General features: G+C 42.8%; 2 protein-coding genes and 1 long non-coding RNA gene across 15 annotated transcripts; all 3 read left to right on the top strand.

Moving 5' to 3' along the window:
* The first annotated feature begins 12,447 nt into the window (after positions 1-12,447).
* Positions 12,448-58,241, top strand: Ocln (occludin). 7 transcript variants are annotated; one of them, XM_060385634.1, is made up of 9 exons: positions 12,448-12,470; positions 22,605-22,721; positions 23,902-24,574; positions 27,371-27,532; positions 43,115-43,263; positions 47,164-47,379; positions 50,359-50,530; positions 54,041-54,082; positions 55,802-58,241. In XM_060385634.1, the coding sequence occupies exons 2-9, from the start codon at positions 22,672-22,674 to the stop codon at positions 55,901-55,903; spliced, it is 1,566 nt and encodes a 521-aa protein (XP_060241617.1). In that variant the 5' UTR covers positions 12,448-12,470; positions 22,605-22,671; the 3' UTR covers positions 55,904-58,241. The 7 variants fall into 7 exon arrangements, with proteins under 7 accessions (XP_060241617.1, XP_021520377.1, XP_021520376.1 ...); XM_021664702.2 differs by lacking the exon at positions 12,448-12,470 and adding an exon at positions 12,862-13,031; XM_021664701.2 differs by lacking the exon at positions 12,448-12,470 and adding an exon at positions 13,096-13,200.
* Positions 58,242-62,619: 4,378 nt separating this feature from the next.
* Gtf2h2c (GTF2H2 family member C) lies at positions 62,620-86,746 on the top strand. Of its 7 annotated transcripts, none has more exons than XM_060385636.1 (17): positions 62,687-62,731; positions 64,027-64,393; positions 66,309-66,391; positions 66,908-66,985; positions 67,279-67,315; positions 67,520-67,606; positions 69,739-69,789; positions 70,156-70,210; positions 73,396-73,501; positions 74,464-74,554; positions 74,685-74,772; positions 75,206-75,313; positions 76,799-76,862; positions 78,733-78,836; positions 79,409-79,511; positions 83,306-83,345; positions 86,527-86,746. In XM_060385636.1, exons 3-17 carry the CDS (start codon positions 66,336-66,338, stop codon positions 86,644-86,646), a joined length of 1,188 nt encoding a protein of 395 aa, XP_060241619.1. In that variant the 5' UTR covers positions 62,687-62,731; positions 64,027-64,393; positions 66,309-66,335; the 3' UTR covers positions 86,647-86,746. The 7 variants fall into 7 exon arrangements, with proteins under 7 accessions (XP_021520373.1, XP_060241619.1, XP_060241622.1 ...); XM_060385639.1 differs by lacking the exon at positions 86,527-86,746 and adding an exon at positions 78,433-78,506 and having other exon boundaries at positions 83,306-83,347; XM_021664698.2 differs by lacking the exon at positions 64,027-64,393 and having other exon boundaries at positions 62,620-62,731.
* A 19,392-nt stretch (positions 86,747-106,138) lies between these two features.
* LOC132654714 (uncharacterized) lies at positions 106,139-111,334 on the top strand. The gene is made up of 2 exons (XR_009592401.1): positions 106,139-106,328; positions 109,888-111,334. It is a non-coding gene; the product is annotated as an uncharacterized LOC132654714 (long non-coding RNA).
* Positions 111,335-126,828: the final 15,494 nt, after the last annotated feature.

The following is a 126,828-nucleotide window of genomic DNA, read 5'->3' as shown; positions in this document are numbered from 1 at the left end:
AGATATTTTTTTACAAAGTCCTTGCACAGAACAAATACTATTTAATGGTCATTTATAATACTCACTATATGAAGATTACTTCAGCTTACTGAAATAGCAAGCCCACTTAAGGTAGCTGAACCCACATAACTGAAGTATGAGCAGGTTCTGCACTTTTTTCTTAAGTTCTTTTCGGTTTTCTCTCCTTTCCCTGTGGATTCAATCCTATCATTGGTTCTCCTGTAGTTGGAGACCAGCAACCCTGAGCAGCATGTTTAGTTGCATGCTGATGGGTGTGGATGTGAGTTCCTGATCTAATCACCAACTTGGGGACTAGGGCCTAGTAGCCAATACATACTACTCCCGGAGCTGTCTGGGAAAAAGGAGTATACCCATAAGCTTAGCATCTGGTATCCTAGAAAGGAGGTATCGGAAACAGGAAGAGATTCAATTCTAGTCAACATTCACGTGCCAAGCTCTGGGGGAGGGTGGTGCAGGGACCACCTTGTAGGAGGCAGCTGCCTAGAAGCCCGGTGCTGTCTCACGGGGATTTGTGGGACAAGGAGATACAGGATTTTGAATCTCAGTGTCACCCATTTCTAAGTGCCAAATTTGGGACAAAACTTCAACAAATATAACTCAGTTTCTTTGTCCACAAGACAAAGACATTTAACTTGGGATGTTGCAAACAGTAACTCTAGAAAACATCTGTGTGACGCGAGGGGTACTCAGTAAAGAGTATCTGCAGTTTATTTTCTCGCAGGGTCCAAAGCCTATGGGACAGAGTGAGGAGGTAACTGATTTACCTCTGGGATCAGACCAGGTTCCTGCAGGAGTCCTAAACAGCTTCCTGATGACAGTGGGGCCATTTGGAATAATACCTTTTATTTTGATTAAGACGCTGTGTTTTTAACTCCTCTAGATTTTCATTAAAAAGAGAAAAAAGCCAAGTGGTTCTGAACACTTTTAAAGCTCAAAGCAGCTTTGATTCTTTCAAGTCCTACGGTGATGACCTAATACCCTGCCAAATTGCTCTTGCACAGAAAGGAACAAATACTTGATATTCATCTTCATTGTTTTCTGTGAGTCGGTTTCCTGTTATTTTTTTCCTTCTGTCTGTGGGAAGGGAGTAAAGGAAACTTCCTGGTTAACCCCCTCCTGTGGGGAACCTGCTTGAAAAAATAAACAGAAGGAAAGGGCAGAGTTTCTCGGCAAAGTATTAGCAGCAGAATTCAGCTCTGGTATCCTTAAGGGTAGCATTAGAGCCCAGAGAGCTATTCACTTACGCAGTTAAAATGACAGCAGCGCAAGGGACAAGGAGAGAAGATCTCAGAGAACACATTTTCTAGGAGGAGGGACCTTCGCACGCTTATATAATTCAGTCAGTATGGCGCTATGAGCAGAATTAAGAGAAGCCACTGTTGAGAGAAGACAAATTAAAGAAGGCTTAAAAAAGAATAGGAGTCAGTACCTGAGCTTGCTCTTGAAGCACTCTTTTAGAATACTAACCTCCAAACACAAAGGTGAAAGGAGAACACTCCGGGTAGAGGAATTCATGTGAGCTTAAGGCAAGTCCTACAGAGGGGCCTATACGCAGCAGCTAACCAGGTCCATGGAAAAAGAAAGCTGTCCTTGGGTCCTGACCTTCCCTCTCTCCCAGCAATTGGATGATAGTGACAATAATGGTGACGATGTAGGCCTCATTTTGGAAGCCTACCTAAGAGAAAAGCCTGCCTTGTTCCCCCCCACCACAATGCTGCTTACCCTCCTGAGTACATACGCTGGTTATTTTTCATCAGTTTGACACAAACTAGAGCGCTCTGGGAAGAAGGACCCTCAACTGAGGAATTGCCTCCATCAGATCAGACTGGCCTGTGGTCATCTCTGGGAGTCCTTTTCCTGATTAAAGATTGATGTAGGGGGCGTGGCCTGTTGTGGGGACTACCCACGGTGGGCATGTGGTCCTGGATTATATAAGAAAGCAGGCTGAGAAGGCCAGACAGGGAAGCAAGCAGCAAGCAGCATCCCTCCGAGGTCTCTGCTTGAGGTCCTGCCTTGGCCTCTCTAATGGACCGTAAACTGTAAGCCAAATAAATCTTTTCCTTATCAAGTTGGTTTTGGTTAAGTTAATAACATATCTTATGTAGGGCAAGGGACTGATTAGTTCATTAAAGGCAAATAGAAGATAGGTCATCAGAAGGAACTTAAGTGGTGAAAAGCACACACACTTATTGACCAGGCATGGTAGTGCATTCCTATAATCCCTGGCCAGTAGAGGCAGGGGAATCAGTACTTCAAGGTCATCTATCCTTGAGTTCAAGGTCATACAAGAATACATAGCAAGTTTAAGGTAGCCTGAGTTCCATGTGACCTTGCCTTAAAAAAAATGTCTTTTCATAGTGGGCATGGTGGCACACGCCTGTAATCCCAGCACTCTGGGAGGCAGAGGGAGGCAGATCTCTTCAAGTTTGAGGCCAACCTGGCCTACAAAATTCAGGACAGCCAAGGCTACACAGAAATCATACCCTGAAAAAACCCCAACCAACCAACCAACCAACCAACCAAACAAACAAACAAACAAAAATGTGTCTTTTTCTTGGCAGTATTGGATATTATTGATAATAATATTTTATAGTTCTAGAGAATTACTGTCACAACCAGTGAAATATCAGAATCCAAAACAGATCAAGAATGGAGAATCAATCAGTGTATTGTCCCAAAGAACACAAAGCAGTCAAAGAGGGAAGGAGAGAGCTGGAAGACACCACCTGAACCGAGCACTCAAATTTATTCCTCAACCCGACTGTACTCTAATACGCTGTCCTAGGAGCTCCATGGCATCATCTGCGCACGTGTCTGGCTGTTGCTTTAATCAAAGCTGCGAGAGGACTAGAACATGCTGTCATGTTTCATACCAGGCCAGGAACGTAAACTGCTCAAAACGTAAGACTGAAGAGTCATGACAAAGAAATGCAAGGGATGGTCTCTGATTGGCCCGTGGAGTTTAGAGCAATCAGGGCAATGTAATGAGATAAGATTTTTATCAGAATGTTTCATTTAGGAGGTGTGTCCTGGTACAGCTGGGCATGTCCACAGTCTTAAGAGAACACTGGACATGCTGAAGTCCTACAGTAGAGCATCAGACCACCTAAAATTACTTTTGGAACCTGGGGATACAACTTAGTGACAGAGCACATTTAGAATGTGAAAGCCCTTGGAGTTTTTCCCCAGTGTGTGTGTGTGTGTGTGTGTGTGTGTGTGTGTGTGTGAGAGAGAGAGAGAGAGAGAGAGAGAGAGAGAGAGAGTGAGCACATTAGTACTTAACAATCAAATGTATGTGTTAGATTAAAAAAATTAGGCATACAAAAGTGTTCCATGGTAGGGCTCATGCCTTTGATCCCAACACTCAGGAAGCAGAGGCAGGTGGATATCTGTGAGTTTTAGGCCAGCTTGGTCTACAAAGTGAGTTCCAGGACAGTTAAGGCTACTCAGAGAAACCCTGTCTTGAAAAACAAACAGCAACAAAAAATTGTTCTCTGTATAAATCTCAGATATATGTATGTGTGAGAAAGTGAAAGTGGTCCAGCTACATTTCCCTATGAACAATTGTCGAAGTTTTGGTAAAGACACCATCACACCATTTTCTTAACTCTTTTACAATTTGAACCTCCTGCTTGTTCCCACTGCTGGGGATGGAGTGCAGAGCTTTGCACATGCTAGGTACACACTATGACACTGAATCCCTAGCCTTTCAACATAATAAGTTAGAAAGAAAATTAAGACATTTCTTTTCTTCCTCTAGTTTTCAGAACTGAGTAAGTGAAACGTGATTAGGGCTGAGGCTCTGACATCTCGCTTCTCTGTCTTTCCTGAGTCCTGGCTCTGGGCCTCTCCTTCACAGGGCCAGCTCCCCTAGTTAACATTCATGTTGTAAGACTCAGGAGTTACCTCTCTGGATGCTATTGACTGGTTTCAGCTCATCTTAGCCCTCTTTCTTCTGTTCAATCTTTTCTATGCAGAAGCTACAAAGTTTAGAGATAAAGTGCTTGCGTTATCTAAAATACTATTTTAAAAATGGAAAAACCTCTTCGCTGGACATTCAAAGCTCCATACAATTCAAATCATAAGTTCCCAGGGGCCTGGACTCAGGGAAAACTAGAATTCTTGGCTCTAACTCTGAAAAGAATTTCAGGATTGCCAGCTTGAGAAGCAGAGTTGGTGATTTCATTAAATAAATATTTTATTTATTTTTATTTCATGTGCATTGGTATTTTCCCTCCACATATGTTTGTGCAAGGGTTCCTGGTCCCTGGAACTGGAGTTACTGACAGTTGGGAGCTGCCATGTGGGTTCTGGGAATTGAACCTGGGTTGTCTGGAAGAGTAGTCAGAGCTCTTAATGGCTGAGCCATCGCTCCAGCCCCTATTAAATATATTTTTGTATAGGCTTAAGCATGAGGGCTAAGAGAAGGAGGCACTCAAAGAGAGTAGAGAAAGTGAGGCATATCCACAAGTGGGTACAGGTTTTTCTAAGGAAAAGTAACCAATTGTCTTAGCATTAGTCATATATGCTCTTTTGGTTGCTAAGGAGACTTTTTCCCCCTTTCCCTTCTGATAAAGAGATACTTTGAGGTGGCTCCTAAGATGCCTTGGGTGGAATTATGATCTGATAAGGTAAAAGCAGATTCCGCTGGTATTGCATACATGTTCAGTACATGTCTTTTCCCTGTAAACAACAATCCTCCTGGGAGATTGCTAAAAACTTGGAAGGTTCATGGCCAGGAAGGGAAAAGGTCTTAGGCAGATGTTAGTTCTGCTGCTGCCAGCAAAGGCTGTAACTGTCTTCCTCCACTTCCATCCCCTTCTTATTTCCCATTCTTTGTTTGTTTGTTTGTTTATAAGACGGGGTCTCACTATGTAGCTCTGGCTGTCCTGGAACTCACTCTGTAAACCAGGCTGCACTTGAACTCACAGAGATCCACCTGCCTGTGCCACCTGAGTGCTGGGATTACAGGCATGCACCACCACCACCTGGATAAAGCTAGAATTTTTATAATAAATTATAAGGTTTCATTACTCTTGCATTTTAAAGTTTAGAGACATAGAAGGCCAACAGCCCTATGAGGACAAAATATTTGCAGTATTTGGTTAATGTTTATTTTATTCTCTTTTGAACTAAAAGTCTCAGGAAGGGCTGGAGAGATCGCTCAGCGGTTATGAGCACTCGCTGGTGCTGGTGCTTCAGAAGACCCGAGTTCGAATCCCACTGCCCACATGGGAACTCAACTGTCTCAAGCTCCAGTTTCAGGGAATCTGATACCATCTGACTTCCATGGGCACCAGGCACAAACGTGGTTCACACAAGCAGTCACACGCACAAAAGATTAAAATAAAATGAAGTTAAAAAAAAAAAAGATTCAGCAAGACTAGGTTCTAAAAGAGCCAGAAGGCTGGTTCTCTACTATAATGGATGACTGACACTTAAGAAGAGATGAAGAGAAAAGTCAATTCATTTCTCTTTCTCTGCATTGTTCATGTATATCCCATCCCATCCCAAACCCATCTGCTTTCTCCTTGGAGGACTGCAGCTTACTCCGATCTTATGAAGTCATTCCTAATACATTTGCACACAGTCACCATTCATCTTCTAACAACGTCACTAAGTCCTATTCTGAGAAAGTTTTCTATCAGCCAGGTATGGCAACATATGCCTGAAACCCCAGCACAGGCAGGCAGAGGCAGGAAGACAGTGAGCTGTCTACAGCTCAAGGCTGGCCTGAGCGATACTGGTCTTTTTTAATTTTATTTTTATTAATTACAGTTTATTCACTTTGTATCCCAGCGATAGATAGCCCCCTCCTCCCCTTCCTCCCTTTTCTTCTCCTATGCCCCTCCCCCAGTCCAATGATAGGGGAGGTCCTCTTTCCCTTCCATCTGACCCTAGTCTATCAGGTCTCATCAGAACTGGCTACACTGTCTTCCTCTGCTCCCACCTCAAGTGGAAGTGATCAAAGAGCCAGCCCATGAGCTCATGTCAGCGATGGCCCCTGTTCCTAGTACTGGGGTACCTACCCTCTTGGACCACTGAGCTGTCATGGGCTACTTCTGTGCAGGGGTTCTAGGTTATCTCTATGCATGGTCCTTGTTTGGAGTATCAGTCTCAGAAAAGACCCCTGTGCCCAGATTTTTTGGTTCTGTTGCTCTTCTTGTTGAGCTCCTGTTCCCTCCAGGTCTTTCTATTTTCCCCTTCTTTCATAAGATTTCCTGCACTCTGCCCAAAGTTTGGCTATGAGTCTCAGTATCTGCTCTGATACCCTGCTGGGTAGAGTCTTTGGAAATCAATCTGGTGCTTTCTCAGACAATTAGGAATAGTGCTAACTCAAGATTCAGCTATACCACTCCTAGGCATATATCCAAAAGATGCTCAAGTATACAACAAGGACATTTGCTCAACCATGTTCATAGCAGTTTTATTTGTAATGGCCAGAAGCTGGAAACAACCCAGATGTTCCTCAAAAGAGGAATGGATACAGAAATTGTGATACATTTACACAATGGAATACTACTCAGCAATTAAAAACAAGGAAATCATGAAATCTGCAGGCAAATGGTGGGATCTAGAAAAGATCATCCTGAGTGAGGTATCCCAGAAGCAGAAAGACACATATGGTATATGGTATATAATCACTTATAAGTGTATGTTAGACATATAATATAGGATAATCATACTAACATCTGTACACCTAAAGAAGCTCATCAAGAAGGAGGACCCTGGGTAAGTTGCTCAATCTTCATTCAAAAAGGCAAACGGATGAACATCGGAAGAGGGAGAAAATAGGGAACAGGACAGGAGCCTATCTCAGAGGGCCACTATACTGGTCTTGTTTATTTATTTTTATTATGTATACAATGTTCTGCCTGCATGTACACCTGAATGCCAGAAGAGGCATCAGATCTCATTATAGGTGGTTGTGAACCACCATGTGATTGCTGGGATTTGAACTCGAGACCTCTGGAAGAGCAATCAGTGCTCTTAACCTCTGAGCTATCTCTCCAGTCCTATACTGGTCTTATAGAAGACCGGAGTTCAATTTCCACTGCCCACATGGGAGTTGTGGGGGAAAAAGATCTTGCAAAATATAAAATTCCTACAAAGGAATGTATGAAACATACCGTTTAATAAACTATTATATGGTAAACAGCCATGTGGGGAAAAAAAGAGCCTACACCCAAGGGAAGAAACAAAATAGTTATCAACCATGGAATATAGCCGGGAGATAATAAGTAGTTCTAAAACACAGTAAGAACATTAATTAGCTCAGGAATCCGGTGGCCTTTGAGTGAGTCCTGGCTTAGCAGATAACTGGGATTAGTGATGAAACCATTCTCAGATTTAGCCTTCCAGTACCTAAAGGAGGGAAACAATAGCAGTCCATAAGGTTTGTGCAGGCCAAACTCCAGAACTCGCATTGCAGAAGGCGCAGTGCTCCGGGACGGCAGCTGTCATTAATTCTCACTGAGGCTCAGGTGCTGACACGCATCCACTTATGTCTCTTTGTTTTGCCAGACTCCCTCCCAGGAGGATCCTGCTGGTGGCTTACTCACACAGCACAGGTATCCTCTGAGAAGCTGCCCCACAATTTCTTCCACAAATGTGTCCAAGGAAACGGCCTTATGAAGACAGGGCGGCTCCCTTCTTGTTGGGCACAACAGAGGCCTTTCAGGCCAGGCTGGCAGCCACTCCAAACTGAGGTGCCCTTAAACAAATGCTAGACATTGAATTCGTTCCCTAGGCTGGCACGGTGGGGTGGAAATGTTTTAGTCTTCCCGTCTTTTTCCTTATACACCCTGGTACTAGTGATTTAAGCCTGGAAGAGGAATGTGCCAGTTTCATGATGGCAGGTGGCTAGCCAAGAGGTAGATAGTGCCAGGCAGGCATCTTGGGTTTGGGAATATTGATTAGACGTTATTCCATAACAGCTTACGAATGTGTGCTCCATGAGAATGCTTTTAGGAAGATGGTGTACAACAATGTCCTGTCAAATTTAGTAAGAGTCGGTTTGTGCCTCAGAATATAGTATGTTTTAGGGGACATGCTTGTCCAAATTACGGTAGGGTACTAATTTTACTTATTTATTTTTCATGCAAGGCTGAGGCCAGAGGGCCTTATGAATATACTAGCTAGCATCCTGTCACTGAGCTATATCCCTAGCCCTACTTTTCCTTTCTGCAAATTATATTTATTTTGTCTATCTGTGTATGCCCACACTCGTGTCTTGGCCTGTGTGGAAGTCGGAGGCCTGCTTGTGGGAGTTGGTTCGCTCCTTTCACTACATGGGTGCCCGGGCTCCATCTCAGGTTGTCAGGCTTGGTGACAAGTGCCTTACCTCAGATACACAGAAAGTTTCAGGCTATTGGGAGCGCCCTGAAACCCTGCTGTATCCCTGATTTTACTTTTTAGAGAGAGGCTCACTCAGTGCCTAGGCAGGCTTTGAACTTGTGATCACCTTGCCTCAGCCTCCTGAGTAGCTGAAGACAGTACTATTTATTATGATTCCAAATGTGGCAAACGTTTTTACAGTTTATTTTTCTTTAATCTAATTCAAATACTAAGTGGCAACGCTAAGGTCTGAACACAGGTTTTTGTTTGTTTTGTTTTGCTTTGTTTTCTGACAGGGTTTCCTCTGTGTCATTCTGACTGTCCTGGAACTTGATCTGTAGACCAGGCTGTCCGCAAACTCAGAGATCCACCTGCCTCTGCCTCCTGAGTGCTGGGACCACAGGCGCACGCCACTGCCTTGGGGCTGAACACAGGTTTCAAACACCATAATCCAATCCGAGTCCTTAACTGCCCTATAAAAAGGTAGAAAAGTTAGTTTTTTTTTTAAATTTATTTATTTATTTATTATTCATACAGTGTTCTGTCTGCATGTGTGCCTGCAGGTCAGAAGAGGGCACCAGAAAGATGGTTGTAAGCCACCATGTGGTTGCTGGGAATTGAACTCAGGAACTTTGGTAGAACAGCCAATGCTCTTAACCTCTGAGCCATCTCTCCAGCCCGAAAAGTTAGTTCTTAAATCCTTTTTCTAAAAACTATCATTTTATTCTCATGTGTTATGAGTGTTTTGCTTGCATATGTGCCTGTGCGCCACAGCCATACCTGGTGCCCAGAGAGACCAGAAAAGGGCACTGGATGCCCTGGAGTTACAAAAGCCATTATGTGGCTGCTGGGAATCCAGCCTTCGGAAAAGCCGCTAGTGTTCCTAAGCATTGAGCCGTCACTCCAGACCTTGTTAAATCTTGATTTGAAAAAATGAATCTACTTATAGATCCTCTAATAAAAACGTTTACTTTGCAGATGAACGTAATTGAATAATGTTCAGGAGTGGATAATACTACAATACTATGGTGAGCTGTCAAAACGATTGTTGGGTTAAAAAAGGGGGGCTTTGCTACAAATTATGATTCTGTAAGTGATTGAATTGAGCATGGCATCCTTTTTCATCCAACCTGTTTTGCTTTAGTATTGAGGACTGATGTGTTTAAGGCTGGGTTTCCCCTCGAGACACTTTCAGTCATTACTCAGTAAGCACAATATAGGCAGCGTTGAAAATACACAGGTCTAGATCTTTCCATAGTGTAATATTGCTTGAAAAAACTAATCTGAATCAAATGAAAACAGTACATGGTATTTTAAAAGAAAGCATACTGTATTTTAACAGAAAGCTTATGAAGCTGACAGTTTTCACAATGAAAAATCATCAACTATAGCCAATTTCATATAGCTCAACTTATTTTCTTAAATTTTACATTTATAATAAATAGTAACTAGAAGGCAAGCTTTATTAAAATAGGGGTTTTGTCACTGCTGTGACCAGAGGAAGCACTTAGAAAATTAGCTGTGGGCTGGAGATGCAGTTGATTGGTACAGCAAATATAAGGAAAGCTCTTGGGTCATTCTCCATCCCTGAAAGATCAACAGTTGGGACAACTGGGAGGAGAAGGAAGGGGAGAGGACGAAGGGAGGGGAAAGAAGAGGATGACGAAGAGGAGGAAGAAGTCTTTGTGAATGAGTGATGTGGACAAGCAAATCGTCAGGAGGGTGTGGTGCCGCCGTAACCAGCACTTGGAAGATGGAGGCAGTAGGACTGTAGATACATTAGAAGAACTAACTTTCCTTCAAACACAAGGTACCTTTTTGTTTAAGTTTATGGTAGAAATAAGAAAAATAATAGTATATGCATAGTATCATCTTGAAAATGACAAAAAAATTTACTTGAAAGCTTAATCAAGAGTTTTGAAAGTTTATGTCCACACTAAAACTTATGCGTGAATTTTCACAAATAGTATATTCTTTGTAATAGTCCAAAAAGCCAGGCGGTGGTGCCTCACGCCTTTAATCTCCAGCCCCCGTTCCCTCGCCCCAACGTCATAGGTTGTAATACCCATTCATATAAACTGTTCAGAATAGGCAAGTCAAAAGAGACAGAAAAGACATCAATAAGGGGCTGGAGAAATGGTTCAGCAGTTAAGAGCACTGTCGGCTCTTAAGAGGCCCTGAGTTCAATTCCCAGCAACCACATGGTGGCTCGAAACTGGGATCTGATGCCCTCTTCTGGCATGCAGTGTACATGCAGACAGAGACTCATACACATAAAACAAAGAAATCTTTAAAAAAAATACATTAATAAGTCAGGCAGTGGTGGCGCATGCCTTTATTCCTAGAATTTCGGAGGCAGAAGCAGTTGGATCTTTGTGAGGCCAGCCTGGTCTATAAAGTGAGTTCCAGGACAGCCAAGGCTACACAGAGAAACTCTGTGGAGATTAGGGGAGGGAGGGTTAGAAAGAAAAAAACACACTAATATTGTCAGGGGCTGGAAAAAGAAAATGACTACTAATATGTATTGGGCTTCTTTTTGACATGCTGAGAAAGTGTTCTGGAATTAGAACATGGTGGTTATACAACTTTATGACTGGTAAAAAATATTAAATGAGGGCTGGAGAAATGGCTCAGAGGATAAGAGCATTGGCTGGTCTTCCAAAGGTCCTGAGTTTGGTTCCCACAACCACACGGTGGCTCAGAACTATCTATAATGAGATCTGGTGCCCTCTTATGGCCTGCTGGCACACATGCAGGCAGAATACTGTATAAATAATAAATAAATCTTTAAAAAATATTAAATGCACACTTTTTTTAAAAAATATTTTAATTCTTTAATTCCAGCACTTGGGAGGCAGAGGCACTCGGATCTCTGTGAATTCGAGGCCAGCCTGGTTTACAGATAGAGTTCCAGGGCAGCCAAGGCTACTCAGAGAAACCCTGTCTTGAAAAACCAAAGAAATTTTTTAATTGAAAAATTTATTTTAAGCGTGAAGGTTAAGCTGCCTGCATGCACATATATGCACCACTTGTGTGCCACCGAGGACAGAAGTGAGTGTCATACCCCCCAGAGCTGGAGTTCCCGCTGTTTGTGAGCCCCCTGTGGTGTTGGAAATGGAAGAAGGGTTGCGCAGAAGAGCAGCTGCTGATTTTAACCTCTGAGCCATCTCTCCAGCCCCTGTGAGTACACTGTGCAAGGGCAAATTTTTGGTATGTGAACTAAGGATGGAACACTCGGGCTTCGGGCAGGGCAGGGGGACGAGACGGACCCCCAGTCAAACTTTATTTATTTATTTTTAAACAGGTAAAACAACAGCAACAAGCTCCCAGGAGGTCTTCCTCAGAACAGGGCAGCATATATTAGAAGATAATAGACAGGTGTTTACAAGCCAGAGTGTGAGGAAATGTTCCCTTGTTTAATTGTAGTCTGAGTTGGAATGTTTGGAAATTTTAGCAATCTGACAGCTAACATTAAGAGGATTAGCCTGGCTTTCCTACCGGTTAATATTATTTAATCTGCATCATTCAAAAACAACAGTGACATTGAAATAATTATAGCAATGACTTCACGAAAAATTACTAATTAGATTAACCATCTATTAAGGCTGTCACCATTTAAAATTTTACTTCCTGAAGTACTGAATTGTGCCTTCAAAAGTAATGCAACGGAGAGCCACACCTTAATCAAAGGCAGAAACGAGCACATGACAGGACAGAAATTTATTAGCAATGCAGACATTCAGGATTGGAACACAAAAGGAAGCAGGACTTACGAAATTTAAACCCTCACCTTCTTTAGTTAACGAGAACTAAAAATCTCTATATCAGAGTACAATTAATTAAAAATATAACACACGGGCACCCACACGCGCAAGTCTCCAAAGTCACAGGCAGAGTATGAGTAAAATAAATATAGCCACCAGCAGCCAGAACTGTTTCTGTTTTGAGCCAGAAAAGAATACTGAAACGGTTTAAAATCCCTTTGGAGTAGACTCAGTCACAACGCACGCGTGGGAGAGGACCCTTTGGCCTGGTGATTCTCTGCGACCCGCGCACCTACAATCACTCCAGAGGACGGTCTTTTCCTCAATCCACCGATTCGGAAGGGGCTAGTAAGTAGCACTTCCGAAAAATCTCCAGTCTGTCGCTGGAACAAGCATCTGGATGCTGCTTTCCAACTAATATGTCATCAAACCTAGCAGGGAGAGGGCTCAGGCTTTCCTATCGGTTCTCCAGGCACCCTTGGACCCTCCTTCGGAGTAACAAAACAGCTCCCTCCAGACCTCACTCTCCCTCCCCCGGAACCAACGCGCCGCAGGGGCCTCGAAGCAGGCAGATCTCCGAGAACCCCCAAGGAGATCTGGGTCACCCCCTGGCCTCCAGGGTCCTGAGACCCTCCTCTCCGCAGGCCCCCGCCCCCTCCAGGCAAAGCCGGGCGCTGTTCCTTTAACTTGCTCCGGGTGGTGAGCCCGGCCCGGTCCTCCGCCTCCTCCTTCGCCGCTCCCTCCCCCTCCCATCGGAGTTTCAGGTGAATGGGTCACGGAGGGAGGAGGCCGGCCCGGGCACACCTTGTCGCTAGTGCCCACCTCCCTCCCCCTCCTTCTTGAGACAACGGCGGTGTTGTTGAGGGAGAGCGGTCCAGCCTCGGGAGCCACCGGCTAGGGACGCAGCAGGTGGGTCTCCAGCGCACCTCCCCGGGCGGCTTCGGCCAGGAATCGGTGCGCATGCCCGGGGGCGGGGGGTGGGGGAGGCGGAGGACGGCGCCGCGGCTCCGCGGCTGGAAGCTGTCGGCTGGCAGCAGGTGCACCGGCCAGGTGAGCGCTCGGCGTTCCGGTGGCCCAGGTGGGTGCGAGGCAGGTGCGGCGCCGGGGGGTCCCTGAGGGCGCCCCGCCGCGGCTGGAAGGCGAGGCGCGGGGAGGACGCGCGGAGCTAGTTTCGGTGGCAGTTTCGCCCTGGACTTGGGGCTCGCGGAAACCGGAGAAGCGCGGGTTGCCTGAGCGCAGCGCGGGAGGGGGATTTGGGGGGCTCTCTCCTCTCTCTCTCCCGGAGCAGCGGGTGAAACCTTTCCCGCCAGAACTGCTTGAGCGACTTTCTGCTGTTACCGAGGCGGGAGCCTCGTGGGCGGACCCGGCGCTCAGCGCTCAGCTGGGGCGCTGGAGAGCTGTGGGCTTCCCGGGGTCTTGGGTCAGAGGGCTGGGGCAGGGCGACGCAGCCCTACCTACGCCCTTGGGGCCCTCATGGTTTCCGCCCCTTTGGGTAGTTCATCCCGGGAGAGGGGGATCCTGGGGGTCCTCTGCAGTGTCCCCAGAGTCCCTTGGCTGTTTGGGGGCGGGCGCTACGCGCGCCCTTGTTGATTTCGGCTCTCGGAGTTCCTTTCGAGTGAGGCTGGATTTCGAGGGAAGCTGCTCGCCCTGTGGATTCTCATCCGTGACCGCGGACCGCGGACCTGCCCCGGGGCAGAGCCTGGCTCGGCTGCCCTGTGCTGGCCCGCCTGGCTGCTCCCGAGCGCGGAGCTGCAGCGGGGCGCGCGCTCGCGGGGACCCGCAGCCTGCCTCGGCGGTCCACTTTGAAGACCTCCCGGGCCAAGCCCGCCCCGTGGGTCGGGCGGCGAGGGGCCCGCATCCGAGGAAGGACGCGGAGACGAGTGGGTGAGGACCAAAATGGCCCCTGCATCTGGGCGCTGGGGCAACCCTGAGCCCCTTTCCTCCCAGGCGGAGTGACCCAGCAGGAGCGGCGGCGTCCTCGGGCCTGCCCGCGGCTCACCGGGCAAAACGCCACCAGGGGAATTACCTGGGGCGGGGAGGAGGCAGCTTTCCAGGCAGGTTAGTAGTGTGTGGCTCTCGGCGCACAGCAGGTGTGTTGTTGAGATCCCGGGAAAAAGAGAAATGCTTCCCAGTAGGGCGCTTTCTGGTGCTGCTTTCTGTAGTTCGTGGGTTGTTCAGCTACGTAGCCCCGAGTTTTAACAGTAGTTCCTTTGCTCTCTACGTATGAATCTTACGTTTCCACTGGTGGTTTTCTCTTTTTTTTGGTTTTGGCTTTACCTAGTTGTCCGTGCTTCCTTTGTTAGCAATGGGATGGCGAGGTTAGCTAGATTTAAGGGGGATGGGGGGGACACTCTACCTTCTGGGCAGCTTCCAGGCCACCTAGGAAATTAGGGACAGTGCCTTACAGTATGAGCTTCTTTGTTAAAGGTAAATCCCACTAGAATTGTGTCTTAAAGGTTAGGGGGTGTGTAGCACGAGGTTGGACTCAGCACGCATTGAAAACAAACAAACCAACCCAAAACTGCTTCAAAAATGTCTGTCAGGCAGGGCCCAGAAAACTTAAGCCCAGCCATAAGAACTAGTTAACTGTAGGGAATTTCAGATAATACCTGCTACTACGGCTAGCTGAGGCACTTTTCAAACCAACACATCTGTACCACTTCCACATTTAGAATGGAGATTTCTGTGTATCATTTCTGAATTGAGCAATTTTGGACGTCGAGGAATTTAGGGCTCTGCTACCTTACAGCTGAGGTATGTACTCCCAACACCCAAGCAAACCTGTGTTTTAGTTTTTAATCTTTCTTAGTTATTGTTTGGAGACTCTAGGGGGATTCTTTTTTTTTTTTTTTCCTTCCCTGAAGTACTTGTAGTTTGGGATGGGGCCCTTTATTCTCTCTCTGACAAGGTCACACTGTACTGTTGTCTTCTTCCCCTTCTTTTATGTCAGAATTGTAAGCATGGGCTTTTGGTTGACCTCAATTTGACACATTTACTGTTAATTTGTGTGGTTTAAGACATCCACTGCTGGGCTGAAGTCCCAACTCAGTAATATAGAGAACCAGCTTTATTAACCAAGTATTGACGGACCATCTCTTTGTGCTAAGAACTAGCAGAGTGACCAGGCAAGCTGATGGTCAAGACATACATGACCACCTGGGGTGGAGATGGTGAAGCCTGAAGTCAGGGGTGGAGGAAACTTACTGAGTGGTCTGGAGAGCAGCCCTGAGATTACGCATGAGCTGTGAACTGAGCTTGGGGACAGGATCCTCGTTGTGGGGGACAGGGCGGGGAGCATAATGTTTCAGATGGACCTCTGTGAGTTTGAGGTCGGTCTGGTCTGCACAGTCTAGCTGGTCCAGAACAGCTAGAGCTACATAATGACATCCTGCCTCAAGAAAACCTAAGTTTTGGAGGCGGGAGAGCTGGCTCAGTGGATTAAGAGAGTATGCTGGGTTCAGTTCTCAGCAACCATGTCTGGCAGCTCACAACTTCTTGTAATTTTGGGATACTGGGAGATGGCTTAGTGGGTAAAAGCACTCGCCAGCAAGTCTGATGACTTGATTTTGATCAGTGAGCCCCACATGAAGAAAGTAGAATGCCAAAAGTTGTCCTCTGACCTCACGCTCCCAAGACATGAGTGTGAATTAATTATTATAAATGAATTATTATAAATAAAAAGATCCTGTTTGGGAGCTGGGATGTAGCTCAACAGTAGAGGGCTTTATTGGCATCTGCAGTGTCCTAGGTTTAATCCTCAGCAGGGCAAAAAAAGATCCTATTTGGGTTTCTTCATTCTAGAGATAAAGTTTTAAAAAATCTGTTCATATTACTTTATGTGTATGAATGTTTTACCTGGATGCATATATGCACATGCACATGTGTGCCTCTTGGAAACTGAAAGCAGGGTTACTGACGGTTGTGAACCGTTCTGTGGGCGCTGGGAATTGAACCCTGATCTGCAAGAGCCACAAGTGATTTTAACGGTGGAGCCATCTCTCCAGCCCCTAGAGAGAGAGAGAGAGAGACTCTTAATATATGTACTTTAGAATTTATTGTTGTTGTTCTTGTTTGTTTTTGCGACAATATCTCTGTTAACAAAGCTCTGGCTGTCCTGGAAGTTGCTGTGTGGACCAGGCTGGTCTCCAGCTCACAGAGATCCACCTACCTCTGGCTTCCAAGTGCTGGGATTTGAAGCGACACGTAGCTTTAAGAATACCCACCCGCTTAGCTGGGAATGCCTCTGTGTGAAACATTCTGTAAGGATCTGTTGGCTACTTTTCCTCCTTCAGCTACTAACATGGCTGTGTGTCTCTGGCTCTGCTACTCTTTCTGCTTGGCTGATGAAAGTGACCAGTGGGCCCCTTAGGCCATATCCTAGAGGCCTTTTTACCCCTCATTCCCCCCCTCCTTCACTTAGCATATACTCAGAGTGGTGCCTGGCCTTGTCTCTTTAGCTCCTGGCAGTAAAGCTTTGTCACAGACTCTGGGATCTTGAAGTACCATCTCTAAAAATACTAAGTAACTCCTTGCCCAAATGGTTATTTGTTATTCCTGGAGGGGGTGGAGTCAGGTCCTAGGGGAAACTTCCCAACATTGAGATGAAATCTGTTGCTGTGGTTTTGGGTGTTTTGTTCTGTTTTTGTTCTTAACTCTTTCTAGTTAAGACAGTTCTTAAAATGTTTCAGGGCTTTTAGAGTAGTCTAAAAGGACATTAAAAGAGGTCTAGTTCTCCAGAACAAGCATTTCCTGTTTTCCAGTTATTTTCTTAAGACATATTTGTTTGTTTTGGTTTTTTTAAGACCCTGCACTGTCTCCCCGGCTCCTGGATCTGTACCTAGGCTGGAACCTGATGTACACATTCAGGCTTTATTTCTTTGGAATCCAGGGTGGCTGAGCCCGAGCCCCAGCCCTTTTTGCAGCGTTCCTAGATATGAACACTGTTTCTGAGTGCTGTCTAAGATTTAGATAGGCTTTGGTAAAACTCTTATCAAAGGAAATGTACTTTTTTTGCAGGGATGGGGAATGCATCTCTAAGAATGTACACCTGCCAGCTCGGATCCCCTTTATCCTGTATTCCCTCATGGATTATTATAAATTAAGCTGTTTACTCATTTTCCCTGTTTCCTCTACCAACCTTCATCTGTCAGTTTTCAGGGAAGCAAGTGGTGCCAAAACCTCTGGGCTTCAGCAGCAGGTTTACTGTCTTCATTTGATTGGTTCTGGTATTGATTGAGCTCAGGGCCTATGACTGATGGCCCCTGAGCGCTGGCCTTCCTCACCTCTCAGGTAACCACTTTAGAGCATGGCTACGTTTGCTTATTTTCTTTGCTTTCCTTGCCCCATCATGGTTGTTTCCCCCTTTGACGGAGAGATTCATCAGTCATGCAAACCCAGAGAATGTGAGATTTTGAGCTAAGAAGTGGGGCTGACGCAACAACCTCATTATTTCAGACTCATTTTGCTCTTGCAGAGACCTTGCTTGTTCTAGGTGAATTTCTAGCCCTTGGGTTATTAGTTATTCTTTCCAGTGTTGGGTCAGCTGCAAACCTGGACAACCTTGTCTGCGGTTACCACAAGAGACCTCACACCAGGTGAACATAAATGCTCCATTCTTTGTGCTCATTAGATGCTGTTATTTAGCTCCTTGAAGATCTGCCCAATCCTTCCAGTTTGAGCTCCAGATTCCCTGGATCCTTTCTCTGTGCTCGGAAACCTTCAGAAGAGAAGCCACGGTGTGGCAAGAGCTGTTAAAATCTGCTTTCTAAAATCATTTCATAATTTGGAAATCCCTGCTACTGGAGAAAGCAGGACAGCCAAATTCTACCTCTAGGAAACAACACTCAGAAAAGGGGTTTTGTTTGAATTTCTGACAACTAAAGCCGACTCTGGGTTAATTTAGTTTTTAATAACCTATTCCAAGCCTAGAATTTGTGGATCATCATCATCACCCTCCTCCTCCTCTTCTTTTTTGAGTCAGGGTCTCACTATGTAAACTTAGCTGCCCTAAAGCTTCCTATGTAGACCAGGCTGGCTTTAAACTCATAGAGAATTCTCCTGGCTCTGCCTCTGAGTGCCAAGATTAAAGGTGTGGGCCACCACATCTAGCTTGCCTTTTGTAGTTAAAGAAAAAAGAAAAGGTTATGTATTGATGTGTCGGGGTGTGTGCCAGGGTATGTTTGTGGGTACCACATGCACAGGCACCTGAAGAAGCTAGAGAGAGTGTTGGCTCCCTGCAGCTAGAGTTACTGGCACTTGCTGCCTGATGTGAGTGTGGGAACCAGTCCCAGGTCCTCTGCAAGAGCAGTAAGCACTCTGAATTGCTGAGCCATCTCTCTAGCCCCTTGCATTGGTTTTAGAGACATTGTCACACAGAAGCCCAGGTTCAACCCAAACTCCAGGCAGTCCTTCTGCCTCAGCCTCCAAGTGCCAGGCTAATGTAGAGCTAACTGTGTGGCCCACACAGGCCTTGAATTCACCTTCCAGAGGCGAGCCACAGTGACTGGCTTTGGGAATAGTCTTGAGTTGTAGGTATAGAAGGTCTGAGATTCCTTAAGGTCAGTGTCTGTCACTGTTTGACACTCAGTCTCAGAAATAAGGTCTTATATTCAATGTTTAAACATCTTCCTTAATATTCTTTTTCTAAATATTATTTAGGAAACCGAACTTGACTTTTGCCTTTCAAAGCCCCGTTTTGCTTTAAATAGCTCATATATGTATTTCAACATGAGGTAAAGAAACTGACAGTGTGCTAGTTACAGGGCCTGTACACTTACGATTTATACGTGTTTATTGTATAGTTGTAAAGTGGTTTAAAAAAAAAACAAGTAACTGGCAGAAGGTACTCTAGTTGCTTTCTGGCCCATTGCCATCTTTCAGTGTACCCCCAAAACCATTCTCATTAAAAAATTGTTGGGAGGTGGTGGAGCGTGTCTTTAATCCCAGTACTCAGGAGGCAGAGGCAGGTAGATCTCTGAGATTAAGGCCAGCCTGGTCTATAGAGTTCCAGGACAGCCAAGGCTACACAGAGAAACCCTGTCTCTGTGTAAGCAAAAACAAGACAAAACAAAAACACCCCAACAACAACAATAAACCACAGAGTGGAGAAGTTATCCTTCCTGTGTTTGGTATTACTTGGATTTCCATTTTTGGGTTTTATCTGATATACAGAGTTTTATTCTGAGATTTGGAATCAACTATTTGGTGATATGAGAGAATTGCTATGTAGTTTGCATATCATGTTTTAAATGTTTAAACTGATGTTTTAAACTGATTTATGGCTCCTAGTGGAGTAACGTACACTTGGACAGAGTTTATTTGAAAGTGAAAGCCAATTTTGCTTTAATAGACTCAGATCATAGACGTTTCTCAAGTGTCACTTGGAGGTAATACTTGGCTAAATTGTTCTGATAGCTTTTCATTACCTTCAACCTGAAAGCGCATGAGGTTTTGCAGGCAGAACTAGCCACAGCCCAGTCTGATTCATGTAAATGTTTCGCTATTATTTGCAAATATTTGCGCAACATTTACACAGCTATGGTGTGCCAGGTGCCGTTTTAATCAGTGGACGACATGCACAAGCTCCTGTCCGTATGGAGTGGACCTAGTGGATCTAAAGTTCTCCTTCTTGCTAATCAATTACTAGTGCTGCCTGGAGAGAACCTACTGATTCTGTTGTGTACTCTACCTAAGTGACGGGCAGAAAGTTCCGAAAGCTGCTGCCTGAATTTCCTTCGTTCCTTGGTTCCTTCCTGCTTTCATTTTCCTTCTGTATGTACACATACTCGTGTGCACACCACAAGGTGAGCGCGGAGGTCAGAGGACCATTAGCAAGCAGGGCTTGTTTTTCTCTCCTTCATGTAGGTCCTCATCCTTGGTGGCAAGTCCCTTTAGCTGCTTAGCCAGGTCGTATACCCTTTCTTGGCTTTTTCTAGCACTGGCTTTTGTAGAATAAACTTCAGATTTGTTTGTTTGCTTTTGAGACAGGGTTTCCCTGGGTAGTCTTGGCTATCCTGCACTCGCTTTGTAGACCAGGCTGGCCTCGAACTCAAAGAGGTCTTTGAGCCTCTGCTGGGATTATAGGTGTGTGCCACCTTGCCCCTGCTTAAACTTCATGTTTTAGTTCTCACTGATGAGTATTTTTCTAGAAGATCTCTTGAGTGCCATGGAGTCGCCTCGGACCAAGGCAGATCAAGTCCAAATTCACTGCTTCGTGGACATTAACGCCAGCTGTCCACTTCAGGAAAGCCAGCATATTCCAAATGAAATTCACGTAAAACCTCTGATAGTGGAAAGGACGGGAGGTGTCGGTCAGGTGAAATCTCAGGGACTCAGTGGCTGAGGGTGTTTGTCCCCAGTCTTCCTGGTCCTTTCTAGGTTTGTAAAGTGGGTTAGCAAGGTGGTTCTGAACTGGAATTCTCTGCAAAGTACCTGGCACAGGGGTAGGTGCCCAGTGCTGTTCCTCCCTTCTGCTCCTAGCTTCTCCGCCCTGTGTCTCCTTCCTTCCTGGGCTTTGTGCCTGCTGCTCCTGGATGCTCTCTTTTCTGTGTTCTTGGTCCTAACTTTCATACTTTCACAGAATCATAACTGGTTTCCTGTTTCTTACCTGAGTGAGATGGGAACCTGTCACCAGACTTCCAAAGCATTTTGTACTCTCCTAATAGTCTCATTTTAGTAGATTAACATGTCTATATATGGTTTCCTCTCCGGCCCGTAAATGAGCCCCAGCCCCATACAGATGGGCCTGAATGCCCATCTATTCTTCCAAGACTCCAGCCAACGCTCTTCATCTTCATGGCTTCCCTGCTTTCCCCTTGCCACGCTCGGTCACATAGTGCAGCCTGCAGTAGCTGCTATTCTGTGTGTGTCTCGTACTTCCACGGGCTCCTCTTTGTAGTGGGCCTCCTTAATAAGTATGTGTTGATTGAATGAAATCGCCTTTCAGGTGTGCAGAGAATTCTAGAACAAAAATCACTGTGCTTTTCTCTCAGGAAAGAACTCTTTAACATGTGTTCCATGTTTTTTCTTTTTTTTGTAAAGATGACATGTTTTGAGAATTAGAAAATGAGATAAGAGACGAGATGGCTGGCAACCGTACCATCTGGGCCTACATTTTATAATCACTTTTAATAAGAGCGTGCTTTCAAGTTAGGTTGTGCTTCCGTCAACTCTGTAGGACTAACAGGTGCTGGACCCTCTTGGTTACATTTGCACTCTCATCTGTCTTCTCACCTTACATGAGTATCTAAAGGTAATGGGAAACTATTTATTATACTTTCAGTCCTGGGGATTGAATCCTGGACCTTCGCAGCAAGTGGTTCAATACAGAGCTACAGTCTTCAGCTTTTTGTTGTTCGTTTTTGAGGAGCATCTTACTGCGTTGCTTCGGTTGGTCTCCAGCTTGAGATCCTTTTGCTCCAGCTTCCTGGGTATCTGAGATTTATGGTGCATACCACTGTACCTAGCATTAAAATTATTAATTTTTTATTTTAAAAATGAAGGGCTGAAGAGCTAAGCCAGATGGCTTGTGGCTAGTAGCACTGGCTGCTCTTTCCGAAGACCCAGGTTCATCTCCCAACACCCACACGGCAGATGGCAGCTCACAACTGTCTGTAATTCCTAGAATCAGACCCCCCCCCCACAGATACACATGCAGACAAAACACCAGTGAACATAAAATAAAAGTAATCTTCCCCCTCCAAGGTGGTGGCGCACACCTTTAGTCCCAGCTCTCAGGAGGCAGAGCCAGGTGGATCTTTGTGAGCTGGAGGCCAGCCTGGTCTGTAGAGTGAGTTCCAGGACAGCCAAGGTTACACAGAGAAACTGTGTCTCACAAAACAACAAAACAAACAAACAAAAATAAATAAGTAAAAACTTAAAAGAATTTTTAAACGTGTGTGTGTGTGTGTGTGTGTGTGTGTGTACATGTGTATGTACGTGTATACCGTGGCACGCGTGTAAAGGTGAGGGAACAGCTGGCAGGAGTTGGTTCTCCCTTTCCAATCCCTGTTCCACGGGTTGAACTCAGGTCATCAGACTTGGTGGCAGACACCCTCACCTATTATGCCCTCTCCCATTTAATCATGTGATTAAATCCTTCCCTCTCCCTTTACGTTTTCTGGGACTAGGTCTCATGCTAACCTCAGATTTCTTTCTTTCTTTTTCTTTGTATGCTTTTGTTCTTAGTATTGGCCATTTGAATTTTTTTTCTTCTGTGTTATAAAATGATGTGAGGTTGTTGTTCCTAACTCAGAATTTCACGTTTAAAGATGCCTGCGTGCCGGGGCCATGTGGAGTGCAGTACTGGTGTCAAGAGGAATGCTAGATATCTGTGCTTAAGGAATTGATGGTGTGCCACAGAGAAGTGGCGGTGAAGTAGAGAAGTAGCTGGAGTGAGTGGGCACTTGGAGGCTTTCAATTTCCTTGTGATGTAAAGTCCTGTGGCCTCAGCAGTAATTCCATTGCCCTACTTTTCTTGTTTAGGTTTGCTTATCTTGGGATCCTTGAAGCCTTGCTCATCATCAAGATCAGGTGACCAGTGACAGCAGCCATGTCTGTGAGGCCTTTTGAAAGTCCACCTCCTTACAGACCTGATGAATTGTAAGTAAATAATTATTCATTTTCTCTTGTCTTACATTTTTGGTTGTGAGCCTAACCTTTAATGGCTGAGCCATCTCTCCAGACCTCTCTTTTCTAATGGGGCCTGTTGCATGTGAAAGAAAGTTCCATCCATTATGTATTCATTAGAAATTAAGCGGGGGCGAGGGAAGGGGTTGGGAGGTTGGAGATGGGATGGGATAGGGCTGTGGCTCACCAACAGAGCCCCAGACCCTTCCCTAGTACTGAACCTCGCCCCCCCTCCCCGACCAGTGACACTACCTAGCACTTCTGGGCCAGGGCATGGCTCAGTTAGTAGCATGCACGAAGAGTCCACCCTGGGTTTGATCTGTAGTACTGCATAAGCCGGCACGGTGGCACTTGCCTTAATCCCATGATCTGGGTGGTAGAGGCAGGATAATCAAAAGTTCAGCTACATAATGAGATTTGAAGCCAGCCAGGGCCACTTGAAATCCTGTCTCAAAACAGTACCAAAACAAACAAACAAACAAACAAACAAACAAAACAAGTCCATTATGGTGGTGCATTTTCCCCCTTTTCTAACTTTTGCCTCTCCACTACCAAGCACAGTACTCCTCATCAGTTTGCCCAGCACCCGCAGCGGTCAGCCTTCAAAGAATAAACAAATGAATGTGCTTTCTGATGCAGAAGAGCGAGGCTGTCAGGAGGACCCTGAATAGGCTGCTGTGGGTGCTGTGTTTAAATGCTCTTACCTTGTGCCACACAGGCAAAAAAAAAAAAAAAAAAAAAAAAAGTTTGAGACCATTGTTTTAAAGCTGCCAGGGCCCCATCCACACACGCTGTGATTTCTCCCAGGGCTGGGAGTGGAGCTCAGAAACTTTGCATTTGCTGGATAATACTCTACCACTGAGTTAATATCCCCAGTTCCAGGATCTGGTGTTTTACATGTTTGCAGATGATCCTCACATGGGGCAAATTTTGGAGACCCTTTACTCCTTAGTGTACTAGAGCAGCCGCTGTCACGTATGCTTCCAAGACCAGCTGTGTCTGCCTCCGCCGGAAACTGGATCAGCTGCAGACATGTTCTCCTACAGAATCGGCAGCCCCTTTACTGTTCATCGGGATGTTTAAAATGGTTTCATCTCCAAGGCTAGTTTTATTCCCATCAGCTTCTAACTGGGTCTTTTTATTTTCCTTTTAGCAAACCCAATCATTATGCACCCAGCAATGACATGTATGGTGGAGAAATGCATGTTCGACCCATGCTCTCTCAGCCGGCATACTCTTTCTATCCAGAAGATGAAATCCTTCACTTCTACAAATGGACGTCACCTCCAGGGGTGATTCGGATCCTGTCCATGCTCATTATTGTGATGTGCATCGCCATATTTGCCTGTGTGGCCTCCACACTTGCTTGGGACAGAGGCTATGGAACAGGCCTCTTTGGAGGTAGCCTAGGCTACCCTTACGGAAGTGGCTTTGGTAGCTATGGAGGTGGCTATGGCTATGGTTATGGCTATGGTTATGGCTATGGCGGGTATACAGACCCAAGGGCTGCCAAAGGTTTCCTGTTGGCCATGGCAGCCTTTTGCTTCATTGCTTCCTTGGTGATATTTATCACCAGCGTTATAAGATCCGGGATGTCCAGAACAAGAAGATATTACTTGACCGTGATCATAGTCAGCGCTATCTTGGGCATCTTGGTGTTTATTGCCACAATCGTGTACATAATGGGAGTCAACCCAACTGCCCAGGCTTCTGGCTCCATGTACGGTTCGCAGATATATGCCATGTGCAGCCAGTTTTATACCGGAGGGACTGGCCTCTACGTGGATCAGTATTTGTATCACTACTGTGTGGTGGACCCCCAGGAGGTAGGCATAGTTTTCTGTTCTTACATCGTCCTTCTCTGCGTGAGATTAGAGGTGCTCAACTAGTATGGGAGCATTAAAAAAAAATTGTCAGCACCCTGCTCTTCATTGTGTCAGAATGGCGGGGGAGGGACTGGATGTCATTATTGAGCTGCAATTAGCATTCCGTATATTTCTATCTATTTAAAGAATACCTCAGTGATTTTTTTTTTTAATGTAGCCACAGACTTGTGTAAACATCACTACAGTTGCGGAACATTTTCCCCGTCTCCCAAAGAAGCTTCTGTGTCCATTAGCAGTTGCTTATCGTTTTCCTAACCCCCTCTGGACAGCCCCTAATCTAACGTTTTTAGGTTTGCCTGTTCTTTGGGTTTTTATAGATTTTATAGTATATGGTCTCTTATGATGTACTTCTTTCATTTAGCATGGTTTTGGAGATTGCCTGTTGGTGGAAAGCTTGTTCATCATGTGCAAGGCTCTGTGTTAGAAATGTCTCGGGGTGGAGATGGTGCAGTGGGTAGAGTGCTTGCTGGTGAGGACTTGAGTTTGGATCCCTGGAACCCGTGCAGAATCCTCAAGCATGGTGGGTGTATGCATGTAACCCCAGTGCTGATGAGACAGAAATTGGCAGCTCCTAGGGTTCACGGGCCAACCTGTCCAGCTCTTGGTTCACTGAGAGACTGTCTCTCAAAAAGATGAGAATGAGGAGTGATAGAGGAAGAATCCTGTTGCCGACCTCTGACCTCCTCTAACAGACAGGCACATGTATAGGCAAGTATGCTCGTGTGTGTGGTACACACAAGGAAGTGCACTCTGGCATGCGACACACACACACACACACACACACACACACAAATTGGTCATAAACGTGAACATTCTTTTGAGTCTCATTTGATTTCATCAATCTATGTTTCTGTCCTTATACAGCAGCGTCTCTTATTTTGACGTACTAAGTTTTGAAATTTTGAAGTACGGATTCTCTAAATATAGTTAAAATTATTTTGGTTAGGTTCTGTGTTTCTTGCATTTCCTTATGCTTTTTAGGGTATCCTTTAGGATAGGCCTTGTGCTTGGTAGGATGTGTTTTAGTTTTTGCAAGCCACTTGTTGGGACCTTGTCCCAAATCTGTAGATCAGAGAAATTTTGTCATCATTGCAATTGAAAATCTTCCAATTGATGAACATAGGACATCTTTCCTTTTTTTTTTTTTTCCCCAACGGATTTGGCAGTTTCCCGAGCATCAGTGCGTTTTTGTCCAGGTGATTCTGAGTGCTGCAGGTGGAGGGGCTGGTTAAAAACCGTACCTTAGGAAACTGTGAGTCATGTTAATTACAGAGAACCACAAATGCTGCTGCTGCTGCTGGCACTTTTTTCTGCTCTTGATTCAGGAATTCTCATTCTTTTTCCTGAATGAGTCACTCTTCTGGGTTAGGCTTTCTCCGCTGACTGCCTGTCTTTATTTTGAAGATGGAGTGATTTGCCTGCTGGTGTAGGTTTTCAGGGTGCTTGCCGTTACTGTTCAGACCTGTCTGCGGTGAGGACTAAGAATGGGCGACATTGGTGCTCTGCCTCACCACAGTCCTCTCTCTCTTAATCCTCTGGTTACTTGAAACCTGTATTCTTTGAGGAAGGATGTCACTGTGAGGTAGGCAGTGGGAAGGAGAGCTGCTGCTACCCATGAGTACATAACAGCACTGGCCTCAAGTTCAAGTGCGCCCAGGCCACCGGGGCATGGGATGCATCTGCCAGACACTGGATGAACCGTCAAGAGGAGGCTTCATCGTTACAGGGTCCTTTTTAGTACAGGGTGTTGAAAACAGAGGAACCTGCCGGATCAAAGGAATCATTTGTCCATTTGTGCTGATTTATAGGCTGATTAGATTCATATCTTTATCATTTATGTTAAGACAGGTCCCTGGCGGCCCAAAACTTACATACTGTAAAAAAGAGTTGCCAGGCATGTGTCATGAACATGGTTGTTGATGATTGAGTATCTAAAGCTGCTTCTGAAATTAGTATTTTTTAAAATTTAGAAGATATTGAGCATATTGGGCATATGTCGAATCCTAGCACCTGGGACGTTGGGGAAGGAAGATCAAGAGTTTGAAGTCATTTTCAGCTACATGGGGAGTTTGAGTCTAGCCTGGGCTACATGAGACATTGTTTTGAAAAATAACGGTCAGGAGAGATGGCTTAGTGGTTAAGAGCACTGGCTGCTCTTGCAGAGGACCCGGGTTCAGTTTGCAGCACCTGTATGCCAATTTCCACCTGTATGTAACTCCAGTTCCAGGGCATCTGATCACACACACACACACACACACACACACGCAGGCAAAACAGCAATGAACATAAAAAAACTCTCTCTCTCTCTCTATATATATATACACACACACACACACAAGATTTGATTTTATTAATTTACTGGCTATTTTCACTTATTTATAAAAATATGGCAGCTACTGTGAGCTCCTGGGCACATGTTTCAGAACTTGTTACTTATAGTTCTGAAATGGGGTGATGCTAATTCCTAGCTTTAAGCAGGGGTTGAACACTGAGTCATGGGGTATGTGTCCTTTTCTGTTTCTGTGCACCTAGACACACTCCATGGGTTTTGCTAATTTTAGTCCAGTAGTGTAGGTTAGTTTTAAGATAGAACTAATCTGTAACAATTTACTTTGGTTTTATACTCATTAAACTATAAGTGCTCTCGCTATCTGGTAAGGGTTTTAGCTCCTAGAAGGCAGATTTCAATTAAAGCAATTAAAATTAATTATGTCAATATCTTTCATCCCCTTTTAGGCGATAGCCATTGTCCTGGGGTTCATGATGATTGTGGCTTTTGCTTTAATCATTTTCTTTGCTGTGAAAACCCGAAGAAAGATGGACCGATATGACAAGTCCAATATTTTGTGGGACAAGGAACACATTTATGATGAACAGCCTCCCAATGTGGAGGAGTGGGTAAGTGTCAACAAAATGAAACACTTTTACCTTTTACTAAATTCTCAGCTTCTGTCCCTATTTTTTTGTACTTTGTTAAACTTCATGCTTAGAATTATTTTGTTTCTGTTTGCTTGGTTTTTGTTTGTTTGTTTGTTTTGTTGAGACAGGGTTTCTCTGTGTGTAGCCTTGGCTGTTTTGGAATTCCTTCTGTAGAGCAGGCTGGCCTGGATCTCACAGAGATCCTCCTGCCTCTGAAGTTGTTTTTGCTCAGAATTTTAAAAGGGTGTGTAAATGGAAATTGCTTTATTAAAAATCATTTGTGTTTTCAGGGAGTTGATCCCGGCCCGGAAAGGAATACCCCCAGAGAAAGCTTGGTCTTTGCAGAATGCAAGCAACCCCTCCCGACCCTCTTTTATTTCCTTGCTTAGTGTTTTGGAGGAAACACTGTTGCCCAGGGGGTTGGGGCAGCTGGGGTCAAGATTGGCAGAGGCAGCTTGGGAACGGCCACTGTTGGTAAACTTCTCAACTTTTCACACTGATAGCAGCAAGGTCAGCCACAGTGACTCACTGTATATTTCATTTACCTATCAAATGCTTGAGTGTGACAAAGACAGAGATTACAGAAGTTTCTATTTTAGGAGGGAGGATAACACACTGTAAATCTTATCAGGCTTCCTATATTATTTTCTGAAAGCCTAGGAACGTCTTTAAAAACATCTGAGCAGGGAGTGTTAGACAATTCTTCGGAAGTGTTTGGAAACAAAGTTTGTTTCTGTTGGGATCCTGTGAAAAGCAGCTGTAGACACTTAGTTTCTTTCTTTCTTTTTTTCTTCAGTGCTGGGGACCAAACCCAAGGTCTTATGCACAGGGTCTGCCTGTCACTAGGTTATATCCCGAGGTTCTTGTACTTGCTGCTTTTTATTTTAACCTTTGTGAGTTTGTTTATGGTGAATTATGTGTGGGATGTGTTTGTATGTGTGTGTTCCTGTGAGTGTAGGCATGTGTACTTGCCACCGGCCGTGTGTAACTGTCAGAGGACAACCTTGGTGCTGGTCCTCATCTTCCACCTTGTTTGAGGCAGTCTCTTTGTGAGGCACCTGCCAAGCCAGCTGGCCTCAGGCTTTCTGGGATTCTCCTGTGTTGGCCTCTGTCTTAACCATAGAAGAGCTCTGATTACAGACGTGCTACTGCATCTGGCTTTTGGCCGGGTTCTGGGGATCTACACTTACATTTTCACACTTTCAAGATGAGGACCTTACAGGTTAAGCCATCTCCTCTCGCTCTTGTACTTCCTGTTTTTGGGACAGGCTCTCCTTAAATTGCCCAGGCTGGACCTGAACTCACTCTGTAATCTAAGCAGTCCTCTCTAGTTCCCAGGTCTTTACCACCGGGCCTGGCTCTTGCCACACCTATTTCTTACCATGAAAATTAACCGGAATACTGGAGCCTGACCGACGCTAGGGTAGAGTTGTTTTGACCACTGGGGCCAGGCCGGGGGAGGGGGGGGCGGCGCTTCAGAAGAGCTGCTGATAAACTGAAGTCCTCTTTAGCTCTAGCATTCTAAATGCCTGAGTTTTTAGGAACTCTGCAAGCTTAGATGGAACTATTTCCAGATAGTGAAGGAGGGGAAAAGAAAAAAAGCCTTATAAAGAAAGTCAGAAAGGGCGTGGCTTACCTGCTGAGTGATGGGTGCTGGGCCCCGCCTTCTGCTGGAAGCCACTTCCTCTGAGGTGTGAAGCGTCTAGGGAGTGTTTTCTTTCGACCTTTAGCTCCAGGCCGAGGCCACCTGCAGATAGAGTAGGGCATTCCATTGTGAACCTTGAGGTAAATGTTTTGCTGAGAGTTTCTGGGTGTGTCGGTTTTCACCGGCTGTCGCGATTTGTTTACTTAAGGTTTCGAGAGGCTTTAAAAAAATAAATAAATAAACCAGCTCAAGGGAGACCAGCAGCAGTAATATTAAGAGTCCCAGTGGGGTGGGGGAGGAAAGAGTCCCAGTGGACTTTAGCCTCTCACCTGGTTTACTGTCAGGAAGGTTTAATCAGTTATAAGCGCTTTTGATAACTGGGTAACAGATAGTTATAGTAGCTTGTGGAAGTGGTGAGGAAAGATAGTTCCTTAAAAGGCATTCCTTTTGGCTGGTGGTGTAGTTCAGTGGTAGAGTACTTGCCTAACAAGTAAAAGGCCCTGGGTTCAACCCCTGGCCCAGTATGTACTCACAAAATTATTATTTTCATATGTAGTACCTTATAATAAATGACTTAGGTATTTATAGCCTCAAACAATTTGTTTGTTTGTTTTTTCCTTCTGTTCTTCCTTTGCCTACCCAAGCTCACCCCACTGAACCCAGTCCCACATTTCAACCCTGGATGCAGCATTCTGCTCCAAATTCTCCTCTGTGCCTTTCTCCTCAAGCAGCTTTCACCCTGCCTGCAGGCCGCTGTCCTGGAGAAGTGCAGCAGTGAGAATTCATCCTTTCTGTCTTAACAAAACAGTCTAGAACTATCTAGTAATGCTGATGGATTGATTAGAATCCATTAGGGGGTCTAAGACTTCTCGGGCACTGGTGGACTAAAGTGACGTGTGTTTCTCAGTATGCCCTACGAGTTGGGATAGGTCTAAAAATTATCGCCGTTCTAAATCTCCCCACCTCTTTCATTTAGGATCACTTCGAGCTCCTGAGACCCTTCTGCCCATCTATGAGAACATTTGCAGCTTTCTAAGTTCCCAGTCCTGTGTCTCCTGCATGTTGTTTCTTTGCCCTTTTGAGGAGGGTTTTCTTGGGGGTGGGCTGTCTTTCCTGGCTATGTTGTTTTTTGTAAAGTGAGCCTACATTTGCAAACTGTGTCCTTTATGGTCATTAAGTGGGTACCCAGTGGTGTTCTCTAACCTTCAAAAGGGTTTGTTGTTTTTGTTTTGTTTCCAGAGATTGTAGGGATGGAGCGTGGTCTTTGTGCATGCTGGGAAGGCTCTTTGTGCTGAGCTGCGGCTCCAGCCCTGTAAAGGTGCTTTAGCTACTGCTGCAGAGCTTTAGCTACTGTTCCAGACAGACCTTCATTGAGCCCAAGTTGAGTCCCCAGAACTAACCAGAAGGTGTATCATCTGATTCAAGGACAGAGAAATTTGAAAGTTCTCTTTTTTATACCTGCTTAATGCACTTATTTTGTCATTTTTTCTTAATTGCTTCTAAATCAAAAGTATTATAATATTCTTTATGTAAAATCTTGTCATTTTACATGACTGACTGTTATAGTTTTTTCATTTTTCAAGTGTTTATTTATTTTAAAGATTAATTTGAGTGCTCTATTTGCATATATACTTTGCATGCCAGAAGAAGGTATCAGATGCCAGTATAGATGGTTGTGAGCCACCATGTGGGTGCTGGGAATTGAACTTAGGACCTCTGGAAGTGCAGACAGTGTTCTTAACTGCAGGCCCAGAGGGTGAGAATGGGCTTTTGAAATCTCAAAGCTCCAGTGACCCACTTCCTCAAACTGGGCCGTCCCTATTCCAACAAGATCACCCCCCCATCCTTCTAATCCTTTCAGACAGTTCCATTCCCCTGTAACTTAAGCATTCAAATATATGAGCCTATGGGGGCCATTCTTATAAAAGCCACCACTCTCAGAATAAGTATAAAATTTAGCTGGGCGGTGGTGGTGCACACCTATAATACCAGCATTTGGGAGGCAGAGACAGGTGAATCTCTGTGTTTGAGGCCAGGCTGGTAAACAGAGTAGGTCCCAGGACAGCCAGGTCTACCCAGAGAAACCCTGTCTCGAAAGAGCAAAGCAAAGAAACAAAACCTGTAAGCTTGATGAATTTTTATACATAAATATCTGTCACATGCCATCACAGAGAACTCCCGTCGTTAGTTGGAGGGTTCCACGTGTCCAGGCTCCCTGTGCCTCCTGCTCAGTCTGCAGAGGATGCTAACTCTATGTCTGTCACATCACAGTTTTGCCTATTCTTCAAGAGGCATCATATACCATATACTTTTGTGCTCACTCAGCATACAGTTTGAAAGATCATTTGAATTGTTCTATCTTTTACCATGATGCTTTAAGGAAAAAAAGATTCCTGCATTATGGCTTTTAAGAAGCCATATCTTTTTTTCCTACTTTTTTAATTTTTATTTTGTTTTATTTATTTTTTGTTGTTCATTGACACATGGTTTCTTCTATGTAGTCTTGACCTTCCTGGAACTTACTATGTGAACCAGGCTGGCCTTGAACCCACAAAGATCCATGTGCCTCTGCCTCCAGAGTGCTGGGATTAAAGGCCATCACGCCTGGCCTCTCCCACCTTTTGTCTCCCTAAAGTCCCCTAGTTTTCTTATGGCTTCTTTCATTTAATTATTTTAGGTATTATTTACTTTGTTATTTACTTGCTTGCTTGTTTATTTGTGTGTACATGTGGGCTGGCATGAATGTAGAGGTCAAAAGTCAACTTTTCAGGGATCTGTTCTCTCCTTCTGTCATATAGGTTGCGGGGATCAAATTTGGATTGTCAGGCTTGGTAGCAAGCTCCCTTACCTGCTGAACCATCATCATCTTGCCAGCCCTGTTCTAATTCATAATTTCTTTTTTTTCCAGATAAGGTCTGTAATACAGCCCTGGTTGGCTTTGAACTCTCTATGTGGCCCAGGCTGGCCTTTAACTCTCTTAGTCCACCTGCCTCAACCCCCTAAGCAGCACAAATTGCAGGGGTGTGCGCCATCACATTTTTCTTATTTGTAAAATTAAAGTCCCCTGCCTCCTCACCCCCACCCCAGCTTTCTTTCTCCACCCTGCCTGTTTTACATTATGAGGTATCTTGGTGACTTTTCCTTATTGCTCACAGTTGCCTGATGGTGTGATTATACTGTGGTTTGTTAATGGATAAATTTACCATTCAGTGTTATAAACAGAGATAGAAATAAAAACAACTTAGCCAGGCAGTGGTGGTGCATTCCTTTAATCTTAGCACGTGGGAGGTAGAGACTGGTGGATTTCTGGGTTTGAGACTAGCCAGGTCTATGTAGAGAGTTGTAGGATAGCCAGGGCTACATAGCGAGATTTTGTCTCAAAAAACAAAAACAAAACAAAACAAACAAAATATAATTAAAAACCTCCTTTGTATACCGTGTGCACATGCCTGCAGTTATACAGGGTAGATTCTCAACAGTAGTATTAATAGGCTGAAGGTTATGCACATCAAGCCCTCAGATATGAGGAAAATGTCAATTGATAGCAGTGCCGCTTGTACACTGTATGACTGTTAATGATGTGAGGAATTTTGTTTCCATATACTTTTTTTGTTTTGTAATTTTTAATCAATTATTTAAAAATTAAAATATAAACTGTATCATTTCTCCTTTTCCCTTTCCAGTCTTTCCTGTGTATCCTCCATTCCCACACATTTGCTGATAGCATTCTCTTTGTGGATATCCATTAAGCCAAACTGGATCTATTGTTGGCTATTAAGTTTTGTCAATTTTTGGAATTTAAGTATTGGCTTCTGTTTGTGTCAAAATTTGTGAAAATCTTAGTATAAAAGTAATAAAAAGTTGGGAATGGTGGCTCAAACCTGTAATCCCAGACCTCTGGGAGGCAGAGGCAGGCTGGTCTCTGTGAGTTTGAGGCCAGCCTGGTTTACAAAGAGTCCAGGACAGCCAAGGCTACACAGAGGAAACATGTCTCAAAACAAAACAAAACAAAACAAACAAACACAAAACAAAATAAAAGTAGTAAAAAATTGCCAGGAATGGTGGCACACACCTTTAGTTCCAGCACTGGGGAGGCAGAGGCGGGCAGATCTCATGAATTTGAGGCCAGTCTGGTCTACAGAGTGAGTTACAGGACTGTCAGAACTACATAGTGAGACCCTGTCTCTAACATCCAAAACCAAACAAGCAAATATAGGTGTGCGTGTGTGTTCCTGTGGAGGCTGTAAGAAGGGATTGGATGTGGGTGCTGGAATGAAACTCAGATGCTCTGGAAGGACAGGAAGTGCTCATAACTGCTAAGCCCTCTCTGCAGCCTGGTAGCACATTTTCTTTATTCATTCGCTAGTTGATAGACCCATGAGTTGTTTTATTATGATTTTTTTGTGTGTATGGGTGTTTTGCCTGCATGGATGGCTGTGCATCACATGTGTGCCTGGTGCCTGCAGAGGCCAGAAGAGGGTGTTGGATCCCCCAGTAACTAACTGGATGTGCTGTGTGGGTGCTGGAAATACTGGGTCCTATGGAAGAGTAGCAGTTCTTCACTGCTCAGCCAGATGTGTTCTGAATAGCTAGGACATAGATGTGCAAGTACAGATGTCTGTCTGCAATCTCTGTGTTTCCTGGATCATGCTGCGGCTCTGTTCTTAAGGTCTTAGGAACTTCCATGATGTTGTTTTATGTGACTGTGCTGGTTTATTTTCTACGCAACAGTACAGAGATTCTCCTTATGCCGTATCTGTGCCAGCATTGGTCTCTGAGCAGCTTATTTCCCGGTCACCTTGGTTTTTTGGTTTTAAGAGCTTTGCAATCTGCTAACTGATTACCTGTGAAATTGCTTACTATCTAACACTTTATTCCAAAATGTCATGACAGTTTACCTAGTTCCTGTCATAGGCTTCTGTATTATTAAGAACAGGATTGCTAGACTGGGGCTATATAGCTCAATTTGGAGTGTATGTGCCTAGTGTTCTGGAGGTCCTGGGTGTGATCCACAGCACTGCCACAGAGTAAAACAAAAACGCTGTTGGTATTGATATGAACCTTTCTGACTCGCCTACACTTGTGCAAATTTCTCTTGGATCTGTACCCAAGTGTGGAACTCCTGGAGTGAAGAGTTTATGAGGTTACTTCATTATAAGGTAATGCCAAATTGTTTTCCACAGCTTGCCCGTTTATGATCTCAGCTGCTACTCTTGATGGTGTTAGACTTTACAATATCCGCCTGTCAACAGTAGAAGTGAAGCACTGTCATTGTTGTTTATATATTTTTCTGGTCATTGGCTTGATGTATTTTCTTTCTACTTTGCATTCTAGCCGTTGTCAAGGTAGCAACAACCCAAGCAATGTCTCTGATATCTTGATTCTTGTAGGAGTTTTGATGGGGGCAAAGAGTAACTTTTATGAGGCATGAGATAGTCTAAGTCTCTGCTTGGTGTTTGTGTGTCATGCACAAGTGACTAAGCAATAGAGATATGACAAACCAAAGTGCCTTTTCCCCTCAGTTGTAAGGACATGCCCCTTCTTGACCATTGTCTTGACTTTATAATGAAGTGCTTCTGAGTGTTTATGTTGAGAGTAGAAGCTGCAAACTGGGGGTTGGGTCTCTATCCCAGAATACTTTCCGCCTGCCCGCTGGCCTACCCTTTTCATTGGTTGTTTTTTATTTTGTTTTATTTTTTAATTAACCAGAGTTGCATCTATATAATACACAGGATATTCTCTCCTCAACTTTGGGTGGCAACAAATGAAACCTCATAGAGAGCTGAAACAGCTTTGCCTCAGAGGGCAATGGTGAGGCTGTGCATCAGTGACGACTAGCATCAGGAACTTTCTAAAGGTCCTGAGGACTTGCATGCTTACATTGAGTTCTTCCTTCCTGCGTAGGCTTCACTTCATCTTGGAAGCACAGGCAGAACGCAGACGCTTGGAGTTCTTAAGATTTTTGTAATTTGTTTGTTTGTTTCTTGTTTTCCTTCCTTCCTTCCTTCCTTCCTTCCTTCCTTCCTTCCTTCCTTCCTCTTTCTTTTTTTCTTTTTCAAGGGTGTATATAGCCCAGGTAGCTGAGGATGACCTGGCTGGAGAGGGGCCGGGGCTGTGTTAGGTTGGTTCAGATGGCCTCCTTACAGTAACTTACTTTGGTCACATGGTGTGGCGTTTGTATAGAATGAGGAGGTATAGAATGCTGAGTAGACAATATACACTATAAATACGCGGTTTGAATCAATTGTAATTTTCCCCTTGTTTTTATGTGTGGAGTTATCTGACCAGGCATTAGTTTGGGGTGCAATCTGACTAGCTACTAAGGAGTTTCTGAGTTTGGAATGTGTTTGCTGGCTTCTCTTGAGGCTGCCATGTTACTCTGCTCCCTTTCTGCCTGATAGCACAGGACCTCGTAGAAAAGCAAGCACTATGCTCTAAGGAGATGAGAATGACAGAGGTGGGACTCTTCAGCTGTGGGTGTTAGCGCTGATTTGAGAAGGATTAGCACCCTTTTTCCACAAAGGCAGAGTAATTCATGCTAATTTTTTTCTGTTAGAATCCCTTTACTAACTTGGATACTGAGTCTATGGGCTACATCTGAGCAGGGGTTTTAGGTTCTCTCCAGGTATGGTCCTTGTTTGGGGTATCAGTCTCTGCAGGGGTCCCAAGGCCCAGGTGTTTTTTTTTTTTTTGGCTCTGTTGGTTCCCTTTTAGAGCTCCTGTCTCCTCCAGCTCTGTGGGTTCAAGGGCTGTCTCGTTCATGAACTCAGTGGCAGGCTCTCTGATCACCTCCCCCTAGGGGGTGCAGCCTTGCCAGGCCACAGAGAAGACAATGCAGCCAGTCCTAATGAGACCTGATAGGCTAGGGTCAGATAGAAGGGGAAGAGGACCTCCCCTATCAGTGGACTAGGGAAGGGGTATAGGGGGAGAAGATAAGGGAGGGACTACAGCCGGGATACAAAGTGAATAAATTGTAATAAGCAATAATAGTTAATAAAAAAAAGAGAATCCCTTTATCAAGCCTGCAGTTTTAGAAAGTGGTAACTCTATAGGAAAATGAATATTCATCTTCTAGATAAATGCAACAAGACTGGCTTTGGAAAAGTTTACACCTCTATGGTAAATATTTAAAAGGTGATTGTAAACCTGTGCTTGAGATCATCTTTTTTTTTTTAATAATTTTTTGAGGTGTGTGCCACCACACCTAGCCTTGAGATCAGTTTTTACTGGTATGTTATCTGATGAAGCAGCAATTAAAATTCAGAGTTCCAGTTTCAGGTTCATGTAGTTAGAGCATCTGAGTTGGTTTTTGATTCCTGTGAAGGAAGGTGAAGATCTGAGAAGCAGACATGCTAAGGAGATAAGATGGTGGCTTGTTGTGGTGGCTTGTGGGATTAGACTCTGTTTACTCATGACTCTTACCTACGTAACTTGGGTTTGAACTTTATAACTTAATAATTTTGACAGAAAAGTTAGAAAAAAGAAAAAAAAGCCATGAAAGTGTAGAGTTGGGACAAGCTTGGACCTTGTTACTTGTGACCATTCCAGGACAGTATTTGATGTCCTTGACTTCTGACAAAGGTTAGTGACATGTCTGTGAACAGGGAAAATAAAATTTCCATTCATAGCTAGTGCTGTTGTAACAATTAAAGGCCAACCAACAGAATCATATGCAATGATTTTTTAAAAACAGCTTTATAGAACTATCTTTGGCATCCAATAAACTGTGTTTATGCACTGAAACTCTTTGATTTTGTATGGGGGAGTATATCTTGAGAGAACCATTGTACATCGGCATCATCGTAAGAAACATTGAATTCATCTACACCCAATACGTTTCAGTTAGAACAGTAATTGTGTGTGAGGAATGTTGAGGTCAGCCTTTTGGAGGCCCACAGGGAGTGGCGACTGAAGCATCAGCAGCTCCCTGACTCCCCGAAAGGTCCTGACCCACTGCACACAGTGCTGATCCACTAGGGCCTCCTAGCACACCAGTGAAGTCTCGAAGGCCTCCTGAGGTGACTTTGTCTCCCCTCCCCATCTCCCACATTTCCTTATGGTTGCACCAACCTGAGTGCTTGTTACTGTGCGTGCGACTAGCATGGGATGGGCTGATTGGCCTTCTAGTCATTTCAAGGTCTTTATGCTTGACGATAAAGTTAGATCTGCACTCTGAGTCCAGTCTGGAGCCCGATCCCTGGGATTCTGTGTGGGCTCCGACGCCATTCACACGTACTGTTGATTCCCACAGTGAGCAGTGTGCTTCGAGGTCAGCTTGGGTGAGACCATGGAAGAAATACCATGATACGTAATGCAAATGTGTAAATGTACCGTGCAAGTGTGACTTACTCCTGTCTGCCCTGTGACAACCTTACAGTGAGAACTCGTGTTTTCCTCAAGGCTTCCCATGTCATCTCCCCCAGCATGCACAGGTACACAGTGGGAGACAGATGAGCGTGGCTATGCTGGAGTGACCCGGCAGTATTGCTCATCAGCGTTAGACAACTGAGGAGCCCCGAATAGCCTTTTCAATATCGCCCAGTACCAACATTCTTGCCTACACCATCGGAACGCTGGACTGTGGGAAAGTGGTTGTCTATGGTCTCTGGCGGAACCGAATGTAGCGGAAGTAACAGCCGCTTGGCTGACCTTCTGGACTACCTGGGTAGGGCAGTACAGTAGGCCCTGACTGTTCAGATGCACTGTGAATGGAGAGAGGCTGGAGGACAGACAAAGCTGAGGGCACCCTGAGAGAACCTGTGTTAAAGAGGTCTGATGGGAGGAGAAGTTTGTATTATAGCCGGAGAGTGCAAAACAACCCTGCAATTCCTAGATTTCCAGCACCAAAGGTTAATGTTTCTGAAGTTAGCCGTGTGGATAGGTGTAATGGTCTAAACGAGGCATGACTGTCCGCAGCACAGGGCATTCTGTCCTGCATCAGCGGCTCGCCCTCTTGGCTGCCATCAGAATCCCCCGGAGGCCTCCTTAGAGCAGCTCTCTCTGCCCTGCCCCCTAGTTTCTGATGTTTGGATGGGGTCAAGCAGACTGTGTAGGTGTGCTGTTCTGGGGAGCCGGATTTGAGAGGCCCTGTTCCCTGAGGTCTAGCCACAGCGGTTAACGTAGACGGAAGTCCTTTCTGCACACTTTGTATACCTTAGTAGTAAACTGAAGGTTGTTGGAGGGCGTTAGTAAACTGAAGGGCATTAGGACAGCCGGTGGTGGCTGTCTCAGGGGTGTTTGTCTTTTCAGCTCTCCTGTAGAGGAACCTTAGCCCAAAGTACCAGTGTGTGGAAGTATAGCCTTCCCCAGGATTTCTGTGTCTGCAGCAAGAAGCCATGGATTAGATAACCGATAAGGTTCGCTCAGTGAGAATTGGGTTTCTCCACCTTGCCTGCCCCCAAACTTCTAATAGCTCCTGACTTGCTTCCAAACCTCTGACCCACTGACTTAGAGCTTGTCTTTGTTGATACACTGGACAGTTTCTTTGGGCAACCCGCTGCTTGTCCTGAGCAAAGCTTAGTGCCATTGAGCAACTGAAACCAATCAATTGTTCCAACTTGGTCTGTGACCTCTCCCTTTGTGGGGTTGGTCTACCTGAGAAAATTTCATTCGACCCAAAGTGTTAAAAAAAAAAAAAGCCAGACAATGGTGGTGCATGCCTTTAACCCCATTTACAGGCGTGGGCAGAAGCAGAGGCAGGTGGGTCCTGTGAGTTCGAGGCCAGCCTGGTGTGCATTCTGTGCATTTCTCTGTGAGTTCCAGGAAAGCCAGGGCCACACAGAGAAACCCTGTCTTGAAAAACCAAAACAAACAAACAAAAAATACTTTGAAAAGATATTCTCAGCTTTTGCCAGGGGTGAGCATCTGCAGGTATAAAAACACAAGGAAACGGGAAAAACAAGTTGGAGCACTTACTGTAGAGACGTTGTGCAAGGACAGCAGCTCCTGGAGGTGGGTTGGGCAGAGTGTAAAACTGGAGATGGCACTTTGAGATTAGCCTGCTTCTCCCTGTGCAGGAAAAGGCGCCTCTGGTGGTGGGATTCTACCGTCACCGGTGACGGCAAAGAGTGTAAGCCCATGATAACGGTTTTCTTTGTTTCCAGGCTAGGTGCCGCACTTAGACACAGTGCACAGCTCAAGCTGAGGTTGAATTAGAAGGAACAGCTTGTTGTGAGAGGCGACAAGGCTCAACCGTGTCACCTTCTATTCTACTTCGAATGGGTTAATTAAATTTCCTCAGCAGAAAACACTGATAATCCTATCTACGGGGGTGGTGCTAAATACACATGATTAGACTGCTTGGCACAGGGCAGACACCCAGCAGGTGAAATTCCCTTTCCTTCTCAGATGTTGATGACTTCTGTCACATTGGTAGACTGGCTGGATGAGGGTCCAGCCTGGCTGTCCACATGTGAACGTGTAATGAAGGCAGAGCAGGGTTTCTCTCTGTAGCTCTGGTTGTCCTGGATTCGCTTTGTAGAACAGACTGGCCTCAAAGTCACAGATATTCTCCTGCCTTTGCCTCCCAATTGCTGAGATTAAAGGTGTGTGTGTGGAAAAAAACTGCCCAGCTCATTGCAGTGTTTTACTCACTAAGAATAGCAAGAAATTGATTTTGGTGAGAAAAAGTGTTTTTCCCAACCTTGGAGCTTTTTATTGGCTTTGACTTCAGGTGGTCAGGGTGGAGAAGATGGGGTTCCCATAACCCTGTTGCTCTGCCTTGTTTCTCCCGAGGAAGGCAGAGATTGGGAGCACCTGGCCTGCCCTGTGCTGCTCCTTTCTTTCTATATTCTCAGGGTGCAGAATGTTTCCTTAACTATCTGGGCGTGTGTGTGTGTTGGTGTTAAATGTAGTCACAAGGTTTTCATCCTTTTAATGAGTATAATTAAATATTTAATAAAATTTGTTCTCATCATGATTACTTCTTATATGTTCTTTTGAAATAATATAACACATTTTGACATTTCAGAAAAGGTTTCATTTGTTGGTTTGTCTTTGTTTTTGTAGTTTGTTGTTTTATATTTTATTTTATATATTTTTTTGGCAGGGCTTAGCTATATAGCCCTGGCTCTGTGAGTTCAGGCTGGCCTCGAACTCATAGAGGTCCATCTGTATCCCAAGTACCACTATGCCCAGCTCCAGTTTTTTTTTTTTCTTTTTAATTGGAATATATACGCTGTTTACCCCGCAAAATTAATTATTCTATTCTTTAAACTTGTTTGTGAGATATGTTTTTGAGATAAACTTTTAAATTTAATCTCAAGAGTGAGTCTGTGGCATTCCTTGGTTGGCTGGACTCTGCTGTGTGGATTTCCATTTCCTTTCTCTATCAATTCTTTTCCATGCTTGAAGAACCTGAGTAGGGCTTACCAGAGTTTGGTAAGCAGCAAGCCCAGCATATATGGCCCTGGGAATGATGACTAACTGAGCTTTTCTTCTCCCAAGATCTTATTTTGTGTTTTCGCTCAACTTTGTTTTGCCTCTACTTTCCCAGGAAATCATTTTACAGCAAGCTCTGGGCCTCTTTTTATCAAATTTATTCATTTGTGTTTACGTGTATGAGTGTGTGTGTGTGTGGGGGGGGTTCACCCCTGCGCCACAGCATGTGTGTACTTCAGAGAACAGCCTGTGGGACTTGGTGCCCCCTTCCACCATGTGGGTCCCAGGGACTGAACTCAGGCTGTCAGGTTCCCAACTTATGCAGACACTGGGCCAGGCTTCTGAGCAAGGCTTCCCACGTTAGCATTTTTTATTAGGTCTAGGTCTAGTTATCCAGTCCCCTGAGACACAGCTTCCTCATTTCTGAGAGAGGCGTGTGCCTAGGAAATGATCTGTCACTTGAGCGTGGTTAGCAGCCCAGTGTGGGTTGGAAGCTTGTGAGCTGTCCCCTTGTCCCCAGAAGTTAAGAGATAAGTGAGGGAGCCATTGCTGTGAGCAAGCAATTACATGACCAGGAGTAGGTGCTCTGGCTGGAGGTTTGTAGGGAAGGATGTGGGAGATGAGAGAGGTTTGTACCTCATTCCTGCAGGGACTGGAGTGAAAGGCTCCAGGAGGTGGCTGCGCTTGAACTAAGATTTGGAGCCCAGGGAGGGATTAGCAGGCAAAGAAAGGGGGTAGGGCATTCCAGGCAGCAGGAAGCCAAAAGGACTAGAGCTCTGGTAAAGTTCCTGCTAGAGGGGAAAGGAAGGGGAGTGGTCCTGGAGAAACGTAAAACAGGCTTTTAAGAAAAGGAAGCCTTTCATAGTTCTGATGAGATCTCTAGAATCAGAGCCCGCCTTTGACTTGGCAAAGTGTTTGCCTGAGAGCGTTGTGTTCCCTTGTAAGGAATTCAGCGGGAGCGAGAATGGTTCCCACCCTGGCCCCCTGTGGTGGATTCTAAGTACACTCCCTGGAAACCCACCTGCTGGCTTGGCAGTGGCACTGAATTCCACTTTCAGAGGGAAATGATCCCGTTCCTTCCTAACCGTGAATATAAAACAATCAAGAAAAGCAGAGAACACAAGATAGAAGCTGTACAACTGGATCTAAAGGATTTCCTTGTGTTCAGTATATTATGTTTTACTGTGTTCAGGAGACTTTGCGGTAGGTAGGATTCTCCATGTCCTTTAATCGTTTAACTGTCCTTATGAAGTAATTGTATGCAGATGAGGACACTGAGATCTGCAGGAGTCCAAGCAGCCTGGTGTCATTCCTTTCTTTCTTTCTTTCTTTCTTTCTTTCTTTCTTTCTTTCTTTCTTTCTTTCTTTCTTTCCTCTCTCTTTTTCTCTTTCTCTTTTTCTCTTTCTCTTTTTCTCTTTCTTCTTTCTTTCTTTCTTTCTTTCTTTCTTTCTTTCTCTCTCTCTCTCTTTTTCTCTCTCTCTCTTCTTTATAAAGCAGGCTGGCCTCGAACTCACAGAGATCCGCCTGAGTGCTGGGATTACAGGCGTGCTCCACTACGCTGGCACCATTGTTCATTTTAAAGATTAACTTTTAGGGGCTGGAGCGATGGCTGCTCTTCCAAAGGTCCTGAGTTCAATTCCCAGCAACTACACGGTGGCTCCCAACCTTCTATAATGTTGCCCTCTTCTGGCATGAAAGCACGCAGGCAGAACACTGTATAAATATAATAAATAAGTCTTAAAAAAAAAGATTAACTTTAGTGTGTGTGTGTAAGTATGTAAGTGCACACATTCATGCAGATGCCCACAGAGCATCTGCATGCATGTCTCTGACAGAGGTCAGAAGATAGTGTTCAATCCTTTGGTGGGGAATTAGTAATGGTTGTGAGCTGCCTGGCAAGGGTGTTGGGCACTGAATTCGGTTCCAGAATGAGCTGGTTCTCCTAACATGGATGGGGTGGATGAGTATGAGAAAATTACTGTAGCTAATTATTTCACATTATTTTACATTCTGAGCTAAATAACTATTAGATATTTTACATGTGATAACTTTCCCTGGTATCTTTACTGAATGGAAAAAAAGAATAAAAAAGAAAGGACATGACTGCTCCTAGGTTTGGTGAAAGAGAAGTTTTACTGTCAATATGTGGGGAGACATAGCCAGAGGCCCACACATCTGGGAGAGTCCAGAGTGGTCATGACCCTGAAACCATATAGCGAGAGGGTGTGGAAGAGGGGGAGAGCCAAATACAGCAGCCAGGCGGCCAAAGGTACAAAAGGAGGGGCAGATAACCAAAATGACTGGATAATTTAGGGAAGAGCCCCTGGGGGAACGGCAGCCCAGCCTCTGGGCTGGAGAGTTCAGGGTAGAGGGTGGGGTATACCAGCCGTGCCCTGTAACAGATAGGGACTGAGGGATGCTGGGAGAACCTCAAGGCCAGGTGCACTTTGTTAGTATGTTAAATAGGCATCTCAGCTGCTTGTCCTGGGTTTGAAATTTAACATTTACTCCTTTCCATTATGATTTTTTTTTAAAGGTTAAAAACGTGTCTGCAGGCACACAAGACTTGCCTCCCCCACCATCTGACTATGCGGAAAGAGTTGACAGTCCCGTGGCCTATTCCTCCAATGGCAAAGTGAATGACAAGCGGTTCTACCCAGAGTCTGTCTATAAGTCAACGCCTCTGTAAGTAGCACCTCAGTGAAAAGACTGAGCAGTGCCATTGTTCTTTAGAAAGTTATCTACCAGCACCCGTAAAAGCCGGACACAAATCCTCCTTTCCCGCCACAATGATCCTGGCTTTGCTGGTTGAGGCTACGTGCTGGTTGGAAAAGCAGGATGGGGAGGATGCGATTCCCTTGCATTTGCTAGTTATATTGAAAGGCAAGGTGTTTTCACTAGGAGTGGGGTTCAGTGTGCTGCTCTCATCTCCGTTTGGAAATGAGTGTGGAAGTTAACTGAGCAGAGGTATGTGAGGCTGCCTGTTGTTATTGGGTCTCATGAACAGACAGGAAAGGTTGCCTGTCCATTCAACTAGAAAACACTATTTGAATTCCAGAATTCGGGTTTTCATCTGCTTTTCACCGTTTAACCAACTACCCAAGGCATGTTACCTTTCTAAACCTCACAGGTGTGGAGTTAGGGACAGCACCTGCTTGGCTCTGGTGAGGGCCTCATGTGATGAGACCGTAAGGGCAGACTCACGTGTGAGGACCGGCAGCTGGAGAGGGAGCCACAGCTGTGGAAGCACCTTAATCCTCTCGAAGGGAAATGCTTCTCCTGACCTTAACAACCTCCCAGCAGGCTCCACTGCTTCAAGGCCCGTAGTGCTACCCAGCATCACCATGTTAAGGAGGGGACACTGGAACCACACCCAGACCAAAGCATCTCATCGTGCTTTCCACGTTTGCTGGAACACGAGGAACCTCACAGTTGATGTGTGCTGTTTCCCCACCATACTCACCTGACTCTGTCCTGAGGTAGCTGTAATGTCGTGTATAGCACCCATCTATTAGTTTAATCTTTAAGAAAATAAGATTTATTTTAGGAGTTATGAGAGGAATAGGGAGTGAATATGATCAAAATGTATTGTATGAAACTCTTAAAGAATTGCTACTTCTTTGATAATGTTTTAAAAAGATTTATTTTATTTTAAATTACCTAGGTGTCTGTGTGTGGGTTTGTACACATGAGTGCAGGTGCGGTGGAGGCCAGAAAGGGTCAAACTGCCCGTAGTTGGAGTTGCAAATGGTTGTGAGCTTCCTGATGTGGGTGCTGGGGACTTGACGTTAGTCTTCTGGAAGAGTTCTTGCAGAGCTTAACCGCTGAGCCATCTCTCCAGACCTGGGTGTCATTCCTTCTCCTTCACTGATAGGGTGTCATCAGAAAAGGAGGGTTCCAGTGAATCTGTTTCCAGTCCTATGTTGTCCTGAACACCAGTCTTTTGTACAGTGCTGAGCTGAGTGCTGCTGGGATTACAACTCCATGTTCTCACAGAGGTTGCCAAACAAAGATGGGCAAAATGCACTAGAGTTCCTCTAAGAGCACAGCAGGAGCAGCGAAGGCAGGTGAGGGGAGTGTTGTCAGGAGGAAGTCTGAACTTAGAGAAGGTGACTTTCTACAGGAGACAGAGGGAGGCTGAGAGCACCTGTCTGTGGTGAAGAGGGCCTCTTCCGGGTTGCACATGCTTTGACTTCATAGCACTTGTCTCCCAAAGCAGATGTGGAAGGTGTCAAAAATAGAGTTATGGAACTGTATTTTATAACTCCTGACTTGTAAGCACTTTTTATGCTAAGCACTGAGTTTTAAGCTTTATCTAGATCAAATATGTAGTATTTTAATGGGTGTAGGAAAAGGAGAGGTGTCCATTTCATTCAGAAACCTTCCAAGATAAAGATTTGTTTGTTTGTTTATTTTTCAAGACAGGGTTTCTCTGTGTAGGCTTGGCTGTCCTGGACTCACTTTGTGGACCAGGCTGACCTTGAACTCACAGAGATCCACCTGCCTCTGCCTCCCTGAGTGCTGGGATCACAGGTGTGCTCCACCTCACCTGGCTCAAGATAAAAGATTTATAATGACAGTATTTCCTTCCATCTGTTCTTCAGCCTCCTCCATTTTCTGCTGCAGGTCTTAGGGTTCCCATTGCTGTGATGAGATGCCATGACTAAAGCGTCTTGGGCAGGAAGGGTTTATTCTCTTCACAGTTCTTCTCTACAGTGGTTCATTGTCAACAGCAGTGGGGCAGGGACTCAAGCAGGGCAGGAACCTGGAGGCAGGAGCCGATGCGGAGCCGTGGGGGGGATGCTGCTTACTGTTCTGCTTCTGATGACTTGCTCAGCCTGCTCTCTTATAGAACCCACAATGGACTGGGTTCTCCCCTATCAATCACTAATTTAAAAAATGTTTCATCAGGAAACACCATGACCAAAGCAAATTGGGGAGGAAAGGGTTTGTTTCGCTCACATTCCATATCAGAGTTCATCATCAAAAGCAGAGAGGGCAGGAACCTGGAAGCAGGAGCTGATGCAGAGCTCTTTAAATAGGCCAAACCACATTCAAAAGGCTTTATTTTAAGCCTGACATGGTGGCACATACCTATCATACTAGCCCTTGGGGAAATGGAGGCAAGAGGATCAAGAGTTCAAGGTTATCCTCAGCTACATTGTGAATTTGAGGCCTGGGCTACGTGACACCCTGTCTCAAAAACAAACAAATCCCTTCAAAACAAAGAATAATGACAAAGTTTTATTTTACTGCCCCAAAGCAAAGAGCACATATAGGAGCTGGCATTGTGGGTAGAATGTCTAAGAACTTGTTAAGCTTTGATGCTCATGGAAGCATAACACATACAGATAGCTTGGCTGAATTTAGAAGAAATAAATACTGTCCCCTTTAAGCCTCCCTCCCCCTCATTTCCCTAACTACACATCATCCCCTAAAGCTTTAGTAAGAGCTCAAGTGTGGTTAGAGTGCTAAGGTTCTGACAGTAGTGAGAACCAGTGGCCCCAGAAAGCAGTAAACCTGGGAGATAAAACTTAGCTTCTGGATTCTGTAAGTTGGAAGCAATAGAAAGTGGGAGAAAGCTTTGGACACTTAATAGCTGGTTTAAACAGAAAGGCGGTAGCGTAGAAAGCCTCTACCTTTTTCTTTGTTCACATCTGTTCTTACCGTTTACAGAGTGATATAAAACTTTCTGTCACTCAGAAGCAGTGTATGCTTGTCCCAACCTTTACTTTTTTTTTTTGCTGTGTTGGGCTTTGTTTCTGTGCTTATGGCGGGAATATTATATGCAATTTAACGTCTGATGTTAACACGGAATAATTAGAAACAATGTGTTATGGTAAACCTCTTTTTAATTCTACATGGCTTTAAGTTCAACACAGAAAGAGTTAAAAAACACTTAATAAACTCCTTCCTTTGAAAGGTTGAGGGTTTAGGCAGGTCTCTCTGTGCAGCCCACCCGCGATGACACAGAGATTTCTCCTGTGTCAACCTCTTGAATGTTGGAATGACAGGCATTTGTTCCTACACTCAAAACCGTGAAGCAGTTTAGTTTAAATTTTATAGTTTTTCAAACTTCCACCCCTGCCCAAAATGATAATCTGTGTATGGTAACATACAGTTAATGTTGCAAAGAGCCTATCTCTGTTGGATAAGCTGCATTTTTCGTCCCCACGCAGCATTCCCAGGGAATTGAAGGACTTGTAGAAAAGAACTGCTCATTATTTCCCTGACAAGGCTTTTGTAGAGTAAGTCTCAGGCACAGGGCAGATGAACACGTGTTTCTTAGGGCTTTAGTCTGAACTTCCTAAAGGAAGTGTGAGATTCATTCTACTTAGAGCTTCAACATGGCCTCCCCTTCCCAGTAAGAGATTCAGAGCTGCTTGTGTTCGCAGGTTCTGAATTGGTGTCAGACTGAATGCAGGAAGCCAGGCTTGTGCTCAGTGCGCGGGTGGACTCCTCGGATGAGTTCCCTTGGGTGTGGGTGTCTGTCAGTGCTGGTCTTGATGTCCTTTTGGCTGGAGGGTGCTGGCAGAGTCGAAGTGTACTAGCTGGTCTCTGATTAGCGACCTGTGCCTCCACTAGGGTGCCTGAGGTGGCTCAGGAGCTTCCTCTGACTTCACCTGTGGATGACTTCAGGCAGCCTCGGTACAGCAGCAGTGGTAACCTAGAGACACCTTCAAAAAGGGCTCCCACGAAGGGAAGGTCGGGAAAGTCGAGGAGAGCAGACCCGGACCACTACGAAACAGACTACACGACAGGTGGCGAATCCTGCGACGAGCTGGAGGAGGACTGGGTCAGGTAGGATCTTTCTCCTCTGGAGCTCCTGAAGCATTCTGGTTGTCATGGTTGACAGGCCAGGTTTGGGGTGTTGCCTTGGAAACTGGGGTCATGTTGCCATCTTATTTTTTGCTATCCAGGCCTGGAGACAGTTTCAGGGATTGTGTTTCCCTCCCTCCCTCCCTCCCTCCCTCCCTCCCTCCCTCCCTCCCTCCCTCCCTCCCTCCCTCCTTTCCTTCCCTTCCTTCCCTTCCTTCCTTCCTTCCTTCCTGATTTATTTATTATTTATACAGTATGATGCCTGCATGTGTGCGAGCAGACCAGAAGAGGCCACCATATCTCATTACAGATGGTTATTGAGCTACCATGTGAGTGCTGGGAATTGAACTCAGTACTTCTGGAAGAGCAGACGATACTCTGAGCCATCTCTCCAGCTCAGTTATGTTTTTCTTTGGTGCCCTTTTATAAAACAGAAATACAGGCTGTAACCATGTCTCTCTCACACATATTTTTCCCTGAAATGGCTCTTCACCAATAGACACTCAAAGAACGCTTTCAAAGAAATAAAACATGAGGGGCTGGAGAGATGGCTAGGTGGTTAAGAGCACCCGGTTCAATTCCCAGCACTCACATGGTAGCTCACAACTGCCTATAACTCCTGGTCCAGGGGACTCGACCCCCTTACACATGCAGACAAAACACCAATGTACATAAAAAATAAAAAAAAAAATTAAAACAGTATAAAAAAATAAAACATGAGTTTAGGGGAATTGTGGGACCCTGCTGTTGTGTTGGATGATTATAAAGTTTCCAAGTCACACAGACTTTCCTTTGGCCATTACGTTCAAGTTATGCTTTCATGCTAGGCCCAGACTTTCTTTTAAAGTTTAATCCAAAAAACTCTGGCAACAGTTTTGTAAGCAGTTGTGGTAACAGTGTAGTGTTGCAGCCAAGGTTATGGTTAAGGTCTTTGTGTCAGTGACTGGCTTTGGTTGCTGCTGCTGCTCCTCCTCCCTTTTCTCTTCTCTTCCTCCCCCTCTTCTTCTTTTCTTCTTCTTCTTGACAAGGTTCCCTATGTAGCCCTGGCTGTTTGGAACTAGCTCTGTAGACGAGGCTGGCCTCTAACTCAGAGCTTTACCTGCCCCCGCCTCCCAAGTGCTGGGACTAAAGGTGTGCCCCCACCGCCCAGCTCCTCAAAGATTTTTGCTGCACGAATGGTGGTTTATAACCTTTGCTTCTCAAGTTGTTAGGAGATGTGGGTGGGGCATGGATGGCTTGCCATTCCTTACTTACGAACTGCTTTTTTGTTTTCTCCTTTTTCGGGGGTTTTCAAGTCAGGGTTTCTCTGTGAAGTCTTAGCTATCCCGGAACTCACTCTGTAGACCAGGCTGGCTTTGAACCAGAGATCCACCTGCTTCTTCCTCCCCAGGGCTGGGATCAAAGGCGTGTGTCACCTCTGCTGACATCCCTTGCTTATGATTCTTCGACCTTGTGTTCCTTACCCACCAGAGTCTTCCTGTCCTGGCAAACTCATCTATCTGTATCTAACTTGTATAATGGAACATTTAACTGAAAACTCTGAGAAATCCCAAGTTTTTGTTTTCTCTTTTAATCAAAAGAAATTTTTCCCCCTGTAAAATGAAGGCACTTCATTGATTCTCAGAAATAAAATTTAAGCCCCACGTTCCACGGAGCTTCATTGTCCTGTGAAATAATGTCAAGAAATTTCTTAGTGGATGCTTGCATGTGTCAGCCTCATATGCAAGGCACATTCAGAAATGTCTTTTATTTGAGGTGGGGTACTACATGAGTGTGTGTGCCTGTGTGAGAGGGTGTGTGTGTGTGCTCATGTGTGTGTGTGCTCGCGTGCGTGTGCGCGCGCACACGTGCACGCACAGATCAGAGGACAGTCTGAGGGAGTCAGGGTTGCTTTTCTCTTTTTACCATGTGGGTCCTGAAGATCAAACTAATGTTTCTAGATTTGGAGGCTGCACTTCTATTCACTGAGCCATCTCGATGGCCTCGGAATTCCAGCATCAGCTAGTCATACTTTCATGAATTGCCAAATTATTTGCGCAATGAACATGTTTTTATAGGTGTGCTTTTTTTTTTCCAGTGCTGGAGAGTGAACCTAGGGTGTTACACACGCTAAACATGCACATTAGTCCTCAGCGACGCCTCCAGCCTCTGTGTGTACATTTTTAATGCATACTTCTGTAGTGAAGAACAAGATAAGCTCTTCTCACTTGGGAATAATAAGACAAAAATAAATAAATAAGCTAGTCTGAAGATGGTAGGTGGTAGCAGGAAACAGCCACTCCCAGCCAGCTGTTCTGAGGTAATGAAAACAGGCTTTGTGTTCCAGAATTCGTTTTAAGATTTTAAACATAAGTGTTCTAGTACTGTGTAGTATTACTAGTGAGAATCAATGCATTCTTACTCATCTAAACCTTAAATTTAACAACTTTAGCCTTTACTTGTAAAAATGTGAGGGGTATTTATATAAAATGAATGGTAATATAAAAAGTATAAGCATTTGTATGTGAGTGGCATTAGGATTTGAACCCAGAACCTCTTACGTGGTGTAGGAACTGAGCTGTGTCTTCAGGTCTAAAGTTATTCCAGAGACCTTGTCCAGCAGTTTTAGCAAGGGAACACAGCGGTATGACCAAATGGTGCTCCCCTTTGCACAGGGCACCCTTTTTGACAAGCACGTGGCTGTGGGAAGGCTGTGTTTGGAATGGTGAAGGAAGGAGGGAATGTCCACATAGTGAGCCACTTCAGGCGAAGCACCCTGACAGCCAGGGCGACAGGTGCTGATCACCCTTATGTTTTCTCTAATAGTTCTTAGGAGAAATTAACTGCACCCCACCTCTGTCTCAACAGAAAACAAGAGAATATGGCTTTACACTCCCTATCAGTGTGCTGTCTTTGAGGGAAACTGCTGGCTTTTTATATGTGCACAGAGTGCTTGTGTGATCACTTTCTCTTCTGATTCAGGGAATATCCACCCATCACTTCAGATCAACAAAGACAGCTCTACAAGAGAAGTTTTGACACAGGCCTGCAGGAGTACAAGAGTTTACAAGCAGAGCTGGACGAGGTCAATAAAGAGATCTCTCGGCTAGACAGAGAACTGGATGACTACAGAGAAGAAAGTGAAGAGTACATGGCAAGTTCAGACCCAATTTACTTTGTCTGCTTTTCAGTCTTGTGTTTTGTTTTTTAAGACAGGCTCTCACACTCACTATCTGCCTCCCAAGTACCGGGATTTTAGGCATGGACTTGTTTGGCTTCATACCTCCTAAATGTTGAGATTACAAGTTATGTGCCACTGTGCCTGGCTTCAAAACACACACACACACACACACACACACACACACACACACACATACATTTAGAAGTTATAAAGCAATAATCTGGATACATAAATGTATTCTTTCTTATTTAAAAGAAAATGGCCATATTAATTTTTCTGCTCATAAATATAATTCATTTTTATTGTAAAAACCTCAATTCAGGATTGCTCATGTAAAGGTATATCCCTTGGGTGGGGCTTTTGTCACGTGATTTTAATCCCAGCACTTGGGAGACAGGGGCAGCATCTTTGTGAGGTTGAAGGCATTCTAGTCTACATATTGAGTTCTAGGCTAGCCAGGGCTACATGGGGAGTGGGGTGGGAAAATTTTTTCCCCCTTAAATTTCTACCAGAACAACTTTGTTACCAAGCGAGTACCAGGAGTTCAGCTAGGCAGACACAATCTTCAATAAGGATTTGTTTTGAACAGTTAGGAGTACTGGCTTGTCTTCCAGAAGACCGGGGTTAAATTCCTAGAACCCACTTGGCAGCTCACAGTCATCCGTAATCCCAGTTCTGGGTTTCTGATACCCTCTTCTGGCTGACATAAAGACCACACACAAGTGACGCTCAGACTTACCTGCAGGCAGAGCACTGATACACATGGTAGTCCATGGGTTGTCCAAGCCAATCCCATCACTTGGGAGGCAGAGGCACAGTCAGGGGGATGGCTGTGAGTTCGAGGCCAGCCTGGTTTACAAAGAGAGTTCAGCACAGCCAAAGTAGAGGCTGTTACACAGAGAATCCCTGTGTTGAAAAGAAGAGAAGGAGGAGATAAAGAAGAAAAATAAAAAAAAAAAAACATCATTAAACAGGCACTCAAAGCGTTTACCATAAATTGATTGGGGAAGTTGCTTTAGAGGCAGCCAGCTGGAGTTTTGACAGAGTCCCCTTGAGTTAGGCTTTCAAATATGAGAACAAATAACAGCAAGAAGGTAACATCAAATTGGGGGTTTGCAAGCATCCATTGGGAACTGACTGGGAAAGCCTCTTTAAGGCTGTTGTTCCCAACTGAGCATTCTCTTCACCCGTGGACTTCCGTGGCTGGACCTCAGCACAGTGGTTCCCACTGTGGACGTTTTTCTATCTTGAGGTAAACAATAGTAGCCTCTGTTGGAACTGCTCTAGCAGTTATCAAGGTCACAGCGTTGTTATCCTGGCTGTTTCGCTATTCTCTTCCTTCCCTGTCAGAGAGTAGAAGGCGGCTGAGTCCATTCCCACATAAGGGGTTTTGGAGGACCCTTGACATAAGCATGCTTGGGTCTGAAGAGGCAACCCTGCTTCCAAGCCATCTTCTCAGTGAGCTCAAACAGCACGTGACAATTAACCAGTATAACGCACATTATGGTAGCTCACATTGGTCTCGTCTGACCACAGGGATGGCTTTGGTTGCTTCCGATGCACCTTTACCCTCATCTGGTGGGTTCATGTCTCTTTTTGAAAATCATGAGACAAGGTCTCATAGGTTGCTGTGTAGCACAGGTGGACTTGAAGTCGTCTTGCTCAGTGCTAGTATGGGCATGTGTCATCACCCCTGGCTTTCCTACTTTGTTTTTTTTTTTTTTTTCTTTTGCAGACAGACAACATGCTAGGCAAACTCTATACCACTGCTGCTTAAACACCATGATCTAGCACTGCTTATTTCCTACTCCTTTACATAGAAGTGGTTTGTGGCTACATGATGGGCTCTTTTTTTTTTTTTTAATGTTTAAGCATAAAAGTAGCTACAGAATTTTCAATTTTATGGTTGTGCCATAATTTATTGAAGGATATATAATGCTCTGGAACTATGGTAGTACAGCAAGATACTGGCAGGCCTTTCAGCTGTGTATCCTTGTGTGTTTAATGCAGTTAAAACAAATGCCAACATATGAAACTGCTGACCCGGAGGGCATGCCTTTACAACATACATATGAAACTGCTGACCCAGAGGGCATGCCTTTACAACATACATATGAAACTGCTGACCCAGAGGGCATGCCTTTACAACATACATATGAAACTGCTGACCCAGAGGGCATGCCTTTACAACATACATATGAAACTGCTGACCCAGAGGGCATGCCTTTAAAACATACATATGAAACTGCTGACCCAGAGGGCATGCCTTTACAACATACATATGAAACTGCTGACCCAGAGGGCATGCCTTTGCAACATACATATGAAACTGCTGACCCAGAGGGCATGCCTTTACAACACACATATGAAACTGCTGACCCAGAGGGCATGCCTTTACAACACACATATGAAACTGCTGACCCAGAGGGCATGCCTTTACAACACACATATGAAACTGCTGACCCAGAGGGCATGCCTTTACAACACACATATGAAACTGCTGACCCAGAGGGCATGCCTTTACAACATACATATGAAACTGCTGACCCAGAGGGCATGCCTTTAAAACATACATATGAAACTGCTGACCCAGAGGGCATGCCTTTACAACATACATATGAAACTGCTGACCCAGAGGGCATGCCTTTAAAACATTTCAGTTGCGCATCAGGGTTATACCAACTGCATTTTCCCAGTGATGTCCTAGGCGGCTCATTTGATTGCCTTGGGTGCTAGTAAAGAAACATTCCCCATCATTTCGTATGTTTATCGGAGCTTCGCACTGATTGACTGCTTCTTAACAGTTTCCAGTTGAGATGATCTGCTTCTCACTTTTGAAAAATGCAACGCTTCTGTACTTTGGTTTATTTATTGTTTTACAGCTTCTGATATTTTGGTAAACCTTTCCCAGTTCAGTCAACATTTATTAATCAGTTTTCATGTATTTGATTATTTAGAAATGTTAAGGTTAGAAAGATAAAATCATCTCTCTGAGTTTGAGGCCAGCCTCGTCTACAAAGCTAGTCCAGGACAGCCAAGGGTACACAGAGAAAAACTGTCTCAAAGAAAAAACAAAGAAAGAAAGAGAGAGAGAGAAAGAAAAGAAAGAAAGAAAGAAAGAGAAAGAAAATAAGATAAAATCCTGTGTCCCTCTGTGCAGAGAACTCGGATTCTAATCAGGAAACTCGCATCTGAACAGTTTAGACAGCATGACTGACAGCATCCACCGATGTGTAGAAAGGACTGTCTGAGTGAAACACTCAGGAAATTAAGGCAGTCAGAGGCCTGGATGGTTTAGGGAGGCTTCATTGAGCTGTGATGGTATAGAGTGAGAGTGTGGCTTACGCTTGCTCTTTTAGGTACTGGAAGGCCACAATCTCAATGATCGAGCCATCATCTCTCCAGCCCCGAAGAATACCATTCCTGATAGAAAATGCTTCAATAAACATTTTCTTTGTTTTTTTTTTCTTTTCTCATCTATAGGCTGCCGCTGATGAATATAACAGGCTAAAGCAAGTTAAGGGAGTAAGTATCTTTTATTTAATGTTTATAATGACTATGTCTTTCATGGGTGTATATGCTGGTTATAGACAAAGGCCCTGTCATTTACATATGAGCATTATAACTGATAAGCTTAATTTTATTTTTTTATACTGATTTTCTAAGACCTTTTCTGAGCCAGGGTTTTACTGGCTATCCCTGTCTTCTCTGCAGTTCAGTTGTCGACCAAGCTTGCCTTGAACTTCAAGAGAGCCTCCGGCCTTTGCCTATCAAATGCTGGGGTCAAGTGCATGGCTTATCACACCCAGGTCTAAAATCTTCCTTTAAAGTTGAAATGTATCCACAAACAACCACCCCCAGAAAAAGAAACACATTGTTTCATAAGCCTGATAGCTTCCCATTTTTACTCCTTTCCTGTCCTTACACCACCACCAATGTCATGAATTAGTTTTGCCTCTCTTACAGTAAACTGTATAAAAAGAAATCATGGGCCTGGGGAGATGACTCACCCTTTAAGAGCACTTAGTACTCTTGTGGAACACTTGAGTTCAGTTCACAGCACTCACACGGTGGCTCACAACTATCTGTAACTATCTGTTCTAGGGGATCCGATGCTTTTTCTAACTACCTTATTCCTAAATACACGTGGTTCACATATATACAATCAGACACACACACACACACACACACACACACACACACACACACCCCAAAAATGTTTTCTAAAAAAGAAAATCACAATATATATTATATATAATATATTATATATATATATATATATATATATATATATATATATATATACCAGTTCCAGGCTTTTTATGTGTGTGCTGGATATCTTCTCCTACTTTGCATAATGGGCATTTTTCTATCAAGCCACCTCCCCAGCTCAATGAATAATAAAATCTTTAAAATAATATCTAATAAATAGTCTCTTATTCTGTTCAGTTTCCCTTTCTCTAGCTGACTCATACCACCAAATTTCTTGACTGATTCCTTTGAAAACTATTTATTGTGTATATGTATGAGGGTATGTATTATGTATGTATATATGTATGTGCATGAGTGCAGTGGTGCATGTGTGGAGTTCAAAGGGTACTTGTAGGAGTTGATTCTCTTTTCATCATGTGGATTCTGGGAATCAAACCCAGATCATAAGGCTCTGCTGCAGCAAGTACCTTTACCTCCTGAGCCATTTTAATGGCCCTTGATTTTTTTTTTTTTAAGATAATATATAATCCCAGTGGTCAGTAAGTTCTCATGGTGGCCTAACACAGTTTTAGAAATGAACATCTCCTTTGTAAAAATCAATTTAGAAAGTATTATTGAGGAAATGGAACCATCTGCCTGTGTGGTTCATGACAGTGCTCAGCACCTTACACACACTCATTTATGCTCAGCAATTCTTTATCACTGCTTTCACGGGAGAGATTTTTAATTAAAAAATTGTCATACAATTTAGATGTTTTTCCCTTCCGACTCCTCCCAGATTCTCTCTTCCTCTGTATCCACCCACCCAACTCCTTGTGCTCTCTCTCTCTAAAGCAAACATTAAAAACAAAACAAAACAACAAAGGAAAATCAGAACCAAACAGGAAAAAAAAATGCCAAAACAAAACAAGAAGCCGTGGAGTTCTTTGTTGGGAGTTCTTTGCCCTGAGTGTAGCTGACACACCCAGTACTGTTCAGGAGTCTTGTTCTTTACTTTGTTTGCCTTTATGTGATCCGTTTTCTCCCTCTTAGTCTGCAGATTATAAGAGTAAGAGGAATTACTGTAAGCAGTTGAAGAGCAAGTTGTCCCATATCAAGAAGATGGTTGGGGACTATGACAGACGGAAGACTTAGGCAGACTTAGGCGTTCGCTGGAGAAGTGAGGCACGCCTGCCTGCCTGCCTGATGTCTCTGCAGTTCTCTTCAGAGGCCAACTCTCTTTGGACTCCAATCTGGGAAGTCAAAACTTTGTGATCATTACAAAGTTTCCATAGCTTTAATAGCATCAGTTTCACACCATCAGTGTTGAAGCATTTTATAAATGGCTTTTGATAACCGACTGGACTGAATTAAGCATTTTCCATTTTCAACATTGATTCTTGTATTAAGAATGAAATGTTGTTTGCGGTTTTAAACATAAAGAAAAGTCTGGTGTGACCTGTGTCGTGAACAATCCCATGCAGACAATGATGTCGTAATACCCAAGTGTGTTCGTCCAGGTAGACCATCTCATTAATCTTCACAGCAGCCCTTCAAGTGACCATTATTTATAATCTTGTTGCTTTTGGTTTTCTGAGACAGGGTTTCTCTGTGTAGTCTTCTACTGTCCTAGACCTCACTCTGTAGATCAGGCTGGCCTCAAACTCGGAGACATCTGCCTGCCTCTGCTTCCTGAGTGCTGGGATTAAAGACTCCCACCAAACTGTTCCTGCAGTGACATCTCAATTGAAACTTCTTGCTTTCCAAAAGCAGTTTTGACCAAGTCTGTTTTATGACTCTCAAATTACAGCGTTTCTGCCTCTGGTGTCTCCGCTATTGTGTACAATTCATTCAGCCACCTTTCCTACTGGTGTTTTTCTTACAGGGACTTTAACATAAATGATTAGGAATATTTTTGTGTTTGCTTTTTTCCTAATACTTAAGATCATGTAAAATTAGCAAATGTGTGAAATTTAATACTTGTAAATATATATTTACTTTTGAAAGATCATTTTAAATCTGGGGTTAGAGTTTTGTGCATTTTTTTAAAGTGCCCTTTATCTTTTATAGTTTACATGCTTTTATTTTATTTTTTTGATAACCCACTAGACTTTTTCACTGTATCAGAGTATCCAATTGCATTCGTAATTATGACTTGAATTGTATCTCACAGGAATGCTCAAGTTCTGTACATATTTTGTAAGGTATTGAACTGGATATGCTCTTTCTATAATGTTTGACGTCATGAGAGCTGTTATATTCAGTTGTATAAGACTCAAGAGTTGCAGTTGTGTGACTATCTTGGGTGCTGTGCGAGTTGGTAATTCCCCAGTCCTTGGGCAGTGAACAAACGAATACGTCTGGAAATGGGATAAAGTTCATAGATCAGCACAGTGCTTCAGTGTCTGTAAATCTCATGATGTTCTCTAAAAATTAAATTTTTTTTTAGTGGAATTAGTTAGTAAAATTAGTTGATAATACTGTATAAACCAAATTGACTGTGTACATTTAGCCCAATTTGGTCTGTTTTAGCTGAAAATGTTTTATATACCTTTCAGACATATAAGTATATGTTTTTGTTTCTACAATTTTGAAATATTTTCCAACGATGAAATTTTAAATAATGTTTTTTGTAACACAGGTTCAATTTTTTTCAAATTGGGGAAATTTTTTATTTTCTATATGCTGAACACAGAGCAAAAAGTCTTTTCATAGCTTTTGGATTGATGCCAAGTAGAAGGGATTGTCTGCAGCCCTCCACTGGCATTCATGTTAATTCGCCCTCTGTTCTTGGACATCGTTGTGCTTTTGTGTTGTTTTGTTTTGTTTTTGACAGAGTTTCACGAGGTAGCTCGAGCCTTGACGTGATGGTTGGTTCAGACTGACCGCCACTTTGCAGGTGGTAGGGTTATAGGTTCTATTCCATGCCTGGCTCATACTTAGGTTATGAGGCCAGCTTGCTGCTGTCCTCACAAAGCAATTGAGTGAAGAAAAGGAAGTGGTAGGAATCATAAAACTGTGCCATAAAGTTAGATGTTGGGAGAAATAATTCCTTTTCATGCGGTGCTACCACTGCAGGCCTGCGCTTAGTACCAGGGTATGCGTCTGTTGGTGCTGGAATTAACTAGCTGACCTAACCCAGAGAAGCTGTTTAGGCAGTTCCTTAATGTAAGCTAAGGGGTTAGATTCAACTTCAGAGGCTTCTTACATTCTGACCTTACCTGCTTTCTGCTAGTAAACTATCCTGAGGGCCCGTTTGTGAAAATGTAACCCTTCTTAGGAAAGTTTCCTGCATACAACGATGCCTTATGTGTATGTGTTTGTGTGTTTAAATTATAAGTAGATAGGATCAATGTTTTCCATTTTGAAAAGTTGAAAATATTAGTATGAACATATCTGAACTCACCCATCCCCCCAGGAAGAAGAAGCAATGGATGATGTTTTGTTGTATGTGCTTTCTGTTTTTGAAATAAAGTCTAGTACTTACAGTGCATACTATTTGCAGTTACAGTTGTGTGTGCAGATGTATGCGATATCTCATTTAATGCTCATTAACAGTCTCTTGGCATGTCACCGTTCCTTATTCTCATCTCATGGATAAAGACATTAATGATTTGATACTCTGGTTGGCTCAGTCACATACTAGTGAATTTAGGTGATGGTGGAGTCTGAGCCTTTGGGCTAGGAGATTCTGCTCTGTTCTCCTAGCCTGACTGCTAAGTGCTGCATTGTGTAATGTAGGGCTGCTCTGTCCAGAGCATCTTGTTTTAGTTTTGAATGTGATTGAAGTACTTTAATGTGAAATACTTCATCTGAAATCTGTGGACTCTATAAAGACCTGAAAGGATCAAGAACGGTTTAGGCAGAAGCCTGCTCTCACTTAGAATATGGGAATTCTTCATAAAATGACAGATCTCTGCTTCAGCCTCAAGATAGAAGTTTCTTTTGTCTGAACTTTTTCAAAATTTTATATGAAGAAACAAGAATTAGAATTCATTCTTGATCTCCTGTCTGATTCTACTACCCTATAATTTCTTACCTGAAAGTATAAATTAAGTAGGCAGCATTTGTTTATTTATTGAGAGATAAGGTCTCATTTTGTAGCTCAGGCTGGCCTTGAACTTCCCAAAGTGGGAGGATTACAGGTATGTGTCACCACACCCAGCTATCCTCAAGTGTTTTATATTAACATTTCTCATAATGGGAAGAAATGAGCAAATGTAATTAAGTCTTTTGAAAATACCTTGCCAGAGAATTGTAATAATGCCTCTTTGGAGCTAAGAAAAATTAGTGAATGATTTTATGTGCTGGGACAAGATATGGAAGGGTGTGCTATCCTGGATGCCACAGGACCTGTGCCCTGCTGTTGCCTGTGTGTGTCTCACTTGTGATGTGCTTCTCTATCTAGCAAATTGCCTAACTCTCCTATACTTCTATACCTCAGGCTTTTGGTATCTCTGAAAGATACCTGAGTGCCACGTGTGTTAATGTTACTCCTATAATCCTGTCACTTGCCGAGGCAGGAGGATTACTTTGAGTTTGAGGCCAACCTGGATTACATGATGAAATTCTCAAAATGGGTATGGGGGTGGGGTGAGGGCTGTTGGAGCAATGGCTCAGTGGTTATAAGTGCTTCCTCATCTTCCAGACTACCCAAGTTAGATTCTTAATACCCACAAAGGGTGGCTCAGAACTGCCTGTAACTAGCCCTTCTGGCCTCCAATACACTCTTCTGGCTCCTGCTAGCACTCCACTCACATGCACAAACCCACACACAGACACATATACACACAATTAATAATAAAAAATTTAAATGATTTTTATAGGTTAGAGATATAACACAATGCTAGAATGCTTGCCTATCTTATACACAGTTCAATGTCCTGTCTGTAGAAATGTAAAGATATTTGTAATCTTATTACAGAAATAATGTGTGATTTAGGACAGACCTTGTCAAATGTGAAATAATAAATACATTCAGCTAACCTGTCTTCCAAAGTAAGAAAGTGAAACCTTAACAAAAAATTTTTAAAGGAAATTGTATTTCCTTTAAAAAATATTGTATTACTGGGGTGGAGAGATGGTTCGGCGGTTAAGAACATTGGCTGCTCTTCCAGAAGGCATAGATTCAATTCCCAATACCCACATGGCAGCTCACAACTGTCTGTAGCTCCAGTTCCAGGGGATCTGACACCTTCACACAAACATACATGCAGGCAAAACACCAATGCATGTAACAATAAGTTATTGAACTATTGTATTACATTTATTTGTGTGTGTGGACTCATGGGTGCCACTGCTTGGTTGTAGAGGTCAGAGGACGACTTGCAGGGGTTGATTTTCTTCCTTCCACCTTGTGGGTCTTAGGGACCAAACAGACTTTTCCTGCTTGGCAGCAAGCACCTTTGCCTGCTGAGCCATCCTTCCTGCTCACAAATTGTGTTTTAAAAGTATGTGTAGGGGCCAATGAAATGATTAAAGGATGAAGACAGTAGGATTATTATAGCAGAACCTTTACGTGTCTTGCAAACTGTAGTGCTTTGTGTGTGTGTGTGTATGTATGTATGTTTGTGTGGTGCCAGGGATGAAACCCAGGTGTCACACATGTCTGCACCCTAGGTATAGAAGATAAAAGTGAGTGTTTTGCTATAATGATTTGGTTTCAACTTAGAGGTGTTGGGATGGGGACTGGAGAGATGGCTCTCTGTTTACGAACTCTGGCTGCTCAGGACCTCCAGAGGTCCTGAGCTCAATTCCCAGCATCCACATGGTGGCTCATAACTGTCTATAATGGGATATGATGTCTTATTCCGGTCTTCAGGTATACATGCAGATAGGGCACTCATATAAATAAATAAATCTTTTTAATCCCAGCAGAGGAACAGTAGGCTGATCTCTGAGAGTTTGAGGCCAGCCTGGTCTACAGAGCAAGTTCCAGGACAGTCAGGACTGTACAGAGAAACCCCGTGTCAACGAACAACAAAACAAATAAAAAACTACCAAACCAAACCAACAGCAACAAAAAAGAGGTGTTGGGATGGGAAGGTTCACTTCTCACAGTCTTTCAAGTTAAACACTTTGTACTGCAGTTACATTGCATTAGCCAAGCTGTTCATAAATTTTCTAACTACATTGCCATCCATGAGCAAACACCACCATCACACAGACACACACAGACACACACACACACACACGTAAAAGTGTGTGTATGTATGTAAAAGTGTGTGTGTGTGTTTGGACTTAAAGTCCAGGCCAATCTTGAATTTGTAATCCTTTAGCCTCCGGCTAGTTCTGGGATATGTACTGCCACAGTCAGTTCCATTTCAGTTCTTCACAGTTCTTAGTTTTATGGACTGAAAAAATATTTCACTATGTAAGATAATTTCATTATTACTTTGTATGTGATTGGAATGTTAGTCATACTGGGATTGCTATGATTTTGTGCACATTTGTTTTGCTTTAGTACTCTTGTCAATAAAGTTTTAGTGCAAAAGTCTGTGTTCCAAGAATCCCAGCAGACTGTCTTTGGCCACTGGTATAAGTTTGCCAAAGAGACAAATAATGATGAATGGCATGGAAAGATTTTTATTAAAGTGACCACGATGAGAAAAACAGATAAAGGGGTTTGCTGACACCAAGTTTGTCTTCAAGGGGCTGAGAGTAATGTTGAGATTTTATAGAAAAGGGAAATGGAGGCTTGACATTTGCAAAGGTGACAGCACAGGTGATCTGGTCACGGCATGGGTCTGATTGCTTATGCTAGTCAGTTCTGGTTTTGCAAGGGCTCCCAGGGAACTTGTTATTGATGTCATCTGTTTAGCGTGAGGTGGTTACCCCAGTGCCAGCGTTGAGCCTCACATCCTAAGTAATTGGCCCCCTTTGGGAGGAGGTATGTCTCGCCAGGCTTGCTCTTGCTTGGAGTCGTTTTGGTTTCTAGTCATAAAGGTGTTTACAGATCAGTCTTGTCGTTCCTGGGATCCAAGAGAAGAGAGTGACTTAGTGGGGAAAATGTTTAAAAAAATGAAAGAGAAAAGCCAGAGAGGGCTTATGTTCAGTGACTGCTGCCTCTCATCTTCCTAGCTTAGTCTTAAACTCTTAAAATTTTAAGAGTTTAAGTCTTAGTCTTAAAATTTGTTCAGAGCCAAAGTTATGACTGGGAAAAGTCTGGATGTGTCCTACCTCTTCACAGATAGGCTTTAAATGTATTTAAAATTTATTGGGCGAATCCTTTTATTCTTGGTTTAAAGAGCGTGAGCTGCGACGTGGTGGTGGTGGGGTGTTATTCAGGGAGCAGGGCTGGAGACATGGCTCAGCAGTCAAGAGCATTTGCTGCTATCTCAGAGGGCCGGGATTTGATTCCCATCGTTCACATGGTAGATAGCAAATGTCTGTAACTCTAGTTCCAGGGTATCATATGCCATCTTCTGTCCCCACCCTAACTAGACACATGGTGCACAGACATGAATGCAGGCAAAACCATCCAGACATATTTAAAAAAATCCCCCTAAGTTGACATATAACATATCCAGAACTTGTTGTTTTGGCTGTTTGGCCTGCAGAAGTTCACCCCATTGTAGAAATCTTGAAGTCATCTCTAATTTGTCATTTATACACAGATCCTGTCCAGTCACAAGTTCAGCTGTCCCACGCTCACTCTGGCCGTACCCCAACCATACCAATATGCTTCTGCCTTAGAGATTGCAATTGCAGTTTTCTTTACCCGGAGAGTTTTCGCCCAGCTGCCAGCAGTGGTTAAACGTTCCTGTTCTGGGTGATTCCTCAGCTGTCACTCCAAACTGTGTTCGCTCAGAGCTGAAGAGGCGGAAGGGAAAGTTAAGCTCTTGGCCACGGCTCCCCCTTCTGGCAGCAGTTTTCCGCAGCCCCGGAACACTTCTTTGCGTGGCTCCAGTGCGCTGCGGAGATATTTTGGCGATGCTCACTGACTGCCGGCACTTCCGGTGATGGTCGTGTCTTTAAGAGCCGGTGAGTCTACGGGTGGAGGCTCGCGCGGCCCCGAGGTTGTGGAGGGTGAGTGCGAGGTGGACGGGAGGAGCCTAGAGTAGAGGACCGAAGTGCGATGCCCGGGCTGGCCTCGGGGGACCTGGAAGACGGCGGGAGGGGCGTGTGCAGGGAGACCGGCAGCTTCCGCCTGCCGAGTCGGGGGACCGTTGTTTCTCCTCGGCTCGGCCTCCTGTTGGCCTCATATCTCTAGCTGTGTGACCTGAAGCGAGATTGCAGCACCAGAACTGTCCATTTCCGAAAAACAGGCACGGTAATCGCCCTTGTCAGTCGTCCTCGGGCCAGGCAAGGGTAGGGTGAGGCAGAGCCCCCCGGTCGCCGCGCGCGCTGCGGCTCTCGTGTTGGCTGATGGCATTCCCAGCTCTTTGACGGGAAGCACGCTGTGGACTGACTTTCAGCCTCTCGCGGGTGGATGGGTGTGATGGCTGAAATTCTAAGAGGTGGACTAGTGTATCTGCAGTCTGGGGATTCCTTCCTGTCAGACCCTCCATTTAAAAGCAGTTTTAATTAAGATGCCCCGTATACGATGAGCCAAAAGTTGTACAGTTTTATTCATTGTTTCTCATCTTCTCTGAACTTAAGAGAATAATAAAAGAGTAACATGTAAAATATATATTGATGTGGTGGAACCTATTTTGAAAGTTTAAATGCAGTATATGTGCACGGGCACACACTTGTGCTGTGATTCTGCTCATTTTAGCAGAATTTAATTTTTTTTTTTTTTTTTTTTTGTTTTACTGGGACAGGGTTTCTCTGTGTAGCCCTGGGTGTCCTGGACTCACTTTGTAGACCAGGCTGGCCTCGAACTCACAGAGATCCACCTGCCTCTGCCACCCAGAGTGCTGGGATTAAAAGGGTGTGCCACGGCCATCCAGCTTCCTAAGGGGCTTTTTATGAAATCTGCTACGCTTGTATACTTCTCACTGAATTAAGAAATCCCTCATCATTTGTCTCAGAAAACTTGATAATTTGCCTTTAACGGATAGAAAAATATCTCAGAGGCAGAGGCAGGCAGACCTCTGTGCGTTCAAAGCCAGCCAGGTCTACAAAGTGAGTCCAGGACAGCCAGGGCTGCACACAGAGAAACCCTGTCTTGAAAAATAAAAAACAAAACAGAAAAACCTCAGCACACTACCATGACATACCCATTTCTCCCTCTACTGCCCCCGTATTTGTGTATGTGTTGTGTATCTGTGGTATATGTGTGTACCCTAGAAACTGATGTCTGGTGTCTTTGTATTCTCTCCTTTTTTTGATAGGGTCTCTTCTTGAGCCTGGAGCATACTGATTGGCTAGACTGGCTGGCCACCAAGTTCTTCCTTCTTCCCCCAATCCTGCCTCTAGGTTTGGGATTACAGCTGTGTTTGTGTGTGAATGCCGGAGGAGGGGGGGGGGGTTGGCTCAGGTCTTTGATACTCAGCCAAACATTGGGTGAAGCATTGGGAGCCTTGTGGAAAAGTGAAAGGAAGGCTAGAAGGACCTGGAGGTGGCAGGAGCTTCACAAGAAGACCAACAGAGCCAGCTAACCAGGGCAGAAACTGAAGAACCAACCGAGGACCATGTGTAGATTGGACCTAGGCCACAGATATAGCCAATGGGCATCTCAGGCTTCATGTGTGTACCCTAGTAAGTGGAGCAGGGTCTGTCTCTGACATGGACTCTCTGCTTTTTGATCATTCCACCTTGGCAGGACTGCCTCACTAGGCCATGGAGGAAGAGGATGTGCTCAGCCTTGATGTGACTTGATGAGCTTGGGTGTATGTGGGTGAGGCTTCTCCTTTTCTGAGGAGTAGGAGAGGGAGGATGGGAGAAGAGAGGATGGGACCAGGAGGAGAGGAGGGAGGGGGCTATGGTTATGATGTAAATTGAATAAATTAATTAATTAAAAAAAAACAACTCAGGTGTTATGCCTTCAGAAACCCTCTCTCCCTTGAGACAGGGTCTCATGTCTCTTAGGCTGGCCTTGAACTCACAGAGATTCACCTGCTTCTGTCTTCCAAGAACTGGGATAAAAGGAGTTCACCACTGCCTGACCCCATCCTTGAACTTCTTATCCTCCTGCCTCCACTGAGTGCTGGGATTACAAGTTTGTGCTGTCTTTCTCGTTATGTGGTTCTGGAGATCATTCTGAGGGCTTTGTGCATTCTAGACAAGCACTCTTTCAATTGAGCTACATCCGGGCCCATTTCAGTTTTTCTATAGAAACAGTGTTACAGAAGGAGGATAAAGTATTGCTTATAGTCTTTATAACCCCCCCCCCACTCAGAAAAAAAGGTATCTTTGTCCCTGCCAATGTTAGAGGATATGCTTTTGTCCATAGTGTCTTGGCATTTAAGAGTCCTTATGGGAGAAGAAACCGAGCATGTGGTGGTGGTGTTGTTGGGGGGAACAAATCCAATGCCAAATTTTCACCCACCCTTCCTTCCTTCCTTCCTTCCTTCCTTCCTTCCTTCCTTCCTTCCTTCCTTCCTTTCTTTCTTTCTTTCTTTCTTTTTGTTTTTGAGATAGAGTCTCATTTTCTATCCCAGCCTAGCCTGGAGCTCACTGTGTAGACCACTCTGGTCTCAGACTTGCTGCATTTCTCCAGCTGGAATTTAACCTGTGAGCTGTCATCTCCAGAAATTTTGTCCCTAATTATTAAAGAAGTAGATATTATATTAATATATATAAGATAATTAAAAGCAGAAAACTCCAATTAATCTTAATCCTATCTTACAGATGAAACCATTTATAATACTTGTTATGTAGACCAGGCTGGCCCATACTCAGGGATCTGCCTGTGGAGTGAAGTGCTGGCATTAAAGGCACCACCGCTCCCAACTGTGATACTTAAAACACGCAACATTTCCTTTTATCTTTTTTTCCTTTAATAGTTAAGGTCATATTGCGTATGCAGTTTTGTATCTTGTTGAATTATGAGCTGTAGCATTTACCTGTTTATAAATTATAAATTTTATTTTTTAAAATGTGATTATGAGAAAATTCAAACCTATACACAGGAGAGAGCAATGAATTGCTTTGTATTGATCACTCAGCTACAATGGTTGGTTATGTTTAGTCTCATATGTTCTTTCTCAGATTTTTATGGCCTTGTTCAGTGACATATCCATGAAAGAACCTTGTTTTCTTACAAATTACAAAAAAACATGCTTATTTTTGTTGGTGCCAGGTTTGTCTGTAAATAGTCATAACATTTATTGGGATTAGGAAACAGTTTTATGAGACATTTGTATTTTGTTTTTTGAGACAGGGTTTCTCGGTGTAGCCTTGGCTTTCCTAGAACTCCCTCTGTAGACCAGGCTGGTCTCAAACTCACAGAGATCCACCTGCCTCTGCCTCCCAAGTGTTGGGATTAAAGGTGTATGCCACCACTGCCTGGCTGATATTTTTTTATTTTCATAGAATAGGTCCTGAATAAACTACAAGAATAAAATGACCTTGCATTCTGATATTTTAAACTTTGTCCTTAACTATCAAGTAATTAGAATAATTTTGTAACAACCATCTTTGGAAAACTTGTGATTTTTTTTTTTATTTACAGTGTTGAATAAGTATATATCATAAAAAAATGGATGAAGAACCTGAAAGAACTAAGCGGTGGGAAGGAGGCTATGAGAGGACATGGTAAGTAGAATATAATTGTCCCATGTTGTAGATATTGTCTCTTTCTTCTTAACTTCAGTTTTTAAAGTGTGTTTTATATGTGTTAAAATTCATAAATGTCAATTTAAAATCCAATGAATTTTTTTGAGTAAAATTTACTATTTTTATATAGCTCTTGCCATAAACTACTTTTAGAACATTTTAATCATGATGATAAGGTCCTTTATACTCATTTTATTTCTACCACCTGCAGATAACAAGTTATAATCTATAGATTCACCTTTCTTGTACATCTTATATAATTTTCAAAGCTCATTCATGTTGTATGTTTCTTTGTAATTGCTAGATAGTATATATATACTGTTATACTACATTTTTGTTTATTCATTCAGCATGTGACGAACATTTATATCAGTTCTAATTTTCTTGCCATTATGGATTGTGCTGCTGTGAACATTCATATACAAATCTTCTCATGTTTTCATTTTTATTTGGGTTAGTATTTTTATCATATTAAAACAAATAACTTGTTTCCAGGGAAATTCTTAAAGAAGATGAAACTGGATCACTTAAAGCTACAATAGAAGACATTCTCTTCAAGGCAAAGAGGAAAAGGTATGAATTACTTCTGAGAGTTACAAAAGAAAATGCATTCTTGAAGCCTTTCTGTCCCACTGTAGCCATCCGTAGCACTTCTTTTTAACTGCATGCTGAGGGAAGCTCAACCACCATTGTCTGACTGGGGTAAAGAACTAGCAATATCCCTGCACCCCACGAAAGTGGTCTTCAGAGACTATCCATGATGCCTGTCGTTATATGTATTCCAAAGGTTAATAGTTCACTAAAAATACAGATTGTTTTATTGATTTTTTTTGGTAGCAATTAAAGTATTTTTGTAATTTTAACAGAGTGTTTGAGCACCATGGACAAGTTCGACTTGGGATGGTATGTTACGATTCTTTCCTTTTACTTGTGCAGAACTAGTTGGATCAGAGAAATATTCTGACTTGGCAGAATAAACAGTAAAACAACAGTTTTTAAAAGAATATATTTAAAATGTGTGTTTAGGATATTTGAGTATTAAATGATATTTTTGCTTCTTATTCAAAAATATACTTAGAAATTGTCTTCCTCATTTGTTTTTGGTAGATGCGCCACCTTTATGTGGTGGTGGATGGATCGAGAACAATGGAGGATCAAGATTTAAAGCCCAATAGACTGACATGTACTTTGAAGGTATAGTAAACGCATGTATGTCTGTGCTAATGCGGGACATTTTGTTTTGATTTGTTTTTGCAATTAATAACAAATGTTATAAGTAGAAATGCTGCAAGATTTTTTTTTCATTTATTTATCTTCTATTTATTTGTTTGTTTGTTTATTTATGACAAGTACTCTACGTACATGACAGAAGAGGACACCAGATCCCAGTATAGATGGTTGTGAGCCACCATCTGGTTGCTGGGAATTGAACTCAGGACCTCTGGAAGAACAGCCATCTAGGGGGCTGGAGAGATGGCTCAGCAATTAAGAGCACTGGCTGCTCTTCCAGAGGTCCTAAGTTCAATTCCCAGCAACCACAGGGTGGCTTACAACCATCTATACTGGGATCTGGTGCCCTCTTCTGTCATGAAGGCACACATGCAAACAGAGTACTCATACACATAAATAAATACATAAAAAAAAAAAAGAACACCCATCTCTCCAGTCCCGCAAGATCATTTTCTAAAGCAACTTTTTATTCCAAGAACTAGTCCGTAAATATATTTTGAGTTAATCCTACAGTATCTTTAAAAAAAAAAAAGGGCCAGCAAAACTGACAATCTAAGCTTCCAGCACCCATATTGCGGTTTATAACTGGCTATAACTCCTGTTTCAGGAAATGCAATGCTCTTTTCTGGCTTCCACAGGCACCAGGCACTTATGTGGTGCACAGATATACATACAGGCAAAACATCCATACACATAAAATAAATAAATCTAAAAAGAAAAAATGGTGAAAGGAGAAAAACCTGCTAACTCTAGAAAGTTGTCCTCTGACCTCTACAAGTGTCCTATGGTGCATATTCTCACACATAGAACCTGATAATAAAAATAAAGTGTTTAAAAAAAGGACTTGAGGCTGGGTAGTGGTGGCACATGACTTTAATTCTAGCACTCTGGAGATAGAGGCAGGTGGATCTTTGTGAGTTTGAGGTCAGCCTGGGTTACAGTTCCAGGACAGTCTGGGCTACAGCAAAGAAACCTTGTCTGGAAAAACAAAACAGAACAAAACAACAACCTGAATAAGTGGTTGTTTGGTTTATTATTTCTGTAAATCAGTGGTTCTTAACCTTTCAAATGCTGTGACCCTTTAACAGAGTTCCTCGTGTTGTTATGATTCCCAACCATAAAATTTTTTCGTTCTACAACTGTATTTTGCTACTGATAAGAATCATGTTTATTTGTGTTTTCCAATGATCTTAGTTGACCCCTGTGAAAGGGTCGTTTGATCCCCAAAGAAGTCACATCCTACTGAGAATCTCTGTTCTCGAGGCTAGTTTCTGCCCCCTCAACTGAGTTTTCATTCTCCTTTGACTTTTTGAATCTGTATTTTCAACTTAACACATTAATGATATTCCAACTTACTTATTTTGAGATAGAGTCTCTGTGTAGTCCTGGCTGTCCTAGAACTAACTGTACACCAGAGACTCAGGGACTGCCTTCCTCTGCCAGCACTGCCTCCCGAGTGCTGGGACTAAAGATGTGTACACTGCACCTTGCTAACATTCTGATTTACTAGGACCTGTTCTTGATTTTGTTCTTACCTCTGTCTTTGTTGGATCTTTCTCTTATTTACATTTTTTTAGACAAGTTCAATACTTTTTATTTTTTGGTTTTGAATTTCAAGATCAGACCTTGCTGTGTTTCCTCAGCTGACCCCAAACTCCTTGCATTAGGAGACCCTCCTGTTTCAGCTTCCCATAGTAGGGGCAGCAGATACCTGTGCTTGACATAGCTTCATCTTCAAACTGGGCTGTGTCTGTCTTACTACCCATTTCACCTGCAGATTTTCACTATGCTTTTACAACTAACATTTTCAAAATGTGTTTGAAATTTATGATAAGCTGAGAGTGGTGGTGTTACCTACCTAAAATCCAGCGCTCAGGAGGCAGGGAAAGGAGCATTACTCAGAGTTCAGTGTCAGCCTAGGAGTGAGATGAGGCTAGCCAGGGATGCATACTGAGACACTCTTTCAAATGATACCCTTGTCTGCCCCCCCAAAGGTCATGAGAAGTGCTGCTTAATAATCGGTTCTACAGAATATTGGCATGTTTATTGTTGCTCTTTTGCCTTTATATAATGCTTTCTTAATTTTCTTTCAACAGTTATTGGAATACTTTGTAGAAGAATATTTTGATCAAAATCCTATCAGTCAGGTATGTAGATAAAATGGTAGAATTCAGAACTAGATTCCTATTTTGCTGTCAAATATAGTTTAATCTTTTAAATGGGGCATATATTCTTTGAAGTATTAAGGGAACCAGATTATGTACCTATATTTAGTATATAGGTATATATACTATATAGATATACTTAATAGTGAAGAACAAAATAACTCTAAAAGTTAAACATGTACTGAGTTTCAAAAATGTATAGTCAGTCATACCTAGATTTTTAAAAAACACCATGAGAAAAGATTTCATGTGTTTCTTTTTTTTTTCTGCAGTTACTAATTGATAGTACATGGATTTTTATGAAATAATTTGTTATATTAAAATCATTATTTTTGTTTTTATTTTGAGATTGGAATAATTGTAACTAAGAGCAAAAGAGCTGAAAAACTCACTGAACTCTCAGGTATGCATGAAAGTATCTTATAAGACTCAAGGACTTTGCTTACCTAGCTCTGATCTTGTCTATGTGGCTGCCTGGTATGTAAAGTGAAACTTTCTTCTGTGCATTTTAGGTGAAACAACTTACTGACTCTCTATTGAACTTTTGAGACCTACTATTAATTGTTTCAAACTGAAGTGTGGATATATTGCACTGGAAGTAAATATGTTTATTCAAATATATATTCTTATCCTAAAAATATAAGATAGCCTAATTGCTAACTATTCATAAATTCAATTAATTTTCAAATTAAAAAAATATCTAATTTAAAAAGCAAAAGGTATGAAAGTTGAATTGGGCTATTTATGAATGGCTCATTGCACTTGTTCTTGCAGAGGACCTGAGTTTGGTTCTCAGCACTCATACATGGGCTCATGACTGTCTGTTACTCCAGTTCCAGGGGATCTGACACCCTTTTTTGACCACATACATGCAGGCAAAACAGTCATACACATAAAGTAAAGAAATTAAAAATGAAACGATTCTAACAGCAATTTCTTTTGCCTTTATTATATATGCTGTTACAAATTTCAGCACTCTTTTTTTTTTGTAAAACATACTATCCCTTAAAATATACTATTCCTTAAATTAGGTTCTCAATCTTTTCTACTACTACACATAAGGGAGATGACATAGTTGTTGATTCTGAAATCAAATATACATTTGCTAAAAGTGTGCCAAGAAATCAGTTGACAGTAATCCCCCTGTCTTAGGGTTTTATTGCTGTGAAGAGACATTATGGAACCTTTTATTTGTTTTCTTTTCTTTTGTTTTTTGAGACAGGGTTTCTCTGTGTAGCCTTGGCTGTCCTGGACTCACCTTGTAGATCAGGCCTGTTTGAAACTCAGAGATCCATCTGCTTCTGCCTCTAAGTGGGATTAAAGGTATACTTCACCACACCTGGCTTAACCATGGCAACTCTTAAAAAAAGACAGCGTTTAATTGGCTCTGGCATACAGTTTCAGTGGCTTACCATCATGGTCAGAAGCACGGGAGCATACAGGCTGGCATGGTACTAGAGACAGAATTGACGGTTCTATGACTTGATCTGAGGGGAGCCGGAGACTGGCCCAGTGGGTGTGGCTTGAGCATCTGAGAGCTCAAAGCCTGCTTGTACAATGATACACTTCCTCCAGCAAGGTCACACCTTCTAATAGTGCCACTCCCTATGAGCTCTGGGGGCCAATTACATTAAACTATCACACCCTTCAAATAGTCTTAGGGAAGGCTAGTGCCCTGGGTTTGATAACCAGTACCAAAAGAAACGAAACTAGGGCTGAAGAGATGGCTCAATAGCAAAGAGCCAACTGGCTCCAAATTCAATTGCTAGCACCCACATGTCACTCTATAATTATTTGTAACCCCACTTCAGCAGGTATAATACCATCGTCTGGTCTCTAGGGACACCAGACACATGCAGGGTGCACAGACATACATGCAGCTAAAACAACCATTTACAAAAAAAAAAAAAAAAAAAAAAAAAAAAAAAAAAAAAAAAAAAAAAAAATTGAAAAAAAGGAAATTGGGATATATTTAGAGGCAGGCTAATTTTTCATGTACCTGTTTCTAGGGATCTCTGTTTTTTCTAACTTCATTTCAACAGCCAGGGAGATGAAATATTTTGTTGGTTGGCTCAGATTACATGCTGTGCCCATAGCAGAATGGAAGGATGTCAGCCCCACAGACTAACTAGGATTGTCATGTGATTGAGGAAGAAGAGTCAACTCTTTTCTCTGCTGGCCTCAAATTCAAAGCAGTTTTGTATAGATGCCAGTGAATTCATATGTTGAAAAGAACTGTCCTTTAGGGATTCTGATAAGCCTCTTGGACAGTTTCTCTCCTGACAATCAGACCATTGCTGTAAGCCACACTGAGGCTGAGGTAAAGTGCATTTCTCCTGTTTCCCCCACACAGTGGATTTGTAAATGTTTTGGTGGGATGGTAGTAGGGAAGTAGGTAGAGAACCAGGAGGTTGAGGTTTGGGTGTTAGTACTCCTACTGTTAGGTGGGTCTGTGTCATTTCACTTGTTTGGGTTTGTTAGAAAATGGAAATAGACAGTTCATGCCAGAAAAGACCAAAACCTACTTAACAAACAAAGCAGGTGTTACGGGAACCTGTGTTTCCGGCACTGTTGAGGCAAGATAATTGTAAGTTCCAGGCCATCCTGGGCTAGTGAATTTGAAGTTATAAGACCCAGTCTCAGACTTCCAGACACAGCATAGCAAAACAGAAGAAGGCGGGAAAGCCTAGCAGTTAGTCATGAGTTATTTATAGCAGGGTAGTGCTGATGTCTGTCAACTGTTTTCGAAGCATTGACAGGCACAGGCAGGCTCGTAAAAAGGCTTTTAATCCTCAAAGATGTTGCAAAAGTAACACATCTGCTTATTTGTTAGAATCATCCTGTTTTAGGTCTTTGTGAATGCTTGTTTTCTTCCCCTATGAAAAATAAGGAATCGTGACATTTTTTATGAATATTTACTTCACTAATAAAATTTTATATGTCACTGCTTTTTTCTTTGTTCACCTACATAAAAAATTAATCATTTATATTAATAATCTTTCTAGGAACTTTTCACTTTTTTTTGACACTATGTAGCTCAGGCAGGCCTAGAACTTGAAATTTTTCTGTTTCAGGAATGCTAAAATATGAAAATACTGAACTTACAAATGGTGATATATACAGATATATCTCATCTTTACTTCTTAAGAATAAAAATTATTCATTCTAGATTAATATTAATTTTAAATGTATATTCCTGGATACAGATTTTATATCTATCTATCTATATATATTTTATTTCCAGTAAGACTGTTGTGCCAAGGTGGTGGTGCACGACTTTAATCCCAGCACTCAAGAGGCAGAGGCAGGTGGATCTCTTGAGTTTAAGGCCAGTCTGGTCTACATAGTGAGTTCCAGGACAGCCAGGGCTACTTAGTGAGACTGTCTTGAAAAACAATAAAACAAAACAAACAAATATAAGAAATGAGACTTTTTACTAAACATTGCTGATAAAAATGCAAATTGATAAAAATAGAAATTAAAGCCATTCTGTTCTTTAAAAATCATAGATTTGTACAGTTTGGAAACAACATGCTTTTCTATATTTATATATAGTGTTTTATTAAAAGTTTTTTCGTTCTACTGTAGGAAACCCAAGGAAACACATAACATCTTTGAAGAAAGCTGTGGATATGACCTGCAATGGAGAACCATCACTCTATAATTCCTTAAGTATGGCTATGCAAACCCTGAAGTTAGTATCTTTAAATTTATTTATTTATTTTACTTTTAATTATGCGTCTCTGTGTATATATGTGTATGTGTACATGAATAGAGCAGGCCAAAGAGTGTCAGATCACTTGGAGCTATACCAGAAGTTATGAACTGCCAAATGTGGGTGCTGAGAATTGAACTCTGGCCTCTGTAGGAACAGTATGTGCTCTTACCTGCTGTTTGTCCAGGCCCCATTTCCTTCCTTCCTTCCTTCCTTCCTTCCTTCCTTCCTTCCTTCCTTCCTTCCCCTTCCTCCTTCCCCTTCCTCTTCTCCTTCTTCTTTCCTTCAAGACAGTGTTTTCCCATGTTGCTCAGGCTGCCCCTCAGCTTGCTGTGTAACTGAGGATGTCCTGGACTCCTGATTCTTCCATCTCCATCTCCCAAATGCTGAGAGTACAGGCATGCATAGCCATAACCAGTTTATATTATTATTTATAATTGTTTCATAAGTTTTTTCTGTGCATTGTGTTGAAACTACATTAACATATAGTTTCATGAAGCTTATAGCAAAAGGGTTAAGTAGGAAAAAAAAATCTAAAATGTCATACATGATGTTTATTTTGGTGTTGGTTATTTTTAATTTATATTTTATCAGTTAAAGTATATCTGTAATGGGTTTAGAAAAATACAACAAAATCTGTAGCTGTGCACAAGAGTTATAAAAAAGTTTTTAATTGAGATGAAATTGAATGGCTAGGCATGTATGGTGAGGTAGTAATCCAGCACTCCAGACACTAAGGCGGAGGCTCATGAGGCTGGGTCAACCTGAGTTATTTACAGTAATATCCTATTGCGAGATCTGTGAGTGGACTATAACCTTGTTAACATTTATTGCCTCACTTTGTAGCTTCAATGTATAAACCATGTGTACAGTCCCTTTTGGATAAATTCTTAGCTAGTGTAATTTATCTGACCTATTGGAATGTATCTTCACCTTTGTAGACATATGCCTGGACATACAAGTAGAGAAGTCCTAATCATCTTCAGCAGCCTTACAACTTGTGATCCATCTAATATTTATGATCTCGTCAAGGTAGGACCAAAGCTGAAGTTAGGCGCTAAAGAAAATTCTGCAATAAATTTATCACTAGTTGTCAAGGTTATTATTCGTAAATATTTTTCTTTTTCTCCTGAAATATTTCATGTTTTTGCATCTTATGAAGACCCTGAAGACAGCTAAAATTAGAGTGTCTGTTATTGGATTGTCTGCGGAGGTTCGAGTTTGTACTGTACTTGCTCGTGAAACTGGTGGTAAATTTCTTTTGTCTTCGGTAATTATAATTACGTAAGAAATAATTTGTTAATTAAGTAGGATGTTTTACACCATTGAACGTAAACCATTTTATGTCTGTAGACCAAAATGTAGCTGTAATCTTAAACATCATTGATTTTCTGAGCAAGCATTTAAAATGCAAGGAATTCTCAATAGGTCAGTGTTTTAGAGTTTCAAACACTTAGTAATTTCACTATATGTAATAATTTGTAAAGATTATGTAGCTTGGATTTAATTTTAGTTGCTATTATGCCTAGAGAAGCTGATTGAGAGATTTAAATTAAATTGTTTTTAAGTAATAATTTACTTTAAATGGTTATGAAATTATATATTTTCATCTGATGAAATGTTCATAGAGTTACACGGAAGTGCTTGTCTTTAAGATTGTTGTGTTTTGCTTTTGCTTGTTAGGCACATACCATGTTATCTTAGATGAAACCCATTACAAAGAGTTGTTAGCACATCACGTGAGCCCTCCTCCTGCCAGCTCAAGCTCTGAATGCTCACTTATTCGAATGGGTACGTGTCTCTTCTGTGTTTCTTTAAATGTGTGCCTTTGATTTAAACTAGGCATTCTATTTTTATTTGTATAAGTTATTATTTTAACATTTAAGAATCTTCCTTACTTAAATCCTTTATAATTAAAATAATAATGCATGTTTATAAAGAGAATTTTAAAGCTACCCACAATCCTGTCTATTGTATAAAAATACTTTTGGCTTTGTGGTTAAGCCAGAAAGATATGAAGATATTGTATTTAATGAAAAATACTTGTGGTAAGAAATTTTTCTCTTCTCTGTCTCTCTCTTTTTTTTTTTTTTTTTGGTGTTTTTGAGACAGGGTTTCTTTGTTGGCTATCCTGGACTTGCGATCTTCTTGCCTCTGCCTTCCTGAGTGCTGGGATTAAAGGTGTGCAGCATCACGCCTGGCTGAAATTTCTTAAATAAGCTACAAAATCTTTTTTTTCCTTATTTATTTATTTACTCATTTATTAATTTATTCATTTACTTATTTATTTATTTATTTATTTATTTTTACCGAGACAGGGTTTCTCTGTGTCTTGGAACACACTTTGTAGACCAGGCTGGCCTCGATCTCACTGAGATCCACCTGCCTTTACCTTCCAACTGCTAGGAATAAATGTTTGAGTCACTATACCTGGCATTTAAAATAATTTTGGTTTTTCTTTATTTTCTAAAAAAATTATAACAAACACATACTATATTGATGTGCTTAGAAGGTATAACTTTTTCTTTTAAAACATTTAAAAATCATCTTGCTTTTTAAAATGCCAGTGAAATGAAATGCTTTTCTATGTTTGTTTTGGCCATTTTTGAACTAGTAACTCTTCTTCCTGTGTTTTTGTTACTGATTTTGTAAACTATGTTAGTATATACTTGTGTGTTGGGAAGATTGAGTTAATATAAATGAAGTATTTAGAATAATTCTTTTTTTCTTTTTTCTAGACAGGGTTTCTTTGTCTAGCCTTGGTTGTAGACCAGGCTTGCCTTGAACTTACAGAAATCCACCTGCCTCTGTCTCTCAAGGTGTGCACCACCACTGCCTGCCATATTTTGATAATATTTATGCCCTATTTCTTTCTCTAATCCCTCCCATATCTACCCCCTCAAATTTTAAAATTTTAAACAGAAATATGTGCTTAGATAAAGAAAAACTAATTCATGTAGTCCGTATTTGGACTGCATAAAATATGTGAACTGTTTCTTTTTCAGTGCAGTATTATTAAATTAAAAATATATGTATACATTTTGGATGTGAGGTCAAATGTGTAGATAGATTCTTCCCCCTTTCCTCTAGTTTTTCTTATACCTTGGAATTAGTTTCATCATACTGTGTTAGGCACATATCTACCTGAAAGTGAAGAAAAAGCTTTTATCAACTTTGTTGACGTTCTGGTAGGGATAGTTTAGATTCATAGTCCTAAAATTCTGTTCTTTGCCTATAAAAAGAAATTAATGCTTTAATTTTTTTTAATCTATTAAGGATTCCCTCAGCATACCATTGCTTCTTTGTCCGATCAGGATGCAAAACCATCCTTCAGCATGGCGTAAGTAAAGAATAACTGTCAGTGGTAATCTTTTAACATTTAAAATCATTTCTCTAAGTTTTAACTTAAATTGAAGGTCTTAAAGTATAAGGATGTTTATAAACTAATACCATCTACATAGCCATTAAATGAAATGACCCTCTTTATATATGTCCATGCTGTGATTGTCAGAATATATTACTAAATAAAATGGCAAGGAGCAAGTGCATAGCATATTACCAGTCATCTAAGTTAAAAGTGTGTGTTAAGGTATGAACCAGCACACCTGTCCTCACCTATAATTCCGGGGCTCAGGAGACTACGGCAACGTGATAGTTTTAAGTTTGAGGTCACTTTGGGTTATAGGATATATTTATAAAAGTTACAAATAGATAAACTAAAAATGCAGATATTAGCAGATGATTAGTAGATATATACATGTTTATTAGTAGATATATATGTTTATTCTAGTAATAAAAAATAATGGGATATAAATAAAAAAAGAAAAAATCGACCTTGCTGGGTGCTTGGGTAGCTTAGTAAGACTCTTGTAGAATAAAAAGGGAAAGCAGGGCCAGGCATAGAGCTGAGTGGAAAGTACTTAACTCTCTGCATAAGGTTCATAAATAAATAAAGTTCATTTCTCAGTTGCACAAAAGACATTTGATAGAACCTATAATAATGGGGCCAGTTAGGTTAGTGGTTGATCTAGACCAGACTAATGATGCTTAGAAGAAATTTTGAATAGATAATAAGTTACTTTATTCTAAAACAAAGCTGTGAATATTTATGGAGAAAAAATTAGCACCTAGAACAACATTATTTTTAATATCTGACAGCAAGCTTGTGCTGTCAACACATGCCAGCACTTCGGGAAGAGAAGGGAGGATCATAGCAAATTTAAGGCTGGTTTGGGTTATATAGAGACAGTGGGAAGAGAGGGAGGCAGGGAAGGAGAGAGGGAGGAAAGGAAAAAAGGAGATAGGGGAAGGAGGGTTGGAGAAGGGGGTTATAGAGAAAATATGAAAAAATGAGAATAACAAAGAGGAAAAACTACAGAAGGAAAGCTGCTGGAAAACACTTGCTAGAGTTAGTAGATGACAATATTAAAATACTATATAAGTCTGTAAGTGAAGGAGAACTTGAAAACAATTCAGAAGGATTCATCTCAAACCATGATGTATGAGATGAGAAGTACGCTGGAGGGGCTGAAGATATGGCTCAGTTAAGATTATATAATGTTCCACAGGACCAAAATTTGGTTCCTAGCAGCTACACTGGACTCACAGCTGTCTGTAACTTTAGGTCCAGGGGATCTAACACCTCTGTATCTAAGGTTACTTCTATTCATGTGGACATACTCTGGCCCCTCCCCAGAATTAAAAATAAAATGAATCTGAAAAGAAAAGAAAAACACACTGGATGAGACCAGGAGATTAGTCACCAAAAAAGAAAAAATAGTGAATTCAAAGACAGTAAGGGAAACTTTAGAAGTAAAGACAGAAAAAACAAAAAACAAAACAAGACATACATGTTTTCCAATAAAATTTTATTTATTTTATTTTGTTTTATGTCTTGTCTTTTGAGACAGGGTCTTACTATGTAGCCCTGGCTGGACCTCACTATTAGACAAGGCTGGCCTTAAACTCACAGCGATCTGCCTCTGTGAGTACTGGGATTGAGTTACATACTTTTTTTTTTTTGTTTTCGAGACAGGATTTCTCTGTGTAACAGAGCCCTGACTGTCCTGGACTCAATTTGTAGACCAGGCTGGCTTTGAACTCATAGAGGTTTGCCTGCCTCTGCCTCCTGAGTGAATGCTACCATGCCCGGCATTACAGACTTTCATTAGCTCTTTTCACCTTTTAAAAATAACTTTCTTCTTCCACAGGCATTTGGATAATAGCACTGAGCCAGGGCTTACATTGGGAGGCTATTTCTGTCCACAGTGTCGGGCAAAGTATTGTGAGCTTCCTGTTGAATGTAAAATATGTGGTAAGAACCCTATTCTTCTTTATTGAATAAATTAGCATTAAATAACTCCCTATCTGTATAGCTGCTGAAATAAGCACAAATATAAGTTTCTTTTTTCATTGAGGGCCCAGGAATCCATTTCTAAGAATAAACAGCATTATAGAAGTTTTCTGATTCTCTTTCTGATAAATGTTATCTTTAAAAGCACTATAATAGATTTAATAGACATTTTTGGCTCTTACCTTTATAGAATCATTATATATGAGGAATTAATATAATTCTAAGATCTTCTTTCATTTATAAATAAGCAAATTGTTTTCTAAGTGGTCATGCATTTAGTGACAAAGTAAATTCTATCCTGAAATCTCTTTTTATGGCTATAGGTAAAAAACACTCAGGGTCCTAAAAATGCTTGGGTGCTGGATATGTAGCATGGTGGCAGTTTTTCTAGTGTGTGTGAGGCCCTGGATTTGATCCCCTCACTAGAATAGACATGAAAACACCTCAAAGTATTTTTTCTAAGTATATTATTTGACTTTTTAGCCATTGTCTTTGTGAAGTTAGGCTTATTAATATTTCTGTCTATTCATTAGGTCTTACTTTGGTGTCTGCTCCTCATTTGGCACGATCTTATCATCATTTATTTCCTTTGGATGCTTTTCAAGAAATCCCCCTAGAAGAATATAAAGGAGAAAGGTATATGAATTTTGATAAATTTATATGTTACAGTGATAAACTAATGATTGAAATAGTTATCACTTTAAAGTCATATTAATTTGTAAAATTTCTAATCTAGAAAATGAGATATGGAATACTCTGTGTTTCTAGCAATCTGTTTATTTCTCTAAATTCACATACTTGAATTTAAGAGTGATGGTATATTGGTTTGGTGTGGGGGGGGGTAGGGGCTAGAAAGGTGGCTTAGTGGTTAGGAGTGTTTTCAGCTGTCAGTAGTTTAACAACCAACCCCAAAATTTCTGAATGCCTAACAGCTGTCCCTCTTGAACATCACTGAAGAGAAGAGGCTAGCTTAACATAATCTAGTGATTGTTTTCTTAATAATCTGTGATTATTTTCTTGATGTTATTTGTGTGACATGTCCAGTAGTAAAACCTGAAGAAATAGGCAGTTGATTTTAGATTTTTTAGGAAATAAATCTTTACTATTTCCAAGAGCATCAGCATATAGGAACCTTTGACCACCAAATAATTATGTATCTGTTCATCATTTTTCCCACTTAAAGATAGTGTAGAGGAAATAGATGCTGATGGAGAGATGGCTCAGTGGGTAAGGATATGTACCATGCAAGCGTGAAGATTTGCCTTTGGATATCCAGCACCCACATAAAAAAATGCTGGACGGAGCCTTCTATTCTTGTAATTTCAGTGTTGGAAGGCAGAGTCAGGAGAATCCCAGGGGTTCACTAGCCAGCTACCCTAGCCATTCAGTGAGCTCCAGGTTCAATGAGAGACACTGTTTATTTGTTTGTTTCATTCTTTCTAAGATTTATTTATTGTGTATACAGTGTTCTGTCTGCACATACACCTGCATGCCAGAAGAGGGCACCAGATCTCATTATAGATGGTTGTGAGCCACTGTATGGTTGCTGGGTATTGAACTCAGACTCTCTGGAAGGGCAGCCAGGACTCTTAACCTTTGAGCCATCTCTCCAGCCCCGAGAGATAAAATAGAGAATAAATAATTAATTAGAGAATGATTGAGGAAGCCATCCTATATCAACCTCTGGCCTCTGCATGAATGCACACACATATACTACATAAGCAAAAGAAGTAATTTCAAACAATCATGTCTAGATTAGCCTTGTTTTTCAAATTGCATCATATTTCAAGGATGTATTATTATGGCTTGCCTAACTAGTTTTCTCCTATTGAATATTTAAGATTATTTCTTTGCTGTTATAAGTATCTCTTAATACTTGTGCAAGAATATGCATGACAAATTCTCAGGTAGAATTGCTGAGTCAGAAGTTATATGAGTTTTGGTAGAGGTTGAAAAGTTGTTCTTTAGAGAAGCTTCATATATTATTTATCCATACTTCACTGATACTAGATATGAAAGTTTTTTTTTTTTTTATATTGGTTCAAACTGACAAGTTAAAACCAAAGTTGCATTGTTTCAGGTTGCATATAAGTGTGAAGTTAATGAAAAACCCAGTAGATAGATTAGAAGATAGAGTTGAAGAAATATGCTAGAAAGTAGAATAAAAGGTGTAATGAGGAGTAAATAGGGGAGTTAAAGATGAAACAGATGAATATTTATAGAATTGATATAGAAGGCCCACTGTGAGAATAACATGATAAAGAAAGATACATTGTAGGGTAGGAAATCGTTGAATAGTTCAAGGAAAATATTTTTCTTTTATAAAACATAATTTTCTACACAATTGTGAAAGTTCAAAATACGCAGCAAAATGCTAACACTGTTAGCCACACTAGTGCTAACCAGAACGTTTGCCCTTAGATTTGGAGGGAAAAGTATAATTGACTTAAATTGTATCCCCAGGTAAGCTGTCGGTTTTGTTCATGAAGACATAAAGATGTTTTCAGACTTGTGAAGTCTCAGAAAGGCTCTTCTGGGGGAGGGCTGGTTTAGTTCATAAAGCACCTGCCACCAAGCCTGATAACCTGAGTTCCGTCCTGAGGACCACATGGTAGAAAGAGGGAACTGACTCTCACAAGTTGTCCATATGCATGGCATAGCACACAAGTGTCCACACACATACACACAGAGATAAATATTATAAGAATTGTGTAACAAAAAAAGAGACACTTTAGTAGAAGTTCTGGAAGAAGTAGGACAGAGAAGAACATAGGATCTGAGGATGTGCCTCCAACTTCTTTCTAAAAGGAGAAAATGAGGCGCTAAGGAGATGGGCCCAGTTGGTCCCATGTTTCCTGTTCCCCAGCACTCAGGTGAAATAAATGCTGGGCCTACATTGTGTTCCTATAGTCTTAGCACTGGGATTGCAGGGATACAGAGGATTCCTGGGGCTTGCTGGCCAACTAGTAGCCAATCAGTAGCTCTAGGTTTAATAAGAAACGTTATCTCAAAATTAAGTTTAAATTGGGTAAAACAAATCAACAATAATATGGAGACTAATAAAAAAAGAAGTCAGGGTATTGACTTCAGGCTTCCACATGTGCCTGCACATGCACTGTTACATGCACATTCCACACACATGGACATGTATTCGTACACAGAAAGAAAGGAGAAGTTACAGCATATGACTTGTCATAGCTGAAATATTTATATGTGTAATAAACTAAACAGTGAATGTTGTTTTGTACAAGTTGATTTAATTATATAGAAATACGAAAGCTGGGCTGTGTTAGCACACAGCAGGTGGCTGTCTCTGAGTTCAAGCCCATCCTGGTCTACCCAGTGAGTTCTACGTCAGTCAAGGTGACACAGAAAAAATCCTGTCTCAAAGAACCAAACCAAAACCAAAACAACAACAACAGAAAGAAAGTAAAGAAGAAATAGTGATATTACTTTTATACATATACACATTGTTAGGTCAAGAAGGTTAAAAGAGAAATTCGTCCGTAGTTGGAGGTTCACAGCTAGTGCTTATAAAGAGTTAAAACTGCACACATACAAGTGTGTCCACTAATTTTTTAAAAATGATTTTGTTATTGTCTCCTATGTGTATGTGTGTGGACATATGCATGTGAGGACAGGTGTGGTGGAGGCTAGAGGTGTTGGAACTTCTTGGAGCTGGAGGTTGTGAGCCGTCTGATGGGTACTGGGAATGGCAGCAAGTGCTTTTATCTGCTGAGCCTTTTTTTTTTTTTCCTCTGTTAAAAATTTTGAAGGTACTTCAGGGGAGGTAGAAATGAAGTGAAAAGAATAAGATAAAGATTGCTGGTGTTTTTTGTTTTGTTTGTTTTTGTTATCCCTGTCCCCACACCCTCTCCCTCAGACAAGGTTTTTCTATGTAGCTCTGGTTGTCCTAGAACTCACTCTATAGATCAGACTGGCCTCATACTCAGAGATCCCCTGCCTCTTCTGGGACTAAAGGCGTGCTGAGATTGCTGTTTTATAATAAGTTCTGAGGATCTTTGGGCAGGGATGTTGCTATACATTGAATTGATTTAATATATTTATATTTTATATATTATGTATTTATATTATCTATTTAGATAGAATTTATTTGTATATTAATATTAATATGTGTGTATTAATTTATAATGAAAATAAGAACTAAATTTTGGGCTATATAATAACCTGAGACATATTATATAATTTTTCCTGTTGCTCTTAAGAATTATAAATAGGGTTTATTGGGGATAGTGCAAGGGACAACAGACTGGGCAATAACAAGAGTACTGTAGCCTATACTGTACGAGTAAAAAAACTATTGACTTATGTAAATAGTTACTTAATAAATGATTCTAGGTACTAATATTTTGATGAATTATTTTAATGAGTGAACACTATGAAAATGATTCTCAAATTTTCTTTTTCAGATTTTGCTATGGATGTCAGGGGGAATTGAAAGACCAACATGTAAGTTCATTGCCTTTATCAACATTCATTAAGTTATACATAAGAAATATTGAGACAGTGACACCATAATAAGTTTAAGTAGATTGTTGTAGGCTAGGTTTATATCTGGTTGTTCCCTATAAAGACAAGGTAGATAGAGGTAAAATGGGAACAACGTAATATAACTTAAATAGTTTTTTTGGCAGGGTGTGGTGGTGTACAGCTGTAATCCCAGCCCTCAGGGAGGCAGAGGCAGGTGGATATCTGTGAGTTTGAGGCCAGCCTGGTCTACAAAGCGAGTCCAGGACAGCCACGGCTACATGGAGACACCTTATTCCCACTCCCATCCTTATCCCCCGCCAAAGTTTTGTTTTTCTCATTCTTATTTCACTACAGAGAGATATTAATACTTTCTGTTCACTTTTTCAAGCTGAATTGCATTTAGTTTAGAAATACTAAAAGTATTATAGTATTATACTTTAGAATCTGTTATAACTCATTTTGAAATTAGCACAGTGGCTTCATAAGACGGAGCCAGGTGCAGTGGCATGCGCCTATAATCTCAGCTACTGCGATGTAATGCAAAGAAAATACTTGAACCTAGGATTTCAAAGCCAGCGGGGCAGCTTCATGAGCTCTCATCTTAAGACAGCAGAGTTTAGAACTGGACATGGTGGCAGCCCGAGTACTGAGATCACAGGTCTGGGCTACCATGTCCTGCTTGCTTTCACAAATAAAGCAGTTTTATTAAGGTAGGTACAAGAGCAGGTATATAATGACCCAGTAGTTAGGAGGCTAAGGCAGGAGGATCTTAGGTTCAGGACTAGTCTGGCCAGTGTCCCACCTCTCAAAAATAAGTAAGTAAATAAATAAGTATATAAAATAAATAGAGAATTTTTTTAATTTCAATTAAATTTTATATTCCTTGGACTGATGGGATATGTCAGAGGTAGAGCCCCTACTTAATATGCATGAAGCCCTGGATTTGAGTCCCTGCACTGAGCAAAAGTCTTGCATTTTTCTTTGTCATTAGTAACTTCATCCTAACCAAAACCACTTTAAAAGTCATTTGGGAGTATTAAAATGTATTATTAGTGTGTTTGAGAGTAGAATGTGCATGCGAGAGTGTGAGCACACGAATGCCACAGTGCATGTGTGGCGGTCAGAGAACAGCTTTTGGAAAAGGCTTTTCTCCTTCAACCGTTATATGAGTTCTGGGGATCAAACTCAGGTTTGCATGGTAAAGTGCTTCATCTTCTCAGCTCTCTCTCTCTTTATTCATCCATCCCTAAATATACAAGCAAAATCTGCTCTGTCTGTATAATGCTATGTATGTATGTTTTTAGATCTGACCATTGATACTGGATAAGCCATTGGGAAGACTTAATTCTGTCAGCATTCTGTGGTTGCGTGTAGTTCTGTGTAGGGTTGAGGCCCCATGGGATTTCCCATATCCATGTTAGCATGTTGTCCTTGTTCAGTTCATGTTTAGGTAGTTACAAAATCAGACATCAGGAGTATAGCTTCTCTAACATTCCTAGGACACAATCTTACAACATACTCCCTGTTTCTCTGACTTTTACAATCTTTACCTACTCTGTTGTAATGATCCCTGAGCCTTAGGTGCTGGAGTTGTATTTTAAATGTATCAGTTGGGACTGGGATCCACAACTCTACATTTTGATTGGTTGTGGTTTTCTATTATGGTTGCCATCTGTTGCAAAGGGAAGTTTCCTTGATGAGAGATGAGGACTACACTTTTGTCTGTGTATAAGGACAAACATTTAGAATGTAGTTAAGTGTTTTCTCTGGTTTTGTAAAGTCATGGATATAGTTTCTCCTCCAAGATCTATGATTTTACCAGCTCTGGGTAGTTGGCTAGGTTTCTAAGCAGGCTTGATTTCCCTCCTGTTGGCTGGACGTTAAGTCCAATTGGAGAGCTGTTGATTACCACTGCAGCATGCATGCTGTGTGTGTGCCCTTAGGGTTGTTGTGCCGTGCTGCCATTGCCGTGGTGCCATAGGGGTAGGACTGTTCGTTGCTTTCCTCCTTTGCAAGCATGAATGGATCCTTCTGGTAACATGAAAGCTAGTCCAGGGAGGAAGCTTTCCGGTCATTTCCGGAGGACTAGCTTTCATGTTACCAGAAGGCTTCATTTGTCAGTTTTTTTTTTTTAACATTTTTTTTAAATTTTTTTTTTTATCAGTTACATTTTATTAACTCTGTATCCCAGCCGTGTCCTGATCCCTCATTCCCTCCCCGTCCTTCCCTCCCTCCCTCATCTCCACCGTGCCCCTTTCCAAGTCCACTGATGGGGGGGACCTCCTCCCCATTCATCTGATCCTGTTTTATCAGGTATCTTCAGGACTGGCTGCAAAGCCCTCCTCTGTGGCCTAACAGGACTGCTCCTCCCTTGGGGGGGTGGGGAGACCAAAGAGCCAGTCATTGAGTTCCTGTTAGAAATAGTCCTTGTTCCCCTCACTTTGGGAAACCAATTGGTTACTGAGCTACCACAGGCTACATCTGAGTGGAGGTTCTTGGTTATATCCATGCATGGTCCTTGGTTGAATGTCAGTCTCAGAAAAGACCCTGTGCCCAGATATATTTGGTCCTTGTGGACATTTGTCAGTTTTAAAGAACGCATCTTTACATGTTTGAAACACAGTGATTTTTGAATCCATATGTTGTTGCCCTAGAATCTTAGCTCAAAGCACAAGGACCCATGTATGTAATACTGATTAATTTTTTTACTTTTATATATCTTATGTTTGTCATCTGACACAGTGTTGTATTGGTTGTTGTTGTTTTTTTTTTTTCTTTTTTTTTGCTTTTTTGTTTTGTTTTTTAAGATAGGTTCTTGTTGTCTAGGCTGGTCTGGATGACTTTTAATTTGTGATCCTCTTGCCTGCACTAGAATTATAGGTTTGTATTCTTTAAAGGTTTAATAGGGAAATGTAGCTTTTGCAATTGAGAGGTCTTTTTCTAAGAGTTACTCTTTATTCCTAAGGGCCAACTTCAGAGGAATGAAATGTGTTAGGTTTGAGAAAATTGTGTTAGATTTAGAATATTGGAAGTAATAAGGTATGTAGTTGGGTAGGGAAAATTGGTAAGAATGTAGAAAGCACCTGGACTGTCTTTTGGCTGTGCTGTGTGTAACTTCTGTAAGCTACTTTTGCTTATTCCTTTCTCCTTTCCATTGCAGGTCTATGTCTGCACAGTGTGCCAGAATGTTTTCTGTGTGGACTGCGATGTTTTTGTTCACGACTCTCTGCACTCTTGTCCTGGCTGTATCCATAAGGTCCCAGCTCCTTCAGGTATTTGATTTCAGCATGTGGGACACACGTTGAGTGGGTTAAAAAATCCAAAACTTGTAACTGTAAATAAAATGATGCTTTCAATAAACTCTCTAAAACACGAAAGAACTTTGAAGGAAGAATCTAATTTAAGAAACTTATGAAAATAGAGTATTTTTATTTGTGTCCTATCACAGATATACATAAAAATGTAATTTTGTTTTCTATTATTTTGAGTCATTTTCAGTCTAATTCATTATTATAAATAATTACTTATAATGATTGCATTGATATCAAAATCTTAATTTTTTTGGTTTTAGATTTTTATTTACATGCATGTGTGTGTGTGTACATGAGTTTATGTTCACCCTAAGTGCAGGTATCCATAGGAGTCAGAAGAGGGCATCAGATTTCTTGGACCTGCAGCTAAAAGGCAGTTCTAAACTGCCATGTGTGGGGGCTGGGAACTGAACCAGGTCCTGTGTAAGAGCAGTAAGTACTCTTAATCCCTGAACCATCTTTTCAGCTCCAAAATATGCTCTTTAAGGAAAAAAAGTGCACACACACACACACACACACACACACACACACACACACACTAAAGTGACTAGAGTCCAATGTACTAAAATAATAGATGCTTATCTCAGGATTCACGTTCATTTAGTGCTGTTTTTTTTTTTTTAATTTTTGTTATTAAAAAAACACTGCAAAAAAAAAAAATTCATACCCAAGTTAACCAGACCCAAAGACTCTACAACTCAGTGAACTTCTTTACAAATTGAGTAGCTAGTTGGAACAGAAGCTATAAAGCTATAAAGCCCCACTTAGACTTTATATTTAACTATTGAATGTCTTTTTTATGCACTTATCCACTACCCAAAGTGAAAAGTCCATGAGAACTAGAAAGGCAGTTAATTAGCTTTGTGTCCTTTCACACCTTGATCTATTATGCGTTTTCAGTCCTTCCTCATCCTCTGGTACTTAGGTTCTTGTGCTCTTTTTTGCATGTTACACTGTCCCTACTGCACATCTGTTTATAAGTATGCATATATTACTGACTAGATTCTGCATCCTTTTGCCGAATCTAGAAGAACATGCATCGTTTTCTTTCTGAGATTGTGTGACCTCACTTCATATTATACATTCTAAGTCCATCTATTTTTCTGCAAAGGTTGTAATCACTTTTTTTTTTTGAGACAGGTTTTCTCTGTGTAGTCATGGTTGTCCTGGAACTCACTCTGCAGACTAGGCTGGCCTCAAACCCATAGATCCACCTGCCTCTGCCTCCTGAGTGCTGGGATTAAAGTCATATGCCACCTCTGCCCATTGCCATCACATTTTTCTTTAGAGCTAAATAATAGTCCATTGTATGTATATCACATTTTCATCCATATGTTGATGGACAATGGAGTTGATTCTAATTCTTTGCTCTAGTGAATGAAGCAACAGTAAACATGAGGGTGCAAATATCTCTATGTTAAGGTATTAAGTTCTCTGAGTATATGTAAGGATTAAAATAATGGAATTACACAGCAATTCTATTTTTAATTTTTTTTTTTTTGAGACAGGGTTTCTTTGTGTAACAGTCCTAGCTGTACTGGAACTCACTCACTTTGTAGATCAGGTTGTCCTCAACTTCACAGAGATCTGTCTACCTTTGCCTCCTGAGTGCTAGGACTAAAGGTATGTACCACCATGCCAGGCTTCTATTTTTAAGTTTTGAGGACTATCCAAACTTATTTCCATAGTGGCTGTATTAATTTGCATGCTTGCCAGCAGTGACTAAGGGTTTTTTTCTCTTAACATCCTTTTAAGCATTTATTGTCAGGTTTATTGATGATAGCCCTACTGAGGTTAGGTGTACCTTGGAGTAGTTTTAATTTATGTTTTCCTGATGGTTAGGGATATTGAAAACTTTGTAATAAAAATAATTAATGGTTGTGGTTGGGTATTCAACAGAAAAGACTGCTCAGACATGGGCTTAAGGTAAGAGTCTTTATTAGCTAGCTGGGTACAAGTGGGTGTTCGGGATCCCAGTGTAGCTCAGCGCCTTTCTCAGGGTGAGCTTTTAATCACAAAAACCATGTTGTGGTTGCTATATTTCAGTTAACAAGAACAGTTAGCTAGAAGCAGAACTACAGAAGCTAAAGAGTTAGTACATTTTGAGACTCTCCCAGAACTATTTAGACTCTGATGGACTAGATCTTTGTTTTAGTTTGGACAGATGGTGCTTTCTGTGTGCTGAGTTTCATGGTCTGAATAGCACTTCCATCATGGAGTCAGTTGTGCTAAGGTCCTAGGACCTACTAAGGTCTGCAGCCCTGTTACAATGGCCACTTTGTTTTTGTTTTTGTTTTAAACTGTCTTTTCAGTTTATTTGCCTTTGTGTTGACTGGGTGCTCTTTTCTGCAATTATTTATAAAGTTGTGAAATTTGCCCCTTGTATGAAGTGTAGCTGGTAAAAATTTTTCCCGTCCTGTGGGCTGTCATTTTGCTCAACTGATTGTTTTCATTGCTGTATAGAGGTTTTCTGTGTGGAACCAATTTCAGTTACAGGTAACCTGCTAACTGCTGTCTTTTTTTCTTGGCAACAGAGATGTTAGTAACTTTTAAGACACGCTCTAGCACTGTCAAGTATTCTTTATCTCCTACTCCTGCCATGCTTAGAAGAAAGGCCTTGAATGTCTCCCCTTGAAAAGTCACCAGAGCCTGGCTGTGGTGACCCACACACAGCGCATGGGAGGCAGAGGCATGTGAATCTCTGTGAGTTTCAGGACAGCCTGGTCTACAGAGTGAGTTCTAAGACAGTCAAACACAGATAAACCTTATCTCAAGAAACCAAAAAAAAAAAAAAAAAAAAAAAAAAAAAAACGAAAGAAAAAAATTCAAAAGAATATATAAGACTGTGGTAACTAATTATTTTATCTATATCTATCTATCTATCTATCTATCTATCTATCTGACATTCTTTCCTCAGTTTCCCCTCCTCCTCTCCTACTAGTCCTTCCCCTGACCTCCCCCCTCCCCCATCCACTCCTCCTCTGTTTCTATTCAGAAAAGAGCAGTCCTTCCTTGGATGTCAACCAAATATGTTATGTCAAGTTGCAGTAAGACTAGGCACCTCCAATTGTCACCTTACTAAAACCTAGAATCACTTCAGAAGGGAGCCTCAGTTGAGGAATTCTAGTTCAGGTTGCCCTGTGATCTCATGTGTATGTGGAATGATCTTGTTAATTGATATAGGAAGACTTAGCCCATTGTGGGTGAACCATTTTTGGGGCAAGGAGATCTAAATAAGAAAGCTAGAAGAGCATAGCAGCAAGCAAGCAGGCAGCTCGGTGCATTGCTGGGACCAGCTGTCTCAGCGTCTGTCTTGTGCCTTCCTTACTGTTACAGACTGTAACCTGGAATTTTAGCCAGATCCTTTCCTCTTCTATGTTGCTTCCTGTAGGAACATCGCATCACAGCAACAGAAGTGAAATCAGAACCAAGATTTAAACTCATTATCTGATAAGAAGGGATAGCTCCAGTTTTGGATTTCATTTCCATGTTTAATAAGATTAAGATGAATATTGTGGTTCTGTTTAAAAAGGAATATGCTTTTTCACAATCATTGATTAATTTGATATACTTTTATTAAATATGTATTTTTGGGGGTAAGAGCCAAGTACTAGGGACCAGAGCCTTATTCATGTGAAATGTATATATTTCCCCTTCTGGAACTGCGGTTTAAACACAGCTCCCAGCATGCTAGACAAGCACTCTATCCTGAGTTACCACTAACCCTTCATTTCTTGTAATTAAGTCTGACCATTTTTATCTTTTAATTAAGGCACTTAGTCCATTTACACTTAATGTGTAGATTAAACTAATATGTAGTACAATACTTAGTACCCTTATATTTTAAGTGTGTGTGTAGCCACTGATACTCTGGGGATCAAAATATACCATCTTTGTGCTGTTTATTTAAACCTTTGCATCTTCTAAATTGGTCTTTAACCTTTCTGAATTTTTCCCGACTAGTTAGAAACTTACACTGTTTTTATTCTTTTAGTGAAATTTCTAAACTTGAGTTCCCTAGAAATGAGCATAAGGAAAATATGAAAGTATCGTTACTTCTCTTGAGAGGCACCAATCAGGGGAGCAATGGTGAGGAAAAGGGAACATGCTAGGGAAATAGCATGTGATGCAGAATGTTAACACAGTGGCCAGGCTTCTTGACAAGCGGAGTAGATGCAGGCACCTCCCAGCGAGTGTGCCTACGAGGAGTGTGCAGTTATCAAGAGGGCCACAGTGAAACACCTCTGAGCAGTGCACAGGAGGGAGATAAAAAGTATTTACCTAAGTATTTATTTACAGTGTGTGTGTGTGGAGACAGGGTGGGGAGATACAAGATTGCTTTTCCTTGCATGTTGGAGGTGAGAAAACAATAGCCGTCAGTTTTCAATCTCCACCATGTAGTCCAGGGGTCCTCTCCCATTCTCTTAGCAGAAGTCCAGCATGCTTGGGGTCATCACCTTTACAACATGGTGGCAACCCCTGAGGGAAGCTCCCAGGCACCTTTTAAGGCCAGAAAGGGGAATTTCTGCTGTGGATATGTGACCTGGATTGGGATTGGCTGGTGCCCATGGATGCTGGTCAGGACTTAGGTGCTTTTCAAACCAGTAGTTAAGCAACCTTATCTCCCCCAGGCCAGATGTCTTGGCTGTTTCTGTTTGGTTGCCCTTTTTCTGCGTGTGCATGTGTGTATATGTGTGTGTGTGTCTTTATTTCCTTGCAACTCTTTGGCCTGTTCTGTCTGGCAAGGAATTGAAGCCTGTCAAAGAGTTGGTCAAACTTATTTAGTTTTCTCAATGGAATTCAGGTTGTCAGGTTTGGCAACAGGCTGCTTTCCCTGAGCCATCCCCTTTGGTCTGACTTTCACCTCCCAAGTGCTGAGATTAGAGGTGTGAGCCACCATAGCTAGTTTTATGTGATTCTGGGAATGAAACTCAGGTTGTGTACTTGTGAAGAAAGCACTCTACCTACTGGATTACATGCCCAGTTCTCATTTTGGTACTGCGGCACTGCATACAACTCTGAAAGAACAGGGACGACTCTGGACGGGTAGGCTTGGTGACTTCAGTTTGGTCTCCAGCCAGCCAAGGAAACTGAGCAAGGGCTGGAGAAGAAGGGAAGCAACAACTCTGAAAGGAAAGGATCCAAGGGAATCTGAGAAAGCATCAGGATTTGTGTCTGATATCACGAAGTATAAACCTTTAACTTTAATATGGCCCTTACTCTCCCCATAGATAATAAAGGGACCAAAAAAACCTTAATTCATCTGATTCCTTCCTCAGATATTATTATTTCATTTCTTTCTGTGTCACAAGACATTAATGTTTTAATCAGTTACCATTTATTAATATGTAATAAAAAATTTACCACTCTCTTGGCTCTTCATTTCTTCTTTCATCTCAGCATTACTTAGGATCATTTTGCTTTTACTTTAATTACATTTTTTAGAATATAGAAACATTCGAAGTGTAGTATATGTTGTATAGATTTTTTGAGTGAGTAGAAATATAATCAAAAGGAAATACTGGGAACTAGTAGAAATCATTAAGTCCAAATATAAGATCAACAAAATTCATATTTTTTTTTAACTTTTAACTTTATTTATTTAGTTGTTTACTTTATATCCCAATCATAGTCCCCATCCTTCTCATATCCCCTACTCCTTTTCTTTCCTCCTCCCCCTCCCTTGCCCCTCAAGAAAGAGGGGCCTCCGACTTATGCACCCCACCACTTCAAGTCGCATCAGGACTGAGCACATCCTTTTCCATTGTGGCCTGGCAAGGCAGCCCCACCAGGGGAAGTGACTGAAAAGCATGCAACAGAGTCCCTGTCAGAAAATTTATAAATCTTGAAGTAGATTAATCAGTAAAACAAGAAACAGGATTTTACAGTTCATACTCTCATGGTTCACAATGGGATCAAATATCCTGCAACAATGAGTGGGTTCTGGTAACTGAACCCTGGTCTTCTGCAAAAGCAGTACATATTTTAAATTTCCGAGCCATCTCTCCAGCCTCAACACATGAAGTTATAATAAAACCTTGCCAAAGGAGCATCTTTCAACTTGTTGTTTTTAAAGCCAGAATCATGACTTAGAACAGTATACTGTATTGTCATTGTGGGCTGCAGCACAATCATCAATGCAGCTACTCAAGAGATTTCAGTTTGTTATTCCATTCTAAGCTGTAAATATTAATCTTTTGTTTGCTAGTTAAAAGATAATAAAATGAGCTAAAGATTTGACTACCAAGAAAGATAAATGAAAAACCAAGAAGCCACTAAATACACACAAAACATGTTTCGTGTTTAGTTTTGTCAACACAAGCCCAAACATCAAGAGTATTCTCAATTGAGGAATTGTCTCCATCAGATTAGCCTGTGGGCGTGCCTGTGGGGCATTTTCTTGGTTGGTAATTGACCTGGGAAGGCCCAGCGCATTGTGAGTGGTACCATCCATGGTCAGGTGGGCCTGGAGCATATAAGAAAGGTAGCTGAGCAAGCCAAGGGAAGCAAACCAGTAATTGACCTTTCTCCATGGTCTGTGTTTCAGATCTTGCCTCTAGGCACCTGCTTTGAGTTCTTCCCTTGGCTTTCCTCAGTGATGGACTGTTAGATATAAGCCGAAAGAGCCCTTCCCTCCTGAAGCTGGTTATACTCCTGTGTTTTCACAAGAACAGAAAGCAAACTAGGACAGTGTGCATACCTTATAATGGTGAAATTTAACAGTGTTGTTTTTCATTTATACACATTTTAAGAAAGTGTTGTTGAAAAAACATCACTCTGAAACTCAAGGCAGGACAGGGTCTTTGGCTATAGATTTGCAGAATTCAGCATGGGACTAGGTCCTTGGTACCCTTGGTTCACTTTAGGACCAAGCTGGGAGATAGCAAAGGCCTGGATGCCCTTTGTGACTCTCAGATTAAAGTGAGTTGAGGTCTCTGTGACCTCACAGGGTACATCACTGCCACAGGAACAGTTGTGGTCTTAGCCTGAGGACAACTCAGAGTCTACCAAGAAGGGCTGAGATTCACAGCAAGCCCACCAAGGAGGGCTGAGATTCAAAGCAAGCCCCTGTGTCTGCATAGCTGTGGGGTTTTTCCTAGGATGGACACCACCTGAAATTCAACAGGTGAGTTACTCTCTCAGTGTGAGCCACTTCTTCACTGGGGTCTTTGTGAGGTGAGGAGACTAAATATGGTGTGGGACATGAATGAATAGGGACATGATCATGAGGGACAATTCTCAGCATAGGAAGAGCAGGAAACAGCAGGCATCAGAAGTCTCATAGCAGTGGGAATGTCCTCTAAAGACCACAGGGAGAGGAACCACTTGACTCAGCAGAAAGAGAGGCCTCGGAATGATGCCACACAGGTGTATCTGGATTGGGACTCAATCCTCTAGCCCAGGTGAGGAAGAATAATATACTGAGATTGTCATGTCCACATCTGTCCAGCACACATTGTTTGTCCAGGAAAAATAAAGTACTCCTAGTACTGAACTGTGATACTTCAGTCCTGGCCAGTAGCAAACTTTTCATTTCTATTCAGATACCTGATACAATATAGAAATAACCATCACTGTCAGTATCACAGGAAATGCCATGACAATCCTCTCCCCTCTCATTCTGTACTTAATAGACATATTTTCACTTTGTATGTGTGCTCATGGCTGCAGGTCCATATCCATATGTGTGAAAGTATATCGATTTCACATAACTTCCTCTACAAATATTCACATGGTTACATGAGAGAGTAATCTATGTTCAGGCTGTGTTAATAAGATGAGGACCTCACCACAGGTACAGCCTCCCACTGTACTGTGTGCTCAGCACAGTGTGGGAGAGCATGGTCGTTCCTCACACTACACTCAGACACATAGGAAGAGGTAGGAGAGAGTTGTGGTCAGGCCTCTGTTGCCTCATACTAGCGCTCATTGCCAAGATAAAGGCTGTGGTGTTGGTGTGAGGGAACTCTGTCTACAATGTGGGCTGAAATTCAGAATGAATTGCAGGTGTACAAGAAAGTTTGGGGTGTATGATGGGACAAATACATACAGATTCCTGGGATGAAGTCCTGATTTAACCTCAGTGTGCTCTAGTGGGGAGTGGAGGGTGATAGTGTATGAGGCCCAATGTCCCAAAGTGACAGTTAACTGCACCTGTGCCATAGCTGTAGCTATGTTCAGTGTGTGTCAGTGAGTGTGCCAAGGAACTTGCCATACAAAGACTTGGACATGACACAACTCACCAGAGAATGAGCTCAAGCAATGACCACACCCAGATGACCACAGACAGGTGCAGGATGAAGCTCTGCTGTTGTGCCCCAAGACAGGGGCAACTGTCAGCTCTGGCAGCCATAGTGTACAGGGCAGGTGGGAGATGCTCCACAGAGTCCTCCTGTCTGGGGTTCTGGAGGGAGTTAGCTTCTTCCCAGCAGGACTCTTGTATTTGCACCGAGTTGTTCCCAGCATGACTGAAGGCAGGCACTCTATAGGACTCTGCACTCTACCTAACTCTGTACATTGTATACATTTCATTTCTTGTTTGTTTTCCAAGATAAGTTTTCTCTGTGTAGCCATGGCTGCCCTGGAACTCTCTTTGTGCCCTAGATTGTGCTTATGCTCAGAGATCAACCTGCTCCTGCCTCTCAAGTGCTGTATTTGAAGGTGTGTACAATCACTGACTACCAACACTCTCCCAAACCCTGTAAACTATGAGCAGTCAACATAAGCCAGCACACTCTATACATTTCCATTTAAGTTGTACATTACTTACTGTGCATATATCTAGGTGCAATTGTGTGTGTGTGTGTGTGCATGTGTGGGCCTTCAGGTACATAGGCACGCTAGGAATAGTAGGAGGAAAGACCAGAAAGGCTGTGACTCGGGCTCAAGTTGTTAAGGTGTTCCTTATGTAACACAACAAGAGAACTATAAGAATCTGAAACGTCAGTCGGCACAAGCAAGTCTGCAGAGTGCCATGAATATACTGTCTTGTGGTGAGGCCACCATACACAATCCAGGAGAGTCCTCTGGAAGAAACTGACAAGTGAGTACCTGGTCTAAGACTCAAGGCTGGAGCCCACAGAAAGTTCAAGACCAACTACTTCCACCACCCACCCACAGCCAACACCTGCAGCTCAAGGTGGGAGGGGAGTGCTTCCCAGGACCTTCTCCCAGGCTGTCCTACACATGAACTTTCCTGGAAACAGCCATCTTGACATTTACCTACCCTGCACAGCCACAGACACTGATTTCGCTCTCTCTTCATCTAACTTCATCCTCATAACTTCATTAGGAAACAAGCATTAATGTATTTGTGGATGAGTCTGTGTGTCCATGTGTGGGAGAGAAATTGTGTCAGGTGTGTTTTTCTAGTAGTCTCCACCTGTACTTGTGAGAATAGGTGACAGCAGCTGAGACAGAGCCAGCATCTATCACAGGACTCCAGTTCCCAAAGTGGGACAGGATGAAGCTCTCTGTCATGCTGTTCTCCAGGGAATGACATCCTCAGAAGTCACAGACTACCTCTGTAGGGTCAGGGAGGGAAACTTCATGACATCCTGCTACCTGGGCAAGCCTACTTCAAGCTGTGTTAATGGTGGTGAATGGACAGTGTGCAGACCAAATTTTCAATCATTTTGGTACCCAGAATGCTGCAGATAGTACACTTCATGTCTCCTGACAAGAGAAAGTTGCTGATAAACTGAAGAGCAGAAATGACAGATCAAGTCTTAAGTGTTGCTCACTAGAGTAAGGATGACCCATCCCTCTGAACTTGCTCGACCCAAAAGTAAAGTTCCTAGGAGGAACAAGAGGACTGGGTGTGAGTCTGTTAATAGGAAATGATCACAAGAGAAGCCTTCAGCTATTGCCCCAAATACCAGTCCAAAAGACACTGTGTGCCTGGACAGCCTTTCAGTATTCCCAAACAGAGAGAGCCTTGGCCTCTGTGACCTCACATGAAAGTCATTGTCATGATTGTGGGTGTGTCCCAGGTCTGTAAGCATCAGAGCCTAATCGAGTGGGCTAGGGCTAGGAGTGAAACCAGGACAAGGTCTGCAGGGATGCCTTTCAGGTAAGTCAGTGCAGAAAATTCTGTGGGTGAAGAAGTGACTCAAATCAGTGTATGAACTTGTCAAACATCTTTAAAGAAGGGTGAGAACAGCATAGTTCAAGGTCTGAGGGTTTCTAATATACAGGACAGATGTGAACCTGAGAAGAGGGTCAGTAGCAAGGAAGACAGGGACTCCCTCCCAGAGCGTGGCCACTCATCATTGGAGAGATAGGACAGCATCCCCACAGAGCAGAAAGAGGTCATGTGAAGGTGGACACAGCCTCCAGTTCTTTAGCAAGGCATCCTCTAGACATTGGAGGACTAACATGTTTCTCTAACTAGCTGTGAAATTCCATTATGGGATCTCATCATAGAAGGAAGGAAATGCCTCATGGTGCTGCCTTGTGGAGACTCTCTTGTGGGTCTCACAACTTAGAATCATCAGTCTTTACTGATGTGCTCCAGGGCCCAACCATCCCATGTACAGTCACATGAGGAATGAGAGGATCTTTCCCAACTTTCTCTCCCCTAAATATTGGATGTATGACTTTTTTCTTCTGGACTCTCAGTAGTAAGTGTCTGTGATGCTCTGAGAACATTTGAGATGCCAGAAAAGGACAGCCAAGATTTTCCTGTATACACAGCCACAGGTCTAAATGTAGTGGAATGCCACCTGTGGTGCTCTTTCTTAAAACTCTACTTTATTTGGTTTGTTAGGCTTCTTCCTTCCTTCTATCAACCACCCAAACTTAAGTAGGAGAGAGAAATGGTTCGTGTGGAGAGGAGGCCTAGACTCCTTATTTTCTCTCAGCTATTTAGGGTAAAGGGGTTCATTAAGGGTTATGTACCAATCTCTGCCAACTGCAGGCACAGCAGTCCTCTTCATGCTGCTGCACCCTGAAGGGTTTCTTTCTCTCTCTCTCTCTGCTTCAAACTGCCACAGCATGTCTGGTCTCCAGTTTCTGGTTTCACCAAACTGCTACACTGCACACACCAACACTCAATGCCACACAATGCCACACCCTGTGTTTCTCTGCTGCATATTTATACTCCCAGAGTTCTAGACCTTTAAGCCTTACCGTTAACATGGCTTTTTTTTTTCTGTGAAATTTTGAAGCTTCTGTTACATTTCCTATTAGTAACTGGTCAATTTCTTCATTTCCTTGTGCTAATGGACCTGGCAAACCTGTGGAAGACCAAATATGAGTAATCAATATTGGATAGTTTCTGCTTCTGATGGCTTGTGGCAATTGCATAAATAACAAAGTTAACTCTGAGTTAGCAGGAACAAATTCATCCGTTTCTATATGCAAAACAACCCTTTCTGCATATTGAGAGTCAGTAATTATATTAAGAGGTTTAGGAAAATCTAGTAATACCATTATATTACATACAGTTCTGATTATTTTGAACTGAAGAATATGGGATTGTGATTACCTTTCTTATTTTGTTTGATTTATAACTGCCATTCCTATCTTGTTTGCATCAGTATAGAATGTTGGTGGCTCCGGAATTGGTGTTCCCTTTACAATACATGGAAGAATCCAATTAGTTGTTTTCAAAGACTGTATATGTTTGCTTTTAGGATATTTGTTATTAATTTCGAACACCTTTACAATATATGGAAGAATCCAATTAGTTGTTTTTATAAACTGTGTATGTTTGCTTTTAAGCTTCGAGCCGATAGGCCCCTCTGTCTGTTTAATGGTGGCAGGACGGATGACCTTCTGAATCCCATTTAGATATACACTCATTACTCCAGTGCTTTCCATTCTTACAATGCCAACATATTCTGCAACTCTGGGCATTGAACATTGCAGCCAGAAGCAGCTTGTTTGCTCTGTGTTAAAACTCTTGCTTTTTTGAGCTTTGAATCTTTTAGCCTCATAATTTTCTTGGAACTTAACCAAATTTACCACAATTAAAGTACCTGGCATTTTGATCTTTGAGACTTTTAGGTTCAGCTTCTCCTGTGATATTGGCCTGATGTTCCTGAGAGGCAATGCCAGTGGTCTCTTATCCATTTGTCTATTTGGGCTCCTCATGCTTTTAATGGTCTAAGTACTCAATTACATTTAGTATTTGCATTCTCATAAGCAATGATCTTGTCAACACCTGTCTTTTCTCAGCATCTGGCATGCTTAATTCAGAGCTGAACCCAATCTCTGTAAGAAGTTGGTGAAGGCTTCTGCAGGGCCTTGAATTACCTTAGTAAATGAAGTGGTTCTTTTACCAGGTTCCTCATCCATATCTCATGCTCTTAACGCTGCAACACAACAGTGTTCAATCACTACATCATCAAATGGGATTTGGTCTCATAAGTCAGCATAACGCCCTTCACCAAACAGTTGGTCTTTACCAACATTTATCCCCCTTGCTCTGTTTTGTTGCTCTATTTTATGGCTTCTTTCCTCCACCACTGCTGACCAGCTTCTAACACAGCTGACACCAACCTTTTCCAGTCTTGGGGAATAAGTTTATATTTAGTAGTCTAGTTATTTAACATTTGTTTAACCAAATCGAATGCATTCCATACCATATGATAGACTTTTTAAATTGCTTTCGATCTAGCATTTCTACTGGACTCCATGTCATCTCATAGTCAGCCTTAACACCATCATTAGTAGGCATATGTTGCACAAAGACTGGCAAAGCTGATGTTGCCTGTGTAGCCTCAGGAAGTTCCTGTAGTGGAGTACTTGGCTCCAGAGCTCTTTTGGCCTGTTGGGCTCCCTTTCCTCCCTGCCCCCTTGGAGTACTCAGAACACCTGGCTCATGGAGTATGGCAAGGCAGCAAGAGAGGATAAACTCCCATTTTTCAGTGGAGCTTTTTGCTTTCCAAGAGCTTCAATTTCTACCCATAAGCTTTCCCGTTGAACTACCAACTCTGTAATCCTTTCCAGAACTAAAGAATTGAGTGACACCTCTGGTCTTCCTATCTCATCCATCATTCTTAAAACTTAAGAATATAGGAAGAAAGCAAAGCAAAACATAAAATTCTGTCTGGGAACATTTTAGGAGAGAACCTGGCAGCAGCTGATGCTATAACCCTTTTAGTGACATCTTGAAACGTCACATTCACTCTTTCAGAACTTGCCGTCTCCTATGTAGAGCTCCTAAAACCAAGTTCCCCATCATTGTTAAGCCATGTCTGGGTGTCACTTGTTAGCCCTTTTTATCCTAAACAATGTTGATCACCACGTGTAGCAGAATGCCACCTGTAGCAGTCTTTTCAAAATTCTACTTTATTTGGGGTGCTTAGGCCTCCCTTCCACCAATCCCCCAAACCCATGTACGAAGATTAAGTTAGTGTTGAGTGGGGATCCAGACCCCTTTTACTCCTTCCTGATAGTTAGGGTCAAGGGGTTCTTTTAGGCCACTCCATGAATCTTTGTCACCTGCAGACACAGCTAGCAGGCTCCTCCATGCCCCTGTGCTCTGAAGCATTCCTCTGTCTATCTCCTCCACACTGTGAAACTCTCTCTGGTCTCTCCAAATTGCTACACACCTCATGCCAACAATGAATGTCACACTGTCTCTTTTTTGACCTCGTTTATACTCAGAGTCTTAGAACACACCAGTGTCTGTGCCCCATAAGGAAAGCTATTACCAGCTGGCAAAGATCATGCCCCACATATGACAATTAACAGGTGTGGACAAAGTATAGCCCAATGGAAATCTCACACTTCCAATCAAAACAAAAGCATAGTTACATAACATACAAGGAAAACAAAGCTTCTGATCATCTAATGTCCCTTTCTTTTCTTTTTTCCCCAAAATATAGACAATACATGAAGGTGAAATATGTTTACATCTATGAGGACTCTCAAGGATTAAGTACCTCAATCATTAGGAAAAACAAGTACTCTGGCTGAAAGGATGACAGGATGCAAAAATACAAATGTAAGGTGCTACATGGGCGCCTCTATGTAAAGACACGAGTTAGGAAAATTTAGAAAAGGGCATGCCTGAAAAAATTTGTGACTTTAAAAAGTGAAGAGAAAAAAAAAACATGGGCATGAAATTATCCACAAAGCTGAAAAACACAGGGCCCAACCAAAAAGAGACGTGGGCTTGGTTTTATCAATAATACTAATGAGGCATGGGCCAAGAAGGAAAGATGTGGGCCTGGGCCTTTCCCTAACCCTGAAGAGGCCTGGGCCCAAAGGAGAAGAGAGGTGGGCTTGGGCCTATCCCTAACCCTGAAGAGGCCTGGGCCCAAAGGAGAAGAGCAGTGGGCCTGGGCCTATCCCTAACCCTGAAGAGGCTTGGGCCCAAAAGAATAGTGACAAGGGCCTGGGCCTATCCCTAACCCTGAAGAGGCCTGGGCTCAAAAGAGAAGAGACCAGGGCCTGGGCCTATCCCTAACCCTGAAGAGGCCTTGACCCAAAAGAGAAGAGACAAGGGCCTGGGCCTCTCCCTAACCCTGAAGAGGCCTGGGCCCAAAGGAGAATAGAGAAGGGCCTGGGCTTATTCCCAACCCTGAAGAGGCCTGGGCCCAAAAGAGAAGAGAAGTAGGCCTGGGCCTCTCCCTATCCCTGAAGAGGCCTGGGCCCAAAAGAGAAGAGAAGTGGGCCTGGGCCTCTCCCTAACCCTGAAGAGGCCTGGGCTCATAAGAAATGAGAAGTGGGCCTGGGCCTATCCCTATCCCTTAAGAGGCCTGGGCTCAAAGGACAAGAGACAAGGGCCTGGGCCCAAAGGGGAAGACAAATGGGCCTGGGCCTATCCCTAACCTGGAAATGGCTTGGGCCAAAAAAAGAATTGGTATGGCCCTCGGCCTCTCTGTTACTCTGAAGAACCATGGGCTCATACTTGGTCTTCTTCCAATGAACTGACATCTGGGAACATTTTATTCTCCAAGAAGCACACTTTCATAATGACCTGAATATGAACACTTATATTGTACCCTGCGTGACCTCCCAAGAAACCTGGCAGCTCCTTGAACCCCAAGTAGCCTTGGTCTATATTGTCAACAAAGGGTGTGTGGGCCTCACCCTCTCTATCCTACCCAGGATGCATTTCACCACCAAGGAGCCAGGCCTTAAAGAAACCACCCTCATCTGAATGACCAGTTGAAATGGACAAAACCATGACCCTGACCTGGTGTAAAGCCAGGCATTATCTTTATGTTAATTGATTTTCTTAAACCAACCACAGCCTAATTAGTGACCAATTTCATGCAATGTTAACAGAAATCTGGACTCACCATTGATGAGTGCCATCAGACCATGGCCATGAACGCCAATCATTAGTAACCTAGACGATCCTTTTGGTACAGTGTGGTTTGTGGGCTGTACCTGCCATTCTAACAACACAGACAAATTTTCACCTCAAGTGTGTCAAGACAACAGCATGGCTTTTAAGTAATCTGGAGCACACATAAACATCACAGAGCTTGGGCACACTGTGGGAGCAAGGGTGTGTGGGCCGCACCCAGGGAACCCTGTGTGTCCTGGTATTATCTGGAACACTACAAATGAAGGACAACAAATTGATCTCAACTTTGACTAAGGTAACACACCACTCCAGAGAGGATGGACACACTTTAACACCATGAGGTGGATGTCTGAAGAATGACACAATGACAAAGGCCATAAAGTGACATCAAATGTGTCCTGCCAACTCCTTGTTTACTGAGTCCACAGGGTCCAGCTTAACTTCAAGGGTTCTCTTCATCCAACCCACGAGTTTTGCTCCAGTTTAGAACCAAAACCAGAATACATGGCCTTCATCATGTCTGGACCACAGCAGAGAAAACATCTGGGCAAATTTGGCATGCTGTGTGTGTGGACCCCACCCAGATATGTTACAGGCTCCAGCGGTTTTCAAGAGATCCAAGACAAGAGATCTCTGTGTTAGTGAACAGCAAGATCTCAAAGGAAATTGTAGACAGAAAAAACAATTCTGGTGTCTGGTATGTGACATCACCCTCACATACCAGACTATGGTTTAAACCCTCATGTCCTCACACTTTGGGTACTCATTGTTGACTTTGGTCCTCACCCTGACCTGACCAGAAACACCAAGTCATGTGTGGATTAACAATGTGATGACCCAGACACAACTTCAGTGCAGATGTGTAATGAACAAACCTGAAATCCCCCTCTGAAGCCATGCTTGTGGACATGCTCACTGACAGAATTGCCAAAGATTCTTTAAGCCCTTGCAGGGCCTACCTAGAAGTGTACAAATTTATATATATCGATTTCTATGTCACTCTTAAAATTTCTGAAGACTTGTAATCTTATATCATTCTTTCTTGGAAATGTCCTAACACTGTGTATACAATATAAATGTAAGTTTCATATGATAACATGATCATCCTGAAATGTTTAATTCGGCTCTTTCCCTATGTTTATAAATGATCCTTTCAATCTTTGAATTACTTAAGAACAGGCTGAGATGGTTGCTCACTAATATAGGAGGCTCCACGTGTGAGACAAATATCTGTATGCTCAGACCTCATTCTCAAGATCAATGTATCTGTTTGGGGATTTTATCTTTGCCATTCTTAAGAAACAACAACAACCAATAGTGCAATGGGTGAAATAGGCAGGAACCCTCATCTACTCTTACATTCACTGAGATAAGATTTCCTTGTTGGATGGGCTGCTATCTACCCCTTCCAGTGCCGATATCAGATAAGCAGCAACTGTTAAAGAATGGTGATGAATGGCTTTGGGAGTAGAGTAGGAACTGAAGGTTCAGTGCAGGTCATAGGGCTTTCCACTCCTGGAAAGCAGCTTGCAGACCCTGAATGCAGTGCACTTGGACCAGCATTAGAGGGCTGTTGTTTTAAAAACAAGAGTCCCAATCATTAGATTCTACCCCTAAAGACTCAGGAGCCAGATGCTGAGGTAAACACCAACTAGCCCTATGAAAGCACCCTGCTGACCTTCCTGACTAGTTGATATCCCAGAAGGAAGAAGACTTTCTGCTCAGCTCATGTTCCAGAGGAAAAATCCAAAAGCCAAAATCACCTCTTCCACCTTCTTCTCCATACTGCTTTAAACAGCCTTGAACTCAAAAGTCCCTCTTTTCTGTTAGTCCATGTCAGCTGGTTACTGGCATCGAAATTTTGGTTCCTTTGGAATCTCATATTTTTGTTTTAATTAAATATGTGGGATTTTAGTTGGGTCGTAGTTTGTGTTTGTGTTGTGACCCTAGCTAAGACCCTTAGCAATAAAGAAATGGGACCTTTAATGGCCATCTTCTGTAACCACACAAGACTTCCAGTAGGGGGAAACCTATCCACGATTTGTCCTGCCTGTTAGATGTGCAGGGGTAAATATAGAGCAGAAACTGAGGGAATGGCCAAGCTTGCGACCCATGCTATGAGAGAGAGCCCACCACTGGCACTATTAATGATATTTGACTGTATTTACAGACAGGTACCTAGCATATCTGTTTGAGTCTTCACTCAGCAACTGATGCAAATAGATGCAATGACTCACAGCCAAACATTAGGCTGAGCTTGGGGAATGCTTAGGAAGAGGAGGAGGAAGGATTGAAGAAGCCAAAGGGCTCATTGGCACTACAAGAAAACCTACAGAATCAACTAACCTGGGTCATAGGGGCTCACAGAGACTGAATCACCAAACAGAGAGTATGCATGGGACAGACCTAGACCCTCTGCACATATGTAGCAGTTATGCAGCTGGGTCTTCATGTGGGATTCCTAACAGCACAAGGAGGGGCTGTCTCTGACTGTTGCCTGCCTTTGGATCCCTTTTCCCTAACAGGGTTGCTTTCTTTAGCCACAATTGGAGAAGATGTCCTAGTCCTACTGTAACTTGATATTCCAAGGCTGGTTGATATCCATGTGAAGCCTCCTGTTTTTCTTAGAAAAAGGGAGGATGGGAGGATGGGTGAGAGGTTTGGTGAGGAGGAGGTACTTGGTAGAAAGGAGGGAAGGAAAGCCTCGAATATGATGTAAAAATAATAAAAATAAATGGTTCTGTTGCTCTCCTCTTGGAGCTCTTGTCTGTCCTTTTCCCACTTCTTTCATAACAATCACTGCACTCTGCCCAAAGTTTGGCTATAGGTCTCAGCATCTGCTTTGATACCCTTCAGGGTAGAGACCTTCAGAGGCCCTTTGTGGTAGGCTCTTGTCCTGTTCCCTGTTTTCTCCTCTTCTGATGTCCATCCTCTTTGCCTTTCTGAATGAAGATTGAGCATCTTACCCAGATGCTCCTTGTTGATTAGGTACCTCCTCCTTCAGTAGTTTCTGTAGTTTTAAAGATTTTATTATGTTTATCCTATATGTCTACTATGCACTTATGAGTATATACCCTGTTTGTCTTTCTGCTTCTTGGATACCTCAGGCAGGATGATCTTTTACAGTTCCCACCATTTGCCTGTAGATTTCATGATTTCCTTGTTTTTAATTGCTGCATAAGGAGAGCAACAGAACAAAAAAATCTGGCACAGGGTTTTTTTTTTCTGAGACTGATACCCCAAACAAGTACCATTGATGGAGGTAATCTTGATCCCCTGCACTGATGTATCCCATGGTGGTTTGGTGTCCCAGTGGGTTCCATAGATATGGGGACAGTGAATGTCTCTGACATGAACTGATTGGCCTGCTCTTTGATCACCTACTCCTCAGCTGGGTGCAGCCTTACCAGGCCACAGAGGAAGACAATGCAGCCACTCCTGATGATATCTGATAGACTGGGATCAGAAGAAAGGGGAGGAAGCCCTCTCCTGTTAGTGGACTGGGGAAGGGGTATGGGTGGGATAGAGGGATGTAGGGAGCTACAGGTGGGATACAAAGTGTATAAAATATAATCAATAAAACATTCTTATTCATAAGAAATAAAATACTGAATTTATGCTCTAAAAAGGAACATATTATATAATGTTCAAATGTTAGTGTATCCCATCAAACATTTTTCATTTTTTTAAGTCAAACATTCCCAATGCACTTTAAACAAGTTCTGCATAGTTTATAATTAATAAAACCTGGAGTCATCTTGGAAGATAGATCCTCAATTGAGAAATTGCCTCAATGTCTATAGACATGCCTGAAGCAGTACGTTCTTACTTGATGATTGATGTGGGAGGGCACAGCACACTGTGGGTGGTGCCACCACTAGGAAATGGCCCTGCGTTGTAGAAAAAAGCAAGCTGAGCAAGCCAGTGTGTGGAGAGCCAGGGTTTGGTCGCCATGGCACTGGCTTCCACCCTCAAAACTGGTAAACAAGTCCTAGAGCACATGACCGTTCGGCAATAGCGCGCCAAGTCATGAGCCCAGCCCGGGGCGTCATATGGGGTGATGGGTGAGCAGCCAATCAGGGGATGATACGTCATCTCACACCATGGGTGAGCAGCTAATCAGGGAATGATACGTCATCTCACACCACTCTGGTTCGAGCAGGGCTTATATAAACAGCGCCACTTCGGGGCTCGGGGTCTTCCTCTTTTCATTGTAATAAAGTTTGCTGCAGAAGGATCCTGTTGTCTGTGTCCATTCTTGCTGGCGAGACGATTACGCGGGTCGTAACATCTGGTGCCGAAACCCGGGATGCCGGGAGCCTGCCATTGCCGGTGCCGAGGAGACCCCCGTTCGCGGGGAGGATTCAGAACTGTAGCATCGAGGTAAGTTCTGAGAGGTATGTTTGGGCTTGATTTATCTCATCTTTCACCTCAGCTAGCAGGAGCCCTTATTGCTTTCCCTGTTGTGACTGTTGCCCTCGTCCTTTTTCTTTTGGTTTTGTACAAGCTTGAGGGCGATCTCGAAAGGGAAGAGATTAACGGAAAGCTAAGAGCAGGTACTAGATCACTGTGGCTTTTGGTTAAATCTTGCTTGGAAGATGAAAACTGTCGTTCCTCTATTAAGGCTGGTCAGGAAGTGTTGGAGGAGATACAAGACAGCATGTCAGAAACAGAACGGGATAAAAGGTTAAGAGCTCTTACAAAAAAGGAAAAGGATGTCTCTAAAGATGTCCCTAAGGATAAAGACTCTTCCACGGACGGTAAAGCCGCGGGAGCGAAAGGCAAGGGAAAGGACACCCTGGGAGAGAAACATAAGGAGAAGAAAAAAATCTAAAAAGGAGCCTCTCTATCCGACAAAAGAACTAGAGGCTTTAGAAATTGGCAATTCTGAGTCGGAGGAGTTAAGTCCCTCTGAGGAGTCAGATCTAGAGGAGGAAGCAGCCTGCTATGAGGAAGAACGATACCACCTGGATGAGCGGCTACTACTGAGAAACAGGAAGCGTGCACTTTCTCGGTCGGCCGCTCCTGTTGTCCCTAGTGCTCCTCCTCCTCCCTACATCGGGAGGTACTGCCCTGACTCCTTCTTTTCAACAAAAGATAGACATAAAAATTTTCAGACTTTTCCAGTATTTGAAGACGTGGAGGGAGGCCGTGTCTATGCACCTATAGACTACCCCCTAGTCAAAGAACTGGCAGAATCAGTTAACAAGTATGGGGTGGATGCTAATTTTACTACAATCATGCAGCTTGAGAGGCTGGGCTCTACAGCAATGACCCCAAATGATTGGCAGACTGTAGTAAAAGCTGCCCTCCCCAATATGGGAGTGTATTTGGAATGGAAAGCTTTATGGCATGATGCCTGTCAGTCCCAGGCTAGGGCTAATGTTAATGCAGAGGACAATCAATGAAATTGGACCTTTGACCTACTAACAGGACAAGGTCCACATGTTTAGCGACAGACAAATTATGATTGGGGAGCATACGGCCAGATTTCTGCTGCTGCAATTAAAGCATGGAAGGCCCTTTCAAAGAAGGATGGGATCGAAAGCCATTTAACAAAAATTATCCAGGGTCCTCAGGAGTCATTCCCAGAATTTGTGGCCAGAATGACAGACGCAGCAGGAGACCCGGAAAGGGTCCGACTAATGATAGAGCAACTGGTGTATGAGAATGCTTCGCCAGAATGCAAGGCAGTCATTATCCCCAGAAGGAACAAAGGACAGATTGGATAAAAGTTTGCCGAGGACTCGGAGGCCCGCTTACCAACGCCGGCCTGGTGGCAGCCATATTACAAAGCAAGAACCGCCCAAGTTCTGTAAACAATAAAGTTTGTTTTAATTGTGGCAAAATGGGTCATTTAAAAAGAGACTGTCGTATGTCTGCGCAAAAGAAAATTCCTGGACTTTGCCCTAAATGTAGAAAAGGCAATCACTGGGCTAATGAATGCCGCTCAGTCAGAGATATTCAGGGAAAACTTATACAGCATGACACCCCCTCTGAGGAGAGGGATAAAAACGTTCCAAAAAACGGGCATCAGGGCCCCAGGTCTCAGGGCCCCAAAAGATATGGGACACAGGTAGGCAACAGGAGCGTTTATCCAGCTGTAGAGCAACAAGAGGATCAGCAGGGTTGGACCTCCGTTCTACCTCACAATTCTTATTAATGCCACACATGGGGGTGCGACCTGTCCCAGTGGAGTTTGAAGGCCTTCTGCCTGAAGGATGTGTCGGTCTTATTTTGGGTCGCTCCTCTCTCACTCTAAAAGGACTTATGGTCCATCCTGGAGTATTAGATCAAGATTTTACGGGACAGCTCCAGGTGCTTTGTTCCTGCCCTCAAGGCATATTTTCTATTTCTCCTGGAGATAGGATTGCTCAATTGGTCCTCCTCCCAAGCCTTCATGACTGTTTTCCATCTACCGAAACACCAAGGGGTGCAAGAGGGCTTGGTTCCACAGGAACAGATTTTTCTCATCTGGTAGTTGATCTTAAAACTAGACCTACCCTACAACTACAAATAGAAGGGAAAAGTTTTACTGGTATTTTGGACACAGGGGCTGATAAAAGCATTATCTCTTCCACCTGGTGGCCTAAGGTGTGGCCTGTTACACAATCATCCCACTCCTTACAAGGGTTGGGATATGAGGCCGGCCCTGTGGTTAGTTCATGTTCTTTGATGTGGCAGGCATCAGAAGGTCAAACAGGAAGCTTCATACCATATGTTCTTCCTCTCCCTGTCAATCTCTGGGGAAGAGATATTTTGCAGGATTTAGGATTGGCATTGACCAATGAGTATTCTCAACAAGCGGTTGATATTATGAAAAGGATGGGGTATAAGGAAGGAAAAGGTCTTGGCAAGAAAGAACAAGGGAGAATAGACCCAATTTCACAAGAAAATAATAAAGGAAGACAGGGCTTGAGTTTTCATTAGATGCCATTGAGGGTTCTATGCCCATATCCTGGCTCACAGAGAAGGCCGTATGGGTTCCTCAATGGCCCCTTTCCTCTGAAAAGTTGAAGGCTGCCACTCAATTAGTGGAAGAACAAACTCAGCTTGGTCATTTGGAGCCCTCTGCCTCTCCATGGAATACACCCATTTTTTTTATAAAAAAGAAATCAGAAAAATGGAGACTTCTCCATGATTTGAGGGCTATTAATGCACAGATGTGATTATTTGGAACAGCGCAATGAGGCTTGCCTCTGCTTTCAGCCCTGCCTAAGCAATGGAGAATTATAATAATAGATATCAGGGATTGTTTTTTCTCCATTCCATTGTGCCCACAAGACAGACAAAGATTTGCCTTTACATTACCCTCTGGTAATCATCATAAACCAGATAAAAGATATCAATGGAGGGTTTTAGCTCAAGGCATGGCTAATAGCCCCACCATGTGTCAATTGTATGTGCAGATGGCTCTTGAACCAGTTAGACAGCAATTTCTTTCCTTGTTGCTAATTCATTATATGGATGATATTCTCTTGTGCCATGAGGAGTTAGCCATTTTGCAAGATGCGTATCCTTTGTTGCAAAAAACCCTGCAGCAATGGGGATTGCATATTGCCACTGAAAAGGTCTAGATTTCAGAGGTAGGTTCCTTTTTGGGAACGGTCATTTACCTGGAGAAAATAGTTCCTCAAAAAATAGAAATTTGCAGGGACCATTTTCATACCTTAAATGATTTTAAAAAATTATTAGGTGATATAAATTGGCTTAGGCCATTTTTAAAGATTCCTTCTGCTGAATTAAAACCCCTATTTGATATTTTGGAAGGGGATGCTCATATTTCTTCACCCAGAGCCTTAACACTGGCTGCAAGCTGCGCCCTGTAGAGCCTGATAGGCCTAAGGAAATGGTCAAATGGAAGGATGTCTTGACTGGTTAATGGAAAGGCCCGGATCCTATCTTAATAAGATCCAGGGGAGCTGTCTATGTTTTCCCACAGGAAGAAAACAATCCATTCTGGGTACCGGAGCACCTCACATGAAAGCTCGCGGCAGCTGAAGATGATCTTTCAATGAATATACCTGCAACTAATTCCAGTTCTTGCTTGGATCCTTCTAAATCTGGTTCCTAGTATTGTGGGGGTACAACGTTGGGCCATTTTGTCTGCATTCCCAAAGCCTATGCTGGTCAGACATAATTCATAATTTTTTCTCGTCCAATAAAGATTTAGGCCTGCCTTATTTGACAGTAAATCAATTGTCGGCAGGTGTGGCTGAAGCCATAAACCTTCATGCATCTGCTAGCACACAATTAAAAGGCAGATTGATGGTTCTTAACCAGCGTCTGGATCTTGTGGAAGAAAGAATAGATATTTTATCTCAATTGGCTCAATTAGGGTGTGAAAGAAAAATAGGAGCACTTCGTATTACCAGTGTACAATATGAAGATCTTACCCGAGCTGCTAAGTTGTCCAGGAAATTGTCCCTATATCTTGCAGGAAATTGGTAAGAAGGATTTGAAGAAACGCTTGAAGAGCTAAGGGCGGCGGTGGTGACCATTAATTCTACTCGAGTGGATTTATCGCTCACAGAACGCTTATTATCCTGGGTTTCTTCCGCCTTTTCTTATTTTAAGGAATGGGTGGGCGTTGGGATGTTTGGCGCTGCCCTGTGCTGTGGTTTAATATTTGTCCTCTGGTTGTTCTGCAAACTCAAAACCCAACAAAAATGTGACAAGGTGGTGATCGCACAGGCGCTAGCCGCTCTGGAGCAAGCCACCTCCCCCAATATTTGGTTATCCATGCTGAAAAATTAATGTTTGACAAGGTTGCTTCTGTCTTTGCAGGCACATGCCACAATCTGGATTTACAGCCCTTGCACTCCCTGGGGATCTGTTTCCCATTGCACGGGGATGGGTGTAAATCATAATTTTTCTCTTGCCAAAAGATCTGGAAAGTCAGTGACGGAAGAGTGCAAATAAGTCTTCACCAACCTAAGACAGGACAGCCTCACAGTGAGGAGGTTGCTCCAATGACGGGCAACGGCTGAGACCACCAGGCTCAGACGTTGGCTTTCTGGCATAATGCTGTATTGACAGTAGGAAGCTTACTGTTCAAACAAAATAAAAAAGGGGGAGATGTGGAGAGCCGGGGTTTGGTCGCCATGGCACTGGCTTCCGCCCTCAAAACTGGTAAACAAGTCCTAGAGTGCATGACCGTTAGGCAATAGCACGCCAAGTCATGAGCCCAGCCTGGGGCGTCATATGGGGTGATGGGTGAGCAGCCAATCAGGGGATGATACGTCATCTCACACCATGGGTGAGCAGCCAATCAGGGAATGATACGTCATCTCACACCACTCTGGTGCGAGCAGGGCTTATATAAACAGTGCCACTTCGGGGCTCGGGATCTTCCTCTTTTCATTGTAATAAAGTTTGCTGCAGAAGGATCCTGTTGTCCGTGTGCGTTCTTGCTGGCAAGACGATTACGCGGGTCGTAACACCAGTGTGCCACTTTCCTCCATGGTTCCTGCCTTTGCTCCTGCTGGAGTCCCTGCACTGGATTCTCTCACTGGTGGATGATGTTCTGAAAATTGTAAGGTAGAATAAACCCTTTCTACACCTAAATTGGTTTTGATCTGTCTTTTGTAAAAACAACATCAAGTAAACCAGTCCAAAATCTTTAAAGAAAATGACCAGGTCATTATGTATAGCAATTGCACAGAGCTAGAGATACAAAAACTCCTAACCTTAACCTAGGACATTTACCACCCTTTCCCTCCAGATGTGTCCTTTAGTATTCATTAGCTTGATTTAAAGGCCTTGTTAAAACAGATTGCTAGACTTACTCCTTCGTGATTCTGATTCACTAGGTCTGAAGTAGAGCCAAGATTCCCATTTACAAAAAAAGTTCCCATTTGATTCTGAGGTTGCAGCTACACAGGCCCCACTGTAATGTGGGATTTTAGTATCTCCAAAAGGAATAAAGAAATAAGGAAAGGAAAGAGGGAGGGAAGGAAGAAAGGAAGGAATGAGGGGAAAAAAAGGAAGGAAAAGGAACCTAGAGGCTAGAATAAAAGGTGGTGAATGTTTATAAACATGTACTCCTAACATCCCATTTCAGCATCCTGTTTCATGGTTGCCTCAGCATACAAGGGAGCTGATCAAAGTGTAGATATCATGCTAGGTTTTAGGCAGCACAGAAGCAGGGATGGCACCAGCTTTTCTCCTAGATAACAACTCTATGCAGAATAGTGTGAACTAGTCAAGCCTCCTACATGAATTAGACACAGAACATCTAAGTGCAGAGTTTTCTCAAGTCAACTTTTGAATGTAATGATAATCATTTTTTTCAGGGGGTTATGTGATCCTTTGCTTGTAAATAGGCTAACCAATCCTGTCATCCTCCTCCTCCTCTTCCTGCCCCTCTGTCCTTCCTGTGGTTCCTTGTGGGAGTCTCCACACAGGGTAACCAGAAGGCATACCTAACCCTTTATGCCATGTCCAGGTATAGGCTGTTCAATTAGCCCATCAGGAATAATGACTTAGGCAGGTTGACACAGAGGGCCAGTAACTAGCATCAGACCAATCTCCAAAACCTGGGGGTCCCCCCAACCCTGCCCTACATGGTAACCAGAAGCTGACCAGGGGAGGCTAGGAGCTCTGTGCTGTATCTTGTGCTCAGAGTTTTCAGGGAACTGAGTGGAAGGGGGTCTACCTTGAGACATACGAAGTCTGTGACAGTTGGTGAAGGGATCCAAATGCTAGCTGGACAAATACCAGTGGAGTCACAGAAGTTCCTCTCACCTGGAAACAAGGGCTGCAAGTTGAGTTTGGAGGTCAGGCCAGGGTCCCATCTGACTTTCACCAAGGTCTTCACCATGCTGAATCTTTCTTCTTCTTTAGAATCAGGACCCTTCAGGTGTAGGGATAGGCCCAAGCCCACAGCTCTTCTTTGGGCCCAAGCCACTTTATGGTTGGGATTATCCCAGGACCACATCTCTTTCTTTAGGCATAGGCACTTCGGTTTAGGGAATGGCCGAGGCCCAAATCTCTACCCATCCTGTCATCCTCCTCCTCCTCCTCTTCCTGTCCCTCTGTCCTTCCTGTGATTCCTTGTGGGAGTCTCCAAACAGGAAACTCAGCCATGCCTAACCCTTTATGCCATGCCCAGGTATAGGCTGTTTAATTAGCCCAACAGGAATAATGACTTCAGCAGGTTGACACAGAGGGTCAGTAATTAGCATCAGGCCAATCTCCAACTCCTGGGGGTCCCCCCAACCCTGCCCTACATGGTAACCAGAAGCTGACCAGGGGAGGCTAGGAGCTCTGTGCTGCATCTTGTGCTCAGAGTTTTCAGGGAACTGAGTGGAAGGGGGTCTACCTTGAGACATACTGAGTCGTCCTGGCTCTGTCCTGGGCTGTTTGCAGACACTCTTTCTCTGCAACTTTCCTAATAACTGTCATCCTGTTAAGTGAGAGCCGTTTCAGGCTCTGCTTTCTGGAAGCCTCATTGTGTTGGACAAGGTCTCTGGAGAGTAGGACCCAAGCTCTTGTCCACAGAAGATGGCTAGGTCTGTGTGATACTGGTCCCCCATGGGTCTTCAGTGAGCAACTGTCTCCGGGTTCATAGGTCATATGTGTGACAGTTGGAGAAGGGTTCCAAATGCTTGCTGGGTAAGCCCCAGTGGAGGCACAGAAGTTCCTCTCACCTGGAAACAAGGGCTGCAAGTTGAGTTTGGAGGTCAGGCCAGGCACCCATATGACTCTATGTCTTTTGCCTAGGTCTTTACCATTCTGAACCTTTCTTCTTCTTTAGGCTTGGGATCCTGCAGGTGTAGGGATAGGCCCAGGCCCAAATCTCTTCTTAGTATCCAGGCCTATTCCGTGTTAGGGATAGACCCAGGCCAACATCTCTACTTTTTAGGCCCAGGCCTCTTGAGGGGTGGTGATAGGCCCAGTCCCACAACTCTTCTCCTTTGGGCCCAGGCCTTTTCAGTGTTAGGATAGGTCCAGGTCCAGGTCCACACCTCTTCTACTTTGGGCCTAGGCCACTTTACGGTTAGGGATAGTCCCAGGACCACATCTTTTTTTCTTTAGGCCCTGGCTCCTTGGTTTAGGGAGAGGCCAAGGCCCGAATCTCTTCTTTGCGGCCAGGCCTCTTCAGTATTAGGGATAGGCCCAGGCCAGTACCTCTTGTTTTTCCCCAGGCCTCTTCATGGTTAGTGATAGGCCTAGGACTACATCACCTTTTTTCTCTCATACTTCTTCAAGGATAGGATAGGCCCAGGCATATATCTCTCTTTTGTGCACAGTCTTCTTCAGGTTTAAGGACATGCCTACGTACCCATTTTTCTTTGGGCCCAGGCATCTTCAGTGATAGAATAGGCCTAGGCCCACGTGTCTTCTTTGGGCACATGCCTCCTTATTCTTAGAGGTAGACGTAGGCCTACATCTCTTCTTGTTTAGGCTCAATCCTCTTCACATCTCTTCAAGATGAGGCCTGGGCCCCTTAAGGTTATGAACAGGCCCAGGCCCTCATCCATTCTTATGGCTCAGTCCTATTCAGTGTTAAGGATAGGCCTGGCCCACATCACTTCTTCTTTGGGTCCAGGCCTGTTCAGGGTAAGAAATAGGCCCAGGTCCACATCTCTTCTTCTTTGGGCCTAGGGTTCTTCATGGTTATTTATTGGTCATGGCCAACTATTCCTCTTCTTTGGGCCCAGGCTACCTCAGGGTCTGGAACAGGCCCAGACACTCATCTCTTCTTTGGCCCCGGCCTGTTTAGGGTTAAGGATAGGCCCAGGCCCACACATATTCTTATTTGGTTATAGGCATCTTTAGGGTTAGGGGTAGGCCAAGGCCCATATCTCCTCTTCCTAGGACACAGGTTTTTTCAGGGTTAAGGATTGGCCCAAGCCCACACCTCTTTGGGCCCAGGCCACTTTGTGGTTAGTGGTAGGCTGAGACACAAACCTCTTCATTTATGGACCCAGGCCTCTTCAGGTTTAGTGACAGGCCCAGGCCCACACTTCTTCTTTGGGCCCATGACTTTTCACGGTTAGGGATTGGCCTAGACCCACATCTCTTCTTCCTTAGGTCCGGGTCTCTTCAGGGTCAAGGACTGGCCCAGGCCCACATCTCTTCTTCCTTTGGTCCGGGTCTCTTCAGGGTTAGGGATTGGCCCAAGGCCTCACCACTTCTTCTTTGGTGCCAGGCCTCCTCAGTGTTGGGGATAGGCCACTTCAGGGTTAGGTATAGGCCCTTGCCAAAACTCTTCTTTTTTGGGCACAGGCGTCTTCACATTTAGAGACAGTCCAAGGCACACATCCTTTCTTCCTTGGGCCCATGCTAGGAAAAAAAAAAAAAAGAAAAAGAAAAACAGTAGATGTAATGGAAGTTTTGTTGTCTTTGTATGTTATGTTACTATGATTTTGTTTTAATCTGAAGTGTGAGATTTCAGTTGGGCTATAGTTTGTCCATACCTTTTACTTGTCATGCGTGGGGCATCATCTTTGCCAGTTGCTAATAGCCTTCATTGTGGGGCACAGACAGGAATGTGGTCTAGGACTCTGAGTATAAATGAGGTCAAAAAAGAGACAGTGTAGCAGGACATTCTCCCCAAGCATGGTTGGCTACCATAAAAAGCTAAAATGTTACGCTCAGGATGCAAGGCTAAGCACTGCACTCAGGGTCAGCCGCTTTGGACCCAGAGAAGAGCATGTCTGATTGCATGCGGGTTGATGCCCCAGGTCCCGCCTCTGAGAAAAAGGTATCAGACAGGTCTGATGCTCTTTGGGTGGATGACACCAAAATGAACATCGGTACAAAGTCCCAATTTATTTCTAATATGAGAGATCAGACCTCTACTCTTGCCTGATGCGTCTAAAACAAAAATGGGGAACTGTAGAGAGCTACTGAATGCTATGCCTTAAAGATGGAGCTGGTTTCCGCCTTCCACCTTCCCGCTGGTGAGTGCTCTCTGTCACGAACAATTCCACATTTGGCTAAGGCTGAGGATCTGGCTTGCTTCCATGTATGTGGACCTATCTGCATTGCCCACGTGGCACGCCTGGGTTGGCTACCCAGAGGCTATTTAAGCTGTGGGCTGGCTTTCCCCAGGGTCCGAGGATTGTTCAAGGTTCCTGAATAAACTGCATTGAAAAAAAACAAAACAAAAAAATGTAACTGATAAGAAAAAATAAAATTTAATAACTGTAAAGTAACAAAAAAAAAAAAAAAGAGACAGTGTGATGTTTGGTATTGGCATGTTGCTTGTCGCCATTTGGTAAGACAAGAGACCAGAGACGTGTCACAGTTTGGAGCAGACAGACTGATAGAAATGCTTTGGGGTCCAGCAGCATGGAGGACACTGCTACCTGTGTCTGCAGGTGACAAAGATATCTATAGAGCCCTAAAACAACCCCTTGACTCTAACTATCAGGGAGAAGTAAAGGGGTCCTCTGGAACCCCTCTCCCCACTCACCTCTTTTCTCTCTTACATAGAGTTGGGGGGTTAGTGGAAGGGAGGTAGAGGTCTAAGCACCCAATTAAAGTAGAGTTTTGAAAAGAAAGACTGCTACAGGTGGCATTCTGCCACAGGTGATGCCCAACATGGTTTAGGATAAAAAGGGCTAACAAGTGACACCCAGACATGGCTTAAAAGTAATGGGGAAGTTGGTTTTGGAGCTTTACACAGGAGACAACAAGTTGTGAAAGAGTGAATGCGATGTTTTACGATGTCACTAAATGGTTTATAGCAGTGGCTGCTTTGAGGTTCTCTCCTAAAATGCCCCCAGACAGAATTTTCTGTTGTTGATTTGTTTTCTTCCTATGTTCTGTTTTTTATTTTTCTTTTTGTTTTTCTTTTTAGTTACATTTTGTTAACTCTGTGTCCCAGCTGTATCCCACTCCCTCATTCCCTCCCCAACCCCACACTCCCTCCCTCCTTGGTCTCCTCCCTGTCTCTTTCCAAGTCCACTGATAGGGGAGGACCTCCTCCCCTTTCATTTGACCCTGTTTTATCAGGTATCTTCAGGGCTGGGTGTAGAGTCCTCCTCTGTGGCCTAACAGGACTGCTCCTCCCCTGGGGGGGGTAGTCAAGGAGCCTGACCTTGAGATACTGTTAGAAATAGTCCTTGTTCCCTTTACTTTGAAAAACTACTTGGTTACTGAGCTACCATGGGCCACATCCGAGCAGAAGTTCTAGGTTATATCCATAGTTGGTCCTTGGTTGAGTGTCAGTCTCAACCAAGACCCTGTGCCCGGATTTATTTGGTCCTTGTAGAGCTCCTATCCTTTCCATATCATACTAACTCCCCTTTTTCATGATTCCCTGCACTCTGCCGAGGGTTTAGTTATGAGTCTTAGTGTCTGCTTTGAAACACTGCTAGGTAGAGTCTTTCAGATGCCTTTTGCGGTAGACTCCTGTCATACCTTCAATGCAGATCCCACTTGTCTTTCTAAATGAGGATTGATCATCTTTGCCACTTTCTTGATTATCTTCTTTAGGTGTGTAGATTTCATTATGTTTATCATATTTTGTAGGTCTATATAAGCGAGTATATACCATGTTTGTCTTTCTCCTTCTGGGATACTTCACTCAGAATGATCTTTTCTAGATCCCACCACTTGCCTGCAAATTTCATGATTTCCTCCTTTTTGATTGCTGAGTAGTATTCCATTGTGTAAAAATACCACAATTTCTGTATCCATTCCTCTGCTGATGGACATCTGGATTGTTTCCAAGATCTGGCTATTACAAATAAAGCTGCTACAAACATGGTTGAACAAATGTCCTTGTTGTGTACTTGAGCAAATTTTGGGTATATACCTAGGAGTGGTATAGCTAGGTCTTGAGGTAGCACTACTCCTAATTGTCTGAGAAAGCGCCAGATTGACTTCCAAAGTGGTTGTACCAGTTTACATTCCCACCAGCAATGGAGGAGGGTTCCCCTTTCTCCACAACCTCTGCAGCATGTGTTATCACTTGAGTTGTTCATCTAGGCCATTGTGATGGGTGTAAGGTGAAATCTCAGGGTCGTTTTGATTTGCATTTCCCTAATGGCTAATGAGGTTGAGCATTTCTTTAAGTGTTTCTCTGCCATTCGATGTTTATTTTTTAACCGGATTACTTGGTTTGTTGCTTTTCTGCTTCTTTATTCTTTATATAAACTGGATATTAGCCCTGTGTCAGATATAGGGTTGGTGAAGATCTTTTCCCAATCTGTAGGCTGTCATTTTGTTTTGATGACAGTGTCTTTTGCTTTACAGAAGCTTTTCAGTTTCATGAGGTCCCATTTATTGATTGTTGCTCTTAGAGCCTGTGCTGTTGGTGTTCTGTTCAGGAAGTTGTCTCCTGTGCCAATGAGTTCTAGGCTGTTCCCCACTTTTTTTTCCAACTGATTTAGAGTATCTGCTTTTATGTTGAGGTCCTTGATCCACTTTGACTTTAATTTTGTGCAGGGTAGTAAATATGGATCTATTTTCATTTTTCTGCATGTAGACATCCAGTTGGTCCAGCACCATTTGTTGAAGATGCTGTCTTTTTTCCATTGAATGGATTTGGCTTCTTTGTCAAATATTGAGTATTCATAGGTGTGTGGGTTTATTTCTGGGTCTTCTATGCGGTTCCGTTGATCCTCCTTTCTGTTTCTATGCCAATACCATGCAGTTTTTGTTACTGTTGCCCTGTAGTACAGCTTGAGATCGGGGATGGAGATACCTCCAGATGATCTGTTGTTGTACAGGATCGTTTTGGAGATTCTGAGTTTTTTGTTTCTCCATATGAAGCTGAGAATCTTTTTTTCAAGGTCTGTAAAGAATTGAGTTGGTATTTTGATAGGAATTGCATTGAATCTGTAGATTGCTTTTGGCAGGATGGCCATTTTCACAATGTTAATCCTACAAATCCATGAGCACGGGAGATCTTTCCATCTTCTGAGATTTTCTTCGATTTCTTTCTTCAGAGACTTGAAGTTTTTCTGAAACAGGTTTCTCACTTGCTTGGTTAGAGTCACACCAAGGTACTTTATGTTATTAGTGGCTATTGTGAAGGGTGTTGTTTCCTTAATTGCTTTTTTAAATTTTTTATTATTTATTTATTTATTTATTTATTTCTTCTCAATGCAGTTTATTCAGGAACCTTGAACAATCTTCTGACCCTGGGGAAAGCCAGCCCACAGCTGAAATAGCCTCTGGGTAGCCAACCTCAGCATGCCTCGTGGGCAATGCAGATAGGTCCACATATACAGAAGCAAGCCAGATCCTCAGCCTTAGCCAAATATGGAGTTGTTTGTGACAGAGAGCACTCACCATCGGGAGGGTGGAAGGCGGAAACCAGCTCCATCTTTAAGGCATAGCATTCAGTAGCTCTCTACAGTTCCGCCTTTTTGTTTTAAACACATCAGGTAAGAGTAGAGGTCTGATCTCTGATATTAGAAATAAATTGGGACTTTGTACCAATGTTCATTTAGGTGTCATCTACCCAAAGAGCATCAGACCTGTCTGATACCTTTTTCTCAGAGGCGGGACCTGGGGCATAAACCCGCATGCAATCAGACATGCTCTTCTCTGGGTCCAAAGCGGCTGACCCTGAGTGCTGTGCTTAGCCTTGCATCCTGAGCGTAACATTTTAGCTTTTTATGGTAGCCAACCATGCTTGGGGAGAATGTCCTGCTTCAATGGCTGTAAAGGCCTGAATGATCATGGCTGCATTACGCTGTTGTGAGACTCTAATCTTGCATATACACCACAGGCAAACGAAGGAGACCAACACCCAAAGGCCTGCTAACGCTCCCATGCCCGCCCATTCCTTCAGATGATTCATGGCTGCAGCAATCCATGATGATAATCCTGTGGCTAGTCCTGCGTCCACTCTGGTAGAATTTGCCGTAACAATGGCCACTCTCAGCTGCTCCATCATAGTATTGAATTCTTCAGTCCAATTACCTAAAATATAGCTAGACAATTGTTTAGACAGATTTGCAGCATGGGAAAAATTCTCATATTGTATGCTAGTGACACAAAGTCTAGCATACTTTCATTGACAGCCAGGTTGAGCGATTTGCCATAGGGTATCAATTTGCTCCTGCACGAGGTCAATCCTCTGACTGGACACCATCAAGTCTCCTTTTAGTTGAGCATTAATTCCTTTTTGTATATCTAAAGCATGAGCTACATTGGCTAAAAGATTATTTAGGGTCTGAGCAGTCTGCATAGTATGACTCCTGGCTAATGCCGCGGTGGTAGCTCCAACAGCCGCCAATGAAATGGCAGTAACAATGGTGGCTGTAATTCCAAGATCCCTTTTCTGTCTGAAGAGAGTCATAGCGTGAGGGGCATCAACGGGCACAGGCACCCAGCGAGGCATGCGAGTAACTAGGGCATACCTAAATTCAATAGCATTCCGGCATTGGGCAAAAAAGCAAGTATCATTACCACAATTACTTGGCTCTATCTGGCTAACAATGAATAAAAATGGGGGTTATAAACAAACAGGTGTGGACTTATAGGAAATATTATGAGAAGCCTTAACCCCCTTGTTGGAACTTCCTGCATCAGTTCTAGAACTAGCAGTGGTGGTGTCCAAGGTCTGAGTAGGTTCAGGAGACCATTGCCCCCAGGGGTGAGACGTGCTCCATGCCAATTGACTAACTCCATGTTTTCCTCCACTTTTGAAAGTCATTTAAGGTTCTTAAATTATCTTTTCTTTTTTTTTTCTTTTTTTTTTAATTTTTCATCAATTACACTTTATTCATTCTGCATCCCCCCATAAGCCCCTCCCTCCTCCCCTCCCGATCCCACCCTCCCTCTCCTTTCTGCTTGCATGCCACTCCCCAAGTCCACTGATAAGGGGAGGTTCTCCTCTCCTTTCTGATCTTTGTCCATCAGTTCACATCAAAAGTGGCTGCATTGTCCTCTACTATGGCCTGGTAATGCTGCTCCCCCCCAGGGGGAGGTGATCAAAGAGCAGGCCAGTCAGATTATGTCAGAGGCAGTCCCTCTTCACATTACTAAATAACCCACTTGGAGACTGAGCTGCCGTGGGCTACATCTGTGCAGGGGTTCTAGGTTATCTCCATGAATAGTCCTTGGTTGGAGTATGAGTCTCTGGGAAGTTCCCTGTTCAAATTTTCTTGTTCTGTTGTTCTCTTTGTGGAGGCCCTGTCCTCTCCAGCTCTTACTATTTCTCACTTCTTACATAAAATTCCATTCACTCTGCCCAACAGTTGCCCATCAGGCTCAGGATCTGCTTTGATAGTCTGAAGGGCAGAGGCTTTCAGAGGCCCTCTGTGGTAGGTTCCTAGGTTGTTTCCTGTTTTCTTCTTTTTCTGATGTTCATCCTCTTTGCCTTTCAGGATGGGGATTGACCGTTTTAGGTAGGGTCCTCTCTCTTGCTTAGTTTCTTTAGATGCACAGATTTTAGTGGGTTTGTCCTATGTTGTATGTCTATATGAGTGAGTATATACTGTGTGTGTCTTTTTGCTTCTGTGTTAAAACTCTTGCTTTTTTGAGCTTTGAATCTTTTAGCCTCATAATTTTCTTGGAACTTAACCAAATTTACCACAATTAAAGTACCTGGCATTTTGATCTTTGAGGTTTTAGGTTCAGCTTCTCCTGTGATATTGGCCTGATGTTCCTGAGAGGCAATGCCAGTGGTCTCTTATCCATTTGTTTATTTGGGCTCCTCATGCTTCTAATGGTCTAAGTACTCAATTACATTTAGTATTTGCATTCTCATAAGCAATGATCTTGTCAACACCTGTCTGTTCTCAGCATCTTGTATGCTCAATTCAGAGCTGAACCCAATCTCTGTAAGAAGTTGGTGAAGGCTTCTGCAGGGCCTTGGATTACCTTAGTAAATGAAGTGGTTCTTTTACCAGGTTCCTCATCCATATCTCATGCTCTTAACGCTGCAACACAACATTGTTCAATCACTACCTCATCAAATGGGATTTGGTCTCATAAGTCAGCATAACGCTCTTCACCAAACAGTTGGTCTTTACCAACATTTATCCCCCTTGCTCTGTTTTGTTGCTCTATTTTATGGCTTCTTTCCTCCACCACTGCTGACCAGCTTCTAACACAGCTGACACCAACCTTTTCCAGTCTTGGGGAATAAGTTTATATTTAGTAGTCTAGTTATTTAACATTTGTTTAACCAAATCAAATGCATTCTATACCATATGACTTTTTAAATTGTTTTTGATCTAGCATTTCTACTGGACTCCATGTCACCTCATAGTCAGCCTTAACACCATCATTAGTAGACATATGTTGCACAAAGACTGGGAAAGCTGATGTTGCCTGTGTAGCCTCAGGAAGTTCCTGTAGTGGAGTACTTGGCTCCAGAGCTCTTTTGGCCTGTTGGGCTCCCTTTCCTCCCTGCCCCCTTGGAGTACTCAGAACACCTGGCTCATGGAGTATGGCAAGGCAGCAAGAGAGGATAAACTCCCATTTTTCAGTGGAGCTTTTTGCTTTCCAAGAGCTTCAATTTCTACCCATAAGCTTTCCCGTTGAACTACCAACTCTGTAATCCTTTCCAGAACTAAAGAATTGAGTGACACCTCTGGTCTTCCTATCTCATCCATCATTCTTAAAACTTAAGAATATAGGAAGAAAGCAAAGCAAAACATAAAATTCTGTCTGGGAACATTTCAGGAGAGAACCTGGCAGCAGCTGATGCTATAACCCTTTTAGTGACATCTTGAAACGTCACATTCACTCTTTCAGAACTTGCCGTCTCCTATGTAGAGCTCCTAAAACCAAGTTCCCCATCATTGTTAAGCCATGTCTGGGTGTCATTGTTAGCCCTTTTTATCCTAAACAATGTTGATCACCACGTGTAGCAGAATGCCACCTGTAGCAGTCTTTTCAAAACTCTACTTTATTTGGGGTGCTTAGGCCTCTCTTCCACCAATCCCCCAAACCCCATGTACGAAGATTAAGTTAGTGTTGAGTGGGGATCCAGACCCCTTTTACTCCTTCCTGATAGTTAGGGTCAAGGGGTTCTTTTAGGCCACTCCATGAATCTTTGTCACCTTCAGACACAGCTAGCAGGCTCCTCCATGCCCCTGTGCTCTGAAGCATTCCTCTGTCTATCTCCTCCACACTGTGAAACTCTCTCTGGTCTCTCCAAATTGCTACACACCTCATGCCAACAATGAATGTCACACTGTCTCTTTTTTGACCTCGTTTATACTCAGAGTCTTAGAACACACCAGTGTCTGTGCCCCATAAGGAAAGCTATTACCAGCTGGCAAAGATCATGCCCCACATATGACAATTAACAGGTGTGGACAAACTATAGTCTAACGGAAATCTCACACTTCCAATTAAAACAAAAGCATAGTTACACAACATACAAGGAAAACAAAGCTTCTGATCATCTAATGTCCCTTTCTTTTCTTTTTTCCCCAAAATATAGACAATACATGAAGGTGAAATATGTTTACATCTATGAGGATTCTCAAGGATTAAGTACCTCAATCATTAGGAAAAACAAGTACTCTGGCTGAAAGGATGACAGGATTCAAAAATAAAAATATAAGGTGCTACATGGGTGCCTCTATGTAAAGACATGAGTTAGGAATATTTAGAAAAGGGCATGCCTGGAAAATTTGTGACTTTAAAAAGTGAAGAGAAAAAAAATGTGGGCATGAAATTATCCACAAAGCTGAAAAACACAGGGCCCAACCAAAAAGAGACGTGGGCTTGGTTTTATCAATAATACTAATGAGGCATGGGGTAAGAAGGAAAGATGTAGGCCTGGGCCTTTCCCTAACCCGGAAGAGGCCTGGGCCCAAAGGAGAAGAGAGGTGGGCCTGGGCCTATCCCTAACCCTGAAGAGGCCTGGGCCCAAAAGAATAGTGACAAAGGCCTGGGCCTCTCCCTAACCCTGAAGAGGCCTGGGCCCAAAAGAGAAGAGACCTGGGCCTGGGCCTATCCCTAACCCTGAAGGGGCCTGGGCCCAAAAGTATAGTGACAAGGGCCTGGGCCTATCCCTAACCCTGAAGAGGCCTGGGCCCAAAAGAAAATTGACAAGGGCGTGGGCCTATTCCTAACCCTGAAGAGGCCTGGGCCCAAAAGAAAATTGACAAGGGCGTGGGCCTATCCCTAACCCTGAAGAGGCCTGGGCCCAAAAGAGAAGAGACAAGGGCCTGGGCCTATCCCTAACCCTGAAGTGGCCTGGGCCCAAAAGAGAAGATAGGTGGGCCTGGGCCTCTCCCTAACCCTGAAGAGGCCTGGGCCCAAAAGAGAAGAGAAGTGGGCCTGGGCCTCTCCCTAACCCTGAAGAGGCCTGGGTGGGCCCAAAAGAGAAGTCACTGGGCCTGGGCCTATCCCTAACGCTGAAGAGGCCTGGGCCCAAAGGACAAGAGACAAGGGCCTGTGCCTATCCCTAAACTGGAAATGGCTTGGGCCAAAATAAGAATTGGTATGGCCCTTGGCCTCTTTGTAACTCTGAAGAACCATGGGCTCATACTTGGTCTTGTTCCAATGAACTGACATCTGGAAACATTTTATCCTCCAAGAAGCACACTTTCATAATGACCTGAATATGAACACTTGTATTGTACCCTCTGTGATATCCCAGGAAACCTGGCAGCTCCTTGAACCCCAAGTAGCCTTGGTCTATATTGTCAACATAGGGTATGTAAGCCTCACCCTCTCTATCCTACCCAGGATGCATTTCACCACCAAGGAGCCAGGCCTTAAAGGGACCACCCTCATCTGAATGACCAGTTGAAATGGACAAAACCATGACCCTGACCTGGTGTAAAGCCAGGCATTATCTTTATGTTAATTGATTTTCTTAAACCAACCACAGCCTAATTAGTGACCAATTTCATGCAATGTTAACAGAAATCTGGACTCACCATTGATGAGTGCCATCAGACCATGGCCACGAACGCCAATCATTAGTAACCTAGACGATCCTTTTGGTACAGTGTGGTTTGTGGGCTGTACCTGCCATTCTAACAACACAGACAAATTTTCACCTCAAGTGTGTCAAGACAACAGCATGGCTTTTAAGTAATCTGGAGCACACATAAACATCACAGAGCTTGGGCACACTGTGGGAGCAAGGGTGTGTGGGCCGTACCCAGGGAACCCTGTGTGTCTTGGTATTATCTGGAACACTACAAATGAAGGACAACAAATCGATCTCAACTCTGACTTAGGTAACACACCACTCCAGAGAGGATGGACACACTTTAACACCATGAGGTGGATGTCTGAAGAATGACACAAAGACAAAGGCCGTAAAGTGACATCAAATGACTCCTGCCAACTCCTTGTTTACCAAGTCCACAGGGTCCAGCTTAACTTCAAGGGTTCTCTTCATCCAACCCAGGAGTTGTGCTCCAGTTTAGAACCACAAGCAGAATACATGGCCTTCATCATGTCTGGACCACAGCAGAGAAAACATCTGGGCAAATTTGGCATGCTGTGTGTGTGGACCCCACCCAGATATGTTACAGGCTCCAGCTGTTTTCAAGAGATCCAAGACAAGAGATCTTCTCTGTGTTAGTGAACAGCAAGATCTCAAAGGAAACTGTAGACAGAAAAAACAATTCTGGTGTCTGGTATGTGACGTCACCCTCACATACCAGACTATGGTTTAAACCCTCATGTCCTCACACTTTGGGTACTCATTGTTGACTTTGGTCCTCACCCTGACCTGACCAGAAACATCAAGTCATCTGTGGATTAACAATGTGATGACCCAGACACAACTTCAGTGCAGATGTGTAATGAACAAACCTGAAATCCCCCTCTGAAGCCATGCTTGTGGACATGCTCACTTACAGAATTGCCAAAGATTCCTTAAGCCTTTGCAGGGCCTACCTAGAAGTGTACAAATTTATATATATAGATTTCTATGTCACTCTTAAAATTTCTGAAGACTTGTAATCTTATATCATTCTTTCTTGGAAATGTCTTAGCACTGTGTATATAATATAAGTTTCATATGCTAATGATCATCCTGAAATGTTTAATTCGGCTCTTTTCCTATGTTTCTAAATGATCCTTTCAATCTTTGAATTACTTAAGAACAGGCTGAGATGGTTGCTCACAAATATAGGAGGCTCCACGAGTAAGACAAATATCTGTATGCTCATAGCTCACTCTCAAGATTAATGTATCTGTTTGGGGGTTTTATCTTTGCCATTCTTAAGAAACAACAACAACCAATAGTGCAATGGGTGAAGTAGGCAGGAACCCTCATCTACTCTTACATTCACTGAGATAAGATTTCCTTGTTGGATGGGCTGCGAGCTACCCCTTCCAGTGCTGATATCAGATGAGCACCAACTTTCAGAGAATGCTGATGAAGGGCTTGGGGAGTAGAGTAGGAACTGAAGGTTCAGTGCAGGTCACAGGGCACTGCCTCCATGCCTGGAAAGCAGCTTGCAGACCATGAATGCAATGTACTTGTCCCAGCATGTGAGGGCTGTTGTTTTAAAAACAAGAGTCCCCATCATTAGATTCTACCCCTAAAGACTCAGGAGCCAGATGCTGAGGTAAAAGCCAACTAGCCCTATGAAAGCACCATGCTGTCCTTCCTGACTAGTCAATATTCCAGAAGGAAGAAGCCTTTCTACTCAGCTTGAGGAAAAATCCAAAAGCAAAAAGCACCCACTTTCTTCTCCATACTGCTTTAAACAGCCTTGAAATCAAAAGTCCCTCTTTTCTGTTAGTCTATGACAGCTGGTTACTGGAATGGAAATTTTGGTTGCTTTGAAATCTCATATTTTTGTTTTAATTAAATGTGTGGGATTTTAGTTAGGCCATAGTTTGTCCACACTATTAGTTGTCAAGTGCAGGGTGTGGTGTTTGCCAGCTGCTAAGGGCCTTCAATTGCTGCACGGAGAGGGGAGTGTTCTAGGACTCAGTATAAATATGAGGCTATGAAAGAGAAGAAGTGCTGTTTTTGGTG

This window comes from Meriones unguiculatus, chromosome 6 (assembly GCF_030254825.1).
Source record: "Meriones unguiculatus strain TT.TT164.6M chromosome 6, Bangor_MerUng_6.1, whole genome shotgun sequence".
Classification (NCBI taxonomy): domain Eukaryota; kingdom Metazoa; phylum Chordata; class Mammalia; order Rodentia; family Muridae; genus Meriones; species Meriones unguiculatus.
Note: the sequence above shows the minus strand (reverse complement) of the source record. Positions and strands in the feature narration are given on the sequence as shown.

Coding starts and splice junctions, on each gene's coding strand:
- Ocln (XM_060385634.1), top strand. CDS start 22,672: ATGTCTGTGAGGCCTTTTGAAAGTCCACCTCCTTACAGACCTGATGAA. Junction 24,575..27,370: donor GTGTGGTGGACCCCCAGGAG/GTAGGCATAGTT, acceptor ATCCCCTTTTAG/GCGATAGCCATTGTCCTGGG. Junction 47,380..50,358: donor CTGGAGGAGGACTGGGTCAG/GTAGGATCTTTC, acceptor CTTCTGATTCAG/GGAATATCCACCCATCACTT.
- Gtf2h2c (XM_021664698.2), top strand. CDS start 66,336: ATGGATGAAGAACCTGAAAGAACTAAGCGGTGGGAAGGAGGCTATGAG. Junction 69,790..70,155: donor ATCAAAATCCTATCAGTCAG/GTATGTAGATAA, acceptor TTTTATTTTGAG/ATTGGAATAATTGTAACTAA. Junction 70,211..73,395: donor AAAACTCACTGAACTCTCAG/GTATGCATGAAA, acceptor GTTCTACTGTAG/GAAACCCAAGGAAACACATA.